This window comes from Dendropsophus ebraccatus, chromosome 2 (assembly GCF_027789765.1).
Source record: "Dendropsophus ebraccatus isolate aDenEbr1 chromosome 2, aDenEbr1.pat, whole genome shotgun sequence".
Classification (NCBI taxonomy): domain Eukaryota; kingdom Metazoa; phylum Chordata; class Amphibia; order Anura; family Hylidae; genus Dendropsophus; species Dendropsophus ebraccatus.
The window spans coordinates 21,669,837-21,814,015 of record NC_091455.1 but is presented as its reverse complement, the minus strand read 5'-3'; the positions used below and the strand labels follow the sequence as shown (position 1 = coordinate 21,814,015).

General features: G+C 43.0%; 1 protein-coding gene and 1 long non-coding RNA gene across 9 annotated transcripts; one reads left to right on the top strand and one right to left on the bottom strand.

Moving 5' to 3' along the window:
• Positions 1-27,594: 27,594 nt before the first annotated feature.
• On the top strand, positions 27,595-143,116 carry COL14A1 (collagen type XIV alpha 1 chain). 6 transcript variants are annotated; one of them, XM_069957147.1, is made up of 49 exons: positions 27,595-27,986; positions 30,045-30,274; positions 38,276-38,391; positions 57,746-57,862; positions 61,184-61,327; positions 62,141-62,209; positions 77,180-77,335; positions 77,424-77,543; positions 78,616-78,780; positions 80,613-80,774; positions 82,695-82,846; positions 82,988-83,117; positions 83,576-83,721; positions 84,490-84,619; positions 84,794-84,933; positions 87,051-87,177; positions 88,635-88,774; positions 89,496-89,628; positions 90,504-90,551; positions 90,689-90,828; positions 91,818-91,947; positions 93,512-93,634; positions 96,353-96,502; positions 98,882-98,998; positions 110,523-110,669; positions 110,861-110,935; positions 111,510-111,649; positions 113,526-113,649; positions 115,018-115,161; positions 118,438-118,602; positions 120,786-120,824; positions 122,182-122,320; positions 123,292-123,434; positions 123,922-124,031; positions 124,482-124,640; positions 126,604-126,681; positions 127,447-127,533; positions 129,153-129,206; positions 129,583-129,678; positions 132,492-132,545; positions 132,694-132,747; positions 134,899-134,952; positions 136,023-136,094; positions 137,962-137,997; positions 138,711-138,777; positions 139,610-139,798; positions 140,465-140,542; positions 140,846-140,992; positions 142,626-143,116. In XM_069957147.1, exons 3-49 carry the CDS (start codon positions 38,304-38,306, stop codon positions 142,655-142,657), a joined length of 5,310 nt encoding a protein of 1,769 aa, XP_069813248.1. In that variant the 5' UTR covers positions 27,595-27,986; positions 30,045-30,274; positions 38,276-38,303; the 3' UTR covers positions 142,658-143,116. The 6 variants fall into 6 exon arrangements, with proteins under 6 accessions (XP_069813248.1, XP_069813249.1, XP_069813251.1 ...); XM_069957148.1 differs by lacking the exon at positions 30,045-30,274; XM_069957150.1 differs by lacking the exons at positions 61,184-61,327; positions 62,141-62,209 and having other exon boundaries at positions 27,596-27,986.
• Positions 51,951-66,577, bottom strand: LOC138783026 (uncharacterized). 3 transcript variants are annotated; one of them, XR_011361619.1, is made up of 3 exons: positions 66,463-66,577; positions 53,283-53,437; positions 51,951-52,594 (listed from the first exon to the last, which is right to left on the bottom strand). It is a non-coding gene; the product is annotated as an uncharacterized lncRNA (long non-coding RNA). The 3 variants fall into 3 exon arrangements; XR_011361617.1 differs by lacking the exon at positions 66,463-66,577 and adding an exon at positions 64,500-64,604; XR_011361618.1 differs by lacking the exon at positions 66,463-66,577 and adding an exon at positions 55,421-55,520.
• Positions 143,117-144,179: the final 1,063 nt, after the last annotated feature.

The following is a 144,179-nucleotide window of genomic DNA, read 5'->3' as shown; positions in this document are numbered from 1 at the left end:
ATGAGATTATTATCAATAATAAAAAGCAATTCCCCAAAAGATATCAGTAACGGTAGAAAAGAAGGAAGAAAGAAAAAATCAAAAGGAAAACAAAACAACAAAAAAAGAGAGGGGGGTAGTGGAATGGGGGAAGGGAAAAAGATATGGGGAACAGAAGAAATGAGGACTAGAGGTATGGGGAAGCTTCACTTACGGTTCTCCTAACGCATAGCAATGGAAATAGCAAAGAAAACAGAGACCCATTGTTTGAGAGCCAAACAGCAAGGTCTCCTGAGCCACTAAAAGTGTCCAAAGAGAATCATGTTTTAGTAAACACAGATCTCTCCCGGTCAGACAACGCCATCAACTCCTCCATCCGTCTAATAGAGAGAAGGCAGTCAAGAAAATCACCAAGAGAGGGAGGTGAAGTAGATTTCCACCTATGGGGGATGGCCTGCTAAGCCCCCTAAACAAAATGGCGCAGCAATCCTTTTTTAAATCGTCTAAAAGGGACCTCCTTGAAACGATAGGAGAGCCAAACCAACAAATGGTTGAATAGACGTAGAACATATCATAAAGATTCATTTCCAAAAGCTGCTAATCCCCTGGCAGGACCACCAAATGTGTTCCAGACTCCCCCTCTCCACACCACATCTCCAACAACATGGATCAACAGAGGGGAACATTTTGTGCAAACACTCTGGATAATAATACTAGTGAGAAAGAATCTGATAATTCTTCTCCTGTGTATAGATGGAGAGTCGGTTGACAATGATCCTATCTACCAGCAGGAATGAGTCTATAAAGGTAAGCAAAAACAAGAAGAATAGCATTCCACATAGGTGACCCGTTCCAGCGTTATTTCGTTGATCAAAACAGTATGATGATATCAGATTATAATCAATAATAAAAAGCAAGAAAGAGAGAAAAGGAAAACAACAAAAAAAGGTGGGGGGAAGGGAAAAAAACAAGGGGAACGGAAGGAATAAAGTCAGGAGGTACTGGAAAGATCAGGGAAGGGGAAGTTTCTCGTACGGTACTCCTAACTCATACCAAAGGAAATAAAGTCTATGACCCATGGTGTAAGAGCCAGACAGCAAGGTCTCCTGAGTCACTAAAAGTGGCCCAAGAGAGTTTTAGTAAACACAAATCTATCCAGTCAGACACAGCTGTCATGTCCTCCATCCATCTAATAGAGGGAAGTCAAGTAAAGTCAAGAAAATCCCCAACAGAGGGAAGTGAAGTAGATTTCCACCTACGGGGGATGCCCTGCCACCCCGTCTAACTAAAATGAGGCAGCTATCCTTTTTTAAATCGTTTAAAGGGACCCCCCCTTAAAATGAAAGTAGAACCAAACCAACAGATAGTTGAGTAGGTGTAGAACAGACCTTATCATAAAAGGCAAAGATTAATTTCCAAAAGCTGCTAATCCCCTGGCTGGACCACCAAATGTGTTCCAGACTCCCCCTCTCCACACAACATCTCCAACAGCATGGATCAACAGAGGGGAACATTTTGTGCAAATTTTCCAGATAATACCAGTGAGAGAGAATTTTATATTTCCTGTGCATAGCTAGAGAGGGAAGTATTATGAACAAGGATTTTTATACAATGCCATGAGAGAGCCAAGTCCCACAAACCGTAACACGGACTCCAAGAACCCCAGTGTACCCTGTGAAAGGCCTTCTCAGTATCAAGAGACAGGATGCACAGGGGGATTCCCGCCAAGACACAGGATGCACAGGGAGATTCCCGCCAAGAGACAGGATGCACAGGGAGATTCCCGCCAAGAGACAGGATGCACAGGGGGATTCCCGCCAAGAGACAGGATGCACAGGGAGATTCCCGCCAAGAGACAGGATGCACAGGGGGATTCCCGCCAAGAGACAGGATGCGTAGGGGGATTCCCGCCAAGAGACAGGATGCACAGGGGGATTCCCGCCAAGAGACAGGATGCACAGGGGGATTCCCGCCAAGACACAGGATGCACAGGGAGATTCCCGCCAAGAGACAGGATGCACAGGGGGATTCCCGCCAAGAGACAGGATGCACAGGGAGATTCCCGCCAAGAGACAGGATGCACAGGGGGATTCCCGCCAAGAGACAGGATGCGTAGGGGGATTCCCGCCAAGAGACAGGATGCACAGGGGGATTCCCACCAAGAGACAGGATGCACAGGGGGATTCCCGCCAAGAGACAGGATGCGTAGGGGGATTCCCGCCAAGAGACAGGATGCACAGGGGGATTCCCACCAAGAGACAGGATGCACAGGGCGATTTCCGCCAAGAGACAGGATGCACAGGGGGATTCCTGCCAAGAGACAGGATGCACAGGGGGATTCCCGCCAAGAGACAGGATGCACAGGGGGATTCCCGCCACACGTGCCCTCTCAACCAAGGCCAGAGTGCGGATCGTGCTGTCCCGCACCTCTTTCTGCCTTATAAAACCCACCTGATGCATGAATGGGCTAAACTGTTGTGCCAAGATTTTTGAGTACATTTTGACATCAAGGTTGATCAAAGAAATAGGTCTGAAATTACCACATACATCTGGAGACTTCCCCGGTTTAGGAAGAACTGTAATGTGGGCCCGGAGTGCCAAAGAAGGGAATGATCCTCCTTGGAGAATCTTGTTAAAGGCAGAGAGAAGCAAAGAAGAAAGCCAGCTGCCTAAGACCTTATAGAACCTGGACAAGTATCTACCCACCCCAACCCCAGTCACATTAACACTAAACACTTCAAGTGTCATGAAAATAGGCACAACTAGATAAACCCAACTACAGAAGGCAACAACATCCCAAGTAACCATGGCTGCTGAGACATTATAAAAGAAAGGAGCGTATAAGAAATGCTGGAAAACATAATGATATGCTATAGTTATCCCTGACAGGTCAGCGCGAGTCCACTAAAGCAAGAAGAGACAGGGCCCAGGTGCCGTCAGTAGCCTTTCAGCCGGTCTCTGTTATCCCAGGAGAGGGCCCAGAATGACTTCTTTGCTGTCTCCTCCTCTTGACTAGGACCCATTCTGAGGTCGCATTGGGCGCATCCCCCAATAAGAGCGGCGGGGTGGGCCAATCCGGCGAATTCACTGTTGATAGGCCAAAAGTTCCTAAAAAGGCAGAAAGATCTCCAAGTTGACGGAAATTCCTGGAAAATCTTTCTGAGCCCTTAGGTAAAAGGGGAAGCCCCACCTATAAGTGATACTGTTGGCTTTCAATAGTTCCACCAGAGGCTATAATGCCCCCCCTCAGTTGCAAGGTACAGCCAGACAGATGTGGTAGCAGGGGAGCAGGCACATCAACGTGTTTTATCGGGCCGTGCCCTCTGGTCGCGAGCATAATGGCGTCCTTGACCTTGTAAATATGGACCCGGCAGATGATGGCACATGGTCTTCTGTTCGGTGAAGGTTTTGGCCCAAGGACTTTATGGATCCTTTCAAACTCTATTGGCGCAGTCCCATCAGAAGCTAACAATGTAGCAAGAATAGATTGCGCAGCAGCATTAATATCAGTCACCGATTCAGGCATTCAACAAGGGCGAATGTTGTCCCTACGATTTTCCACATCCTCCTGTTTTACTAATATCTCTTCTATCTTTGCTGACTGGCACTAAATAACAGTGCGGTGAGCCGACAACTGAGCCCTCAGCTCCTCCTGCACCTTGTCTATATATCGTCAAAGCGAGCTCCAATTCATGCTTTAAATATGCAGTCGCTATGCGACTAACACAGTGCTCAAAGTCCTTCTTGGTGGGAAGCGACTTAATACATCACCCCAAGTCCCTCAGACTCCATTCCTCATCGTACACTTTAAAATTATGAGCATAAATATCCACAAAAAAAATTGATTTTATTATATAAAATTCAATAAATGCATATATTAAAAACAAGGAGAGGAAAAACATTTCCTAAATGCAACATAACAGGACAAAAACACAACACAATGGTGGTAAATGTAAACATATCACTTGAATATCCTGATCAAAAATCTACACAGGTGTAGCCGATAAGGTGCTTATTCTATTATTTACTGCTTACTTGCCAATACGGCTAAATCACCAGTACTAGCTCTGTCTAGTGTCTACACATATCACCTCAAGCAGGAAGGATTCTATACATATCAGATCAATCTGTAAAAAGACTCACCCATCTTGTTGTAATTGTCCTGGTGCCAACCCCGACGTATGTTTCGCAGCTTTATCAAGGGGTATTCCTCATCGTCACAATCAGGGAAGAAATCCCTGCTGTCAGCATCCCGGTTGTGCTCAGACGAGACTGACCTTTGGCTGTCTGTGGCATGGCAGCCAGCGAGGTCCGTGTCGCCATCTTGGATCTTGTGATGACTTCCCTGTTGTGCTGCAAGGCTGCAAAGGAGTGCTGGATTCTGGGTGTCTCAGGATCAGGGGGAGCTGGGGTCTTACCTTTTCCATTACTCCTGACTTTTTATCTGTTTGATGCCTTTCTTCAGTGGTTGGGATGGATGGAAGGCGGCCAGGGCCCAGGAGCTCTTCAGCCGTGCTGCTTACTCCGCCATAGGCAAGTCACGCTCCGTGGGGTCCTCATTCTATTATTAGATGTAATGAAATAAAAATATATCTGCACCCTCCAGTGATTTGGCAATGTATTTTCAAGCTTTTGACCCCGTATGTTACCAGTCTCCTTATCATTGTCTATACTGTACTGTATGGTTGTTCTGATGGTCGGTGTCAGGGCAGGGTAGAAGGGGACCCTTTTAGGCAAATTGCAGGTACATGAGTGTGAGACATGCATCTGACTTAACTTATGGCGGGTCCTTTCAGGCAATACGCTCACAGGAGATTGGGTGCCTTTGGGTCGGTAAGTGCGGCTGAGGGCAGATGAGTCGGGCAAGAGTAAAAATGGGGTCTCCAATAATAATAATAATAATAATAATAATAATAATATTTATTTGTATAGCGCCAACAGATTCCGCAGCGCTTATTTAAATATATATAAATACATTACAGGTTATATATTAAATTATACAATGAATAAATTACAACAACAAATCCTTCTACTCCACATCAACTCAGGTAGTCTTTACACTGTGTGCTGTTATGCTGATGTTTATGTATGTTTATGCTAATTTTGTATATATGTTAAACTCATGGATATGTTTATTGGAGAAATGTTTTGTTAGATAATGTTGGTATTAATGAACATGGCCGACATGGCCTTTTTCCAATATATTGTTGCTGTCTTTACTGGGTGAAAGGGGGAGTCGGTAATCTTCGGAGAAGGTACAGGGGTTTAGGTTATTAGAGGGTTACTGGTAGTCGGTAGGGAAGCCAAGTATAACATTCTGCAGTCAAGCCCCATACCAGATCTGAAGTGACCCAGTGGATTCACATCCACAACCAGGTAGGCCTAATGTCATTCAGGACTGTATAGAAACACTATTTTAGTGGTCAAAGATTTTTCCAAATTCTACTTCAACTTTCCCTTATTCTTTTCTAGGAGTAAATTTCCATATATCCAGAATATGGTAAACAACCGAATGTTTGATGGAGCGTCCAACCCCATCATACTGGGAGAACATGAGTTAATATAATTAGTCATTGAACAAGGATAATAAGGATATAACAAGTCATTAAACAAGGATTCAGCTGACAATGTATTCACCTGTTATATAAGAAAGCTCACAGACAACAGAGTAAATTATAATACTGACATCAAAAACAGGATGATGAAACCTACTGAAGCAGATTATTACTACAAAAAAAAAGCCTTCGAGGACACATGCCTAGAACTCATCTAGCACAAACCTGATAAAGGGAAGCTACTAGAAAAATGACAGGGTTAAAAAAATGTTCTAGGTCATTGCAGCGGTCCATGAGCTCTAACTAACAGATCTTCCTTTTTGCATATAATCCATACTGGGACAGTCAAGGAAATGGGGAGAGGGGGGGGGGGGGGGGGTGAAATCAGATGGGGATTTTAGTGGAGATGAAGTCTACCTATCATGCCTGTGTTTGTTTGGACTTAGCGCAGCCCTTGGCTCATGGTATACAGCCAAGACTGCGCTCTTAACCATAATTTAGTATTTGAATTCTGAGTTTCAGTTGCACCAGTCTGCACACAGCTCAATTCCTTGTCCTTTGGTAACTGATTCTCTACCACACCCATCTCTTCCCTGCTCAGTTCCCTCTGCTCATTTTAACAGTTAACCTTTGTTTTGCTTGTGATTGACATCCTGCCTTTCCACTCACCCTTTGCTTTGTCAGTCTGTGTTCTGTGTGCCTGGTCCACGTTCTGGACTGGGTCCCTTTAAAGTGTCTATTTGTCCTGTACCATGCTAGCTCTTAGTCTCACCTGAACGAGATAAATGTACCCTGCGTTGCATATGTCTGTGTCTCTCTGCCATGTATAGCAGAGTGTAATGTCCCGATATGTCCTGGGTAAAGTACCTCTGTCAGGTATATTTACAGTTGTGCTCAAAAGTTTACATACCTAAGCACAATTTTTGCTTTCTTGTCCTTTTTTTCAGAAAACGATAATGCAAAAACTTTCTTTCCACTCATGATTAGAGGTTGGATGAAGCCATTTATTGTCAAACTACTGTGTTTTCTCTATTTAAATCATAACAAAAACATCCAAATGACCCTAATCAAAAGTTTACATACCCCAGTGATTTGGGCCTTAACACAAATGTGTTTGAATGGCTACTTAAGGTAACATCCTCATCTCTGACCTGGTTTCTTGTTATCCGTGTGTGCACAAAAAAAGCTGAGTGAGTTTCTGGGATACAGACAGACACAATTGTCAACAGATCTATGGGGAAAAAGTAGTTAACCTGTATAAAACAGGAAAGATGTCCAAGGAATTGATAATGCCAGTAAGCCCTGTTAAAACTGATTAACAAATGGAAAATCTGGGTCTCTGTACAAACCAAACCACAGTCAGGTAGACCAACAAAAATATCAGCCAAAACTGCCAGGGAAATTTTTGACATGCAAAGAAAAAAAACAGCTGAAATACAGGACTCTCTGAAAACTGGTGGTGTGGCTGTTTCAAGATGCTCATTAAGGAGGTGCCATATACTGAGGTAGCTATGCGGTGTTGTGGGTGTAGGGTCACTTGGGCACTTGTCACGGTGGCCATGAGTGATGTTGGAACCCACCCATGGACAAACACACAACCACGATCAAGGTTTGGATAGCTCAAGTGTAACCTGGTGTATAGGTGCGAGTGCAAAAATGATGGACTAGGGTTCAGTGGCTTAACCAGAATAACTTGGTTTACTTTTAGAAGCTTCAGTGCAATACAGGATAAATACACTTTTGATAACTGTTTTGATCTCTGCTGGGATAGTGTAGTTTAGAAGAGAAGTAACAGAAGAAGAAGATACTTGTACTCACGTATAGATACTTTGGATCTGACCGCCTTTTGCCCTATAGTGTTAAGATACCCGTCCTGCTAGAGTAGTACGAGGTCCCAGGTCCCTGCGCTGGGTTGAGCTGAGTTTCCAAGACTTTGCAGAATAGCCGTGTGTTGCAGTAGGATACGTTGGCTTTCACGCTGTTTCGTTCTAATGAGGGGGGTTTCTAACTCCGGTATGCTGCCCTGTGTGGTGTGGAAGGTATCCCTGGCGTAGACAAGGTTTTCCTCAGCGGACGTCACTCCATTCTAAGTGTTCTAGCACTGCATGCTAGCAGTAGTCTCCAACGTAAATCCAATGTGATAAACAGAAACAAACAGACTGGCACTCACCAACTTGCGTGAAGTCTTTCCTTTATTCCATATCTCAGTCCAAGACATAAAACGATGGGAAAGGGTTGCACGGAAGCCGAGACCATGCTCCCTCTAATGGCTAGCAAGATGGGAGCTTTCGTTCAGTGCACAGTTTGCCACATTTATGAACAAATGGAGCAGGAGTTCCAGGGTGATTACCACTGTGGCAGATGTGACCATGTTGCCCATCTAGAAGCTCGAGTTAGAGATCTAGAGAAGCATATTGCAACACTCAGGGAAATTGACCACCTTCAGAGGGAACTTCTGCTGACTGAGCAGGAAGTTAGTGGGGTAGAGATAGAGGGTGGTGATATGGATGAGGAGGCCCAAGTAAGTAGTGGGTTAAAGCGTTACTGTCATTTCAGGGTCATTTTTCTGAAAACGTTAAATATCTATAGTACAAGCGATTTTAAGAAACTTTGTAATAGGTTTTATGTACTAAAAGAGTTTCCTTTTGTACTGAAAAAGCAATCTCCCAGCCTCCCCCCTCACATCAAAAGAAGCAGGATTTCTGTCTCCATTATGTGGCTATGGAGAGGGGAGGGGCTGTTAGGAGTGACTGAGCACGGAGGATTTCTGCACAGCACAACACCCCGCAATCTTCTCTCAGTAAGTTCATAGATAAGCACTGACCTTTCTGACCCAGAATCCTGAGGTTTAGGTGCCCAGAGAGTCTACAAACAGCTGACCTTCATGTCACCTCTTCCTGCTCCCTCATCTCCCTCAGCCCCTCCCCCCTTCATAGGCTTACAATGGAGAGAGCAGAGCCCGTCTTCACTGGCTTCTCTGTAATGAAGACGTGTTTGCCTGATAATGCACAGATAAGAAGTCAGGGGGGGGAGGCTGGGAGATTGCTTCTTGAGTACAGAAGGAGGCTTTTTTGGCTGATGAAACCTATTACAGAGTTTCTTAAAATCGCTTATACTACTGATTTCTGCAATAAAAAAAAAACATGACAGTTACGCTTTAACCCCTAGACGACCCTGGACGTAGGGTTACGTCATGGAAGTCTGTCCCCAGACGACCCATGACGTAACCTTACGTCACGGGTGTTATTCCCGCTATGAAGCGCGCTCCGGAGCGGAGCGCGCTTCATAGGAGGTGGGGGCCGGCTGCAGTGAGCAGCCGGGACCTCACCGGCAATGACACGCTGCAGCGATCGCGCTGCCGCGTGTCATTAACCCCTTAAACGCCGCGATCACGGCGCGACCGCGGCGTTTAAGTGTAAGTGACAGGGGGAGTCCCCTGTCACTTACCGATCGGGACCCCCGCAGTGTGACTGCGGGGGTCCCGATCGGTATAACGGACTGCTGGAGGTCTCTTACCTGTCTCCATGCGGTCCGATCGGCGCTCTGCTACTCTAAGCCTGCACAGGCAGGCTCAATGAGCAGAGCGCCGATAACACTGATCAATGCTGTGCCTATGGCATAGCATTCATCAGTGTAAAAATCAAACTAATCTATGTACAAGTCCCCCAAAGGGACTTCAAATGTGTAAAAAAAAAAAAGTTAAAAACACTAATACACTACCCCAAAACCCCTCCCCCAATAAAAGTTGAAATCACCACTCTTTCCCATTATATAAATAAAACATATAAAAATAAATAAATAGATAAACATATAATATACCGTAGCGTGCGTAATTGTCCGATCTATTAAAATATAACAAGTGTCATTGTGACCGGTAAACGGCGTACACGAAAAGAGGGGAAAAAGTGCGCAGATTACCGATTTTATGTTACATTATATATATAAAAAAATTAATAAAAAGTGATCAAAACGTCCGATCTTCACAAATATGGTATTAATAAAAACTAGAGATCATGGCGGAAAAAATGACACCCCATACAGCCCCGTAGGTGAAAAAATAAAACCGTTATAAGCGTCACAATAGTCCCATTTTATTTATAATTAATTGCCAAAAAAAAGGATTTCATTTAAAAAAAATATATAACATTAGAGAATCTGTGTAAACCTGCATATGGTTGTGTTCGGGCTGACCTATAGAATAATAGTATCATGTCGCTGTTACCATATAGTGCATTACATAGACACAGGAACCCCCCAAACGTTACCATATTGCATTCTTTTTTGCGATTTCATCAATTTATATCTTCATAAATAATATATTTGGAATTCCATCATACATGTTATGGTAAAATGAATGACGCCATTACAAAGTACAACTATTCCTGTAACAAATAAGCCCTTACATGGCCTGTAGATAAAAAACTGAGAGTGCTAGAGCTCTTAGGAGGGGAGGAGGGAAAAACGGAAACACTAAGATCAAAATTTGCGCGGTCCACTGGGTCATTTTGGGCCTGGTCCTCAAAGGGTTAATGTAGTTAGAGGGACCAGAAAGGGATCCAAGAAAAGGATGGCCACTTCTCCTACTGTATACCCAAGCACAATTGCCAAGTTAGGTGATGATGCAAGGGCAAGTGTCAGAAATGGCAGCTCTAGTGGATCCTGTTCTCCCTAACAGCCGGGGAACAGTCCAACTAGTAGTGGGAGGGATGGTATTGTAGGTAGGCCTAGACAGCTAGACGGATAGAATAATTTGTCGTCAAGACCGCATCAACCGAATGGTTTGCTGTCTCCCTGGTGCCAGGGTTCGGCATGTGGTGGAAAGGGTGGGCAAATTACTTGGGGGGGCTGGGGATGACCCAGCTGTCGTGGTCCATGTGGGAACCAATGACAGGATACACAGTAGGTGGAGGTCTATTAAAAATAAATTTAGAGAACTAGGTGCTAAGTTAAAGGGAAGGACCTCCAAGGTTGTAGCCTCTGGAATACTGCCTGTGCCATGCGCATCGCAGGAAAGACAGCGGGAACTTAGGGAGTTAAATGCATGGCTCAAGTCATGGTGTAGAGAAGAGGGGTTTGGGTTTTTAGAACACTGGGCTGAATTTTCATTGGGGTACAAACTGTTTTCCCACAGATAAACTGCACCTTAATGGAAGGGGGTCCGCTGTGCTGGGGGAGAGAATCCTAGAAGGGGTGGAGGGGTTTTTAAACTAGGGATGTGGAGGGAGGACAATGTAGTATGTAATATAGTGGCGGATAGGTTAGAGAGGGGACAGAACATTAAGGTGGGAGGCTAAGGGTCCTGTGGGGGGTGGATAAGAGCAGTGGATAGGGAGAAGGGTCCTGTGGGGGGAGGATAAGAGCAGTGGATAGGGAGAAGGGTCCTGTGGGGGAGGATAAGAGTTGTGGATAGGGAGAAGGGTTCTGTGGGGGGAGGATAAGAGCAGTGGATAGGGAGTAGGGTCCTGTTAGGGGAGGATAAGAGCAGTGGATAGGGAGAAGAGTCCTGTGGGGGAGGATAAGAGCTGTGGATAGGGAGAAGGGTCCGGTGGGGGGAGGATAAGAGCAGTGGATAAGGAGAAGGGTTCTGTGGGGGGTGGATAAGAGCAGTGGATAAGGAGAAGGGTCCTGTGGGGGAGGATAAGAGCTGTGGATAGGGAGAAGGGTCCTGTGGGGGAGGATAAGAACAGTGGATAGGGAGAAGGGTCCTGTGGGGGGAAGATAAGAGCAGTGGATAGGGAGAAGGGTCCTGTGGGGGAGGATAAGAGCAGTGGATAGGGAGAAGGGTCCTGTGGGGGGAGGATAAGAGCAGTGGATAAGGATAAGGGTCCTGTGGGGGAGGATAAGAGCAGTGGATAGGGAGAAGGGTCCTGTGGGGGAGGATAAGAGCAGTGGATAGGGAGAAGGGTCCTGTGGGGGGTGGATAAGAGCAGTGGATAAGGAGAAGGGTCCTTTGGGGGGAGGATAAGAGCTGTGGATAGGGAGAAGGGTCCGGTGGGGGGAGGATAAGAGCAGTGGATAAGGAGAAGGGTCCTGTGGGGGGTGGATAAGAGCAGTGGATAGGGAGAAGAGTCCTGTGGGGGAGGATAAGAGCTGTGGATAAGGAGAAGGGTCCTGTGGGGGTAGGATAAGAGCAGTGGATAAGGAGAAGGGTCCTTTGGGGGGAGGATAAGAGCAGTGGATAAGGAGAAGGGTCCTGTGCGGGGAGGATAAGAGCAGTGGATAGGGAGAAGGGTCCTGTGGGGGGAGGATAAGAGCAGTGGATAGGGAGAAGGGTCCTGTGGGGGAGGATAAGAGCAGTGGATAGGGAGAAGGGTCCTGTGGGGGGAGGATAAGAGCAGTGGATAAGGAGAAGGGTCCTGTGGGGGAAGGATAAGAGCAGTGGATAAGGAGAAGGGTCCTGTGGGGGAGGATAAGAGCAGTGGATAAGGAGAAGGGTCCTGTGGGGGAGGATAAGAGCAGTGGATAAGGAGAAGGGTCCTGTGGGGGAGGATAAGAGCAGTGGATAAGGAGAAGGGTCCTGTGGGGGGTGGATAAGAGCAGTGGATAGGGAGAAGAGTCCTGTGGGGGAGGATAAGAGCTGTGGATAAGGAGAAGGGTCCTGTGGGGGTAGGATAAGAGCAGTGGATAAGGAGAAGGGTCCTTTGGGGGGAGGATAAGAGCTGTGGATAGGGAGAAGGGTCCGGTGGGGGGAGGATAAGAGCAGTGGATAAGGAGAAGGGTCCTGTGGGGGTAGGATAAGAGCAGTGGATAAGGAGAAGGGTCCTTTGGGGGGAGGATAAGAGCAGTGGATAAGGAGAAGGGTCCTGTGCGGGGAGGATAAGAGCAGTGGATAGGGAGATCCATATGTTGCAGATGAGCAGTGAGGATGATTGTAGCCACAGCACTTCAATAAATCCTATTTCTTATAATGAAGGGGTTAAACTCGATGGTAATATAAAGTGTATGGTTACTAATGCCAGAAGTCTAGCCAGCAAGATGGGGGAGCTGGAGGCCTTGGTTCTGGAGGAGTCCATTGATGTGGTTGGTGTGACTGAGACATGGCTGGACTCCTCACATGACTGGGCTGTCAATATTTAGGGATTTGCATTGTTCAGAAAGGACCGGGTGGGCAGAAGGGGAGGAGGAGTATGTCTGTATGTCAGAAATGATATTAAAGTAAGTGTAAAAGATGCAATAGTGGGAGATAACTGTGATGATGTGGAAGCATTGTGGGTAGAACTACAGAAGGAGGTAAAGAGTGAAAAAATTATTCTTGGTGTAATCTATAGACCCCCCAACATTACTGAGGAGGTAGATGGTCGGTTGAATAGACAAATAGAGCGGGCTGCCCGGGAGGGGACAGTAGTGATAATGGGGGACCTCAACTACCCAGATATAGATTGGGGTCACGGTTCAGCTAAAACCACAAAGGGGAGGGAATTTCTTATTCTATTGCAGGATAATTTTCTTCGCCAGTTTGTGGAGGAGCCAACTAGAAGTGATGCCTTGTTGGATCTGGTTATTTCTAACAACGCTGAGCTGGTTGGGGATGTCACTGTCCATGAACACCTGGGTAATAGTGACCACAATATAGTGACTTTTAGCCTAATTTCAAAAGGGCCAATTGTGGCTGCTGTCACATACTGATACAGCTAATAAATTATGGGAAATCTTCAAATCAACACTAAATTACTGTACTGCTAAATGTATTCCTATGGGTAGCAAATATAAATGCTTAAAATCAAATTTTGCATGGCTTAAAACTGAGGTTAGACAGGCAATAAATGGCAAAAAAAGGGCATTCAAAAATAAAAATCAGAGGGGAGGAATTTCAAGCAGAATCCGCACCTAATTTTACGAGTGTTCAGCTTGAAATTCCGGCCGTAAAAATATGTACAGAGCAATGTCCCATTGTGTTCAATTGGAGTTCACACAGCGGAATTTGCATGCAATTTACATGGCAATTATTAGGGTGGATTCCACTAGAGAAATCCTATAGAAGTCATTGGGGCTTTGAATTCCGCTTGAATTTCGTGCCTATTCTGCCAGAGCTGAAAAAGAGGAAATTTCAAGCAGAAAACTTTAATCTTCAATTTTTTTGCCTGTTCCTCACTGATCAGACCCGTATGGCGAGGCCATCACACAAGTGGGTGGGAGCACACTATTCGACTTGGTAACTGTAAATGCACTGGGGTGATTATTACTGAGATTTGTAGAACCACCTTACATGACTCTCTTTCTTTAACTTCTCCCCGTGATAGGAAAGCAGTGGAGCAGACCATCTGTAAACTCAGATGTTGCATGGTCTATATCTGTGTGACACACCAGCTCTTTGACAGATTTCTGCACAGTTCCCTGGCTCACCAGACAGGACAGCAATTAGGTGCACAAAACATTTCCTGACACCAGGTGAGAGGCTGTTCATAAAACCAACCACCAGGGGTCATCACTATGAAGTGAGCGCCTGATGCTGCTGCCACCACCAGGTAATAAATGTGAGTGATATTTCTATACATTGTTCTATTACATAACATTACACGTTAGTACACATCATACACTCACACGCTTACTACATACAACACTTATACATTACATATATTATACGCACTATACACACATTACCTACTTTATAATATGCATGCAGCACTCACACTAAATACACTATATGGACACTAGATGCACTATGTACACATTACACGCTCACCGTGCATACAATACATACTACATACACTTATTACAATTTACACCTCTCACAATTATTGTACACAAACTATACACACACTATACAGTATACACACAGTACATTTACTATATACACATTACAAACACATACACTATACACATGACAAATAGAGTAGATATACTATATACACACTAGATATATAAACACTAGATATACTGTATACACACACTATGCACTCAATATAAACCATAAAAGTGAGACAAATCACCAGAGCTAGGGCCAGAACATGGGTGATGAGGACAGGATGGGGGCGATCTGTAGCCGGTGGATGCTCTCGGGTGCTATTGCCCCTTTTACCTCTTGTAATGTTGTAATCAGGCCGCACTTAATAGATGGCGGCCATTTGACAAGCTGTAAAGGGAAGACTCTGGTAATGCCCTATAAATGACGGGTGTGACTACTTCTGCTTCGCCGTGTGAACCTACTTCATTAGGAGCCTTCATAGGGTTTGAGTGACAGGGCCGGGGTTAAAGGTCACAGCTAGGACTGGAGGAATGTCTCATCGTGTCTCGTCAGGTAGATGGAATGAAGTGTCAGTCATCCTCGTCCCCAGCTCATCCAGCTCACCTTCACCACTGCCAGAGGGGGGAACATTGTACTGTGGTACAAAGACATGAAGGACCCTCAGGCTCGCAGGGGGAGAGCTCGGCCCACATCTAACACATGTGCCTGATAATCCTTCTATGGAGTCACCGTCTTGGAGGGGCTTATGAGGCAACCAGGGGGGTCATTACTTCAGGGGTCCGTCCTCCGGGAGACAGGGTCAAGCCGATAATGTCTCCAAAGTGCATGCAACAAACTAGGGAACGAGTAACTCCATGTACTGATGTAGCAGAGCTGGATGTGTAACTTGGCACAATGTAAATCATAGCTGGTAGCTCCGAAATGACGGCATGACACTGCAAGCTATGAGTGTCCCCCACCAGCCACAGATCTCCCTGTAAGAATCACCTACATAACAATGTCTCCCCTATCTGTGACAACTATCTTTATAAATAGGACCATATTTTTCTTAAGGTAGAAGTCTTAAAGGAGAAGTCCAGCCCTGGATGAAATCTAACAGCCGGCAAAGGAAACATAACAACCAATCGCAACTTACCTCTCCCCGTCCCTGAGATTCGCCACGCAACCGGCTCTGGGCCTCCGCCTGAAGGCATTTTGAGTTGTGATGAAGACCCGACTTGGGAAGATAATGCCCGTTCCGGCTGATGGATAGTCACTGACTGCCTGAGCTACCAGTCCATCAGCTGGGTCTTAAAGATGGCTGTCATACCTTTCAGATAGCTGTTAGTGTTCCTTCAGCCGACAGCTATCTTTCCAAATGCTTCCAAACACTTGGGGAAAGCTGCTGCCAGACACCTCTGGCTATGTCTTATCTCCAAGAGAACAAAAGGCACAGATATGTTTTAATCTAATATTCATCTAATTCATCAGGGTGATCATCTTTAGGCCTAATTCACACAATTGCGGGCATGCAATTGCAGACAGAACATAAAACCAATGTTATTCAATGGCCCCGTTCACACGTCCGTACGTGTATACTGGGTCGTTTTCTTGTGGCACGGATCACTAGGGTAATGGAGTGTGAACGTAGTGCTCCGTGAAGCACTGGGGATGCACATTCGTAGTGCAGGCCGCAGGTCAGCCATAGTGGACTGCAATACGGGTGTGTGAACGTGGCCTTACAAGGAAGAGCTTATATGCATTAACATCTTTTTCAGGGTAATCATATTCGTGACCATCTTATAAGGAGGCCATCTTCATCAGGGTAATTATCTCTGTAAGGGTGACCATATTTACAAGGAGGACCTTGTTAATGCATGTTACCTTCTTCATCAGGGTGGTCGTCTCTGTGGGTGATCATCTCTTAACAAGGAGGACCTAAATCATAAGTTTTACCATCTTCATCAGGGTCATCATCTTTACAAGCAGAACCTTATATGCATTACCATCCTCCTCAGGGTAATCATATCTATAAGGGTGACCATCTTAGTAGGAGGACCTTTTTCATTAGTGTTGCCATCTTCATCACAAAAGAGGACTTTATTTATGGACTTGACCATCTTCATCAGGGTGATCGTCCCCATAAAATTGACCATGTGTACAAGAAAGACCTTATTCATAAATGTTACCACCTTATCAGGGTACGGTCGTAATTCACAAACATTACTAACTTCATCAGGGTCATCATCTCTATACGGTAAGAATCTTTACAAGGAGGACCTTATTCATTAGCATTACCTTCTTCATTAAGGTAATCATCTGTATAAGGTAACCATCTATACAAGGAGGACCTTATTCATAAGCACTGCCATCTTCATCAGGGTAATCATCTCTATAAGGTAACCATCTTTACAAGAAGGACCTTCTTCAGAAGTGTTGCCATCTTCATCCCATCCCACCTTATACCCAACCTCGTCTTAGCACTTGTCCCAGCACTAACCCATCTCTTCAATCTATCACTAACTTCTGGCATCTTCCCATCTCCATACAAACATGCAACCATCACACCCATCCTTACACAGCTATCCCTTGACCCTACCTCCTTATTCAGCTATTTCCCCATCTCACTTCTCCCCTTTGCCTCAAAACTCCTGGAACAACATGTCTACCATGAACTATCCCACTTTTCATCCAACTTGCTTTTTGATTCCCTGCAATCCGGCTTCCGCCCCACCACAGAAACTGCCCTCACCAAAGTGGCTAATGACTTGCTAACTGCCAAAACCTCACGCCAATACTCTGTGCTCCTTCTCCTTGACCTATCTTCTGCCTTCGACACCCCTCTCATCCCTTGGCGTCACTTGCTTAGCCCTCTCATGGATCTCCTCTTACCTCTCCAACCGCACTTTTAGTGTCTCCCACTCCCACACCACCTCTTCTCCTCGTCCCCTCACTGTTGGTGTTCCCCAAGGCTCTGTCCTCTCCTCGTCCCCTCACAGTTGGTGTTCCTCAAGGCTCTGTATTTGGACCTCGTCTCTTCTCCATCTATACCTCTGGCCTGGGACATATCATAGAGTCCCACGGCTTCAGGTACCACCTCTACGCTGATGACACTCAGATTTACCTCTCTGGTCCGAATGTCACCTCTTTGCTATCCAGAATTCCAGAGTGTCTATCGGCCATATCTTCCTTCTTCTCCTCTCGCTTTATAAAACCCAACATGGGCAAAACAGAAATTATCGTCTTTTCCCCATCTCACTTCACCCAGCCGTCTAATCTGTCAATCACTATCAATGGCTGTACTCTGTCCCCTGTCCCCCAAGTCCGCTGCCTTGGTGTCACCTTTGACTCTGCCCTGTCCTTTAAATTACATATTCAGGCCCTGACCACCTCCTGCCGCCTTCACCTCAAAAACATTTCCAGAATCCGCTCTTTTCTCACCCCTGACTCCACCAAACTGCTGGTACATGCTCTCATTATTTCCCACTTGGACTACTGTAACATCTGCAGCGAGCCGGGGTTGCGTGGGAAGAGAGTGAGGGGAGTGAGGAGAGGATGATGGTGATGGTAGTCTCTCCTGGTAGTGTGGCGCTGAGCTCCTCTGTGAGGGGATGCACTGAGAGCTGCAGGGTGAGAGTGTGCTATACCTGCAGGATGGCTGGAACTTTGTCACGGTCACAGGTGGGCACGAGGGCTTCTGCAGGTACAGGGGGACTCTCTGGCGCTTCCCGGGTATCTCTCTCTCTTCTGTGGCTGCTGCAGCGGTTTCTGTAGGGGGGCTGCACCCGTGTGTAAGGTGGTCGGTGGTGTGGACCTGTAGTTCCCCCGGGGCCAACCCCAAAATACTGCTGCCTGGTAATATGGCCCTTGATGGTGGTGTGGTGCAGGTGGACCAGACAACAGGGAGACAAGGAGGGAGGCAGTGTAACAACAACTCCTTTACTGTTAGTCTTGCAGATGTTATACAGTCCTTTGGTACACAGCGGTGACTACTGGCGGCTTTGACTGGGTTACAGTACTGATGGAGAGCCTGGTGGTGTGTAGAGGGACGACCTGCCTTAGGTCCTGGTCTGCCAGTACGTGTGGGACGCTGGTGAGCACTGTGATCCTGTGGACTTCTCCCCAATGGCGCTTGAGTCTGCTTTTCCCTTCCTGTCTGCTAGGGAGCTTCCTGCTTAGGTTATTGGGCCGGGCCTTAGGCCACAACTTTCGGGTCCCAGAGGTATTCAGGGGTCCTAGTCAATCCTACCTCCCGAATGTCAGGAAGATGGGTGCCGAGGCCTACGTTAACTCGGCTCCCTCCTACAGCCAAGTCTCTCCACTGGGTGTCTGTCTTTAGGATTCCCACTGACTGTATATGTGCTGGCCCTTTCCTGAGGGGGCACCTGACAAACTGTCTCTCAAGGTCTCTCTTTCTCTCTCACCTCCAGCTGTTTGTTCTCTTGCTGCTCTGTGTAAGATCTTTCTCCTTGTTCCCCTCAGCAGCTTCTCTCTCTGTGGTGATCTCCTGAGGTGATGTTATCCCCTCTACAGCTGGTCACTAGTCTCTTGTCTCCTGTCTCAGCTAAGCTCTGCAACAGCCAGCCTTATATAGGGGGCCTATCTGCATAACCACACCCCCTTCTAGCAACTTCCAAGCTTACCACACTACCTAGAGCAGTTCCCACTAAGGTCAGTAGATGTCGCTGTTGTGTAGTGTGCAGTGTAAGCATGTAACCCATCTCTGCCTGCCAGTTACTGGTACAGAGAAATACACAGAACAGTTGCACATAAGACATGTTAACTCCTAAAATATATAATAACACTTGTTGACAGGTGCCATCCTCAGCCCAGCCACAGGAACCATGCTCTGGTATACTACATAATTCCCCCTCTAAAAATAAGCCGGCCTCGGCGACGGGCTGGGGCGAGGATGAAAGCTGGAAACACAAATAAAAGGCACCATACCTGTATAAAAGTGTAAAAGTTTGGTTAGGCACATAGGCAAATACAGTGCAATTTTGTAAACATAGTGGGCTCCTGCCCAACAGGGAACTCTTAAAGTCTCTCTATTGGCACTTAGCACAGCGTCCATATTAGAGTGCTTCTTTTGAATAAGCAATACACATGGCTGCAATAACAGTGTAATAGTGCAAACAAACTATTTGGCACATGACCTGGGTAGCGTCCATTAGAGTCTCTGAGTTAAAGTGGAACACTGGAGTGGGCAGTCCATGGCATATGTGTTTCTTTTTAACACACTAAACCCCAACAAAAACATAACCCCCCCAAACAATAGCACTTTAAATGCAATAATGTGAAATAATCACTTTACATGGTGTAAGAACCAGGCACTTCACTTGAACGTTGCAGCACACATAAAACTTTATAAAAGTATACTTTGGATCATGGCAGATGCCAGGCACAGTTCTTAAACGTTGCAATAAACAGTTAACTTGTAGTAGTTCCTGAGGTAACTAGGGCATTCCTGCCAACAGTGGGTAAAAGTACTTCAGTCAAACTCAGCGCTGCTGCAACTTGTAGAGAGCCAAGGTGGCGGCTCTGCCCTTTGCGCTGGATAAGGGTGGTCGCTCTTCACCTGGTGGGAGTGGCGGAAACGCTGGTAGCTGTGCTGCTGCTACTCCAGATGGTGTGTGGGTGGAGGACTCATCCGAGACCCCTGCAGACACTGCTTTCTCCTCTCCGGTGGAAGTGCTGGGGCCGCTGAGCACCTTCACTCCTGGCACTAAGTGCATATGCCAGGTGGCATTCGCCTCCACAATGGTGGTGGTGGCGACGTCCCGGACACCCGGAGGGCTTGTGGACCAGGTTGCCGAGGACACAGGCTTTGCAACCACCAGGATGGCCTCTGTAGTTGCGGGAGGTACCTCTAGGGTGACGGTGGGTACCGCTGGAGCTGTGACAGTGGGGACCGGATCAGGCGGAGCCGCTTCTGCAGCTACTGCTGTGGCTGAAGGGGGAGAAGGCGCTGGTTCAGCCGTGCTGGCGCTGGGAGCACTCCCATCAGAGCCTGGGGGCGGTAGCGGCAACAGACGTAGGCCCTCTGGGGTCTCACGGAGGGCTACGGAGGGTCTGTGGGGGTCTTCTGACCAGTCCTCATCCAAACCGCTATAAGGTGGGGGCGGTACTCTGGTGACATCCGCTGCCCACCACCCTCGGGGTCCCAGCATGGGGGTAAACTCCACCTGTTCTCCTGGGAACAGGGAGTGTAAGTGTTCCGGCAGGTCAGGGCGTTTCACCGAAGCCCGGTTTACAAAATACCACTTGGGCCCGTGGTTGTCCTCAATAAACCCATACCCCCAGTCCCGGCTGAACTCACGTACTGTCCCTTGCAGCCGTAAGGGGCGTGCATCCTTCTCGGTGGGCTCCTTCAGCCTCTGGCGGATCTCCCGCTCTCAGTCCACTCTCTCTTGGTAGAACTGCCGATACTTTTGGTCGGTGTCGGTGCTTGGCCGCTGTCGGGCCTGGGTCCCCTGGACTGTGTTGGCTTCCCGGATCTCTGTGAGGATCTGCTGCAGGCAGTCTTCGTCCCCAAAGCACCATTTGGGGATCACGGATTCCTCCGGGCTCGGTGGCCGACCGTCCATCAAACGGGGTTGTATCGCTGCCCCTTCCTCCCAGGGTATGAGGGGAACTGGGCGCGGTGGAGCCTCTAGCGCCCCTGCCTCGTCTGGGTCGGCTGTCTCGAGCGCTGCGTCCGGAGGCATACTAATGCAGACCTGCTCCGAGGAGTGAGGGGCAGGCTGCGGCTCAGGCATGCCGTCTGGGTTGGCAGACATAGCGGATGCGGGAACTCCGGTCTCGGGTTGTTGCTTGCTCGCCATGCTGCTCGCTACTGAACCCCCTCCTTTTCCGGGCGGTCCAGGTTCCGCCCACTTCCTGTGTGGGACGGAGGCGCTCTTTTTCCTATGAGGCTCGGACTCACCCAAGATGGCGGCACACGGTGGACTCCGGAAGCACTGTCTGTGCAGACCTCTAGGAGACTTGGCGGGCGAACGTTGCTGTTGTGGTACTGCGTAGCTGCTCTGAGGTGAGGCGGGACTTACTCTTTCCCGCGCTTCAGCGGAGCTGTAGTTAACCCCTTGAGGGGCGGTGCACTGCGACTGTGACGCAGCAAACAAATCCTTCTTCTTTAGGATAGTGGCAAAGTCTCTGAGAGCACAGTAAAGGTGGCACAGTGAAACAAACATGGTGGCTTGTAAAGTCTCTTTCAATAAAGCAAAGTCCATGCTGTACATCTGTAAATCCACACACAGGAATATGGGTTCCATCTTCCCCCTCTTTTAAGCAAAGTTTCTCTCAGGCGAAACAGTTCAGTAACAGAAACACTTTAGCAGTCTTTTCACATAAGCAGCATACAGTCAAAGTCTCTGTGGATACAGGGTTCCCCCTCTTTTGCGGTTAGCACACACTTGAGGGCAGTTTTCTCACAGCTGAGGTGTTGGTACTTTGTGACAGGCACACAGCCTATCCTGTTCGTGACGCCAATTAAAAACATGCAGCGAGCCGGGGTTGCGTGGGAAGAGAGTGAGGGGAGTGAGGAGAGGATGATGGTGATGGTAGTCTCTCCTGGTAGTGTGGCGCTGAGCTCCTCTGAGAGGGGATGCACTGAGGGCTGCAGGGGGAGAGTGTGCTATACCTGCAGGATGGCTGGAACTTTGTCACGGTCACAGGTGGGCACGAGGGCTTCTGCAGGTACAGGGGGACTTTCTGGCGCTTCCCGGGTATCTCTCTCTCTTCTGTGGCTGCTGCAGCGGTTTCTGTAGGGGGGCTGCACCCGTGTGTAAGGTGGTCGGTGGTGTGGACCTGTAGTTCCCCCGGGGCCAACCCCAAAATACTGCTGCCTGGTAATATGGCCCTTGATGGTGGTGTGGTGCAGGTGGACCAGACAACAGGGAGACAAGGAGGGAGGCAGTGTAACAACAACTCCTTTACTGTTAGTCTTGCAGATGTTATACAGTCCTTTGGTACACAGCGGTGACTACTGGCGGCTTTGACTGGGTTACTGTACTGATGGAGAGCCTGGTGGTGTGTAGAGGGACGACCTGCCTTAGGTCCTGGTCTGCCAGTACGTGTGGGACGCTGGTGAGCACGGTGATCCTGTGGACTTCTCCCCAATGGCGCTTGAGTCTGCTTTTCCCTTCCTGTCTGCTAGGGAGCTTCCTGCTTAGGTTATTGGGCCGGGCCTTAGGCCACAACTTTCGGGTCCCAGAGGTATCCAGGGGTCCTAGTCAATCCTACCCCCCGAATGTCAGGAAGATGGGTGCCGAGGCCTACGTTAACTTGGCTCCCTCCTACAGCCAAGTCTCTCCACTGGGTGTCTGTCTTTAGGATTCCCACTGACTGTATATGTGCTGGCCCTTTCCTGAGGGTGCACCTGACAAACTGTCTCTCAAGGTCTCTCTTTCTCTCACCTCCAACTGTTTGTTCTCTTGCTGCTCTGTGTAAGGGCTCGTTCCCACTGAGGAAAGGTAGCGGAATTCCGCGACGGAATTGTCCGCCGCGGAATGCCGTTAGCCTCCCGCTCATAATGGGAGTCTATGGGAGGCGCGTGCTCCTGCCCTGTCCGCGCTGAAGAATGAACATGTTCATTCTTCAGCGCGGACAGGGCAGGAGCGCGCGCCTCCCATAGACTCCCATTATGAGCGGGAGGCTAACGGCATTCCGCGGCGGACAATTCCGTCGCGGAATTCCGCTACCTTTCCTCAGTGGGAACGAGCCCTAAGATCTTTCTCCTTGTTCCCCTCAGCAGCTTCTCTCTCTGTGGTGATCTCCTGAGGTGATGTTATTCCCTCTACAGCTGGTCACTTGTCTCCTGTCTCTTGTCTCCTGTCTCAGCTAAGCTCTGCAACAGCCAGCCTTATATAGGGGGCCTATCTGCATAACCACACCCCCTTCTAGCAACTTCCAAGCTTACCACACTACCTAGAGCAGTTCCCACTACGGTCAGTAGATGTCGCTGTAGTGTGTTGTGTGCAGTGAAAAGCATGTAACCCATCTCTGCCTGCCAGTTACAGGGTACAGAGAAATACACAGAACAGTTGCACATAAGACATGTTAACTCCTAAAATATATAATAACACTTGTTGACAGGTGCCATCCTCAGCACAGCCACAGGAACCATGCTCTGGTATACTACACATCGTCCTCTCTGGCCTTCCATCTAACTCCCTTGCTCCCCTCCATTCTACCCTCTGCTGCCCGACTAATCCACCTTTCCCCTCGCTTTGCCTCTGCCTCTCCCCTCTGCCAATTTCTCCACTGGCTCCCATTGCCCAACGTATTCACTTTAAATGGTTGACCATGACGTACAAGGCCATCCACAACCTGTCCCCTCCGTACATCTCCAACCTGATATTCTGCTGCTGTCCCTCACGCAACCTTCAATCCTCCAGTGACCTCCATCTGTGCTCCCCCCTTGTTGGTACCTCGCACAACCGCCTCCAAGACTTTGCCCGAGCCTCCCCCATACTCTGGAACTCGATACCCCGACACATCCGTCTCTCATCCACCATCAAGTCCTTTAAAAGTAACCTGAAAACCCACCTCTTCAAAGTAGGCTACAACGTACAATAACTCTGCATCACACTTGACTGGCTGCACTTTACCTCCTGTTTCTCTCCCTATACCGTATAGTTTGTAAGCCCTCACGGGCAGGGTCCTCTTCCCCGTGTACCAGTCTGCCATCTGCCTTCATGTAATGTGTTCTGATCTTGTTATGTTCCTGTTTGTTACCCCTATCTATTGTATAGCGCTCTGGAATTAAGGGCGCTTTATAAATAAATAAATAATAATAATAAATAATAAAAAAGGTAATCATCTCTATAAGGTAACCATCTTTTTAAGGAGAACCCTATTTATGTGTTACCTTCTTCATCAGGGTAATCATCTCTATTAGGTAACTATCTTTATAAGGAGGACCTTATTCAAAAGGGTTGGCATCTTCATCAGGGTGATGATGATCATCTCTATAAGGATTACAATGAGGCCCTTCTTAGGGGACCATGTTTATAAGGGTATTTACTGTTGCATTGGGGTCCATCTTTTTTTTTATAACAGTAAAACCTGGATGTTTATAGTCGGGACTCATCACAACAGAATTGGGACATAACATAAAAGGAACAAGATGGGATCCCGGAGTACAAGAGTCAATCTTCAACCATAGGTAACAACCAAGTCAACTAAAATCTTGTATATTACATGGCTTTTATATCTTTACTACATAGTTTCGCCTTAAAAAGTTCCTAAAACATGAGAAATGTGTCGGTTTAGGTTTCCGGGGAATGTGCGGTTTGCGTCGTATAACAGCTGTAAATGTGTTTATAGTCGTGTAATGACTGTGGATTGGTTTTCAATCAGAATTTATGGCTTGTATATAATGGTCCCCATGTGGCCCCCACATACCTCGCTGTCTTCTAAGGGACGGGACTCATCACTCTGTCAGCAGAGACATAAATCATCTTAATGACACCTCCCTGGGATGAAAGGTGAATGTCAAGTGTGGCCATGTTTATTTACGATTCTCACAGTAACCCTCAATCTCCTCTACTATGAAGCCGGACTGGGATAGCCTGTGGCGAGAAGCCAGGGATGTGGATCTATAAAATATAATAGCGATGTCTGCCTAACATGGTGACAACAAAAAATCCACTCAAAAATCTGCTGAAAATCCTTCTTCTATCACCTGAGGTTAGTCACTTAACTCTCATGCACCAGGGCCCAAGAAGAAGTTATGGCGGCCATCTTGGATTTCAACTACGCAATTCTTTTTTTTTTAAGGCGTTATCCAGGATTAGGAAAAAAAATGTCTGCTTTCTTCCAGAAACAGCGATTGGCTGAGCACAGTTATGCGGCTGAGCAGCTGATGACGCGGCAGAGGGGGACCGGCATGAGGGACGGCTGGAGCGGTCCGGCCGGGTTCCTGAAGATGACGTTGTTCGACCCAAGATGGCGGCCAGGGTCGACAGTCATCTGGTGAATATACTGCACCACACTTCCGGGGGTGGGGGGACACGGGAAAGGGGGCCATTGACTTACATAACACACATTACTTTGTAACGTGTGTTATTTAGTGAATAATTTTTTAACGCCGCACTACCCCTTCAAGCCACTGCAAGAGGAGTCTGTAAGCGGCTTAATCCTCCTTACTCCATTCATTGAATAATTATATGTATAGGGGGGAGAAGCTGTGTCCTCAAACATATGCGGCACCTACTAAATGTAGTATTACAAGACAGCCTTCTAAATGAATGGCTGGCAGTGTGATAGTTCATGGTTGTATTAGGTCAGTTCTTTACTCAGGTTCTCTGCTTTGGCTGGTAAGGGGGGTCTCTGAGCAGAGAAGGCCTATGGGGGAGATTTATCAAACATGGTGTAAAGTGAAGCTGGCTTAGTTGCCCCTAGCAACCAATCAGATTCCACCTGTTATTTTCCAAAGAGTCTGTGAGGAATGAAAGGTGGAATCTGATTGGTTGCTAGGGGCAACTGGGCCATATTATCTTATCGTGATTTATAGACGATGCAGTCATAAAGGTAACTAATAAACAAACTCAGCTCTGCTACATCTGTAAAAATTTTAAGGGTATTGCCAGAGGAGTAAAAGACTAAAGGCCCTATTACACAAAAAAGATATTGAAGACAACAATCAGCCGACATGAAAGATGTCAGCTGACCATTGCTGTCCTTTGTCTTTCAACATGTTGAAAGACAAACGATTAATATAGCAGCGATCTGCTGCTGTCGCTCCGTGGAATAGGAGCGGTGGCAGCAGACCCCTGCTATCTAAACCCCCACCGCAGCTCCCTGCAGCCCTCCTGTACTCACCCGCTTGCTGCCAACGCACGTGATAGCGGCAGCAGCGAGCGCAGGGGGGGGGTTGCTCCTTTCCGTCGCCCCGTGTAATAGGGGCTTTACTGCACAGGAACGTCACAGAGGATTAGGGTAACAGACAAACCTTCCTCCTCGGCATCTTCTACCCAATAGGGAAATATCAGCAGCTTAGATTCGTCTAACCAGCTGATAGTTCACCTTTGAAGGGATTAACCAACGGTAGAAAAACATAGTTGCATTCTTCCAAAAAACAGTGCCACACTTATTCTCAGGTTGTGTGTGGTATTACATGTTTGCATGACAGCTCCATTTGTTGAAAAACTACAGCTCCCAGCATGCTGTCAGGGTAAACTGGGAAAAGTGGTTTTACAACATATACAAATAAACCAGTTGCATTCTGTAAAATGACCACTGGATGGCGCGTTTACTTTACGTAATAGTTTAAAATTACTCTCCACTACGATGTATACATTTTAGAGACACAGCCTGCCTGTACCTGCGCCCACTGTAAGGATTGTACTGTAATACATCAAGGTCATCGGTCCTGTTATTATCACATACACTTATAGTTACTAAAAAGTTCTGCAACATTGTGACATAATGTGTAAATGTATCACCATGTGTCCCTGACTGAACTGATACATTGTTACCAAATTTTAGACTGCAGGATGATTGAAGATCGATAGAGGATGGGATTCCTCCTCTATAGAAGGTGTAGTGTACTTGATTGTGTATTAGACCTTTGACCCCCTCGCCCAGGAGATGCCATCAGCCCTGTTTACCCTCCTGTAAATGTGTTAAAGGGAAGAGGCCTCAATGGCTACAAGTAATCCCCTCCCTCCCAGATACTGATAGAAGCGGCCACACCGCAGTGAGATCATGTATGAACACTCTACGGTATGATTATTCTGGTGCCCGCCTAAGGTGCAATGCTAATATATTCTAGGATTCGTTGTGTTCAGATAATACCGTCATATAATGCACAATGGAATGCCACTGCAATAACCGAATAATAAAGATATAGTCGTACTACTACTAATAATACCGTTATACAGTGCACAATATAATGCCACTACAACACCAATGGAGTCAATAGTGCTTATACAATACCCAGATAAAAGTGTTATAATAAAGCTCCGATAATACCGCCATACACCACCTAGTCAATAGTGCTTATATAATGCCCAGATGATAGAGCGCAGGTTGTGTGTTTCCCAGCATTACAGAGCAGTATTCTCTGAGAAGCATGGCGGGGCTCACATAACATTTGACACTTGCCCTGCCAGCCCCATCCAAGCGTAATGGCCCAGAACGGTATTTATTGTCAGGCGTCTGGAGATGTATTGTTGCTATTGGCAACCTTAGACAGTCTGTATTAGGGCCTATGTATTTGCTGCTCTTCCTTAGCTCTCTTGTAGTGGTATTGTTTTCTGCTATGTATTTATTTAATATGTTGATATGTATTAATCTCTAATAATACAAGTGTTGAGCTTGATCAGTGCTCCTCCCCTGCAACCTATCACACTCTAGTGATTGGCCAGGGGAAAGCTAGCTCCGCCCACCTTTTACCCAGAAGGGCTGTGCGGTCTCCTCAGTGACAGTTGGTAGTCTGGCATTGCCAGAGTCACATCTAACCTCCCTACGTCACCTCAGTAATCCTGTCAGACTCCATCTTTAGCCCCCTAACCTGTTTCCAGTCAGCCATAAGGACTGATACGTGTCTTCAAAGTCTCAGCAGGACGTCCTCTGTATTTATTAGTGCCTGCTGTCAGATTGGTGAAGTGATAGAGGGTTTCCCATTCACCGTCCACATCTTCCTGGCTTCCAAGTCAGTGTGTCCATGCGTCTTCCTCCTACATGATAGTGAGCGTTGACAGCGTCAAGTCTCTTCAGTAACATCAAGTACCTATTCACACGTACCTTATAAAGGCTGGAAAACTGCAAAGTCCCTAGAACAGGTCTGTCTCTTTGAAACCCTATTTATCCACCAAGTCTAAGCTATAGTAACCAAGGTAACCCTCCCAGGGCCGCATTTACCACTAGGCACCCGTGGTCCGGTGCCTAGGGCAGCACCTTGCAGGGGGGCGGCAACAGGTGACAGAAAAGGCCAAAAAGAAAAGGCAAAGTCATCTAATACTTAGAGTTACATCAAATTCCAAAAAATCTGTCAGTTATATTGACATTTATTCACAAATCTATATCTTATTTTGTGCTGTTATTGGTCTGTATTTTTTAATAGAAGCACTCCTGCACTGTGAGGGGCTCCGGCTGGCACAGGTGGGGGCTCTGGCTGGCGCAGGTGGGGTCCTGGCAGGCACAGGTGGGGGCTCTGGCTGGCGCAGGTGGGGTCCTGGCAGGCACAGGTGGGGGCTCTGGCTGGCGCAGGTGGGGTCCTGGCAGGCACAGGTGGGGGCTCTGGCTGGCGCAGGTGGGGTCCTGGCAGGTACAGGTGGGGGCTCTGGTTGATACAGGTCGGGGCTCTGGCTGGCACAGGTGAGGGTCCAGGCTGGCGCAGGTGGGGTTCTAGTTGGTACAGGTGGGGTCCTGGTTGGTACAGTTGGGGGTCATAGCTGGCACAGGTGGGGGCTCTGGTTGGCACAGGTGGGGGCTCTGGTTGGCACAGGTGGGGTCCTGGCTGGCACAGGTGGGGGCTCTGGTTGGCACAAGTGGGGTCCTGGCTGGCACAGGTGGGGGCTCTCATTGGCACAGGTGGGGTCCTGGCTGGCACAGGTGGGGGCACTGGTTTGCACAGCTGGGATCCTTGCTGGCACAGGTGGGGTCCTGTCTGGCACAGGTGGGGGCTCTGGTTGGCACAGGTGGGATCCTGGCTGGCACAGGTGGGGTCCTGGTTGGCACAGGTGGGGGTCATAGCTGGCATAGGTGGGGGCTCTGGTTGGCACAGGTGGGGGCTCTGGTTGGCACAGGTGGGGTCCTGGCTGGCACAGGTGGGGGCTCTGGTTGGCACAGGTGGAATCCTGGCTGGCACAGGTGGGGTCCTGTCTGGCACAGGTGGGGGCTCTGGTTGGCACAGGTGGGGTCCTGGCTGGCACAGGTGGAGGCTTTCATTGGCACAGGTGGGGGCTCTGGTTGGCACAGGTGGGGTCCTGTCTGGCACAGGTGGGGGCTCTGGTTGGCACAGGTGGGGGCTCTGGTTGGCACAGGTGGGGTCCTGGCTGGCACAGGTGGGGTCCTGGCTGGCACAGGTGGGGGCACTGGTTTGCACAGGTGGAGTCCTGGCTGACACAGGTGGGGGCACTGGTTTGCACAGGTGGAGTCCTAGCTGACACAGGTGGGGTCCTGGCTGGCAAAGGTGGGGGCTCTGGTTGGCACAGGTGGAATCCTGGCTGGCACAGGTGGGGTCCTGTCTGGCACAGGTGGGGGCTCTGGTTGGCACAGGTGGGGACTCTGGTTAGCACAGGTGGGGTCCTGGCTGGCACAGGTGGGGTCCTGGCTGGCACAGGTGGGGGCACTGGTTTGCACAGCTGGGATCCTGGCTGGCACAGGTGGGGGCTCTGGTTGGCACAGGTGAGGTCTTGGCTGGCACAGGTGAGGTCTTGGCTGGCACAGGTGGGGGCACTGGTTTGCACAGGTGGGGTCCTGGCTGGCACAGGTGGGGGCTCTGGCTGGCACAGATGGGGGATCTGGCTGGCACAGGTGTGGGCACTGGTTTGCACAGGTGGGGTCCTGGCTGGCACAGGTGGGGTCCTGGCTAGCACAGGTGGGGGCTCTGGCTGGCACAGGTGGGGGCTCTGGCTGGCAGAGGTGAGTTCCTAGTTGGCAGAGGTGGGGTCCTGGCTGGTACAGGTGGGGTCCTGGCTGGCACAGGTGGGGTCCTGGCTGGCACAGGTGGGGTCCCAGCTGGCACAGCTCGGTCCCTCTGCAGTTGCCATCCCTCAGGGCTGGTAAGGTGATGGTGGGAGGAGGGGCAGAGGATGAGCTCCAGGCTTCCCTCCATCCACCTTCTATTCTATAATTGGCCGCTGCTGCCTCTTCCCTCTTTCCCTCTTCTCTATCAGATCCAGTGCTGAGGAGCTGGGAGCAGCTGCTGGGACCCTCACACCTCAGCCTGGGGAAGGACCCTCACACCTCAGCCTGGGGAAGGACCCTCACACCTCAGCCTGGGGAAGGACCCTCACACCTCAGCCTGGGGGAGGCACAGGAGACCCTCACCACAAAGCCCAACTTCTCTCTGACTTTCTGCAGGACCTGACCTTATCCCAGCTAATAATCCCTCATGACTTTACTGGTAAGAAACCTTCACTTCTCAGCAGCAGTAACATAGTGTGTGTGCATGGATGTAGCAGAGCTGAGGGCTGGATATGGCATTTATAGTGGTATTATTAGCCATTCTGTGTGCTTTTACATAGGACTGCTGGTGAACCTTTTTATGTTGTCTCTTAGAGTAATCATGATTTACAAACAAATTCAGCTCATCTACACCTGCTTATTAATGGTATATGATAGATGCTTTACTATAATAATGTTGTTTTAATAAAATTGTGATGGATAGGAGATAGATAGATAATAGATAGGAGATAGATAGGAGATATAGATAGATAGATAATACATAGATAGATGATAGATAGATAGATAGAAGATAGATAGAAGATAGATAGAAGATAGATAGAAGATAGATAGATAAGAGATAGATAGATAGATAGATAGATAATAGATAGATAAGAGACAGATAGATAGATAATAGATAGATAGATAGATAGATAGATAGATAGATAGATAGATAGATAGGAGATAGATATTAAATAGATTTATAGAGCTGACTGTGTGATTTGGCACAATTCATCACAATATAAAATCTGTGGATTTACTCTTGACTACAGATAAAAGGAGACAGACATCATATATAGGGGGTCTGTCGGGGTCTATCAGGGTTTCAAATTCTAAATTCTATGTCATAGATGACCAAATTTGACCGATGCAAATGTGAACAGAGCTTGAACTATAACTTGTGACTTATTAGTTACAGAAGCATAGCGACCGTACATATGTCCATAACCAGTTCAGCTCTGCTACATAGACATTCTGGTTTTGCTCAGCAGCTAAGGCGTGCTGGTCCCTGCATCAGACTTGTATGACTGTCGGCTCTAGTGGACTGTGGAGAGTCCTGGGCTCCAGGCTGCACACACAGGAATCCGCCAGCCTGGCACATTACATTGTATTGTTGGCAGCTTCTTGTTCTTTTCTCCTATTGTTACATTTTACTTATTTTCTGACCTTTTGTGTTTATGAGATGACTTGGGCATGATCGAACCCATGTTATAGGAAAAAAAAGGAAAACACTTGAAAAAATGCCCCCCCTCTGTGAAGTCCCCTTATAATAGATGGCCCCCTGTGTTGTCCTCCTCTAGTGTATGCCCCCCCTGTGTAGCCCTCCTATAGTAGATAAACCCCTGTGTAATCCCCTTATAGTAGATGTCCCCCTGTGTAATTCCCATATAGTTGGTTGCCCCCTGTGTAGTCCCTTTGTAGTAGATGCCCCCTTGTGTAATTCCTATACAGTAGATGCCCCCTGTGTAGGTCCCTTATAGTAGAGCACCCACTGTTTACTCCCCCTATAGTAGATGGCCCCCTGTGTAGTCCCCTTATAGTAGATCACCCCTTTTTGGATATTTCTATAGTAGATGGCCCCTGTGTTTTCCCCCAATAGTAGATGGCCCCCTGTGTAGTTACCCTAGAGTAGATGGCCACCTGTCTAGGTCCCCCTATAGTATTTAGCCCCCTCTTTGTTGTCCCTGTATAGTAGATGGCCCCCTGTGTAGTCACTCTATAGTAGATGGCCCCCTGTGTAGTAACTATAGTAGATGTCCCCCTGTGTAATCCCCCTATAGTAGATGGGTCCCTATGTAATCTCCCGTATAGTAGATGGTCCCCTGTGTAGTCACTCTATAGTAGATGGCCCCCTGTGTAGTCACTCTATAGTAGATGTCCCCCTGTGTAATCCCCCTATAGTAGATGGGTCCCTATGTAATCTCCCGTATAGTAGATGGTCCCCTGTGTAGTCTCTTATAGTAGATGGCCCCCTGTGTAGTCACTCTAAAGTAGATGGCCCACTGTGTAATTCCCCTATAGTAAATGGGCCCCTATGTAATCTCCCGTATAGTTGCTGGTCCCCTGTGTAGTCCCTTATAGTAGATTACCCATGACTAGATGAAAAAAAAAAGAAATTTATCTTACACACACTCCCTCATATCTGCTGCTGTTCCTGTGCGACTGTCCTCCTTCTGTCTTCTGGCCCAAAGTCTCAGGTGCCTTTCAGCACTCAGTCATTTGCTTGTGCGTCTTAAAGGTGCACATACAATTTAATAGTTCGTTCATCCAGGAATCTGGGACAGGTGCTGCAACACTGCACATCAGTCTGGGTGATGCCATCCGATGTGGGCGGTTTTGACAGCCATGGGTCTCTCAGGAGCCTTTGGGCCCCAGGTGGGCACCCAAACCACCTACATTATGATCTGCCATGGTTTGTGGTACAGTATGGTAACTCTGTGTAGTACAGTATGGTGACTTCATACTGTATTGTGTCTTTATGTAGCACAGTATGGTGTACTCACATATAACTGTGTGGCACATTATAGTGTCTCCATATGGCACTGTATGTAGCAGAGGGTGGTATAGGAGTATACTGTCATAAAAGCAATAAATTCTCTGTTGGATTCCATAAGAGTTGGAGACATACAGGAGTACACTACAACCCCAGAGAAGACTGTGACTGCCATATACTGGCTTCATAGTACTTGGAATCACATTACCCTTGTGTGCTTGAGGTCTCCTTATACTGATGACCAAAGTGATTACAATATATATACATGTTTCTTATAGCACATCGTGCCACTACTTTACATGTAGCAGAGCTGGATTTGTCATTAAAGGGTTTGTTCACCCAAAATCATTTTTTTCCGTCCAATCAACTGGTGCCAGAAAGTGCCAGAGATTTGTAATTTACTTATATTAAAAAATCTCAAGTGTTCTAGCACTTATCAGCTGCTGTATGTCCTGCATGAAGTGGTGTATTCTTTCCAGTCTGACACAGTGCTCTCTGCTGCCACCTCTGTCCATGTCAGGAACTGTCCAGAGCAGTAGCAAATCCGCATAGAAAACTGCTACTGCTCTCCAGACTGGAAATAATACATCACTTCCTGCAGGACATCCAGCAGCTGATAAGTACTGAAAGACTTCAGATTTTTTAATAGAAGTAAATTACAAATCTCTGGCACTTTCTGACACCAGTTGATTTGAAAGAAAAAAAAATGTTAACAATCCCTTTAGGTTCTTATAGACTGCACTGTGCTACGGTTGTGTTTGCTTGAGAGCAGCCTAATGCACTATGTGGAATACCTATGGCGATGGGCTGCTCTATCTTTATTGACAGATAAGTGGCGTTTATGGCTCAGGTTCCCTCTGATCCCCCAGGTATGGTGTTTGCACTGGTTGGGCTCCTGCACACAGTCTTATCGGAGATGCAGAATGGCCATATATATTGCTGAGGCTCTTAGGGTATTTTATCTGCCCCATCTTGGAGGAGGGTGAGCAGAGGTTAGTAAGATCCCAGGCTCCATCACCTCCTCCTCTCTGCTGTTCTGGGCAGGATAGGTTTATTGTTCCACCTGAAGACAGAGATGAGTGTTTCCTCAAGAATTCCACTGCAAAAGGTGTTTTGGCCTGAAGCTATGAATGTGAGAATCCACTCGTCAGTAAGTGTCGGTGATGAATGTGTGGAAGCTTCTCCGCCCTGACACATCGCTCTCTAGGCATCAACCCATTGATTAAAGGGACAGGAGTCGCTTATACTTGTCAGGACAAAGTCACCACAATACTACCTATAATCAATAGTGCAAAAGAGACCAATGGCAAACTCAGCTCTGCTACATCTACAGGAAAGTGCACTCTGCCAGACCAAAGATTTGACTGTCCTGGAATGGTGGAAATTGTAGTTTTGCAGCTGGAGGGGCGACGGTTTCCCATCCCTGATCTAGACGGACGTGACCCTATGAGGCAGATCCAGAGAGTATGAGGACAAATTCATCTCTGCTGCATCAGTGTGTGGTGCTGATCCTTCCTGCAATATGCAATCTATTTACAGTATCTATTTTTTTCCTATCTATCTATTATCTATCTATCTATCTATCTATCTATCTATCTATCTATCCTATCTCTCCTATCTATCTATCTATCTATCTATCTATCTATCTATCTATCTATCTCCTATCTATCTATCTATCTATCTATCTATCTATCTATCTATCTATCTATCTCCTATCTATCTATCTATCTATCTATCTATCTATCTATCCATCTATCTCCTATCTATCTATCTATCTATCTATCTATCTATCTATCTATCTATCCATCTATCTCCTATCTATCTATCTATCTATCTATCTATCTATCTATCTCCTATCTATCTATCTATCTATCTATCTATCTATCTATCTATCTTTCTTTGGCTTCGTCTGTCCGGGTGCACTACCAGGTACAGCCACATCTGTATGCATGGCGCTGTGTCTGGGTAAACAATCATGGCGGGTGCACCTGGAGCGGAATCTATGGCCTCCACTAGGATATGTCCATGAATAAAAAAGTCATCCAAACCATATTGCTGTGATCTTTCTTTACTGACAACAATCGTGACATCGAGAAATCTTTGAAGAATTAAAGCACAGAGAAAGTTGAATGTTATATTATACGTTGAATCAGCTTTATTTGTATAACAGAAAAAATCAGATTCCACCTTTCATTTTCTAAAGCATCTGTGAGGAATGAAAGGTGGAATCTGATTGGTTGCTAGGGGCAACTGAGCCAGTTTCACTTTACACCATGTTTGATAAATCTCCCCCATTGTATCCAGTTCATCCATTGTGGTACCTGTGGGCTGTAGTAACACAGTCACCGGCTATGTTCACACGCTGTAGTTTTGCGGCTGTCTTGTAGGACGGACGTCATTTTGAGGCCAACTAACGGTTGCTATTTGATGATGACGGCAGTGATTTAAGAAATAACGCCAGCTATTATCAAAATACGGACGTTATTTGGCCTCAAAATGGCGATGTGTTAACATAGCCACCATGTATAAGGATAACTAGGGGTTATCATCCTATCCATTGTGCCGAATGACAACCTCAGCTCAGCTACCTGGTGCATCATACAGTAATGATATAACCTGCCGCTGCCAGTCATCTATGGGAGGTTCGCACAGTATATAGAATCAGGTATCAGTGTATCTGTCAGTGGTTACACAACATCCATAAATCTCCCCCTGACACGTGGCAATGAAGGGATCGCTGTTCACCTGAGGCGGTGTTCCCCAACCCGTGGCTCTCCAGCTGTTGTAGCCTACAACTTCCATCATGCCTGGGAGTGGGAGAGTTACATAAGCTACATGACCTAATGGACAAAGCTATAATAGTGGCGGCCTGTATCCTGCTAATATAGAACCTAAGGGCCCTATTCCACCGGACGATTATCGTTAGCATAATCGTTAACGATTAACGATCTCAAACGACCGCTATTGCGAAAGACCTGAAAACGTTCACTCATTTCCATGGAACGATAATCGTTACTTATGATCGTAATTGCGATCGTTTCTTCTTCCGTATTTCTTCGCTATTGCGTTCGTATCTATTGCGAACGACCGAACGATGTCTTATTCAATGCGAACGATTTGCGAACGTTTTGCGAACGAGCAACGATAAAAATAGGTCCAGGTCTTATAAAGCGATCAACGATTTCTCGTTCGGTCGTTAATCGTTACTGCATTTCAACCGAACGATTATCGTTTAGATTCGAACGATTTAACGATAATCTGAACGATAATCGTCCGGTGGAATAGGGCCCTAATGGCCCTATTCCACGGAACGATTATCGTTCGTTTTCGGACGATATCGACCGCTACGGACGATAATCGTTCCGTGGAATAGAGTGCAACGATCAGCCGACATCGTTCATGTCGGCTGATCGTTGCAGTCGCTTGTTTTTCAACATGTTGAAAAACAAGCGACTGATATAGCAGCGATCTGCTGCCGTCGCTCCGTTGAATAGGAGCATCGGCAGCAGACGCTGCTATATCCTATGGGCTGCCCGGACGATCAGCGATCACCCGGGCAGCCCCCCCGCAGCTCCCCGCCGCCCCTCCCGCACTCACCCGCTCGCTGCAGCCGCGTTGAATAGCGGCGGCAGCGAGCGGGGAACGAGGAGCAAACGAGCGCTAATAGCGCTCATTTGCTCCTCTAAAACGACCCGTGGAATAGGGGCATAAGTCCATCTGTCCTGAGGTATTTCTTCCTGCATCTTTATGGAGCCCAGTGTAAGGGCCCTATTCCACCGGACGATTATCGTTCAGATTATCGTTAAATCGTTCGAATCTAAACGATAATCGTTCGGTTGAAATGCAGTTAACGATTAACGACCGAACGAGAAATCGTTGATCGCTTTATAAGACCTGGACCTAGAACTCCAAATCTCCTGCATAAACATAGAGGTATGTGATAAAATGATGGCAGCCAAAACCTCTCCTGCTCTGGACAGTTTCTGACATAGACAGAGGTGGCAGCAGCAGAGCGCACTGTGTCAGACAGGAAAAAATACACCACTTTCTGCAGGACATACAGCAGCTGATAAGTACTGGAAGACTTTTAAATAGACGTAAATTACACATATAACTGTCTAAAACCAGTTGATTTTTTTGTTTGTTTTTTCTGGATCACCCTTTTAAGCCGGCAATAGAGATAAGATATCCATCATGCAATTGAGACTCTCACATAAGCATTCTTTCTCAGTTTGGTAGGCAAATACAATTATAAAGACCGATGGGGGTCTGGCCTCTGGTATCCCCCTTAATGCTATTGATGTTATTATACTGTATACTAATAGACAGTACAAGGCTCAAAGTCTGGGACAGGTGGACATTGCTATGACAGCAAGTGTCAGGAGAGGTCAGCAGAGAGGACAAAGAAAGTGGAGTCAAATTCTCAACAGCTGAAGATACACAGGTTGGAGATCACTGGATTAGATGTATTATGCATCCTCTAAAGCAGGGGTACTCAACAACTTTTAGTTAAGGGCCACTTACCGGGGTCTATTGTCAGGTGAAGGCCCGAGCTGAACATCAGTAGTAAACGTGTTGTGCTCCCCCAGTAGTATATAGCCCCCTGTTGCTCCCCCAGTAGTATATAAACCCCTTCTTTGTGCTCCCCCAGTAGTATATAGACCCCTTCTTTGTGATCCCCAGTAGTATATAGCCCCCGCTGTGTGCTCCCCCAGTAGTATATAGACCCCCGCAGAAGGGAGCAGCACAGCTCAGTATACAGGTATGGTTCAGGGAAGAAAAAGAGTGCTGCACCTCACACCTATGGCTGATACTAGTACCCCTCGGCTGCATAAAAAACATCAGAATTCTGTATGTGAATTGATCAAGCCACACTGCCCCATGTACCGCATGCAGGTATCTGATACACATGGGTATACACACAGTATACAGGTATACTGAGCTGCAGCCAGGGTCCAGACAGCTGGAATCTGCGGTCCGCCAGTTGAGGACCCCTGCCCCAAATTGTCAATATCTGTAGTCTCCAGTAAGATGGCGGATATTGTGTTATCTTACAGTGACTCATTTTTTGCCTCTCTATTTTTGGAGGACCTAGAATGTTGGTGCATGTCATGTCAATGCGTTATTATCCCTGTAAAAAAAAAAAATCTTTTAAAGCAATTGGTGTCAGAAAGTTATATAGATTTGTAATTTAATTCTATTAAAAATAACAAGTCTTCCAGTACTTATCAGCTTCTGTATGTCCTGCATGAAGTGATGTATTCTCTCCAGTCTTACACAGTGCTTTCTGCTGCCACCTCTGTCCATGTCAGGAACTGTCCAGAGCAAGAGAGGTTTTCTATGGGGATTTGCTACTGCTCTGGACAGTTCCTGACATGGACAGAGGTGGCAGCAAAGAGCACTGTGTCAGACTGTAAAGAATACACCACTTCCTGTGGGACATACAGCAGCTGATAAATACTGGAAGACTGGAGTTTTCTACATAGAAGCAAATTACAGATCTATATAACTTATTGACTAACTTATTGATTTGAAAGAAAAAAATATTTTCCAGAGTACCCCTTTAAGTACCATAAAACACCACAGTACCCAATGAAACAGGGCACTGACCAACTTACCTCTGCAACATCTTTGTTGCCATACCACCTATTTTGTATTGATAACAGAAATATATATCTATATTTGCAGATTTGCTGACTGGGTTCCAGTGGATACAATGAGGACGCAGCGCGGCGTACACACCATGGTCCTGGTGTCGCTCCTTGCGGTGACATTTTTCTTATCCAATCTTGGACAGAGTCAAGGTAATGGCTGATTATTCATCATTATATTCTATCAGTATTCTGTCTCCTGTTATCTGGTGTGCAGAGGTCAGTCACTTGTAGCTGTATACTCTCATGTAGCTGTGTGTATACTGTATATGTCATCTGATGTATACCTGCATTACATGCAACAGAATCATCATTGGGCTATTGTATGACTCTTTATTGTCATTAAACTGTGTGTGTGTGTATATATATATTTATGTTTTTTTCTATTGTTCCATTGATTGACCAGATTATGGATTATAGTAGATTATACTGTATAACAGACAAGATTTCTTTGCAGGGTTTACATCACACTTCTATGATGGCCGGACATATTTTCTTGTTATTTTTACTTTTTTGCAGGAATAATGTCATCTTTCCCGTGTAAAACATTTGTTTTTCGTCAGTGTATGATGTTTCTATGATGATTGTAATTATATGGCGCTGTCCATATACATTTACCATGTATGAGGCTGGTTTCACACTAGCTAAAAGTTTTTTATGCATATGCCATGCAGTATACCTTTTATATTGTGTATGTCATGTAGTATACTGTTTATATAGTGTATGCCATGCAGTATACCTTTTATATTGTGTATGTCATGTAGTATACTGTTTATATAGTGTATGCCATGCAGTATACTTTTTATATTGTGTATGTCATGCAGTATACTGTTTATATTGTGTATGCCGTGCAGTACACTGTTTATATTGTGTATGCCATGCTGTATACTGTTTATATAGTGTATGCCATGCAGTATACCTTTTATATTGTGTATGCCATGCTGTATATTGTTTATATAGTGTATGCCATGCAGTATACTGTTTATATAGTGTATGCCATGCAGTATACTGTTTATCTTGTGTATGCCGTGCAGTGTTACTTTTATAATACATACAGTATATCATGCAGTATACTTTTCATAGTGAGTATGCCATGCAGTATAACTTTTAAAACGTGTATGTCATGCAGTACACTTATTATGCATATGCCGTGCAGTATACTTCTTATATTGTGTATGCTGTGCAGTATACTTTTTATATTGTGTATGCCGTGCAGTATACTTTTTATATTGTGTATGCTGTGCAGTATACTTTTTATATTGTGTATGCTGTACAGTATACTTTTTTATACAGTGTATGCCTTGCAGTATACTTTTTATATTGTGTATGCTGTACAGTATACTTTTTTATACAGTGTATGCCATGCAGTATACATTTTCATACAGTGTATGCCTTGCAGTATACATTTTATAATGTGTATGCTGTACAGTATACTTTTTATAATGTGTATGCTGTACAGTATACTTTTTTATACAGTGTATGCCATGCAGTATACATTTTCATACAGTGTATGCCTTGCAGTATACTTGTTATATTGTGGATGCTGTGCAGTATACTTTTTATATTGTGGATGCTGTGCAGTATACTTTTTATATTGTGGATGCTGTGCAGTATACTTTTTATAATGTGTATGCTGTGCAGTATACTTTTTATATTGTGGATGCTGTGCAGTATACTTTTTATAATGTGTATGCTGTGCAGTATACTTTTTTTAAATGCGTATGCTGTGCAGTATACTTTTTATAATGTTTATGCTGTGCAGTATACTTTTTATAATGTTTATGCTGTGCAGTATACTTTTTATAATGTTTATGCTGTGCAGTATACTTTTTTATACAGTGTATGCCTTGCAGTAGACTTTTAGTATACAATGCAGTATACAATGCGTATGCCATATAATTTTTCTTTTATTATGCCTATGCTGTGCAGCTCCATGTAGGCAGGACTGTAGATGCTGCTAGAGTTTTGTGCTGGGTTTACTGCACATAGCTGTGAACAATAAAACACCTAGTTATCTACTTATTCTCCGATATGAATAGTATAAACAGGCCCATTTTGGTAGCCCACGGTAAAAGCGGCCCTGTCAATCACAATTTTGACACAATTTTGAGTATCGAACTGCCTGCTTAGTGCATGATACAATTGAGGGGTGTTTCGCATGGGCGGTGACAAAGAGTCTAAAAAAGACAATTCTAGAACTGATAATGTATGTATGATTCCCTGTATGAATTGTGCTGGGATTTCTTGCTGTGATAGAGGAGGGATGAGCTGCTCACTGTCTGGAGAGAAAAGCAGCTACATTGCCATCTTCAGAGTTTTGCCTCTTTTTTTTTGCACATCATCGAATATATATATATATATATATATATATATATATATATATATATATATATATATAATTTTTTTTTTATTTGCTTTGTATTGTGCGTAGGGGAGAGGGTGCTCAGTACATTTTTTTTGCTATGGGGCCCCATGAATCCTAGTTACGCCTCTGGCAGAGACTCCTACAGAATGTACGAGAATGGGTTTTCTAACCCGGACAACTATCTTCACATGCAAAGCTTTATACAGTGATGTAACACTTATTTCCCAGATGGCCGGAATTTGTTTTTCTGTTGTTTCAGTTACATTGCAATCTTCCCACAATTCTGCATTGGTCTGAGCAAAAATGTCATTATGCTTCTTGAGTATTTTAATGGCAAACAACGGGTCAAGGAGGTCAAACCTGAGGGAGTCCCCAGCTATGGGTAGGGTGTGTAGGGATTTTCTATGATATCCTTAGTGATTATAAAACTTTTTGATTCTTTTTTTCTTTTGCTTTTCTTTCAACATTTTCAGTGATCAGAGGAAATATGTTTTTTTTCCCCAAAACAATTGCCTGGATCAATACCTAGCCATGGTGATTTGGGTTAATATGGTGTACACTTGTAAATAAAGTCACACTCATCCATCATTGAATCTTCGCCATATATATAGCAATAATTATGAATCTTTATACCATGGAAGGTCCGCTGAAATTTTTTTGTCCTTTTGGGAAACTTTTGTCTTTCCTGCTATAAGCCCCCAGTAGACCAATGTTTGGGAAATTATTATCAGACAGATCACTGAGATACATGTAGAGATACTGCAGGATGAGTAATATGCTGGGAGCCTGATACTGGGATGTGTGATATACTGGGGACCTGATACTGGGGTGTATAATGTGCTGGGGACCAGATATTTTGGTGTGTAAAATGCTGGAAACCTGATACTGGGGTGTGTAATATACTGGATACCTGATACTGGAATGTATATCACACTGGAAAGTTACTGGAGTATGTTAATGTGCTGGGGACCTGATATTGGGGTGTGTAAGGTGCTGGGGACCTGATAGTGGTGTGTGTAATATGCTGGGGACCTGATAGTGGTGTGTGTAATATGCTTGGGACCTGATAATGGTGTGTATCATATACTGGGGACCTGATAGTGGTGTGTGTAATATACTGGGGACCTGATAGTGGTGTGTGTAATATACTGGGGACCTGATAGTGGAGTGTGTAATATACTGGGGACATGATAGTCATGTGTGTAATATACTGGATACCTGATACTGGAATGTGTATCATACTGGAAAGATACTGGGGTGTGTAATGTGCTGGGGACCTGATAGTGGTGTGCGTAATATGCTGGGAACCTGATAGTGATGTGTGTAATATGCTGGGGACCTGATAGTGGTGTGTGTATTATACTGGGGACCTGATAATGGTGTGTATCATATACTGGGGACCTGATAGTGGTGTGTGTAATATACTGGGGACCTGATAGTGGGGTGTGTAATATACTGGGGACCTGATATTGGGGTGTATAATATACTGGGGACATGATAGTCATGTGTGTAATATACTGGATACCTGATACTGGAATGTGTATCATACTGGAAAGATAATGGAGTATGTAATGTGCTGGGGACCTGATATTGGGGTGTGTAATATTGAGGTGTGTAATGTGCTGGGGAATTGATAGTGGTGTGTGTAATATGCTGGGGACCTTATAGTGGTGTGGGTAATATGCTGGGGACCTATTATTGGGGTGTATAATGTGCTGGGGACCTGATACTTGGGTGTGTAATATATTGGGGACCTGATACTGCGGTGTGTAATTTGCTGGGGACCTGATAGCGGGGCATGTTGTTCTGACAGTAAAAGAAACGATCACAATAAATTGTTTGTGATCGGCAAACATGAACAATTAGCGTCATGTTCATACAAACACTTCACACATGTTCGCTCATCACTTATGTAAAAGTCCAGATCCCTAGTCAGTTGAATTAACATCCTCTATACTAATTAGATGTTTCAAGACCAGAGTTACAAGACCCCATGTTTGGGTCTTTACTATATATTACAACAATTCAACACCCCCCCCCCCCCCCCCCCAGAAAACCCTACCCCTATTTAGGAAGCCTTAATGGGTGGGCCAAGCATCCCATATCTCATGAGTGTTGCCAGGCTGAGATTCTTGGCCTCATTGGCCCCTTGAATACACTTTGATTCCTGTTTGGGAAGCACTAATGTTTAGAAACTTAAAGAGATTTTCCAGGATTTTTATGTTTTTTCAAAAATCCTCTAGCATTATTGCCTAAGTCAAGACAAACCTCCCCATATACATTTTTCTTCTCTATCAGCTTCTCTTGAGATGAAAAAGCTCTTTTTATATCTTGTATTGTTTGTTTACAAGCTGCTCTGTCTGTTTACATATGCAGCACACCCAGTGGCCAGAGTTGGAATTGCAGTGTATAACAAGCTAATCAAATACCACATGTGCTGCAGCCTCAGGCCAAGTTCACACTATGTAAAAACAACGTCCGTATTTCATAACAATGGCCTTAGTTGTTATGAAATGCAACCGTTGTTTTTACATAGTTTGAACCTGGCCTAGGCATAGAATTAGATCTATTTTTTTTGGACTATTTTCCTCTTGCTTCCACAGCTTCTGCCTATGGTGCAATGGTAAGTGTCAGGATTACTGTGCTCACTGAAAGGTTCGGGTCTGGTGACAGAGTTTTTTTTTTTTTCCCCCCGTCGTAGGGCCCGTTAACACAGAGTAAGAACGGCGGAATTGTCCGCCGCAGAATGCCGCCAGCCTCTGTGTCATAATGACGCTCTATGGGAGGCGCGTGCCGCTCCTCTCCCCGCGCTGAAGAATGAACTTGTTCATTCTTCAGCACCGAGAAATGCAGCCGCACCTCCCATAGAGCGTCATTATGACACGGAGGCTGGCGGCATTCTGCGGCGGACAATTCCGCCTTGTTAACGGGCCCTTATTTTCCAGTGATGGCTTGTGCTAAGCATTATGGGTATTGTATTTCCTCTGCAAAGAAGAAACACTCAGGGTATTATACAAACAAGATGAATTTTCAAAGAAAATAATGCTCTACTGACAATACCTATTGACTCTATACCTTCTAAAACTGCCCTGGATATTATGATTATGATATTATTATATTATTATGATTATTATTATATTATTATGATTATGATTATTATTGCAAATAGATTTGGTTTTATTATTTATTTATAGACTTGGTTAGGTAATACATGTATACAGATATCCAGGGCAGTTTTAGAAGGTCAATAGGTATTGTCAGTAGAGCATTATTTTCTTTGAAAATTCATCTTGTTTGTATAATACCTCAGTTTTTCTTCTTTGTAGAGGAAATACAATACCCATAATATTTAGCACTTTGGAAAAGAAAAAAAAAAATCAAACTGTGACAGGATGTGAACCCTGGTCAGAGAGCTTGGTAATCCTGACACTTACCCTGCTCCACAGGCAGAGGCTGGAGAAGCTGTTGGAACATAGACCATACCAGTGTTCTGCCACACAGAGCTCCTCTCCACCCCTGTCCCGACCTCCTCCCTCCACAGACATAGGAGGACACCAGCAGCAGCTTTATCTATAGTTCACATTGACATCCCATGAGTCCTGTGTGTGTGGAGGGGGGAGGGGTGGCTTAGGACAGGGTGGAGATGATTTCTGTGGTGTGACAGAGAGAACTATCAGATCGGCAGCAGCACAGACACACAGCATCTCCCTCCCAGAGTGACTCTCACTGCTCCTTGTCTAGAAGGGATACAGCCTGCTGCAGCATGGTGAGATTCACTCTGGAGACGGAGAGACTGTGGATGTCTGTGCTGCTGCCGAGAGCCAATCAGAAAGCATCAACACCTGAGTCCCTCCCCCTCTCCACACACAGGACTCAGCAGCGTCTAGCTCTATCAGAGGACACATGCAGAGACAGGAGTGACGTCACCGAACCGGAAACACTGTGTTTCTGGTCCGGGATGTGACAGGAAGCCAGAAACTCAGGAGCAGGCAAGTCATGTGACCAGCTGGGGGATCTCCTAGAGCTGACAAGTAATGTTAGGGAAGTATATTAGAAAAGGGTTAACCTTGGTTAACCCTTTCCTAATGCCAAAAATCATTTTTTCCTGGAAAACCCCTTTAAGTAAAGTCAACATTGTGATGTGTGAAGATATGTTTTAATGCAGGGCAACACCAGGGCTTATTAGATGTATTGTGGAGGACGTGCCAGGTCAAACACCAGAGGTAAATTTTATACTACAAGCTGAAAGACAAAGCCCCGATTTAGCCGGAACAGTTGGAATACCTTTTCCAAATGGGCAACAAGTCCACGATTCTTCACAAAATGGGCTGTATCATAAAAATAACAAATGTTTCTTAGTCGGGAACACCAAACCATAAAACCTTCCAAAATATTATCATGGTACATAGACCAATAATTCACAAAGGACTATTTTGGACCTTTAGGACCAAGTTGTTTGGGGAAAAAAAAATCATCAATGTATCCAAGAGCTAGAATCCCCCCGTCAACAAAGTGTTATAGGGGCTTGTTTTTTCTGGGACAAACCTTAATTTTATTGGCACCATATACATATGATTAGTTGGTTAAGCTTTATTTTATGGGATGTAGGTGTTTAATACCATTTTGGGGTAGATATATATATATTTTTTTACTTTATAATTTTTTATGCAGAGAATGGGAAAATAGCAGATGAGCTGACAAAGAGACAAGGGAAGCTTCGATCCTCTGTCAAACACACTAGATGTTGTCCTTGCCATTGAATGTGGCATCCAAGAGGTTAAACAACCGGAATGTGAGTTTTGCCATCCTGGAGTTTATAGAAGGGTTTATGGCCACCGTCAGTTCAGCCGACATTTACCTAATGTGTACTGTCAACTTAAAGGAATTTTCCATTTTCGACGCATGAGTTGTCTCTGAATGATCAGTCTATAATTTTCAGCTGGTTTTGACATCTGTAGAAATAAAGCATTCCGATATCTTTGAAATAAATGAGCTGTCCATGTGATCTCCAGATCTTCTGGTTCCTCTAGAAAGAGAGTCCCCAATTTGAGCTGCTGGTTAATAGATGAGGTCCCAAAGGGAAATCCCCCTCTAGTACATGAGTTGGACATCCACTGAGGAGTCACCAAAGTCTTAACCTTTCAGTGTAGAACTGTCTGCTTGCCGTACAATACAACTGAGGGTTGTTCCGCATGGGCGCTGACAAAATGTCTGAAAAAGGCAATACTAGAATTAATTAGTGACCGGCCATGCTTTGAAAGAGTTAGGGTCCTATTAGAAGAAGTGATTTTTAAAAATGAATGACCTGAAATCGTTCACCACAACACAGAGAATGATAGTCGTTCATTGCGATTGTTACTATGATAGTTACTATGTTCGTTTACTCCTTCTGATCCCATCAGAAGAATGAATGCTGTGTACGGTACATTTAGCGAACATTTAGCGAGTGATTAACAATGATTTTATGGTCAACTCAAAAGATGTGATCAATGACAGACGTTACCTGCATACACACCAATTTTCCATGCAATAATTGTCCCGTGTAATAGGCCCCTACTGTCACTTAAAAAAAAGTCACACAGACAAGTTATGTAGAGATGAGCAAACTTTTTAAAAGTTAGGTTCGGCAAGTTCACTCATCTCTACTTACTTGTACGATCTCCCCCAGAGTCCTTCTTCTCTGGTCTCCAGTGTCCCCCATAGCCGCCTCCAGCCGCTCGGCCAGCGGCGGAGCACACTAACTCCTGAGACGAGAGTGACAGCCCACTCAGCCAATCACTGGCCACAGCATTGTCCCATCTCAGTCAGTGGCTGAGTGGGCTGGAGGCAGCTAGAGACATTGGAGTTGCACAGAAGGACACTGGGTGGTTGTGGATCGTGTTTTTTTTTTTTTTTGTGTACTTTATTGTGCAACTGCCATCTTAATAAACTTTTTGCAAAATTGTTTGCAAAAGTTTTGGAAAGAAAAACTCAGTTTGTTCATCTGTAAAGTTTTGGTAGGTCAGAATCTTGGTGCAGAGACCCCCCATCGATTGTTAGATATAACCAATGGAAGCTTACAGCTGTGTGCCTCACTCCCTGGCTTGAAACTCGAAATGACTTGTTGCAGGAGACAGGCTCCATTGTAAGTCTATGGAGTCCATCCTTACTACATATCAGATTCAGCACCGAGCAAGGAGTAAAGTGACCAGCCACAAGCTTATTCTGGCTATAGCTAACAATCAGTGGCGGTCTTCGCTTCCAGATTCCAACTGATCAAAACTTTTTGGGCAGTAACGCTTAAGTGGCAGTAACGCTTAAGTGGCAGTAACACTTAAGTGGCAGTAATGCTTAAGTTCTCATGCCTCACATCACAACTCTACACTTCTTTACTCTTGCCCAGTAAAGAGCTGGAAATGGAACAGTATTGGGGGCAACATCCAGTGGTCTAGCATCTGCGATAACATGACGCCTAAATGGTCCAAAGCTTGTTGGATTTCCAGAATTTTTTAGCCGAATTTTTGGAAGTTAATTAGGTCTTAATGGTTTCATTCATTCTCCAAGTCTGTTGCTGGGGTTATTACACGCTTACAGCACATACAGACTTAACATTGGAGCGATGTCCCGGCCAATAGTAGCTTGCTACAGGGCCTACGAGTAGGTGACGGATGATTTCATTACTTTTGGGGCTAAGGCGGGATTTCATGCCAAAAAACACAAGCCTTAGGATCCTGATGATTTACAAAGCTAATATTCATAGGTTGCCCCCTTATTCTACAAATAATATCAATTTACTGCATTTTTCGGCAAGTTTGAAATTATTGGATGCCGTAAATATGCAAATAGGGAGGCCAGTGTACCGCTGCTGCCGAGTGATGGAAATCTGACAAGTTTCCACATGTACCAATCCCACTGTTGAGCGAAGCCAATGCAAGAATGTTGAAAAGTACCGTTTTATTGCCTTGTTAAAAGTCAAGGAGCTGCAGACTGAGGAAAAGTAATATATTTTTTGGGTGAGGTCGTATTTAGTGTTTGCCAGAGGTGAACCATACTTTAATGTATAGAACTTAGTGGGTGTTTTCTGACTTTTGCAGATGGTATAGCACTATATATAGATTCTTATTCCATGTCAAAAAGTCACACGAGTTACGTTGGGACCTGGAAGACGAAGAGGGTTGACAATGGTTTACAGAGTTGGTCTAGACCACGATGGGCCCATGCTCTGACGGGTCCATTAGAAGACAACCCTATCTTGAGCAAGCCATTGCTTATCACTAGGGTGTTTTTCACATGAGATGATTTACACACATGTCCAATGATACAACGGTGTAAAAATGTTATAATGCGGATCTGCTTATATTTTGGATAGAAATGACCCCCGGAATCATTTACATCAGTGGGCCCAATATTTCACAGTACAGTATCTCTGAAGACTCCTTAGTTCTGAAGGTGGCCATACATTTTCAATGACTGTGTTATGAACACAACCAGACAGCTCTGGCATTGGTTTCTCTCTCCCAGAACAATAGGGTTTGACAGTAAAAATCCAACACAATCAAACTTTCTGTCCCCCAATATAATCTGTCAGGGGGGTGTCAGGAGGCCCCCATACACCCAAAGGTGCCTTTACACCCTTAATAACGATCATTCAGTTGACAGCTGTCTCTCCTGTCCTCCCCACACACATGAACGAGCGGTGTTCTTAAACATTTGTCTTCTCTCTGAGAGGGGTAAGCTGCAGCCAGACGGCTCTGGCGCTGGTTTATTCCTCTAAGAACAAAAATGTTCAGGCAGTAAAAATCAATCATGCCCAACTCTGCTCTTCACAAATATTATCTGTTGGCTGAGAGTTAAGAGTCCCCCATACACCTCGTAGTGTCAGCAGAAACCTGCCACCAGCAGCGGGATTGGCCAGCTTAAAGAAGTCCCGACCTGCAATGATTTTTGGAAAAAGCAGGGGCGGGGGCATAATAACCACCACTACTTACCCACCTGTCCCTGTGCCTGTCCAGCATCGGATCGCCACTCAGGACCCCTGCTGGCCTCCGGGATCATCTTCTCAGCTGATGTCACGACCCAGCTGATTGACAGCCTGCTCAGCCACTCAGTGATCGGGAAGGGAGCCGGTGGAGTGGTGTTTCATGGGGAGAGGTAAGTACTGCTTGGTTATTATGTTGTTCCCTGCCCCTGCCGGCTGACAGTTTTTTAAAACTGCCGGACTTTGCCTTTAAGGGTATAAACCCACACACCGTATACGCAGCGTATTTACTGCTGCGATACGCAGCAAACACGCAGCAAACACGCAGCAAATATGCAGCAGATTAGATCTAAATAACTGAACACAGCATCAAATCTTCACCATAAAATCTGCTGCGTATTTGTTGCGTATCTGCTGCGTATACAGTGTGTGGGTTTGTACCCTAAGTATACCGCTAAAGCTGATCTTTGCTATTAGAGAGTCTTCTTATGTACAGAGGGGCCCTTAGGCCTAGAGGCAGCTTCCACCTCCGCAACCCCTATAGATAACCCCGCGTGGAAGGGCAACACTTTCTTATCCACCACTCTATAGATCTTCTGCTAATATCTGCCAACCAGTATGTGGGAAAGTAGTTTCCCATTTTTTGTGATCTATGGGGGGAGCTTGGGGGGGTGTTGTGAACCAGTAGGAGATGATGACACACATGAGCTCAGAAGGTAGCAGAATTATGAATTCAGCTCTGGATGAGAATTGTTATAAGACATTATAAACAGAACTCTGTACGCTGTGCTTTACTCTATACATGTAAAAGACTCGCGGTAATATAGTGCAATACTAAAGGACGCTGCTGGGACAATACTGAACACATAAAAGTTTGCCAAAACCTGATTTTACAGTAGGTGCTTTGAGGTGACTGAACATCAGCGGGAATCTTCAGGACATATTATTACAAGCGATAAATCATGCGGATCTTGGCGCTGAGAGGTAATTCCCGTACAGACAGGTTTCATCAATGGGATTAAGAAGAGATAAAGGTAAATGAAGCTATTACATAGCCAGGTAAATAAAGAAGCATATTATAATACTGTGGATGGGCCATGCGCGGTCTTCTTCCAGGCTTTACTATTGTGCCACACAGGTGGTAGCGGGGCAGGATACTATAAGGGTATAAGCGAAACAGATCTTTTATAAAATCCTATAAAGGGGTTATCCCAGGCATCATGTTCATATTAAGGGTTATAAAAGGCGCAAATAGCTATAGCATAAAAATACAGATTTGTCATCTTTTTTCCATGTGCTGAATCAGTGTCCTTCTGCCTCTGGCAGCTGACAATAGCTTCTTGTTACTGTATAGCTTAACTATACAATCCTAACAAGTAGAAAAAGAGTCTTGTCGGCTATACTACCATGTACAAGGACAATGGCTGAGCATGTGTGTCCTCCAGTACTCAGCTCAGTGGGCGGATGTGGCAGTGCATGAATATGTGTATCCTCCAGCACTCGGCGACTGAGCATGTGTGTCCTCCAGAACTGAGCTCAGCAGGTAGATGGGGTAGTGACTGAGAATGTGTGTCCTGATTAATTCAGATCAGCAAGTAGATAGGGACAGTGCATGAGTATGTGTGTCCTCCAGCACTTGGCTTAGCATGTAGATTGGGAGAGCAACTGCTTTCCTCTGGATCAACACTGTAGGTCAGGGGTACTCAACAACTTTTAGTGAAGGTCCACTTACCAGGGTCTTTTATCAGGTGCAGGTATGAGCTGAACATCAGTAGGAAACGGGTTTTGTTACTTTTCACAAACATTGAACTATTTACATACAGAATTGATGCTTATTAGTGGGAAAACTGGCATTTTTTCTCTCTCACCAGCCCTTTGAAATTAGGTAAGGGAATGACTGTCCCCAGTAGTAAATAGCCCCCCTGTGTGCTCCCCCAGTAGTATATAGCCCCCTGTGTGCTCCCTCAGTAGTATATAGCCCTACTGTTGTGAGAGTAGTATATAGACCCCTGTGCACTCCCCAGTAGTATATAGCCCCCCTGTGCGCTCCCCCAGTAGTATATATTCCCCTTGTTGCTCCCCCAGTAGTATATAGCCCCCGGTGCGCTCCCCCAGTAGTATATAGCCCCCCTGGGCTCTCCCCCAGTAGGATACAGCCCACACTGTGCTCTCCTCCAGTTGTATATAGCCCTCCTGTGCACTCCCCCAGTAGTATATAGCCTCCCCTGTGCTCTCCCCCAGTAGTATATAGCCCCCTGTGCACTCCCCCAGTAGTATATAGCCCCCCGTGCGCTCCCCCAGTAGTATGTAGGCCCCCTGTGCTCTCCCCCAGTAGTATATAGCCCCCCTGTGCTCTCCCCTAGTAGTATATAGCCCCCTGTGCTCTCCCCAGTAGTATATAGCCCCCTGTGCACTCCCCAGTAGTATATAGAAACCCTGTGCTCTGCCCCAGTAGTATATAGCCCCCCTGTGATCTCCTCCTGTAGTATATAGCCCCCCTGTGCGCACCCCCAGTAGTATATAGCCCCTCTGTGTGCTCCCCAGTAGTATATAGCCCCCCTGTGCTCCCCCAGTAGTATATAGCCTCCCCCTGTTGTGTGCTCCCCCTCCCATCTAGCATATAACATAAAAAAACAAGCACTTATACTCACCTGGGCCTACGCGTTCCTCTTCTCTTCGCTCTTGTGGCGACACTGCAACGGTCACAAGAGGATGCCTCAGAGTGCGGCCTCTTGTGATGGCTGTGGCCAGTGAGGGGCGACTGACAGGGAGGGAGCCAATGGCTCCCTTTATGTCAGTGCTGCTGCATGGTGACTATGAGCGCTCGTTACGAGCGCTCATAGTTACTGTGCAGAGCGCAGCTCAGTATACAAGTACACTGAGCTGCAGCAGGAGTCCGGACAAATGGCCTCCGCGGTCCGCGTTCAGACCGGGGTCCGCCAATTGAGGGGCCCTGCTGTAAGGTTTCTGTAGCTTGAACTTGATGGACTCTTGTGTTTTTTCAATCTTAACTATGTTACTATATGTGTCCTCCAGCACTCAGGTCAGCAGGTAGATGAGGCAGTGACTGAGCATGTGCGTCCTCCAGCACTCAGCACAATAGGTGGACGTGCACATTACTAAACACTTTGAACGTGATACTGCGTATACCGAACGCCATGTTGTAATTCTATGTAAGTAAATAGCATATTTTTTTTATAATTTGGTGACTTAAGGAACCTAATAAATATCATGAAGATAAAACTGTGAATATCCTCCATTTATCTGTAGATTTCATCATGTAACAAGTGCTCAGTATCAGGCAGCAGCTGTAAAGCCAAATGTTTTCTTTTTTATTGTGTCATTTTGGATCAATAAAATTCAGTAAAACGTTTACTCAACAGGCAATGAATAAGTATAAACAGGCAATGAATGAGTATAATTATATATACAACCCCTCTTGTTTTTTTTACTATGTGTTTACAGTATAGGCAATTTATGCTTTTACATGCACTTTTTTCCACAAGGAAGTTGGAAGACCATCTGGACAACTAGCCGTCATGTTGGGACATGATGTGAAATACCTTTGTTTTCACTTCAAGGTGAACGCCCCAATGCGACTAAATGCTGAAGGGATCATTTCGTGGACTAGTCACAGATTTTCAATGAGTCTATTAATCTTATCTGATTGAAGACTACAGGGCTTGTCTCATTTATTAGGTGTCATCGGAGGAGTGACTATATGGTGTTTTTACTGTATTGTATTCTCATTTATTATACCTTTATGTGTTTTTAATTTGATTGAGTTTTCATTTCTCATTATTTATTAACTATTTATATTTTGTTTTTCCTTTAACGCCTATTTTTACCCCAAGAAATTAGTTTTTGTTTCACAGACACTAGTTACCCACTGACCTAAAAAGAGAGTCGACCCAGGTTGGTGCCTCAGAGGAGTAATCCCACGTTTCTTTTACTTGTAGATGTCTGTCGTAGTTGTGCGTGTTGTTGTTGTTTTTTTTTGTGTGTGTATGTGCCAATCTTCTTTTTCAGCATAACTAGAAAATTAAAAAGTAAAATAAAATAAGTAAAAGTTAAAAACAAACAACAACATTTTGATTCAAACAAGAAATAGAATTAATTAATATATTAATTAATATTAATAGAAAAACATATATATATATATAATGAAAGAATATTTATAGTCATATTAATAATAATTATTATTTAGCTTTTTTATGCTATAGTTATATCTTTTAAAGAGGTAAACCAGTGAAAAATATATATTTTTTCTATATCAACTAGTCTCAGAAATTTTGTAAATTACTTCTGTTTAAAATTCTGAAGTTGTCCAGTACTTATCAGCTTCTGTATGTCCTGCAGGAAGTGGTGTATTTTTTCCAGTCTGACACAGTGCTCTCTGTTGCCACCTCTGTCCATGTCAGGAACTGTCAAGAGCAGGAGAGGTTTTGCTATGGGGATTTGCTGCTGCTCTGAACAGTTCCTGTTATGGACTGAGGTGGCAGCAGAGAGGACTGTGCCAGACTGGAAAGAATACACACTTCCTGCAGAACATAAAGCAGATGAAAAGTACTGGAGAACTTCAGATTTTTAAATAGAAGTAAATTTCAAATCGATATAACTTTCTGACACCAGTTGATTTGAAAAAAATTTTCCCCTTAAATTATTGATTTTTTTTTTTAATTTAATTGCATATACTAGTTATGTGAAATGGTTGGCACATACATTGTAGTCTTGAAATTCTACTATTGAATGTATTGGAAAAAGTGGTCTTTCTTCTTTCAGCCAGTCGGATGGTGTCATCTGTGAGGGGCATTGGGCAGTGGGTTTGTTCTTTGTTGGTGATGGTTATTTCTGTAATGTAATTGCTCTTTAATTTCCTGTAATAGATACAATTGTATATAGGTAAGGTAGTATCAATGATGGTTTTATATCTGTAAATTAAAATGTCAGCTTATCAATGTATGAACAAAGAAAAAAAAAAACTTATTTCTTGTTCAGGCCAAGACTACTTTATGGATTCTGCACCACATATTCACAGCAGTTTCTAAAATAGTGGTTTGGTGAAGTCTGGTGAAAATATTTATTAAACTATTGTATTGCCCCCCAAAAGTTATACAAATCCCCAATATTCACTTATCACAGGAAATGCACATAAAGTGCTTTTTTCCTTGCACTTACTACTGCATCAAGGCTTCACTTCCTGGATAAAAAATGGTGATGTCACTTCCTGGATAAAATGGTGATGTCACTTCCTGGATAACATGGTGATGTCACTTCCTGGATAACATGGTGATGTCACGACCTGACTCCCAGAGCTGTGAGAGCTGTGGCTGCTGGAGAGGATGATGGCAGAGGCATGCTCAGTGTCCCTCCAGTGCCCTGTGTCCCTCAGTGTCCCCCTGCCATCATCCTCTCCAGCAGCCACAGCCCGCACAGCTCTGGGAGTCGGGTTGTGACATTACCATGTTATCCAGGAAGTGACATCACCATGTTATCCAGAAAGTGACATCACCATGATATCCAGGAAGTGACATCACCATGTTATCCAGGAAGTGACATCACCATATTATCCAGGAAGTGAAGCCTTGATGCACTAGTAAGTGCGGGGAAAAAAGCACTTTATAAGCATTTCCCGTAATAAGTGTATATTGGGGATTTGTATAACTTTTGGAGGGCAATACAATACTTTAATCAAAATTTTCACCAGACTTCTCCTTTAAACCACCATAGACTTATAATAGAGCCGGTCTCCCGCAAGGAGTGGGATTGAACCGCTTGTTAGGGAGAGAAGCGAACAGAACAGCTGGGTACTTTTTGTTAAATCTAGAGATTGGTGGAGGTTTTTGAACTGGGATCCTAATCCAGGGATGGGGAACTTGCAACCCTCCAGCTGTTGCAAAACTACTATTCTGTCAAGGCATGATGGGAGTTGTAGTTGTGCAACAGCTGGAGGGCAGAAGCTGCCCTATTCCTGTCCTAATCAATCAAAACTTTTGACATGTTTGTGTGAAATGTCAAAAGTTTATTTTTTTTAATGACAGGAACACTTTAAGGACTACATAGTCACATTCTAGAAGAAGTAAGCAGCTTAATATTAATATATGCTGTATTATAAAGTGAAGCCCTGTCAGAGCTCTAAATCCCCTGCCTAGACATGACAATGTAGGCAGACAAAACGTTCTTAAAGGGGCTTTCCAGATCTATGTTTCTTCCCTAGTTTTAGAGTAGGCCTTTAATATCTGGATGGTGAGAACCCCTGATGTTCAGGTTACTGAAGCTTCACAGTGCCTCCACCCCTCAACTTTTTAGCACACACATCGCCATGTTCTATTTACTTGCAGGAAGTCATATGTTCTTTCCACTCTGACACAGTGCTCTCTGCTGACGTTTCTGTCCATGTCAGGAACTCTTCAGAGCAGGAGAGGTTTTCTATGGGGATTGCTGCTGCTCTGGACAGTTCCTGACATGGACAGAGGTGGCAGCAGAGAGCACTGTGTCAGACTGGAAAGTATACACCACTTCCTGCAGGACATATAGCAGCTGATAAGTACTGGAAGACTTGAGATTTTTAAATAAAAGTAAATTACAACTCTATCTAACTATCTGAAACCAGTTGATTTGCAAGAAAATAAAATTTTGTTGGAGTACCCCTTTAAAATGGGAGCCATAGGGGTCTGATTCCAGGCACCAGCCCAAAAGATCAGCCAAACAAAAAGGTGGAGGGGGCTCCAGGAAGCAATTTTTCTAACTAAACTCAGCAGTGAATGATTTAGGTATTGCAGCTCACCCCTATTTAAGTGAATAGCTTAAAGTTGTAATATCTGGCATCAAATTACAGCAAACAATTGAGAGGCACTTACTGGAGACCCTGTTAGATGACTGAACAGAGTTTTTTAATATCAGAACCCTATCATTTTGAAACTGATGACCCCTCAAAAGAGGCCTAGATGCCCTTCATGGGTGTCCTATCAGCCTTAGAAACTATGTTACCCTGTTATGTAATATTATAGTCGTGGAATACTATGGGGGAGATTTATCAAACATGGTGTAAAGTGAAACTGGCCCAGTTGCCCCTAGCAACCAATCAGATTCCACCTTCCATTCCTCACAGACTCTCTGGAAAATGAAAGGTGGAATCTGATTGGTTGCTAGGGGCAACTGAGCCAGTTCTACTTTACACCATGTTTGATAAATCTCCCCCATAGTATGTGTATGTCTAAGCACTGAATTTCCAGCTCTTTTTTGGAAAAATGAAGCATTCATCACTATATTAGCAAAGTAAAAGGGGCAGATTTATGGGCTAATTTCTATCAATTTTAAAAAAAAATGTTTGACATTTTTCACATAGAATTCTGAGCCGATAGAAAGTTCTAGCCATGTCTATACATTTGTTTGATCTTGTAGATAAAGAATGGAAAGTATGTCGGGTGATTAACATAGAACGTGTTATAAATACGCGGCCTGGGAGCTATTAATAATGGAATATCCCCTTCAGGGTTTGGTGTATCTGAATCCATTGAACGCTATAAGGCAGATCTTACCGCCGAGGATTCCTGTCTCATCTTGCCCAGAAAACTTATTACGGCTCCATAAAGAAGTTACTATGTCTAATAATTAATTTTCACCGTATTCTAATTACAGAGAGTAGAAGGTTTATCAGATAACATAATAACTATAATCACCAACGTATTACCATTATAACTATATATATTCTAACATATAACCTTTATATAGAGCAGGGACAGGGAACCTTTGACCCTCCAGCTGTGGCAAAACTACAACTCCCATCATGCCTGGACAGCCGAAGGCTGTCCAGGCATGATGGGAGTTGTAGTTTTGCCACAGCTGGAGGGCCGATGGTTCCCCATCCCTGATATAGAGTATGAGGAGTCTTATGAGGAGTCCATGTGACTATGGAGAGGTAAAGCATGTGACTGCTATGGGGCCCTTAGGTAGACAAGTGGGTGTAGAATCAGAGTAAGGGTCAAGTCAGGACCCAAAAGACGAAAAAAAAAAAAAAAAGTACCCCAGTAGTTGCAGCTCCGTATGCTCCTTATGATCCACCATAGTCCCCCCTATCTAATACTAGATCAATTCCATAGCCTTGTGTAAATACATGTGAGTATATACATCAGTAAAGAGCTGTGCCCACACTGTCACATGCAATTGGGGTAACCCCATTGTAGACACAAGATTAGAGGTAACTCAGATCTCGGCCATTTTAAGCCCTTAAAGGGGTATTCCGGCGAAATTCTTTTTCTTTCAAATCAACTGGTTTCAGATAGTTATATAGATTTGTAATTTACTTTTATTTAAAAATCTCTACTCTTTCAGTACTTATCAGCTACTGGATGTCCTGCAGGAAGTGATGTTTTCTTTCCAGTCTGACACAGTGCTCTCTGCTGCCACCTCTGCCCATGTCAGGAACTGTCTAGAGCAGGGGATGTTTTCTATGGGGATTTGCTACTGCTCTGGGCAGACATGGACAGAGGTGGCAGCAGAGAGCACTGTGGCAGCAGACCCCACTTCCTGCAGGACATACAGCAGCTGATAAGTACTGGAAGACTTGAGATTTTTAAATAGAAGTAAATTACAAATCTATATAACTTTTTGAATCCAGTTTATTTGAAAGAAAAAGAGTACCCCTTGCCATTGCTGCATCTAATATATAGACATAGGAGCTTCCTCCCCATCACCCCATAGTGTAATTATAAGGTTCTAATGGGTGGCAACAGGTGGCAAAAAACAAACATCATCTGTCATTAGGATTTAAAAAAATAGTTAGGCTTCATCAAAGCCAATTTGGCACCTGGCATCATATCCGGCCCAAATTTTAAATTTAATTTATTAACGTAAATTGAAAAAAAAAATACTTCTCTAAACTAACAAATATTAGACAGAAAAATTACAATACCAGACAGAAAACTGAAAAGAAGGCGGAGGCCATGTTTTTCTACAAAATTTTCCTTTCTCAGTGTTCTTAGTCCGTGTTCTCGGTGTCGTTGACTAATGTTTTAACCTCTAACATGAACTGTCTTGTCTTAATCTAGGGGGACTGTGAGTGGTGTGTCATGCGGGAATATAATCCATGTTGGTTTGCAGATAGTAATCCCTGGTGTAGTCGTGTGGGTTGATATATAATCTCCATCCGGTTTATTAACTTTATTTTCTTTCTACTTTTGCAGTGACCCCCCCGACAAAACTCAGGTACCATGTAATAGCACATGATAGTGTCCAGATCTCATGGAAGGCCTCCAAGGATAAGATAAAAGGCTATAAGCTCCTTGTCACCCCAAAATCAGGTAAATTATACGAGGAAACTGTGGGAAGTGTAAGATCTACAGAAACATCTATCTCCTTTCTATCTATCTATCTATCTATCTATCTATCTATTTCCTATCTATCTATCTCCTATCTATCTATCTCCTATCTATCTATCTATTTATCTATCTATCTATCTATCTATCTATCTATTCAAAGTAGATTCAATGGCACTCCAAGATAAATTGCAAAATGCAGTGTTTATTCCAGTGTCCAAAAAGTAGTAACAGCACAGCAATAGGCAACGTTTCTGTGGCCTCACGCCACCATTTGAAAATGGTGGCGTGAGGCCACAGAAACGTTGCCTATTGCTGTGCTGTTACTTCTTTTTGGACACTGGAATAAACACTGCATTTTGCAATTTATCTTGGAGTGCCATTGAATCTACTTTGAATATATAAGTAAGTCCGTGGTTAAGACTACAAGTGGCACCCGTTTACATTACCGTCAGTGCTGCTGAAATTACTTGCATATCTCTCTATCTCCTATCTATTATCTATCTATCTATCTCTCTATTTCCTATCTATCTATATATCCATCTATCTATTTCCTATCTATCTATCTATCTATCTATCCATCTGTCTATCTATTATATATCTATCTATCTACCTATCTATCTATTTATCTGTCTCATATCCTTCTCCTATCTATCTATCTATCTATCTATCTATCTATCTATCTATCTATCTATCTCCTATCTATTATCTATCTATCTATCTATCTCTCTATTTCCTATCTATCTATATATCCATCTATCTATTTCCTATCTATCTATCTATCTATCTATCCATCTGTCTATCTATTATATATCTATCTATCTACCTATCTATCTATCTATTTATCTGTCTCATATCCTTCTCCTATCTATTTATCTATCTATCTATCTATCTATCTATCTATCTATCTATCTATCTATCTCCTATCTATCTATTATCTATCCATCCATCTATTATCTGTCTCCTATCTATGTATCTATCTATCTCCTATCTATCTATCTATCTATCTATCTATCTATCTCCTATCTATCTATCTATCTATCTATCTATCTATCTATCTATCTATCTATCTATCTAAGGGTCCATTTACACAGACAGATTATCTGACAAAGATTTGAAGCCAAAACCAGGAATGCATTTGAAAAGAGGAGAAATCTTAGACTTTCCTTTATGACCTGATATCTGCTTATAGTCTGTTCCTGGCTTTGGCTTCAAATCTTTGGCAGAGTATCTGTCAGATAATTTTTCTGTGTAAATGGACCCTATCTCCCTCCTATCTATCTATCTATCTATCTATCTATCTATCTATCTATCTATCTATTATCTATCCATCTTATTTACAAGTACTATATTTATTCTAATGTTCACAAAATCTAAGAATTCAAGAATTCTATGTAAATATTCAGTCCATATATTTCTGTCCTCACTCATTACTTATCGTGTGACTTTGCTCTGTATGAATATTTATCACACAGGGCCGAGGGTGGATTATTCCTCTCTGTCTGGATGATATAACAAGATTACATTCCACCAATGGCATAGGGGAATTTACCTAACAAACCATTGGTCACATATTGGTCTTATGTAGAATATCTAGAATTTCTCTGTCTCTCATGTATCTTAAAATTAGTCACATTACATTGCTGCCATTAGTTTGATCTGCGTCTATGAAAACATGTTTGGTGTCTGATATACAATAGTAGATTGTTCCCAGAATGGCTTGTCTCCCTTCATAGGCGTCTGACACACAATGGGAACAATACACCAGTTTATTCCTGTCCCTCACACTATTCACTGTCATTGTTCCAAAGCATCAGAAGAGACTTCAGAACTTCTGTATTGAGATCACAAAGCAGAACAGAATGTAGAGTCCTGAACGTCAGTCTGTGGGCAGAAAGGAAATCATATTATGGAGATGTCTGTAACTATTTCCCATATTAAAGGCCAAGTTACGTGCCAGCATCAGACAACATTACATCATGTGACAGATGAAGCTTTAAAAATGCAATGTGGGCAACCCAATGTGCGCAATACACTGCAGATGGCTACTGGGTTTGGGAGTTGATATTTAATAACATGATATTGGGGATCTTGTGAAATATAATTCGATAAATTGTTGTAAAAAGATGAGGGATCTCAAAACAGACCCATAAAGTCTCAATACTGCTATAAAATAGATGTAGAACTACTATAATACTGCCCCTTATGTACAAATATATAACTATAATACTACTATATACAAGAATATAACTACTATAATACTGCCCCTATATACAAGAATATAACTACTATAATACTGCTCCTATATACAGGAATATAACTACTATAATACTGCCTCCTATATACAAGAATATAACTACTATAATACTGCCTCTTATATACAAGAATATAACTACTATAATACTGCTCCTATATACAAGAATATAACTACTATAATACTGCTGCTATATACAAATATATAACAACTATAATACTGCCCCCTATATACAAGAATATAACTACTATAATACTGCTCCTATATACAAGAATATAACTACTGTAATACTGCTTCCTATATACAAGAATATAACTACTATAATACTGCCCCTATATACAAGAATATAACTACTATAATACTGCTCTTATATACAGGAATATAACTACTATAATACTGCCTCTTATATACAAGAATATAACTACTATAATACTGCCCCTATATACAAGAATATAACTACTATAATACTGCCCCTATATACAAGAATATAACTACTATAATACTGCTCCTATATACAGGAATATAAATCCTATAATACTGCTCCTATATACAAGAACATAACTACTATATTACTGCCCCCTATATACAAGAATATAACTACTATAATACTGCTCCTATATACAGGGATATAACTACTATAATACTGCTCCTATATACAAGAATATAACTACTATAATACTGCTCCTATATACAAGAATATCACTACTATAATACTGCTCCTATATAGAAGAATATAACTACTATAATACTGCTGCTATATACAAATATATAACTACTATAATACTGCTCCTATATACAAGACTATAACTACTATAATACTGCTCCTATATACAAGACTATAACTACTATAATACTGCTCCTATATACAAATATATAACAACTATAATACTCCCCCTATATACAGGAATATAACTACAGCAGATTTGTGGCCTAGCATTACTGATGACTATAGGATTAACCTCACTGTGCTATGTAAACAGATACAGTAGCGCAGTACCTTCATTATTCCAGCATGATGACAGATGTCTGACTCAATGTCTTCTCATGTTCAGGTGGAAGAACAAACCAACTAAATCTTCAAAACACTGCGAGCCGAGCAGTCATTCAAAGACTTGATCCCGAGCGCAGTTATGCCGTGCAGGTCATTGCCTTTAATGAAGACGATGAAAGCGTGCCAATACGGGGAGAATTTAGAAGTAGGTAACCGTGACCATGGCTTTGATAGCAGATACCCAGGAACACCAGGAGCGGAGCATACTGGTGACAGTGGCTTTCACTTCTGTCTACATGACTTTCCAGTTGAATTAGTAGGTCAAAAATGCACCTTGGAATCCATTGTTATTGGTACATATCTATACCTTCATTTATAGGGGTAATTCGAAGCTCCTGGGACCCCCGTTCGTAGCACAATTTTCACATTTCGTCAACAGTTCTGGTCTCTTCAAATGGGACCAAGGAACTTTTTCTACCAACTTATACTTCAGGGCCCAAGTATGACCATTCATTGCATGTTGGGGTCCCACTTATACAACCCCAACTCCATTCAAACTCCTTCTTGTTGTATCTGGGATTTGGGATGCCATGGTCTCCCTTGTTTGCAATCCATGGTTGTTTCAGTAGTCAGACCATAGTAAAAAGATGATACATAGATTTAGGGGACTAGAACACTCGAAACCTCACAGAGAGCAAGCAAGTATAGCAAGGTACCCACACACCCTAGCCACATCCCCATTAGGGATGAACGAACCTGCCCAAAGTTCAGGTCTATGACTGTATCCATGTTTTTCAGGCAGTCCTCGGGCTGCATCCACCTTCTCCAGGCAGCAGGTTCAAATGATGAACATACAGGTTTGTGGGAACCTAAACGTTTGGCAGGTTCGCTCCTCTCTAATCACCATCACTCCTCCCAAGCTCCAGTTTTGTGTATGAAGCTCAAGATTCCCTTCAGCCTAACAATATTTCTTAACTATAGCTCATATAGTAACACAGTGTTCCTCTTATCTCTTTAGTTAAAGATTTGGAGAAGAAAAAAAAATCTGGTCGAAATCGTAAAGGGGAAAACAACGTCCCAGATGAAGGTAAGACATGAAGCGTATGGTTTCTTCCTTTTGTAGTCATTTTTTTTTATACAGTGAACTAAAAATTGCTTTGTCTTCACAATTTACAGTAATTGTCATGAATTTTATCAATTCGTAATATGATCATGCACACCCATTTGCCCAATAATACTCCATATAAACAGTCCATGATCACTGACTGGGCCATTATGATGTTTTTTCACCTATAAGATATAGTATGAAAAGAATTTTTTTAATGGACTTCTTTCCTTATTTCGATTTGACTGAAATACTAAAATGACGCCAATTAAAATGAATCCAGGCCATTGGGATCCATGTGTGTACACCGCCATAGACTATTAACAGGTATTTGCATCTTATAAATAGGAGCAAACTGCATGAATGCTCACCATTTGACTCCCTGTAGCTGGAGAAGTTGGATATCGCCCTAGGGAGTATTGGAAAACATAGGCTGCATCTGTCTTTACCAGCCAAAGGCAAAGCATTCAGGTTCAGCCAAACGTTCATCAAGTTTGCTTATCTCTACTTACCAAGTCATGGTATAACCACTTTATAATAGATTGGGCTCCAAACTGTAGAATTCCCATTAATCCTACAATAGAGGGGACTGGTTTTGCACTGCGTCATCATTTATGAGCTCCTAGTATAGTGGTGCTCCAGGCACCTGGGTGGTCTTATCCACACAAATGGGTGTATTGCTGTTGTATTAGAAACACTGCTATGCAGGGGGAACATAGTCAAGGGGACATATTGCTAAATCCGGATCATTCTCAAGATCTTTTGGGGTTCTAGAGGTTGCATGCTCAAGTCCGATGGTTCGATGGCTGAAGAAGTTGGATGCAGCCCTAGGGAGTCCTGGAAAACATGGATACAGCCTATGGCCTATGGGTATATCCATAATTTTCCGGACCCCCTAGGGCTGCATTCAACTTCTTCAGCCACCGGTAATCAAATGCTGAACAATCAGACTCGAGAATGCTCATCTCTATCGGTGTATATTAGCCACCAGGTAACAGAACTAGTCAAAACTCTTCACGTCCTACTGATGTGTCCACCATTGCTTTTCTATTTTTTTTTAAGGGTTCTTATACAAGTTTTTATACAAATTTAATACATCACCTTAAGATAACTGAAAAACCAATAAGATCACAAGAATTCTGTAGAAATCCAAACCCATGATTTCAGACAGTACAATTTCCTATACACATCCCAACCATTGGGTCACCTCACTTAGACATAAACAGCGTAAACAACTCTCTTCAAAGTTTTACAAAATCATTTGTCTCTTCAGAGTTGGTCATCTCAGGATGGCCACTTTCCCCATGGCTGCTGTAGACATCTCATGCTGCTTTATAATCATTTGGCTTCTCATCTAGGTGACCACTATCATAGCCGCGTGTACAGAGTCACATACCTTTCTTGCTTGCTTTCTAGTTGCATTTCCTTCTACTCAATCCACATGCATCTCAAAAAGTAAGGTCCAAGGGGTAAATGTGAGGACCATGAATTACTTATTCATTTATAGTGAAACTCTGGATTACAAGTACCTTGGTCTGAGAGCATTTTGCAAGACAATCTAATAATTGAAAAAATAAAATAACGTGGTAAATGATCAAGATTTGGTATTACGAGCCCCGTGTCCCCGTCCTGATACTGTACCAGCCATCTCATTTTAACCCCCTGCTACCAGATCAACTCTACCGGTGACTGGACGCCTTCCGGCTCTCCTGTGTTGCCTGGAAACCTGTATAACTGAGGAGATCCTGCTGTGGAAGGGAGCAGCTCGGCCTTATCACCTCTCCCTGCTGCCGGAGGACTGAGTGTTGGTGAGGCTGCTGCGCCCTCAGGCGGTGTTCACGCAGTCTACATCCTGTGTGTACAGATGTAACCTAAGCGGTGAGTGCTTCCACTCCTCAGGGCCTCATCCGGACCTCTCCGGCTGCTGCCATCAGGGCCGGTTTTAGACTAAATGTGGCCCTGGGCAAAGTTGAAGGTGGGGCCCCAAATGCTGAAATATTGTAGCAGCAATTTAAGGTTCCCATTCACTTTACACTTTTGTTAGTAGTATCTGCTGCTCGTGGTGGGTTCGGCCATCAGTGTAAGCAGTATGAGGCTCTCTAGACATGCCTCTGACAGATGATATCAGTGGACATAGGGGGTTAGGCTTGATGAAAAATCAATGCCCAACCTCTTTGTTCTCAGAGAGACAAGCCGCCATCAGATCTCTATCTCATTAGTGATGTGTGTGCAGCCCTTGCTGTATATAGTGAACAATAAAGATATATACTACCTGATCATGTTCCCCGGTGTCCTTGTCTGTGCGATCCCCCAGTCCCAGCTCTCACTTCTGGTCCTCTCTCTGAAGTGATCGGTCGTTCAGCCAGTCACTGGCCGTAACAAACAGACAAGGCCTGAGGACACCGGGGAACGTGATCAGTTAAGTAACAGCTTTATTATGTTATACGCACAATCAGCCAATGATTTTTACACTTGCCAAAAGACAATGATCATTTGATTACTGTTGTCTCTATATACACAGAGCGATATCGGCCGGATTCTGACAATTTTGGCTCCGTGTATTATGGCCCTTTGTCACATTGAGTCAATTAAGAAGGTTACATACCAGGACTGCCGCTACATGCTGGGACTGCCGCTACATGTCAGGACCGCTGCTACATATTAGGACTGTCACTAGTTGTGTAAACACAAAAACTATTTATATGCATTGTTTTAAAAAATAAAATAAAAAAATCACTATATCAGGACCAAATATTACCTCCATACCATAATTGAAGAAAACTTTACTATATATAGGCCAATATTACCACCATAAAGTGACCGCCCCATAATGACACTATATACACTATATACAGACCAATATTACCGCTATAGAGTGACCACCACATAATGACACTATATACACTATATACAGACCAATATTACCGCCATAGAGTGACCACCACATAATGACACTATATACACTATATACAGACCAATATTACCGCCATAGAGTGACCACCACATAATGACACTATATACACTATATACAGACCAATATTACCGCCATAGAGTGACCACCACATAATGACACTATATACACGCCAATATTAGCACCACACCATGACCGCCACATAACAATTCTATATACACTATAAACAGACCAATATTACCGCTATAGAGTGACCACCACATAATGACTCTATATACAGACCAGCACACACCATGACCACCACATAATGGTGGAGATTTATCACACATGGTGTAAAGTGAGACTGGCTCAGTTGCCCCTAGCAACCAATCATATTCCACCGATTCTGTGAGGAATGAAAAAAGTGGAATCTGATTGGTTGCTAAGGGCCACTGAGCCAGTTTCACTTAACACCATGTCTGCTAAATCTCCCCCAATGACTCTATATACACTATATACAGACCAATATTACTGCCACAGAGTGACCGCCACATAATGACTATATACACTATATACAGACCAATATTATGTGGCGGTCACTCTATGGTGGTTATAATGGTTTGTATATAGTATATATATAGAGTCATTATGCATTATGTGGCGGTCAGTCTATGGCGGTAATATTGGTCTGTATATAGTGTATATGGAGTCATTATGTGGCGGTCACTCTATGGTGGTAATAACTCTATTTACACACTATATACAGACCAATATTACCGCTATAGACTGACCACTGCATAATGACACTATACACACACTATATACAGACCAATATTACCGCTATAGACTGACCACTGCATAATGACACTATACACACTATATACAGACCAATATTACCACCATAGACTGACCACTGCATAATGACACTATATACGGACCAATATTACCACCATACAGTGACCGCCACCTTGTTTTTTTCTCAATAAAATACACCGTATTACCTTAGTGACATCATCATACACTATACATAGGAGCTGCAGCCAATCAGCGATTACCTGCAGCAATTACATAGGACTGATGAGGCCAGAGAATGGCTGCAGCTCCTATGTACAGTCTATTCACCTCAACATTTCTAATGCACAGTGGAGTCAGCAGGGGTGATACACACACTAATTATATTATATATATACACACACACACACACACACATCCATCCATCCATGAAAACATTACACAGATCCAAACCATCCAGCCCACACACTACACACATGACATGTAACACACACTACATTCATCCATTATACACATAGCATTCATACACACACTGCATGTACAGTATACTTACCCCCTCTAACAGCATGCTGGGTGTAGTTGTCCTTGTCCATGGCAGCAGCAGCAGGAGGCTGTGATCCTCACCCTGCAGCCCTCTCCTCCATCGTCCCGACAGCTCCACACCAGCGTCACCAGGAAGAGAGAGGAAATCACATGGTACAGAAGGGAGGGGGAGGGGGAAGCTACACACTCCGGAGCAGAGCGTCCTGTAGCCTCTGTATGACCCCTGATAGCAGCCATAAGCTGCAGCCAGAGATCACTGACAGAGGCTGCAGGACGCTGTCCGTGCGGTCCTGCACCTAACACTCACTATAACTGGGGCAGGGGGCCCCCGGGGGATGGGGGCCCTGGGCAACTGCCCTCTTTGCCCCCCCCTAACGCCGGCCCTGGCTGCCATAGTAACGACTATGGTTCTGTGTAATATGGTGAACGATTTCAGGTTAACGATAAACGATCTTGTTTGCGGTCAGTGACCTTTAAGTGTTAAAAATCACTTTGTCTAATAGGCCCCCTATACTCTACCCAATTAGGAACTTCTACCTCTGCACCCGCCATAACAAATATCAATAAGATTTGTGTATTACCTTATGTTTCTCGGGAGCACTGCAGGGAAATTGAACAGTTGCTGCTATGTTCCCACAGATTATAGCTGGGACACTCTTCTAAAATAACAATAGATTTTAGATGATCGCGGGAGCTTCCAGTTCCATGTCCGATCTACCTGGATGTCTGGATCAGCCATTATTGGAGTTAGGATTGTCTATACCAGACAAATTTAGAAAATATTTGAAAAGTAAATTAAATACAAACAGGATTCAGTGCATCTTGAACTGACAAAGTGTCTACGCCTGGTTAAATGATTGCACTTGAACTGACTTGGAGACAGTAAAGTATTTGGATGGAAGCTGAAGTTGACTTTTCCACGTCCAGAATTTAAATGTGGAAATTCCTCGCAGTGAAGTTTTTTAGAATAAATCTAAAAATTTGCCCTTTATTCTCCTTGGCAAACAGCGAAAAGCTCAATGCCATGTGGCACTCTCATTGGTCCTGCCTCATGATGAGCCTTACATCTGTTCAGATTTTCTGACATTAAGTCTTTGTACAGTCACACCGAATCAATAGATGGAATATATATACACTATTTTATTTGTTTCAACAGATGTGTCTCCATAGGTGGGTGAATAAAGTCCAGAACACGATGCATCACCGATCCAACAATCGAGGGGGAGTGGGGGGGTACAAAGGGCGAGTGGAGTCCAAGGCCAAAATCTTAATGGGGGCTGAAAACTGTTGTTGAGCTTTTCCCTTTGACAGTGGAGTATTTATAGGGGGCAACCCATAACCCATATATCTGAGGGACCCCTTAGGCTTCATAAAAGGATAGCACTAATACACATTGGCAGTGCTGAGAAGCGTTAATGGACGGATATATCTTACTAGTGTAGGATCTCCACTGATTTGCATAGTTTTTTGAGATTTGGCAGCAGTGTGTTTACCGACCTATTGGCCCCCTATGCAGCTGCACATATAGTTTGTCCTCCCAGAGTTCGACGTTATAGGAGAAGTAGGATAAATTGGGTAAATTCTGCAGTTTGTATGATTGGAAGACGATGGCCGCCTCAAGCTGTCCCGCTTGTAGTGAATGAAGGCCAATAAATAATCCAGGGATTCCGTACATGAAAGGGGCCGTTGTTGATTGTAGTGATAGTACAGGCCTCCTGCCAAAGGAACTTAATGACAAATTTCCGGCGGCTCTGCTTCAGTCAGCAGCATCTGAGCCCAGTGCATACTGGGACAATGGCTCCCGTTCAGTAACATGAGACGATGAGAACATGCAGAATCCATGGCAGCTACTCCACTTCTGCATTAATGTAACTGAACAGAACAGACTGGAAATCCTACTCTTGATCATATCTACTTATCCGCTAAGACATAAGCAAAAGCATAGCTTCTCCTTTATATTAAGGGAATTGCATAATGCAGAAATTATACAGGTGCAAGGAATTTCATCAGTCCATTATGAGACATATATGGGGCCTGAGTGCCCACCAGAGGAGCCAACGGACCCCAGGCAATGATAGAATAATGGGCCCCATCCTCTAGAGTGATCATGGTGTCCAGCAGAGATTACAACCCCTTTAAGAAACAGAATCTAAACCCTTAGTTACAGTTCTTTATGGCCTCAGCTGAATAGGGTATTCAGAGCCTGAGGGGCCTAGATATATAGGGTTGTAGAGGTGGCATTTGCTACAGGGCGCAAAGGCCCCACAGCACTATAAATTGCACATAGTAGGTGGGGGCCTGTTTTAGATATCACTTTGGCGAGTACAATCCCTTTAAGAAGCAGAATCGAAACCCTTCATTCCAGGCTCATTATAGTATCAGCTGGGGTAATAAGGGCCCTAGGGGCCTAGCTATAGGGTTGCAGAAGTGGCAGTGGCTACAGGGCCCAATTGCACATGGCAGCTGCGGCCTGTTTTAGATTTCACATTGGCGCCTACAATCCCAAAGTTATGTTTCTGATAGAAATGATCCGGGAGACCCACAGTAATCCCCCTTCAAGGCTGGCGTTACCTTCTGATGACCCACACATTTTCACCACTAATAATAGTGATATTACTTTTTTTTTTTCTGTCCAGAACCAACCTAATCCCCGTACTAGACATGGATTTCCCCTAAGACTATGAAAGAAATGGCATTTCCAGACCCTCTCTGTGGAAGCAATATCTTCAATGCATTTTTAGTATTACAGGTTTAACAATTGTGTGAGGGAGCGGATGAAAGAAAGCTTTACTCTATAGCCATAAGGAAAAAAAAATAATAGGTTTTACTTAAGATCTGAAAGATATGAGTGTATGAGTGTATTTTTTGCTGTAAAATTCATAAAAAATTGAGACATTTACCATTATAATAACAATATAATGATATGGCATGTCTATACAATGAAGATATGGTCCTCACCCACATGGCAGAGCTGTATAGCCGTCTACAGAGTACCATGGCCCTGTAATATGGCGGCGCATTCTCCTTTGGGTGGCTTCTGTATTAAACATTCTCCTCTAGAGAAAATGGAGAAAATGGCTCCATACTATAGTATCTGATGGAACGGCCATAGTTTGCCATATTGTAAGGTGCAGATAGAGCCCAGGTACCACTATGGGTGCCCTCTGATGTCTAAAAGTAGATATGGCTAGAGGAGAAGAACCCAAAGCTAAAGTGCGACCCTCAATATGGTGCAGGTGAAACTCACTACAATCCCCCATACCAGGAAAGGAGCCCAGATACTTGTTTGTATGATAGTTGCGAAGGCTGTATGATCATTGCCCATATCTGCCATGTCTGCCCTGTAGACCCATAGCAAAAGAACAAGATGGGTTCCCCATTTCAGGGTGTGTTCCTGTATGCACTCAACTTTTCACACCATGACCAAGGTAAAAAGAACATCATAGCCAAGACAGAAACCTACATAGGTTCACATTGTCTATAAGTACAGGGCCATTGTTACACATTGGTGGCTCCAGTGCAAAGACCCCCAGTGCTAGAGAGAAGGTTATAATGCAAGCATAGTATAGTAATGCACAGTATGGTAAAACTAGTTGTTATTTGGACTGCACATAAACTTGTAAAGTTGTCCCCATACATTGACTGAAATGCCCCCATGCTATAACCTCACATATGGCCCCCACAAATGTCTATAACCCTAGAGTTCTTAATCCAGATCCCGCACCAGATGCTTGCTAAAGATCTCTTGATAGTTCCTGTTATATGGATCCTACCCCTGAGATGGTGCCAAAGATACCCTTGTGTCCCTGAGTAAGTATTGTGTATGGCATATTCAGAATTGGAAATACCTATGCTGCTTTGGGGACCTATCGATGACCATGCATAGGTGAGAGATATTGCCAAAGGAAGACTCTCTAGAAAATTGTTCCTCGACCTATGGTTCTCCAGCTGTTGCCTAAGGCTGTCAGGGCATGTTGGGAGTTTTGGAGAGCCATAGGTTGAGGAACACTGCTCTAGAACACACTCTCTTGGTTCGGTTTCGCTTCACTACGAAGCAAGAAGGGTTAGTGACTCTTATTGACTCCTACCTGTCATCATATCCAGAGTGCTATTCACCTACAGAGCTGCATCCAGACTTCTGCTTTCTTCCAGTTCACTTACTTTTTTGGAAGGTGTGACGTCTGCACAGGCTATACATGTAGGGAAAGCACCTACATCTCCAATGCAAACAATGCATATGCGGAAAACGACTATTTCTCTATTGATTCATAGTGTTTGTATTATCTCATCTATTTATAAAAATTACCATTTTTATCTATTAATCTTACTCTTCTTTATCCCGTTTTAGGCTTACTGGTTAAAGGAGCATCCAAAGCAAAATTTTTATGAATCACCTATGTCTTTAATACCCAATAAGGCCTTCAGGACTCCAAACACTCCAGACGCCATCTTAACTAAAAAAAAAAAAAAATTAAAAATCACGTTTCTGTATTGTTTTGTTGTATTTAACCTCATATTTGCTTTTACAGTTGATAAATCTGATTAAAAAAAAATTTTCCCCCAGGAAATTTGGTAAAAAAAATCTAAAATTTCTTTAAAATAATTTCAAATTCTTTAAAAATGAACAAATTTTCTAATTTGGTGGAAAATAATCTTCAAGCTAATGGCGAATAGTTATCAGTGTGAAAGAAAAATGGAGCAGTTGCCCATAGCAACCAATTAGAGTCCAGCTTTCAGTTTCCTTAGGCCGTATAGAAAACGAAAGTAGTGAAGTAACATAGTAACATAGTAACATAGTAAATAAGGTTGAAAGAAGACAAGAGTCCATCAGGTTCAACCTAGGAAAATCCTACTGTGTTGATCCAGGAAGGCGAAAAACCCCTATGGGGCAGAAGACAAACGCCCCACCACAGGGAGAAACTCCCCCCCCCCTCCCCCGACTGCAATGGCAACCAGAACAATCCCCGGATCAACGTATCACCAGAAATCTAATGCCCATAACTTGTAATATTATATTTTTCAAGAAAAGCATCCAGGCCTCCCTTGAACTTATTTACTGAATCAGCCATGACAACATCATGTGGCAGAGAGTTCCACAGTCTTACCGCTCGTACAGTAAAGAACCCGCGTCGATGCTGATGATGAAATCTTCTTTCCTCTAGACGTAGAGGATGCCCCCTTGTCATTGTTACAGACCTAGGAGTAAAAAGACCACTACAAAAATCTCTGTACTGTCCATTCATATATTTGTACATTGTGATCAGATCGCCCCTAAGACGTCTTTTTTCTAGCGTAAATAACCCCAAGCGTGATAACCTGTCCTGGTACTGTAACCCACCCATTCCCTTAATGACCTTTGTTGCCCTCCTCTGCACCCGCTCTAGGTCAGCTGTGTCCTTCTTATATACCGGTGCCCAAAACTGTACACAGTATTCCAAGTGTGGTCGGACCAGTGATTTATAAAGAGGCAAAACTATGTTCTCATCTTTAGCATCTATACCTCTTTTGATGCATCCCATTATTTTATTAGCCTTGGCAGCTGCTGCCTGGCACTGATCACTAAAGTTGAGTTTACTGTCCACCAATACCCCCAGGTCCTTTTCGGAAGTAGTTTTACCCAGTGTTTTATTATTTAGCACATAACTGTACTTATTATTTCTATGGCCCAAATGCATAACCTTACATTTATCCACATTAAACTTCATTTGCCATTTCTCCGCCCAAGCCTCTAGCTTCTCCAAATCCCTCTGTAATATGATATTATCCTCCTCTGTACTGATTACTTTACCCAGTTTAGTATCATCTGCAAAAATGGAGATTCTGCTCTGTAGCCCCTCTACAAGATCATTAATAAAAATATTAAAAAGAAGTGGACCCAACACTGACCCCTGTGGTACCCCACTAGTAACTAAAACCCAATCTGAATATGTTCCATCAATGACCACCCTCTGTTTTCTATCACACAACCAGTTACTTACCCATTTGCATACGTTTTCCCCGAGTCCCAGCATCCTCATTTTGTAGACCAACCTTTCATGCGGCACAGTATCAAATGCCTTTGAAAAGTCCAGATACACAACATCCACAGCCTCCCCCAGGTCCAGTCTATAACTTACCTCTTCATAGAAGCCGATCAGATTAGTCTGACAGGACCGATCCCTCATAAATCCATGCTGGTGCTGAGTCATAAGATTATTTTCATTAAGATACTCCAGTATAGCATCTCTTACAATCCCCTCAAATACTTTACCTACTATAGATGTTAGACTTACGGGCCTGTAGTTTCCAGGATCACTCCTTGACCCCTTCTTGAATATTGGTACCACATTAGCTATGCGCCAGTCCTGTGGAAGAATCCCTGTCGTAATAGAATCTTTAAATAATAGGAATAACGGTCTGTCTAACACAGTATTTAATTCTTGCAAAACTCTAGGATGGATACCTTCTGGGCCCGGTGACTTATGGATTTTAATATTTTTAAGGCGTTTCCCCACTTCTTGTTGTGTTAGGCAGGTGAGATTTATGGGAGGATTAACATTATCCCTAGTCATATCGTCTGTTATGGGATTCTCCTCTGTGAATACAGTAGAGAAGAATGTATTTAGTAGATTGGCCTTTTCCTCTTCCCCCTCCACCATTACACCCAGATTATTTTTGAGGGGACCAACATTTTCGGTTTTAAGTCTTTTGTTATTTATATAGGTGAAGAACATTTTGGGATTTGTTTTACTTTCTTTGGCTATCCTTCTTTCTGTTGCTATTTTTGCTTCTTTTATTTGCGTTTTACACATTCTATTCTTCTGTCTATAGTTGCTCAATGCTTCCCCACTACCTTCTTGTTTTAGTTGTCTGAATGCTTGTTTCTTATCATTTATTGCACCCCTTACAGCTGTAGTTAACCACATTGGATTTCTCTTATTTCTACTACGTTTATTCCCATATGGTATGTGTCGTTCACACGATTTACACAGGATGCTCTTAAATATGTCCCATTTCTCTTGTGTACTTTTATTTCTGAAGGCATTGTCCCAGTCTATGTTCCCAAGGTCCTCTCTTAGTTTTTGGAAATTAGCCTTCCTGAAATTTAATGTTTTTGTAGCCCCTCTGCTAATCATTTTATTGAAGAATAATTGAAAACTTACTATGTTATGGTCACTATTACCTAGGTGACCCCCCACCTCTATTTTTGATATTCTGTCGGGCCTATTGGTTAAGATCAGGTCCAGAAGGGCCCCCCCTCTTGTTGGTTCCTCTACTAGTTGGGAAAGGTAATTATCTTTTACTATTTCCAAAAACACGCTTCCCTTCCTGGAGCTGCAGGTTTCTGCTTTCCAGTTGATATTTGGGTAGTTAAAGTCCCCCATAATAATGACTTCCCCCTGCTTCGCTGCCGCATCTATTTGTCTTATAAGAAGATTTTCTGATTCTTCCACTATACTTGGCGGTTTATAAATCACTCCTATAAGAATTTTATTATTCTTCGTCCCTCCCCTTATTTCTACCCAAAGAGACTCCACATTATCATCACATATATCCTCCCGCAGAATAGGCTTATGGCATGATTTAACATATAGACAGACCCCTCCCCCTTTCTTATTTTTACGGTCATTTCTGAATAGACTATAACCCTGGATATTAACGGCCCAGTCATAGGTCTCATCCAGCCATGTCTCGCTTATCCCCACTATATCATATTTCTCTTCAACCATTATGAGTTCTAATTCCTCAGCTTTATTAGTGAGGCTTCGAGCATTAGTATACATACATTTAATATATTTGTCCATATTCCCTTTCCTTTTATCACTAGTGACTATTCTAACCCCTCCCGCCGCTCCACCCCCAGTTCCATAATCTAGGCCCAGCTCTCCATCTACTCTGTCTTTACTTACTATATTGTAGTTGCCCTCCCCCCCGGTCCCTAGTTTAAACACTCCTCCAACCTCTTAGCCATCTTCTCCCCCAGCACGGCTGCACCCTCCCCATTGAGATGCAGCCCGTCCCTACCGTAGAGCCTGTAACCGACCGAGAAGTCGGCCCAGTTCTCCATGAACCCAAACCCCTCTACCCTACACCAGCTCTTGAGCCACTTATTTACCTCCCTAATCTCCCGCTGTCTCTCAGGTGTGGCTCGTGGTACAGGTAATATTTCGGAAAATATCACCTTGGAGGTCCTAGTTTTAAGCTTCCTGCCTAAGTCCCTGAAATCATTTTTAAGGACCCGCCACCTACCTCTAACTTTATCATTGGTGCCAATGTGCACCATGACTGCTGGGTCATCGCCAGCCCCTCCCAGTAATCTGTCAGCCCGATCCGCGATGTGACGAACTCGAGCGCCAGGAAGGCAACACACTGTTCGACGATCCCGGTCTTTGTGACAGATTGCCCTGTCTGTCCCCCTAATAATTGAGTCCCCCACTACCAGTACCTGCCTGGCCTGCCCTGAACTCCTGTTTCCCACCTTACTGGAGCAGACACCCCCCTGGCTTTCAGAGGCAGTGTCCTGCTGCAGCAATGCCACCCCTGAATCAACATCCCCCTCATCCGCCAATTTGGCAAACTTGTTGGGGTGTGCCAGATCAGGACTGGCCTCCCTCACACTCTTCCCTCTACCCCTTTTTCTAACTGTGACCCAACTAGCTGCCTCTTCCTCCTGTACCTCCATGCTATCACTCTCTCCCCCATCTACCCCTTGGAGTGCTTGCTCAGTCAGAAGCAGACCCCTTTCCAGTTTGCCAATGCATCTCAATCGTTGCAGCTGCTCATTTAGATCCAGGATCTGGGCTTCCAAACCAGCAACATGCACACATCTCCCACAATGGTATGCACCCTCGATCGGTTGATCAAGGATTGCATACATCGCACAAGTGATTGGTTGCTATGGGCAACTGATTCAGCTCCACTGTTTGATCATTGACTCAGTGGATGACTAAATGTAAATAAATAGGATTTCACAGCCAGAAAATTCTGATGGAACTGTAGTTAAAGGGGTTATAAAAAATTTGAAAAACATGGCTGCTTTCTTAAAAAAAAAAAAAAAAAGGGTCACCTTTGGCCTGTGGTATCTGTGTGGTATTGCAGCTCAGTTTTATTGACAGGTGCTGGTTTGGGAAGAAAGAAGCCATGTTTTCTAATCCTGGATAACCCCTTTAACTTCAGTATCCCAGTCCTGCAGTATAAGACTAGGTATACATAGTGCTGGTGCAGTGCGCCCCAGGTATACATTGCTATTATTAGAGATTAGTGAACCTTGAGCATGCTTGGGTTTATCTGAACCCAAGCGTGCAGCATTTAATTACGTGTGGCTGAAGAAGTTTTCCTGGAAAATGTAAATAGAACCATAGGCCATAGGCTGTATCTATGTTTTCCAGGCAGTCTTAGGGCTTCTGCAGCCACCAATAATGCTCCAAATGCTGCACACTCGGGTTCAGACAAACCCAAGCATGATCAAGGTTTACCCATCTCTAATTTACATCATATCAAAAGACTGATGCTGACATACAGTATACCATTGACTCAACAGCGTAGCCTTTCAACATATATAAATATATATGCGGGAAGTGGCTCAAACATGTTCGGGCCATTAAAGTAAATGGGCCCGCTACTGTATACAACTTATACCTGAGATGTATTGCTCTGCTACAGCGTGAACCTAGCCAAACCGGAACCCAGGAAGCTGAGATACAGGGTGTTATTTGTCGGAAAGATGGCCGTCTCATGAGTATCATATGACAGAATTAAAGGGTTTTTTTCAACATGAAATCTAGGGCTTGGCTATCTTCAGCTCTTCCACAGACATTGAGTAAAGCAGGTATTTGCACTGCAACTCTATTCGGATGGGTTCTTTAAGAGTATCATTCTTAAGTTCTCAGTTAGTCCTATGGTCATACACTTACTCCCTTTCTGTGGATAACCAGTAAGTGTTCGCAGTGTCAATATAATACTCCCCGAGTAGAGATGAGCGAACCTCGAGCATGCTCGAGTCCATCCGAACCCGAACGTTCGGCATTTGATTAGCGGGGGCTGCTGAACTTGGATAAAGCTCTAAGGTTGTCTGGAAAACATGGATACAGCCAATGACTATATCCATGATTTCCACATAGCCTTAGGGCTTTATCCAACTTCAGCAGTCACCGCTATTCAAATGCCGAATGCTCGGGTTTGCTCATCTCTATCCCCGAGTCATTTTTACATTTGCTATATAATTCTGCATTTAAAAAATCCCTCCAATTCCCAAGCCCTCTATAGGTCTTATTCGGCTAAAAAGGCTCTCCAGCCGTCTTCAAACAACGCCCTATATCTCAGCTTCCTGAATTACTGTGACACTGGTTGTGATGTGCTATTTTGGGGAGTTGTCTGGACAGTTCATTGATTTCAATGGAAGTTGTGTAATACTTTACTTCTCCTGTGGAGGCACTGCAGGGAAACTAAACACCTGATGCTGGAATTCCTTCACAATCACAGCTGATCACTGATCCCATGTGATCAGCTTAATGTCAGGGGATGTTTGTAAGTGAATTGTCCAAAGCAGAAGAATCCCTTTAACCACAAATGGTCTGAATCACTATCTAGTTTTTATATATGTAATATTAGTTTATTATCTACTATTCCATCTGCACACCAGATAACAGTGAAATAATATTAATAATAATAATAATAATCATTCTATTACAGTAACCATGCCTCCCACTCCTTCTCTGACCTAATTTTCCCTTTTTTTTATATCATAGATGCTAAATTTTCTTGTAAAACTCCAGCACATGCAGATATAGTGATTCTGGTGGATGGCTCGTGGAGTATAGGACGACTGAACTTTAGACTTGTCCGCCTGTTTATAGAGAACCTGGTCAGTGCATTCAACGTTGGCACCGATAAAACTAGAATAGGTAATGTGACGTTCATTTCTCTCATCCATTTGTCAACATTTCTAGAATTCATCTTCATTGCTCAGTACATTATTTTTTTCTGGTTCAGGTTTGGCCCAGTACAGTGGAGACCCCAGAATTGAATGGAACTTGAACACCTATGATACCAAGGAAGCTGTGATAGATGCCGTCCGTAACTTGCCTTACAAAGGTGGTAACACACTCACAGGTAATGTCCGATGGATTATATATCTAATCATTCTATCTATACATGTTTTTATTTTGGTACATACAATATCAAGATGCAATATTGTATAAGTGAACAGGTATCCTAAATAGATATAGAAAAAAAAAGTGTTTTATATACTTCAAACATCTTAATCTGAAGTATTGTACAAACCTTATTAAGAATACTACTATGAAAAAAATGCTGACACTTCAGGAATATACCTACTATAATACTGCTCCTATGTTTAAGAATATAGCGAATATTATAATACTGCCCCGTATATGCAGGAATATAACTACTATAATACTGCCCCTATATACAGTAATATAACTACTATAATACTGCCCCTATATACAGTAATATAACTATTATAATACTGCTCCTATATACTGGAATATAACTACTATAATACTGCCCCTATATACAAGAATATAACTACTATAATACTGCCCCTATATACAGTAATATAACTACTATAATACTGCTCCTATATACAGGAATATAACTACTATAATACTGCTCCTATATACAAGAATATAACTACTATTATACTGCCCCTATATACAGGAATATATCTACTATAATACTGCCCCCTATATACAGGAATATAACTACTATAATACTGCTCCTATATACAAGAATATAACTACTATAATACTGCTTCTATATACAAGAATATAACTACTATAATACTGCTCCTATATACAAGAATATAACTACTATAATACTGCTCCTATATACAAGAATATAACTACTATAATACTGCTCCTCTATACAGGAATATAACTACTATAATACTGCTCCTATATACAAGAATATAACTACTATAATACTGCTCCTACATACAAGAATATAACTACTATAATACTGTTTGCTATGTAGGAAAATATAACCTAAGTACTATAATACATCCGTGCAGCAATATGCATATGGTAATTACCAGGTAGGATATGGAGAAGCCACAAAATTTGGTTGTGGTTTAGGAAATGTTTGTCATGTTTCGGCCTCCCTATTCCTCTTTCCTCTGACACTTACCTCCTATCCGTTTGTGTCTCTTTGCTTTATTCCCTAGGGCTGGCCTTAACATTTATCCTGGAAAACAGCTTTAAGCCAGAGGCAGGAGTAAGAACCGACCTTCCAAAGATTGGTATTCTGATTACGGACGGAAAATCTCAGGATGATGTTATTCCACCTGCCAAAGCCCTGAGAGACTCGGGAATCGAACTGTTTGCCATTGGTAAGGGCTGAAGGACCGACAATATCATTGTCATTGTATTCTGTATATTTTACTATTGATTTTATAGTAACATAGGGCAGAATACATTGAAGATTATGTAAATACATACCATCAAGCAAAAAAAAAAAAAAAAAGCTTACTCAGTGACAGACGGGTACTGAGGAGCAAGGGCCGATTAGGGCTGATACTCTCTGGGGTAACATACACTTTCTTATACATTTATTTCTATAGCCGTTGTGGGGTTTCAGGGGATTTTTGACTATTTGGGGGGTGGAGGAAAGTTTTGTGTTGCTGTACAAAGTATAGGGGCTGCAAAGGCCTAGAAAAGGTATGTGAGAAATGTTTCCCCTTAGGCGTTACTTTTGATGTGTGATTTCCTTAAGGTGAGGAACATAACTAATTATATGTACTTACTAGTAGATGATATAGTTAAAAGGACATTAAAGGTGAGAGATTAGGTGGTTAAAGTGAATCTGTCAGGTGCAATTGTCGTTCCAAACTGCTGACATTGTTAGATGCTGTTAGGGCAAGGAGACACGTGGTACCTTTCATATATCCAGCTGTGCTTCAGGAACATATCAAAATGCTGGTGCCAGGTGTCAAAGAGGAGTTTCCAAGTCCCTGAAGTACTAAAGGCTGTAACACCTCCTCATAGATAGATAGGTAGGTAGGTAGGTAGGTAGATAAATAGTTCGTAGATAGGAGAGAGAGAGATAGATAGATGATAGATAGATAGATAGATAGATAGATAGATAGATAAATAGTTAGTAGATAGGAGAGAGATAGATAGATAAGCCACTCCTCATAGATAGATAGATAGATAGATAGATAGATAGATAGATAGGTAGATAGATAGGTAGGTAGATAGATAAATAGTTCGTAGATAGGAGAGAGAGAGATAGATAGATAGATGATAGATAGATAGATAAATAGTTAGTAGATAGGAGATAGATAGATAGATAATAGATAGATAGAGATATAGGAGATAGATAGATAGATAGATAGAGATATAGGAGATAGATAGATAGATAGATAGATAGATAGATAGATAGATAGAAGATAGATAGGTAGATAGATAGATAGGTAGATAGATAAATAGTTAGTAGATAGGAGAGAGATAGGTAGATAGATAGATAGATAGATAGATAGATAGATAAATAGTAGATAGGAGATAGATAGATAGATAGATAGATAGATAGATAGATAGATAGATAGATAAATAGTTAGTAGATAGGAGATAGATAGATAGATAGATAGATAATAGATAGATAGAGTTATAGGAGATAGATAGATAGGAGATAGATAGATAGATAGATAGATAGATAGATAGATAGATAGATAGGAGATAGATAGATAGATAGATAGATAGATAGATAGATAGAAGATAGATAGGTAGGTAGATAGATAGATAGGTAGATAGATAAATAGTTAGTAGATAGGAGAGAGATAGGTAGATAGATAGATAGATAGATAGATAGATAGATAGATAGATAGATAAATAGTAGATAGGAGATAGATAGATAGATAGATAGATAGATAGATAGATAAATAGTTAGTAGATAGGAGATAGATAGATAGATAGATAGATAGATAGATAGATAGATAGATAGATAGATAGATAGATAATAGATAGATAGAGTTATAGGAGATAGATAGATAGGAGATAGGAGATAGATAGATAGATAATAGATAGAGATATAGGAGATAGAGAGATAGATAGATATTGAATCTGCCCCACTCTCTGTAGAACTTACCATTTGATGACCTATACTATTTTACAATATCATTTACTAACCCTATTTTTCACTTATATCTGCTCTAAACCATCATAGGTGTGAAAAATGCCGATCTTAATGAATTGAAGGAAATTGCTTCCGAGCCGGACAGTGATCACGTGTACAATGTGGCCGACTTCAATGTCATGAACTCGATTGTTGAGTCGCTTACTAAAACCGTGTGTGAGAGAGTGGAGGACATAGACATAACCCTTAAAGGTGAGAAACAATTAGCTAAGTGTTCCCTCAGCTGCACAAGAAGACGCTGGTGTTATCAATGACACATGGTAGGGGTGGAGGGGGTTACAGCTTTTACATTAGGGCCACGGAGTTCCCCTTACGCCTCTGATGTGGGATGAGAGCTCAGACGTTCCCTGAGTTGAAAGATGAGTTAGAGTGTGTGTACATACATGTTCTACATCCCCGGGCCATCAGATGGCTATAACCCTCTTTATTGGAGGATACATAACGTGACAGTGTAGTCATCTCTTATATTGGACTCCATTCATGACAATAAATCAGCATTACCTATAGCGATGACTCCTTAGTCTTTCATTTTTTTAAGACTTTGCCATTGTTCATCACACTTCAGCCTTACTCCTCCTTTAGGCTACATTTAAGCAATAAAGTCAATAACTACTGAGACGGAATTATTCTTCTATAAATATGTATTTCTGATAGACCAGGCAAGACTCAACCTGAAATGAGACAAGAGGTGACCACCCAGGGTGATTTAGCTATACTCATAGTCTAGCTAAACAGATATGTCTCAATATTGGAGATGAGCGTGACACGGATGTCTCTGCATTTGAATACCAGTGGCTGAAAAAGTTGGATGTAGCCATAGAGAGTGCTGGAAAACATGGCTACAGCTTATGGACTATGGTTAAATCCATGTCTTTCAGGCAGCCTTAGGACTGCTTCCAACTTCCTCAGCCACGAGACTTCCAGGTTTTGACAGATTCGAGCATGTTCACGTTGCGTTCCTCTTTACTCAATACCCAAAGTGGTTTCCATCCATCTAGTATTTGGTTGGGCCTATTCACCTAAAGCTCCTATAGTTCGTTGTGTTCTACTATATCACAGAGACAAGAGGAATAGTTTCTACTTCGATGGTTCAATGCAGAATCAGTACTAAGGTTCAGTCCTAGATACTATGGTGGGAAATGTTGACTCTTGGAAACCCCTAAACAAAACATGGTAGGAAAAATAAACTGTCTAGTCTAAGCTTCTGAATAAGGCAATATGAGCTATAGATGTCCCGTTATTGTATTCCCATCAGTAAAGATAAGTGAACTTACAGTAAATTCTGCCAAACCCGAACCTTATGGCTCGGCCGTTCATTAACGCTGCCTGGAAAAGATGGATACAACTCTAGGAGTCCTTGGAAAAGATGGATACAGCCTAAGGAGAACTTGAAAAAGATGGATACAACCCTAGGAAACCTTGGAAAAGATGGATACAACCCTAGGAGACCTTAGAAAAGATGGATACAGCCCTAGGGAACCTTGGAAAAGATGGATGCTACCCTAGGAGACCTTGGAAAAGATGGATACAGCCCTAGGAGACCTATGAAAAGATTCATACAACCCTAGGAGACCTTGGAAAAGATGGATACAGCCCTGGGAGACCTTGGAAAAGATGGATACAACCCAAGGAGACCTTGGAAAAGATGGATACAGCCCTAGGAGACCTATGAAAAGATTCATACAACCCTAGGAGACCTTGGAAAAGATGGAAACAGCCCTGGGAGACCTTGGAAAAGGTGTATACAACCCTAGGAGACCTTGGAAAAGATGGATACAGCCCTAGGAGACCTATAAAAAGATTGAAAGATTGATACAATCCTAGAAGACCTTGGAAAAGATGGATGCACCCCTAGGAGACCATGGAAAAGATGGATACAGCCCTTGGAGACCTTGGAAAGGATGGATACAGCCCTAGGAGACCTATCACTGTCATTCTTGCCTTTTCCAGGCTGCAGACTAAAGCAATCAACAGCCGATTGTTCAAATTCAGGTTGGGCCAAACTTACTGTAGGTTTACTCATCTCTATCCATTAGCCATAACACAGCCTTCAAAAAGACCTGACGTAACTTCACAATATGATGAGTGAGATGGAAAATTCTCTGTTTTTAGCGGACGTTGTCGAGGGACTTGGATCACCCTCTGAATTAGTCACATCAGAAGTAACAGCGAGAAGTTTCCGCGTTAGTTGGACTCATGCTCCAGGAAACGTTGAGAAATACCGTGTGGTGTATTATCCGACTAAGGGAGGACAGCCCGAAGAGGTAAGCATGAGCAACTATGGTACTGAGTATTATTACATGCCAGTATAAACACAGTGGGATCATCAAAGAGTACCACTTTTCATGTTGGGTATAGGGCCTATCAAAAAAGCCTGAAGGACTCATGCCTTGTTGGTTCTACAGGTTATAGTTGATGGCACCGTGTCCACTACCATACTCAAGAACTTGATGTCTCTGACAGAATATCAGATAGCTGTATTTGCTGTATACTCCAGGAGCACAACGGAAGGACTGCGCGGTGCTGAAACCACTTGTAAGTATCCTACTTTATACATATGAACAATCTGCTTTAGGCTTCAAGTACATAGTTTATTGGAAAATACCAATATGTAGTATAAGGCCCATGCATTTTATAAAAACTAGAGATGAGCGAACCTCGAGCACGATTGAGCGTGCGGCATTTAATTACCAGTAACTGAAAAAGTTGGATGCAGCCCTAGGGAGCCCTGGAAAACATGGATACAGCCTTTAGCCTATGACTGTATCCATGGTAGCCTTAGGGCTGTATCCAACTTCTTCAGCCACCAGTAATAAAATGCAGCACATGCTCTAGTTTCACTCGTCATAATATGGCTCCCTTTCTAGTACCTCTTCTGTTCCTCCATGTGTTTGCAGTACTAGTCACCCCATGTTACTGAGGCAGGATCGCCTGAACCTGTAGAAGTGTTCAAACTAGTCAGGTATTGGTTATTTTATGTTTTTCCTTTCTAGTGGCATTACCGATGGCCTCGGATCTTGAACTGTATGACGTAACCCACCGGAGTATGAGAGCAAAATGGGTCGGTGTTGCGGGTGCTACTGGGTATATGATCCTATATGCTCCTCTCACCGAGGGATTGTCTGCAGATGAAAAAGAGGTAACTTCTAATAATACAGAAGAAATTTCTAGGTGGTCAAATGACATTGACCATTTTGTAGAAGATCCATTTTATGCTTATTCTTGTTCTTAAAAAGTTTACTGGCAACCAATATAGTAAAAAGGATATGTAAAGCAGCCACCTTTTTATGAGGTAGATGTCCCTTAAAGTCAATGTCTGACTAAGAAAAGAAGTCATAGAACATAACTGAGTATGTAAGCTAAATCTGGTCAACAGATATGTAACTTCTCCTTCTAGAGAGTTGTCTGGCTAGGCTTACATCACCAATTAGGACTTCTTTTTGGAGTCAGACACTGACTTGAAAAGAAAGCTACCTGTAAGAGATATGCCATCAGAGATCTGCTTTGTATATTCTTCTTCCGAGAACTCCCAGTGGAATATGAATGGACTCTCAGGAGCACATGTATCATTGTGTTTGGGCCATTATTTGGCCAATTTGTAGTTTTTGAACATGGCGTAAAATTTTGAGCTAGATTTATGAAGACTTTGGGGGGGATATGGCAGACGCACACCAGGGAGAAGGGGTGAATCTACACCTTAGGAGGCGTAGCTAAAATACAGACCACGGACAGAAGACAGTAGACCTGGATCTCATAGATCAGCGCTCGTTTGTGGTCCCCGAGGCCGAGAAATCTGTTCGCCTAAGAGGACCGTTACAGAAGCATCAGAAGATGTTGGGTTAATTTAAAGTCTTACAAGTAGAGTAGACCAAGATGATGGTGACAACAATAATTTTATGTATTCCAGATGAAGGTTCTCGGCTCAGTGACAGATGTTGAGTTGGATGGATTGACACCCAGTACGGAATATACAGTCACAGTCTATGCCATGTTTGGAGAAGAAGCCAGCGATCCACTCACCGGGCAAGAAACAACATGTGAGGAGTTTATATGGGGAATGAAGGGGCTGAAAGACGTGTCCTTTCAGTATATAAAGGGCTACACTACATTTCATAATTCACAAATATTAAAAAACATTTGAATTAAAAAAGACACAGATTTTTTACTTAATAGTTCAGCCTCAACATGCGTCATACTTTCTATTTCTACAGTACCATTGAGCCCACCCAGAAACCTCCGATTTTCTAATATTGGACACAGCACTGCCACAGTCTCCTGGGACCACTCTCATAAGAATGTAAACGGATATCGTATTATATATGTGAAGACCGGAGGTGCAGATACCAATGATGTGAGTCAACTCTACCCCCATATAAGAGATAACATGGAACCTATAACTCCTTATTCTTTTCTATTCTATCTTATTCTAACAGCTACTAATGCTTCACCCGCTACTCCCATACTGTATTCTGTATTCCTCCTGTAATCATTGTCCTTGCTGTCATAAAAAATTACTGTTTTTGAACATTTTCAAAAATCAGTATTGAGGATTATTATGTCTTTTATCTCTTATTTGGCTTTTTTTACACATTAGCGCTAGATAGGGATACATGTTCTTTTATAATCCATTTTTATTTTCTGATTGTTGTTTATTTTATTTAAATGTTTGTGCATTATAATGAAGGCAGCCATCTTCCCTAAATAGTTTTTAACATCATTTAAAATTATGCTGTACAACAAGTCTTATGGACATAGAAAAAAATAGACAGAAGCTGTCCCATTGGCATAAATAGGTAATGCTACTGAGCATGCTCTGCAACCTTTAGAGATCATTCCACAGGGAGGGGGAGTCTGAGCTATGAACGTCACCTATTGTCTTCTCCGTCTACTGGTGTCACCTTTCACTTTAATGCTGTACAGTTCATTTCACAGTAGTCTCCTTCTTATCATTACAAACAAAAAAGGAACTCTCAGCTTAGTTTTAGGCCTAGTGGTAAAAACAGAAACTGCAAGATATCAGAATTTTTTAAAAATATTGCTAGTAAAATAGAAAATTAGAAAAACACGGTTGAAAACACGATCAACAGAAAAAACTTTATTGAAGCAATAGGTAATTTTCTGATGACACATCCCCTTCCAGTCAACGGTGTCCCCTATTCAGTTTAATTATCATTAAGATGTTAATTTTTGATGTTTTACCTATACAGCATGTAAGTCCGGTAATTTAAAAAATTGTCATTCAGCAGAGGCAGGTAAAAACATAATAAACAATCATTACTTACCTCTCGCTGTGCCCGCGATTCGCCATTTGACAGGCTATGGGACCCACACTGGAAGCCATTTTCCCCTGAGTTCTGATGATGTCACAACTCGGGGGCAGATGCCTATCCTGGCTGACGGACTGCCTGCTCAACCAATCAGTGACTGCTGCAGTGTCCCATCCCAGTCACTGACTGGCCGAGCAGGGAGTCCATTAACCGAGTCGTGACATCAGCTGTAAAGGAGATCCTGGAGCCACAATTCAGTGCTGCAAAGGCATGGATAGAGGTGAGTAATGATTGTTTATTATGTTCCCCCTGATTCTGCCATTGGAAAAACCAACAAACAAATTAGAAGTATTAGCTCACCATATGCCAATCACATTCTTTATTTGTGGTCCTCCAAGTCAGAAGCACGTGAGACCTTTATTGGGGGCCGTTTTCCTGTGAAATCCATAAAGTGATAGGAAGTTGTCGGTCTCCAGCTTCATAAAATTCAAGTCCTTTATTAAATCGTCAACATCGAAAACAAACACTTAAAAACACGCCGACGCGTTGCGAGGTAACCCTTCTTAATCATCCTCATGATTAAGAGTGTTCACCTCCAAACGTGTTGGCGTGTTTTTAAGTGTTTGTTTAAGATGTTGACGATTTAATAAAGGACTTGAATTTTATGAAGCTGGAGACCGACAACTTTCTATCCCCGTTGGAAAAATGCCTGACTTCTCCTTAAACATTAGTCTCCGGCAACCTAGGAGTTGGCAAAAAAAGAGTCAGCCAAATACTAATGTGGTATTAGAGAGCAGACGAAAACATAGCTGTATAGCATAAAAAAGTATTTAGATACAAATCTATAATGTAACTCCTGGAAGCCAATCGGAATCAGGCTGATATTATCCCCTGGTGTCATTGGTTACCTTGGTTAACTCTATCATCCTTCATTGCATGTTATTACGTCTCTCTTTATAGGTCGGTTTGGCTTCTATGTTTGTCTAACCTTTGAGTGTTTTACTAACCATTCGTTCTTCTAAAACTCCATTTTCTATGTATTTTCTTTACTAGTCCCTCATAAACCGGCCAATCTTTCTGCTGTCAGAGGGCCCTTCCATCATGTTGGGTTAAATACACCAGGTATTGGCAACGTGTAGACTACTAATCGCAATCTGCAGATTTTTGATATATAGATTATATGAATTCATTTACTTAACAGGTGGAAGTTGGGAAAGTTGCAACTCATGACTTGAGGAAGTTGTCTTCACTGACAGAATACACAGTGGCCGTCTTCTCCGTTTTTGATGAAGGACAATCTGAGCCCCTTACTGGCACTTTTACTACATGTAAGTCTATTTGATTCAATGGTGACTAGAGAAGAACTTCTTAGAAGGTGGGTCATCCAAAGGTGTGCATACAAAATAGGCCTCCCCTCCAATTTCTATAGGGCCTATTATATATAGCTCATGGTGACCCCACTTTCTCTTAAACTTAGGTGGTGTGAATCTATAGTGCCCTCCAACTGGTCATCAGTAGTGTTACTCATATAGATTTTTTTAGGGGTTTCCCAGTTTAGGAGTCATGTAACCAAAATTACCATGTTTCTCCGAAAATAAGATAGGGTCTTATATATATTTTTCCTCTGAAAAGGACCAGGGCCTATTTTCGGGGTAGGTTTTACATTTCTAAGAAACGCGGTATGCCCCTAGACTATAGACCCATTCTATATGGTAGATAGCATCTATATTGTATGCCCTACTATTGTTAGGCTCCCCCCGCTGCAGGTGGTCCCCATACTGTATCCCCCCAACTCCGCCGTAATTGTTCCCCCATACTGTATACATCCCCCCTCAGCAGGTAGTCCCCATACTGTATACCTCCTTCTCCCTTCTGTAGTTGTTCCCCCATACTGTATACATCCCCCCTCAGCAGGTAGTCCCCATACTGTATACCTCCTTCCCCCTTCTGTAGTTGTTCCCCCATACTGTATACATCCCCCCTCAGCAGGTAGTCCCCATACTGTACCCCTTTTACCCTCCGTCCCACCATATTCAGTGACCCCTACTGTGCATCTTCTTACCCCTCCTGCCTCCCCTGCAGCTCGTTTAGAGCATTTGGGGGCAGATAATAACATGTTTGGCATTGATTGGTTGATACTCAGCCACCCAGTGCCAGGGATCTGGTCAGTTGACTATAAGGGCCTGTTCACACTACAGAATCTGCACCGAATTTCCATGCCGCGGACCCTGCTTGAAGTTCCACCTTTCCCAGCGATTGAATAGGATGTCTCATGCGCACTTCGTCGTCCACCCAAAAAATTGACATGTCATCCGCGCAAATTCCATGCAAATTCCATAGTGTGAACGAACCCTAACTAGGGCTTATACTTCAAGACTACTCCAAAAAGCCTGCAAAATGAAGCTAGGTCTTATTTTCAAGGTAGGCCTTATTTTGGCGAAACACAGTAATACAAGGGGATCCCTTTTTCTTAAGCCAGAGCAAAGACTAGTCCAAAAGACTGTCTGACTATCTGGCAGAAATTTTCCTGAATAATTACACAGTACCATTCAAATCTATGAGCTATCTGTTCAGTGATCTCTCCAGCCTAATATCCCTAAATCCCTTTAATAATAATAATAATAATAATAATAGGAATAGCCGCAATCATCCAGCATTAGTGGTCGGCTCCCTCCAGTCTGTAAGAGTTCTGAATTGGTGAAATGTTATTGTAAGATACTCCATTTAAGCCAATGACATCATATTCCCCTTTGTCTTCTCTCCATTTTTCTCATGTCATACACAGTGCCGGTCCCCAATCCTCGGGATCTGGATGTCAGAGACATTACTACGCACAGTTTCAGAGCTTACTGGATTCGCTTTGCTCCAGATATCGTCATGTACAGACTGCGATGGACGCCTCGCAGCGGTGGCAGCACTCAGGAGGTAATCTTACTATAGTCTCCTCAATTACCTATTTATTACATACTGTATATATGGTGCGAGGGGCACATATTCCACCCCCTCTCCTTCTGCCCATCAAATGTTAGTGCTTAGGAATCAAAGGATTTCGGAGAGGATGTAGGCTCCTTGGTTCCTGCCAACCTTCAGCAAGACTCTCTGGAGCTTGAAAATCTTTTTGCAGACTAACAAAGTGGTTGCTTTCTGCTTTTATTTAATTTTTTTTCTACAATGGGTTCTAACTTTATTGCCCCTTTAAGGCTCTATTCACATCACCTTTTGGCATTATGTCACTGGTAGAGATGAGCGCAACTGGAGCATGCATGAGTCCAGTCATATGGCATTTGAAGTTGGATGCAGCCCTAGGGAGTCCTGAAAAACATGGGTACAGCCTATGGTCTATGGCCTTATTCATGTTTACCCAGACTCCCTAGGGCTGCATCCAACTTCTCCAGTCATTGATATTCCAATGCCGAACAATTGGACTCAAGCATTCTCCAGTTGCATTCATCTCTAGTCATTAGGAAACTACTGTACATTTGGTCTATTAAAGTCTGTAGGTGTGCTGAGGGTACGCCAAATGGATAGGTATATAGTATAATTCATTTTGGCAATAAGTTTGAAGCCATAACCCAGAAGTCAAAACAGTTTATTACAATAAAAAATAAATACAAAATATTACACTATTCTTTTCTGTTTCCCATAGGCTATTGTAAATGGAGACACCCTCTCCTATCTTATGGATGGTTTAACGCACAGCACAGAGTATGAAGTTTCCTTATCCGCTATATTTACTGATGAAACAGAAAGTGATTCCCTATCGAAATTGGCCACAACGTGTAAGGAATCTTTTCTCCTTTATGTGCAGAAGTCTCTTCTCTGTTATTAAAATTTCCCAGTAAGATTCTTTACATTTGGATAGAAGTTAGCGACGTCATAGATGTAAGAACCGTGGAACTTTTGGGAATAAAGATTTTCCATGGTTTCCTACTTTAGGCTCCTTCCTATTGTAGTCTGGGCCAGTATACGGGATACTACGAGGCTAAGGTGACCGTAGACAGAAGAGTAAGTTATAATGCCATAATACAGCCATATAGGGCCAGATTTATCTAAAGGAGTTGAATAGGAACCAACTGCTCACAGCTCAGCTTTCATTTTACCAGAGCTGAAACCTGAGCTGTGATTAGTTATTGTGGGCAGTTTACATCATTTTCTATTTTGCAACCTTTAATAATTCTGGACCTATATGGCAGGGAGGATTCATCAATGCTTTCCCCAGAATACCAGTATATACCAGTATTTTTTTTTTTAATTTGTGCATACAAAAATTGATGGCATGGATTTATATTTCAGCCCTATTGAAGTGGATAGGACTAAGCTGCAATACCAGTCATAACCACTACTTAAAGTATGGCGCTGTGTCTGTGAAATAATGAAGGACCACCCCGGACCCTTCAGTCTACTGACTGGCTGGGTTGTTGGGCCTCCCACTGATCTAATACCCATTGACCTATTTTAGGGGAAGACCCTCAATTTTATAGGACCAGATAATGCTGTTAATACCATCGCCGAACAAAAAAAATATAAAAAAAAATACTAATGCAATTTATAATGTTAAACAAAGTGACCATTTTTTTGTGTGAATTATTTTTATATACTAATTAAACGACACATTACAGATTTATATAGATTTGATCTTTGCTTATACTTTCAGTGGTAAGGACTACGACGGCTGCGACTACAGCGAGACCCACCACACCAGGTATATGGAGTTACACACTTCTGCTTATTTTTGTGAAATCATAGATTTTACCCCCTTTTACCCCCCCCCCCCCCCCCTTCACAGCCCTCTGATACACAGCTATAGAATATAATATATACACGTTATTGTCATTGCAGTCATCCGCTTAGGTATCAGGAACCTTCTAATAGATGACGAGACCACATCCAGCCTACGTGTCTCGTGGCTGATGACAGATGCCAATATTCGTCAATATATTGTAACTTATGTCACTGCCTATGGGGATCGGGAAGAAGAGGTAAGATGTGCAAGAAGAATGTAGAGTTATAGTTTCACTCTACATCATGTTTCATAAATCTCCCCCATAGTAATTATTAAGAGCATGCTGGGAGTTGTAGTTGGAGTTGTAGTTTTAAAACATCAGGAGAGCCACAGGTTAGAGGCCAGTGAACTAGGACAAGATGGACGTAGACATACTGATAGTCTATAACAATCTACAAACAAGACTAAAATTAATTTAACTGACCAAATTTACAAGACTAAATGAATCAATGACCGATTCTACAATAGTTCAAGTTTTTTTAAAGTGACAGTGCCCATTTAAAGGACTCACTAACTGGACAACTTATGCATATATGCCCTATCTTTCCTGTAGTTGAGTTCAATATAAGGAAAGCATCCCTGTATACAGCGGACCTTTTATTTTAATGGGCTCCATGTAATACCGCATATTCCCTGTAGTGGCCGCTGCAGGAAAAATGTGTTTTTTTGACTGCAGCTTCAGTTTCCAGCAGCTGGATCAGCTGATCATTGGAACCAGATCATTGGTTTTAGCAGAGTGCGCCCTCCCTTGCAGTAGCAGATTATATTAGATCAGTTTCGGGCGGAAGCCTGGGGCCCTGAGCTTGCAATTCTGCACAAATCAGGGCAAAACTGCAGCCAGAAGTCAATGCAGTACCATTAAAGAACATACTGAAGGACCTTATCATGTGACAATGATGTCACCACAGGTCCTTTACAGGCTGCATTATGGAGGAAAAAGACTAAAGCTAGTGCCGCCATAGTTACAGTGGGTTGGGGGGGGGGGGGCAAGCTTGGTGAACAGCCCGGGGCCCATAGTAAAGTTAATCCGCCCCTGCTGCCTTGTGATAATCAACGACCTGTGGTGAAAAAAATGTGCACATTAGATCAGGGACAAATTGTCTGTTCTATGGTCGGACAGCGCATGATGTGTAAAGTATCTTAGTATTTCTTGTATCTATAACACCATCCTATTGTCTTCCTCAGAAAGTCGTATCTGGAAGGGACAGTGAAGTAGTTCTGCAGTCTCTGCTCTCAGACACAGAATACAAAGTCACATTGACCCCTGTGTATTTCAATGGAGATGGAATTTCTATGTCTTCATCTGGCAGAACCTGTATGTATTAGACTTATTACTTTGTTTCTGTATATATTATATATCGATTTAACTATGCTATAAACCAGGGATGAGGAACCTTCGGGCCTCCAGCTGTTGCAAAACTACCATTCCCATCATGCCTGGACAGCCAAAGGCTGAAGGTTCCCCATTCCTGCTATAAACCATATTATATGTAGAAGAGGATAACAAAATTATCTGGAATGGACTAGTGTAAGGATCTGAGGGATTGTGGCAAAGGCCAAATTGTGATCTGTACAGCAACTGGATCAGAGCATATCTAGAACAATATGTGTGCCACCAGTATACAGTGGTTAGTGCCAACCAAAAAAAAGACAAGCGATGACTAGAGATGAGCGAACCTGGAGCATGCTCGAGTCCATCCATACCCGATCATTCGGCATTTGATTAGCGGTGGCTGCTGAAGTTGGATAAAGCCCTAAGGCTATGTGGAAAACATGGATATAGTCATTGTCTTTTTCCATGTTTTCCAGACAACCTTAGAGCTTTATCCAAGTTCAGCAGCCCCAGCTAATCAAATACCGAACGCTCGGGTTCAGATGGACTCGAGCATGCTCCAGGTTCGCTCATCTCTAGCGGTGACCAGTGTCAGGACTGCAAACCCTACGCGTATCTTCACATCACGTGACTTCGTCAGGGGTCAGGGCCTAGTTTGTATAGGAATTGTTGTGTTATAGGGCCTAAAGGCAGCTATGGAGTGTTACACAGGCTATGGCTATGCTCACATAATGTGGAAATGATGGCTTTTGAGCTTTGGGGTACTCAATAGAGCTTGATGCTCGGCTGACCACCTCGGGGTGCTTAGGTGCCTTTTAAATAATTGTGCTATTGCACAGTAGCGAGAATATTTAAACAGTTTTGGAGGCAGCCATACTTACCTGTTCACACTTCTTCCAATGCCCTCTGGTACTGCCTCTGGTCCCCCGCTCAGTGGTATCTCGCTCAGCCAATCACTGGCTATGGCAGGACAGCACAGGGATTGGCCAAGTGAGCTGTCAGTGTGCGTGGGATTGGAGTCGATGCTGGAGATGCACAGACAGGTAAGTATGACTATTGCTACATATTGCATTTTTTTTGCTCAAATTTTTGTATATTTTGTCTCTTGAAGGGATGTTTAAACGAAATATACAAAAACTTTAGCAAAAAAATGCAATAAGTTAACCAGGCACCCTCCGATGCACCAATCAGAGGGCACCTGTTTGAATGCTCAAGTCTCCCATTGTGTTTTTTTTTTTTTTTTATAGTTCAAACATTTTATTGAGTTTTCATATAATATAACATTGGTATAGAAAAATTGATTTATTTATTTTTTTTATTTTAATGAGGCTCAAGCACTGGAACATATAAGTGCTCGCTCAACACTTATGATAACTTAAAAAAAAAAAGAATGTAAATTGAAAACCTGCTTTATATTTATGTCCTGCAGATTTGAAAAGTTATAGCAACAGTGCCCATTTACAGCTATGTATTTGCCACTAGCATACGTACCAGTGATCTATGCCCATTGAATACTAATACAATAGTGCCTGTATTGTGTCTGCAGTGCCTCTATCTGCTCCCCGCAATCTGCGAGTGTCTGATGAATGGTACAATAAGCTGCGGATTACATGGGACCCACCGCCTTCCCCCACAATGGGTTACAGAATTATGTACAAGCCCACAGGCGGTAAGCTTTTCTTATTTCCCTCTAAATGTCTTGGAGGGAACACTCTTGGGTCTGCCTACAGTAAAGCGACGATCATGCTGTGACTTAATCCCCTCGCAATGTTTTCCTGGACAGCACAACCACATTTTTCTCATCCATTATATAACATGAAGGTGCGAGACCCTGAAAAGGAAGAATTTACCCCCAACGTGGGTCTATTAGTCACCGACTAGTGCAATACCACTGGGAATGTAGAAATGCTATGTGTAACGTGTTGCTGTCGCACACTCCTGTAACAGATCCCGGAACCTGAGGCCAAGTGTTAGAACCTTTAGATTTCACATCCAACTTCTACCAGGAAATTTACTTAGTGAAAAAAAAAAATCTCCGTCCAACTATGAAAATGTTTGGACAGCTAAGACCCGGCCAAATATGCGGCTGGCCACAAGGATTGTAACGCTTCCAGATGGCAGTGAGGGTGATAGAAGGAGACTGACAGTGCAGTGATGGAGGGACGCGTGGCCCAGGACCAGAGCTGTACATTAAGATTAATGGCCGCCCTTTAACACTATGTCACTTTAAGAGGCGACATCCTGTGCTGACTATACAGTAGTGCTTAGAGGGATGAACTTACTCTCCATCAGTACATGTCACTTTTATTGATGTTCGGGTCTTTATTTTCTTGTTCAGAATGTCCTGTAGTCAAGTTAACCAGTTGTTGCCCAGTGACGTGTGTGCTCATTATGCTGATCTAGCAGGGCGCCAGACATCGTCCGGCTCTCACAGAGGTAGTCATAGCAAGGAACCTCATAATACACCTCAGCCGCTCCAGAACCTCATAATACACCTCAGCCGCTGCAGAACTTCATAATACACCTCAGCCGCTCCAGAACCTCATAATACACCTCAGCTGCTGCAGAACCTCATAATACACCTCAGCCGCTCCAGAACCTCATAATACACCTCAGCCGCTCCAGAACCTCATAATACACCTCAGCTGCTGCAGAACTTCATCATAATACACCTCAGCAGCTGCAGAACCTCATAATACACCTCAGCTGCTGCAGAACCTCATCATACACCTCAGCTGCTGCAGAAAATAATAATGCACACCTCAGCTGCTGCAGAACCTCATCATACACCTCAGCTGCTGCAGAACCTCATAATACCCATCAGCTGCGGCAGAACCTCATAATTCACCTCAGCTGCTGCAGAACTTCATCATAATACACCTCAGCAGCTGCAGAACCTCATAATATACCTCAGCTGCTGCAGAACCTCATAATACACCTCAGCCGCTCCAGAACCTCATAATACACCTCAGCTGCTGCAGAACCTAATAATGCACACTTCAGCTGCTGCAGAACCTCATCATACACCTCAGCTGCTGCAGAACCTCATAATACCCATCAGCTGCGGCAGAACATCATAATACACCTCAGCTGCTGCAGAACCTCATAATACACCTCAGCTTCTGCAGAACCTCATAATACACCTCAGCTGCTGCAGAACCTCATAATACACATGTCAGCTCTGATCCGATCAGTAACAGACAGGTCTGTATTATAAGTAATAGTGTCTTAGCATATTCCCTAATCCCTTCTCCCTTAAAGGGGTATTCCAATCAAGCATAACTTTTGATATGTTGCTGCCCATGGTGAGACTAACAATTCCTTCCATACTTGTTATTATCCATTCAGTCTCCTTCCCCCAGTTCTCAGCTGCTGCTTTCTGCAAAAGACACAAAAATCTGTGTATGAGCCTTTCTCTCTTTCTCCCCCTCGTCCCCTCCCTTCTGAGACGGCTGATGTAAACAAGTCCCTGGCAGGCTTTATCTGCAACATTATAGCTTCTTTGTAATGTTGGGAGGGTTAATGTGAGGGTTAAAGTTGCTAATGAACTCACTGTGATGGATCCTCCTGGCATTACAAAAAAGCTACAATGTTGCACATACAGCCTGCCAGTTTACATCAGCCATCTCAGAAAGGAGGGGGGACGATGGGGAGACAGAGAGAAAAGCTTGCACACCGATTTTTGTGTCTTCAGCAGAAAGCAGCAGCTCAGAACTGGGGGAAGAAGACTGAATAGATAATAACAAGTATTATAACAAGAAGGAATTGTTAGTCTCACCATGGGCAGCAACATATCAAAAGTTATGTCTGAGTGGAATACCCCTTTAAGGTTGATTCTATAAAATGTACAATATAGTTAAGTTCATAAGTCTCATGACATGGACATCTGAAGAACAACCCCACTAGCTGTCTTCTAGTTTAAGGCTGAGATGCAGTACTCTCCATCCAGTGGATAGGAGTGGCAGCCATGACATTTGTTCAGCACCTTCAAATATCTTTTCCATGTGTTTTTATTAAAATGTCTCCTAATAAATATAAAGGGTTAATTAGAGTAAATTTGGACAATTACAACAAAGTTACAAACTTTTCCTAAACTCCGCTTTATAGTTCCTGGATGGCGGAGCTCAGGGCCTCATTACATTACCACTGTGTGCTTTGGAAGAAGAAGATTTGGGCAAAACATTTTATTTCAGCACCAAGTTTTATTATGTCCAAATATTTGTAGATCTAACATTCCGGAGTGTTCCGTTTCCATATGCTGGGAATACATGATCCATATGAATGGATGTATTGTATGTATGGGTGTCTGAGGCCTTAGAGGCCTGGTATAAGTTATCGTATACCTTGGCTGGGACTTGCAATGATTCAGGGCTCTTTTTTGTTTCAGGAGTCGGCCAGGCTCTGGAGACCTTCGTTGGAGATGATGTGAACACTATTCTCATTCTCAACCTTCTCAGTGGAACCGAATACAACCTGAAGGTCCTGGCATCGTATCCCTCCGGATTCAGTGACGCTTTAACTGGAGTGGGCAAAACATGTAAGAGAGACTAATGCCCAGGTGTCAAAAGTAGCGGCCCTCCAGCTGTTGGAGAACTACAAATCCCATCATGCATTGCCAGCCAAAGCTTTAGCTACCCAGGCATGATGGGAGTTGTAGTTTTGCAAAAGTTGGACAGCTATGGTTTCCTACCCCTGTTCTAAACAATTATCTCCGTTCTTAAAAGGGTTTTCTGGGCAAAACAGATTGATGGCCTGTCCACATGAGAATCAATGATCGGTAGGGTGTCTCTAACCAGCTAGTTTTTTAGTGTCTGCACTACACAGTTAAAGGGGAAATCCACAGATTTTTTTATTTGTGTTATTTTTTTTTTTTTTGTTCAAATCTACTGGTGTCAGAAAGTTATATAGATTTATAATTTACTTCTATTTAAAAATCTCCAGTCTTCCGGTCTTTTTTTTAGCTGCAGGAAGTAGTGTATTTTTTCCAGTTTGAGGCTACCTTCACACTACGTATCACGGAACGGCCGCAGGGTTCTGATGCGGGCACATCAGCACGCGCCTGCATCAGAACCTCCCACAGCACACAATGAAGCAAGCGTCCGGAGCTGCTCGCTTCATTGTGTGAACTGACAGGTCTTTCAATGAATTGCGGCCGCAGAAAACTGACATGTCAGTTATTTGCGGATCCCATAGAAATGTAGGCAATTTTCCACACTGCATAAAGTACGGCCGTTGTTGCCGCAACAACGGCCGTACTTTTATGTAGTGTGAACATAGCCTGACACAGTGCTCTCTGCTGCTACCTGTGTCCATGTCAGGAACTGTCCAGAGCAGTAGCAAATCCGCATAGAATACTTCTCCTGCTCTGGACAGTTCCTGACATGGACAGAGGTGGCAGCAGAGAGCACTGTGTCAGACTGGAGAGAATACACCACTTCCTGCAGGACATACAGCAGCTGATTAGTACTGTACGCAAGGGTTCATCTGCATGTGGCCACCAAAATCTAGAATAAATCATTGAAAATAGAAGTAACATAGGTCAGATGACAAAACATATATGAAAATCTTATTATTAATGGTTGATGGGCTCCCCATGTAAGACTATGTCATGAGAAGCTGTCAGACATGACCTGTAACATTGCTCTTTGGAAGTGTATTAGCTATTAGGTAATATTAGTTTATTCTCTCGTGTCCTATAACTTCCTGTTATTTGGCCGGGAATTACCTCTCAGCTCAAAGACCTCTTCTATAGCTACATCCAAATCACTCCTTGGTGTATAGCCACCATTATACTTCAATAGAAAAATCAGTGATTTATAAAGGTTTCTAAAAAGAGGGCCCCTTTACTATTCTAAGTGCCAGGACCTAAACTAGGGGGGAGATTTATCAAACATGGTGTAAAGTGAAACTGGCTCAGTTGCCCCTAGCAACCAATCAGATTCCTCCTTTCATTCCTCACAGACTCTGGAAAATGAAAGGTGGCATCTGATTGGTTGCTAGGGGCAACTGAGCCAGTCTCACTTTACACCATGTTTGATAAATCTCCCCCATAGGTGTCTGTAAAGGGTTCTCTGTAGTCGTGTGAAACATGGCCAGCATCAGGACATCTGACCAATGGTTGTTCATGGGTTTAGTCCAACCTGTCCTAAACTTACCAATAGTGATATCACATAAACCATTATATACCGATGAGGAGTAACAACGCTGAATGGTGGGGGCCTATGGTTTGGTTTTGTATTGTACTGTATTTGACAACCAATATGGCTGCCATTCCAGTGCCCAATAGGGTCGTCACCCAAGTGTCCTAGAGTAATGGCGCATCTGGCTAGTCATACTAGAGTGGGGGAATTTATCCTGGATACAGAAGTAGGTTCCTATCTTTTCCTTTTGGAAAAGCTAAGCTAAAACCCCTATGGGAGTAATGACATCGACAATATGAACAAAAAAGGGCCTGTTCACACTACGGAATCGGCACGGAGATCCCGCTCGGAACCCCCGCCTGCGGGATCCCGACTGCTATCTCTTTCAATGGGAGGCCTTGTGCACCTCCTCTCTCTGCTCAAAGAATTGACATGTCAATTCTTTGAGCAGATAGTGGAGGCTCGCGAGGCCTCCCATTGTAAGAGAAAGCAAGCTTGATTCAGCACGGAATCCGCGAGCGGGGATTCCGAGCGAAATCTCTGCGCCGATTCCCTAGTGTGAACAGGCCTTAAGGTCTACACTGTACCTCTATTTACCAGCAATTTCATATGTACATATATAAGCCTTGCATCTATCATAGCTGCCTACATGAGGGCAGGTTATAACCGGACCATGAAGATCACGATTGCCAGACCCCACACTTTTATGAGACAATTAATAATCATATATCTAATTTTTTGCTTATTTTTTTTTTGCTGTTCTCATTACTTTACAGTGTATCTGGGAGTGACAAATCTGTCGGCCTATCAGATTAAGATGACAAGCATCTGTTCCCAGTGGCAGCAGCAGAGACATGCAACGTCCTACCGAATCATCATCGAGTCTCTGAGAGGTATGTGTGCCTGCCACTTACTGACCTGTGCTTATCGTTTATTGTTGGTTAAACATGAGCAGCAGAGTTCTAGCATTTGGTATAAGGCTATGATCATATACTTAGCTACTCATATGGAAGAGGGGATCTCCAACCGGTGGGCTACAGTATGTACTATAGGCTGAGAGCCTAGGATCTAGGCAATTATTAAGAGCAGTCATCTATTAGATGTAATGCACACGTAGTGGTGGCAGAGCCCAGGACAAACTATTAGCTTTTCTTTGTGTATTCTCTCTGGAGCACTGCAATGGCAACATCCTTTTCCTATCTTCTCATGCATTGCCGCATGAATGTATGTACAACTGAGAGCCATGGATCATAGATATGTCGCTGCTTATAGTGAGACTATCAATTCATGTTATTATATTTTCAGTCTCCTTCCCCCAGTTCTGAGCTGCTGCTTTCTGCTGAAGACACAAAAATCTGTGTGTGAGCTTTTCTCTCTGTCTCCCCTTCCCTTCTGAGACGGCTGATGTAAACAAGTCCCTGACTGGCTTTATCTGCAACATTGTACAGTAGCTTCTTATCTGCTTATTGTCTGCTTATCTGCTTGGAATGCATTGTTAATTTCACCATGGGCAGCAACATATCAAAATTTATGTTTGAGTGGAATACCCCTTAAGGCTATGTTCACATTATGTATGAGACTGGCCGAGTCACGGAACGGCCGGTCTCTGAAAAGATCATCTTTAGCATCCGTGCGCGCCCGCATTAAAACTCCCCACAGCACACTATGGAGCGTGCGGCCGGAGCCGCTCGCACCATAGTGTGCACTGACAGGATTTTCATTGAATAGCGGCTGCAGAAAACTGACATGTCAGTTGTTTGTGGCGCCGCTAGGATCCCGGCTGGAGCGTATTCTGTGTTTATAAGCTCTGGCCGGGATCCCATAGTCGGCAAGGTAACATAATGTATATTTTCGTAATAATCACGTCTGTGGATTCAATGTGCAACAATGGCCGTGGTTTTACGAAAATATACGTTGCGTGAACATAGCCTAAGGGTGCGTTTACACGTACAGGATCTGCAGCAGATTTGAAGTTGCTTTGAATCTAATCTGAGACATCAAATCTGCAGCAGATCCTGTATGTGTGAACGCACCCTTAAAGGAGAAGTCCGGCCAAAATTAATTTTTGATATGTTGTTACTTATGAAAAGTTATACAAATTTCTAATGTACATTAATTATGGGAAATGCACATATACTGCTATTTACCTTAATTTAGTAGATCAGGAAGTGTTAGAAATATCTCTGAAGAAGTGACGTCACGACCCAGGGTGTAATTCCTATGGAGTGTCCAGCAGGGGGCGCTCTCTATATAGAAGTCTATGGGACTTTATTGTTTCTATGGGTTTCTATGTAATGTAATGTAATGTAGTGTACAGTGCTTTATTGAATGAATACATCTATGGAATACTTTGGGGAGCAAGTGTCCTTGCTCCCCAAAGTATTGCATAAATGTATTCATTCAATACATTCAATACACAGTAAGCCCGCCGATCCGCCGCATTTCCGCCGCATTCCCGCTGATCCGCCACACGCTGATCCGCCGCATTCCCGCCGATCCGGACCATATACATTGAACTACAGCTCCCATCATCTGCTTCTAGTATGAACAGGTGATGGGAGCTGTAGTTGGGTAATGGATATGACATGCCGCCGGGCGCAGGGGGGAGCCGCTCAGTACACAGGAGCGCTCCCCCCTCCTCCTTCCGTGATAACTTCCGCCTATACCAATGCTGACTCCCTGCCTGGCCGCCGCTCTCCGCTCTCCCCCCATACATACCGGCTCCCGATGCATCCTGGTGTCCGCGCTGATGCCGGGAGCCGGTATATGTGAGCGGAGAGCGGCGGCCAGGCAGGGAGTCAGCATTGGTATAGGCGGAAGTTATCACGGAAGGAGGAGGAGGAGGGGGGAGAGCTCCTGTGTACTGAGCGGCTCCCCCTGCGCCCGACGGCATGTCATATCCATTACCCAGCTACAGCTCCCATCACCTGTTCATACTATAAGCAGATGATGGGAGCTGTAGTTCAATGTATATGGTCCGGATCGGCGGGAATGCGGCAGATCAGCGTGTGGCGGATCGGCGGGAATGCGGCGGAAATGCGGCGGATCGGCGGGCTTACTGTGTATTGAATGTATTGAATGAATACATTTATGCAATACTTTGGGGAGCAAGGACACTTGCTCCCCAAAGTATTCCATAGATGTATTCATTCAATAAAGCACTGTACACTACATTACATTACATTACATAGAAACCCATAGAAACAATAAAGTCCCATAGACTTCTATATAGAGAGCGCCCCCTGCTGGACACTCCATAGGAATTACACCCTGGGTCGTGACGTCACTTCTTCAGAGATATTTCTAACACTTCCTGATCTACTAAATTAAGGTAAATAGCAGTATATGTGCATTTCCCATAATTAATGTACATTAGAAATTTGTATAACTTTTCATAAGTAACAACATATCAAAAATTAATTTTGGCCGGACTTCTCCTTTAAGGGAAGTATCAAATTCAACTTACATGTGGTCCAAGTATTCCGCTTCTTATCAGTAATCAATAGCATCCATGTCACTTGCCTATTATCTCTAAAGCACTGCAGTGACAATAAGCATAACATTGTATTTGCCCCACATCTCATTTTATGCCACGCTGCATGAACATATGTGTAGCAGGTCCAGGCATCTTCTTTGTTCCTACAGGAGAACTAATAGTTTTTCACTTACAGTGGTGGTCACTTCTGGTCACTTTTGATTCTGGGCCTAGTATTTGTTTTTCTTTCTCTCTCCTTTCCATGACACCTTGACCTATTCTCCAGCCTGTTAGCTAAAATTTGAAGATTTCCAACCTAGTAGCAAAAGAAATAGAACAAACCAGGGCTGGATCCTCCATCTATCGCAGCTGTGTGCGATGCTTCAGAAGTCTTCACTTCCTTTCTGGACTCCCTCATTGACTTCTAGCACATTTGGCTTGGCTGACTGTCTATTTTATCTGAGTAGAGGAGATAAATTGCTGGTTCAGCTGAAACTGGGTTCAATCCTAATGACTCCTGTTAGCAGACAACATGGGGTGGGGCTCTGATTAGGGGTCACACAGCTAGATCATGGAGAGGCCACCACCATGAGTATCTAGAGGCCTCTTCCACCTCTTCTCCTTACAAGTCTGGTTCTTCTAATCCAGCCCATGCAGTATTTTTTTTACATAGATAGTGTATGCCCTTCTCACCTTTGGGACCTCCATCTCTAAGAGAACAGGGGTCACCTGATAGCTGACATGTGGTTGAGATTAGTTGTCCACTAGATGCCACCAACTTTAATCTGGCCTTGTAGGCCCATAGTCATTAGAATACCGTAGACTCCATTCAGAATAATTTTGTCTATGTTCATCACGTTAAACCGATTTGACCAAGCAAGAACAAACACGGACAATCACAAAGATGGATAAATGCAGCGTAGGAGGATTTCACGCCGTTCCACCCAAATCTATACAAATTGACATTTTTCAGCCATTATGTCGTAAAAAGTTGATCTTTCTCTGAAGTCAAAATAGCGTCTTTGGAGAAGTAATGGACGATCCGTCCAAGATGTTCACATCTGCCCCGTTCTGCTATTTTTCCATTTTGGCTTCTGTTCTATAAACTTTCAGATATTATATTAAATTCCTATGAGTAAAAACAGTGCAGACGAGAGGCGATTCATATCCAAGATGTGCCGCGTGCGTAATAGAAACTGACAGAGAGAAGAAAGTATTTGTAGGAGGTAATATATCTGGTTGGTTTCAGCTCTTGTATCGATTAGACTGCTTGACGTTAGGTTACACCAGGTAGATGTATGACTCCCGTTAACAGACTATTAGATAGGTCTGAGTATAAAGGGGGACAAGTGAAGGGTTAATGAAATTAAAGCTGAATGCAAGTCAGGATCCCCCAAGGCTGTCCTAATGATGGATCCTTTGTCACCATAATCCTGGGGGATGTTCACACTAGTTGGCATTGTGGTTGCTTCTAGGGACTCTTGGCAACTATGGTGTCCCATGTAATACAATGCATAAACCACCAAATAGTAACTAGGATACAAAGATACATCCAATGTAGAGGCCTTTCCGTAGCTTTAGGTTCCAGGTTTGGGATTGGAGTGGAAAAGCTGACTGCCCAGGGAATCAGGGCAGGGGCCACCACTTCAGTTTGTCCATCCATATTGGTAGCACACCCCTAAGGCCATTATGTTTCGCATACAGAACCATTGTAGCCCATCTTTGTAGATTCCACTAACTTCAAGTAGCCTTTTTACGTTATAGAACTTTATCTCAGAGACATCTCATTGGCACATAGAACTTTGTCTCGGATTTAGATCTGTAGACGTTGGCTAAAAATAAGATTTGTGGTTAAAGCTGCCCAAGTCACTGGTGTTTCTAATAAAAAATAAGGGCTTATTCTTGTGGTCACACATGTAAGAATCCGTTCTAGCCGCAAGCAAAAGGAAAACGGTTCAGGTTCCAACTATATATATATTGACACATATGGAAATGTTAAAGTGCCAAATTCATAGTATTAAGCAAAAATTCCATTATAGACTGGAAGAAAGTTATACTGCAGTACGGGATATGGCTGAACTGTGTCCAGGTCTAGATCATCGATAATGCCGATAGGTCACAATGATAAAGGTTTACCAAGACAACACATAGATGGATTCTTCTTGGTATAGGCCAACAATGTGTAATCCCTGGGGGGTTCAACCATGAGACCTCAGCATAACAAATGGACCATGACAATTTAACGAGCACTATGGGTCCTTCAGCTTTTATCTAAGACCAAAGGCTTGTCACTGAGCTGTTATAGTCCATTTGTTGTGCTCATAGGTTGGGGTCAGACGTCTTCTTTTTACATATTGCCAACTTATCCTTAAATTGGATCATCAATGACTTGTCCCGGACATACCCCAAGCAGTCACACCTTAAGGATTTAGGATTTATCCTTGTGGTAAGTCCTTAATGAGTTATCCTGGAAAAAACCTAGCAGTCACACCTTATGGATCTATCCAAATAATGGGTCCTTAATGAGTTATCCCGGAGAAACCCCCAATAGTCACCCATTGAGAATGTATCCTTATGATGGGCCCCTAATGAGTTGTCACTGACAAACCCCCAGCAGTCACACCTTATAGATCTATCCATATGATGGGTCCTTAATGAGTTATCCCGGACAACCCCCCAACAGTCACCCATTGATGACCTATCCTCACGAATGAATTGTTCTATTCAAACCTATTTAAGGATGATCGACACCATTTAGTAGATTATCATCTACTTAAAGTAGGGCAATTTAGTAATTTATTTACCCTTCTAATTTATTTTCCTTTAGTGAACAACATAGGGCAAAGAAATAAAAAAATCTAAAAAAATACATTAGATTTATGACAGTGGTTTTGGCTGTTTTGAAATCTGTCACCATCTATTAGTTGGCTTGCTGTATCTGAAAATGGGGTGCCAACATTTTGCCAAATTTTTGGTGCAGGGGGTCACATTTACACCATGCTCTTTTAGAATGAACCATGCCCTTTTACCATGTCAAATGGGGCGCAAAATTGGCTACAACCTGTCTAACACACATTACGAATGCTGTGCTGGTAACATATACTAAGTTAGGTATAACCTATGGACAAGGTTAGCACCATTTCTGCAAAAGTAGGCATGCCCTATAAGCTATAAGGCTACTGCTTAGCCGAGACAGGAGAGGTCTGATAGAAGACATATTACCTCCCTGACGAAACCTTCCCAGAGACAGGAGAATGCTATAAGAGCTTATAGACCAAATCCATCAAGCTGATATAGAATATAAACCTGGATGTAATCCATATCCATCTTATGTAATCATTCCGAGCTCTGCTGGCTCCAACAGTGTAAATTTCCTTGTTATCTGGATTTAATATAATGCATCTTTCCTCTCCTTCCCTGGAGTATGTGATATACTGTACTGCCAAACTTGGAAACAAAATGGACAACTAGGCATCTCACATTCTTGAGGGGCAGTATTATAGTAGTTATATTCTTGTATATAGGAGGCAGTATTATAGTAGTTATATTCCTGTATATAGCAGCAGTATTATAGTAGTTATATTCTTGTATATAGGAGCAGTATTATAGTAGTTATATTCCTGTATATAGGAGCAGTATTATAGTAGTTATATTCTTGCATATAGGAGGCAGTATTATAGTAGTTATATTCTTGTATATAGGGGGCAGTATTATAGTAGTTATATTCTTGTATATAGGAGCAGTATTATAGTAGTTATATTCCTGTATATAGGAGTAGTATTATAGTAGTTATATTCTTGTATATAGGAGCAGTATTATAGTAGTTATATTCTTGTATATAGGGGCAGTATTATAGTAGTTATTATATAGTGGAGACGGAGCGGCTGGCACTACTATATACACAATCGGTATGCGATAAAGCGGACAGGCAAACTCAAAACTGGATAAACTGTGCGGCTAGTGGAGGTGCCCAATGCCAAAGCAAACAGTCCAACTTGGAGTAGGTAGAAGAATTGAGGCGGTCACTCACCACGTTAGATGCCGAAGATTCTTTATTCATCCAGGAATGAAAATAGCGGGGAAGGTGGAGGAGCGGGTGCAATCAGACAAACGTTTTCGCTGGCGAAAACATTTGTCTGATTGCACCCGCTCCTCCACCTTCCCCCTTCCCCGCTATGTTCATTCCTGGATGAATAAAGAATCTTCGGCATCTAACGTGGTGAGTGACCGCCTCAATTCTTCTACCTACTCCATTATAGTAGTTATATTCCTGTATATAGGAGCAGTATTATAGTAGTTATTTTCTTGTATATAGGAGCAGTATTATAGTAGTTATATTCTTGTAGATAGGAGCAGTATTATAGTAGTTATATTCCTGTATATAGGAGCAGTATTATAGTAGTTATATTCTTGTATATAGGGGCAGTATTATAGTAGTTATATTTATGTATATAGGGGCAGTATTATAGTAGTTATATTCTTGTATATAGGGGCAGTATTATAATAGTTATATTTATGTATATAGGGGCAGTATTATAGTAGTTATATTCTTGTATATAGGGGCAATATTATATTAGTTGAATTCTTGTATATAGGAGCAGTATTATAGTAGTTATATTCTTGTATATAGGAGGCAGTATTATAGTAGTTATATTCTTGTATATAGTAGCAGTATTATAGTAGTTATGGTTCAGGGAAGAAAAAGAGCGCTGCACCTCACACCTATTGCTGATACTAATGCCCCTAGGCTAAATAAAAAACACATCAGAATTTTGTGTGTGAATTGATCAAGCCACACTGCCGTATGTACCGCGTACAGGTATCTGATACACATGGGTCCCTAGACTAAGTCCACACTGTGCCGGTCAGTGACCACCACCCCGCAGGCGTGCACATTCAGGGAACGGGGGCCATGGGACAGCCCTGCGACCCCCATGTCACAAGACCAGGCCCGAAAACACCACACCAGAACCCGGCCAGCACCGCCGGCGGAGGTCGCCCCCAAACAGCACAAGTCTGGATGAGGTATTGCGCTCACCATAGCTGCTGCAAACAGAATGGGAAAAGACAGGAGGGATTAAAACCATGTGCACTCAGGTATCTCCTGCTAATTGCGGTCATGTGGGTTGCCAGGAGGAGTGCAAAACACGGAGAAAAGAGAGAAACAAAATACGGTTCAGGGAAGAAAAAGAGCGCTGCACCTCACACCTATGGCTGATACTAGTGCCCCTAGGCTAAATAAAAAACACATCAGAATTTTGTGTATGAATTGATCAAGCCATACTGCCCCATGTACCGCGTGCAGGTATCTGATACACATGGGTCCCTACACTAAGTCCACCCTGTGCCGGTCAGTGACCACCACCCCCGCAGGCGTGCACAGTCAGGGAACGGGGGCCATGGGACGGCCCTGCGACCCCCATGCCACAGGACCAGATCCATTTCACATTATAGTAGTTATATTCTGGTATATAGGAGCAGTATTATAGTAGTTATATTCCTGTATATAGGAGCAGTATTATAGTAGTTATATTCCTGTATATAGGAGGCAGTATTATAGTAGTTATATTCCTGTATATAGGAGGCAGTATTATAGTAGTTATATTCTTGTATATAGGAGCAGTATTATAGTAGTTATATTCCTGTATATAGGGGCAGTATTATAGTAGTTATATTCCTGTATATAGGAGCAGCATTATAGTAGTTATATTCTTGTATATAGGAGCAGTATTATAGTAGTTATATTCTTGTATATAGGGGCAGAATTATAGTAGTTATATTCTTGTATATAGGAGCAGTATTATAGCAGTTATATTCCTGTATATAGGAGCAGTATTATAGTAGTTATATTCCTGTATATAGGAGCAGTATTATAGTAGTTATACACGAACTGGAGAGAGTGGAACGGCTGCACATCCCATCTATGGCTGATACTAATGCCGCTAGGCCTATATTAAAAATCAACACCAGAGTGTCTGTATATGAATTGATCAAGCCATATTGCCCCGTGTACCACCGCGCAGGTCCTCTGGTCCACACGGGTCCCTACGCTAACTCCACACCGTGTCGGTCAGCGACCGCCAACCCCGCAAAGCGTGCACATGCAGGGAAGGGAGGCTATGGAACGGCCCTGCAACCCCAATGTCACAGGACCAGACCCAAAAAGCCCCACCAAAACCCAGCCAGCACCACCGGCAGGGAAGGCTGCCCCCAAACGACACAAGTATGGATATGGTATTACACTTACCATTGCTGCTCTCACAGAATGGGGAAGACATAGGGTCCAGACATGTGAGCACAGACATATCCTGCTAATTTTGGTCATGTGGGTCTTATAAAGGAGTGCTAGCTGTTCAGAGAGGGAGAATTGCAAAACACGAACTGGAGAGAGTGGAACGGCTGCACATCCCATCTATGGCTGATACTAATGCCGCTAGGCCTATATTAAAAATCAACACCAGAGTGTCTGTATATGAATTGATCAAGCCATATTGCCCCGTGTACCACCGCGCAGGTCCTCTGGTCCACACGGGTCCCTACGCTAACTCCACACCGTGTCGGTCAGCGACCGCCAACCCCGCAAAGCGTGCACATGCAGGGAAGGGAGGCTATGGAACGGCCCTGCAACCCCAATGTCACAGGACCAGACCCAAAAAGCCCCACCAAAACCCAGCCAGCACCACCGGCAGGGAAGGCTGCCCCCAAACGACACAAGTATGGATATGGTATTACACTTACCATTGCTGCTCTCACAGAATGGGGAAGACATAGGGTCCAGACATGTGAGCACAGACATATCCTGCTAATTTTGGTCATGTGGGTCTTATAAAGGAGTGCTAGCTGTTCAGAGAGGGAGAATTGCAAAACACGAACTGGAGAGAGTGGAACGGCTGCACATCCCATCTATGGCTGATACTAATGCCGCTAGGCCTATATTAAAAATCAACACCAGAGTGTCTGTATATGAATTGATCAAGCCATATTGCCCCGTGTACCACCGCGCAGGTCCTCTGGTCCACACGGGTCCCTACGCTAACTCCACACCGTGTCGGTCAGCGACCGCCAACCCCGCAAAGCGTGCACATGCAGGGAAGGGAGGCTATGGAACGGCCCTGCAACCCCAATGTCACAGGACCAGACCCAAAAAGCCCCACCAAAACCCAGCCAGCACCACCGGCAGGGAAGGCTGCCCCCAAACGACACAAGTATGGATATGGTATTACACTTACCATTGCTGCTCTCACAGAATGGGGAAGACATAGGGTCCAGACATGTGAGCACAGACATATCCTGCTAATTTTGGTCATGTGGGTCTTATAAAGGAGTGCTAGCTGTTCAGAGAGGGAGAATTGCAAAACACGAACTGGAGAGAGTGGAACGGCTGCACATCCCATCTATGGCTGATACTAATGCCGCTAGGCCTATATTAAAAATCAACACCAGAGTGTCTGTATATGAATTGATCAAGCCATATTGCCCCGTGTACCACCGCGCAGGTCCTCTGGTCCACACGGGTCCCTACGCTAACTCCACACCGTGTCGGTCAGCGACCGCCAACCCCGCAAAGCGTGCACATGCAGGGAAGGGAGGCTATGGAACGGCCCTGCAACCCCAATGTCACAGGACCAGACCCAAAAAGCCCCACCAAAACCCAGCCAGCACCACCGGCAGGGAAGGCTGCCCCCAAACGACACAAGTATGGATATGGTATTACACTTACCATTGCTGCTCTCACAGAATGGGGAAGACATAGGGTCCAGACATGTGAGCACAGACATATCCTGCTAATTTTGGTCATGTGGGTCTTATAAAGGAGTGCTAGCTGTTCAGAGAGGGAGAATTGCAAAACACGAACTGGAGAGAGTGGAACGGCTGCACATCCCATCTATGGCTGATACTAATGCCGCTAGGCCTATATTAAAAATCAACACCAGAGTGTCTGTATATGAATTGATCAAGCCATATTGCCCCGTGTACCACCGCGCAGGTCCTCTGGTCCACACGGGTCCCTACGCTAACTCCACACCGTGTCGGTCAGCGACCGCCAACCCCGCAAAGCGTGCACATGCAGGGACTGGCACGGTGTGGACTTAGTGTAGGGACCCATGTGTATCAGATACCGGCACGAGGTACATGGGGCAGTATGGCTTGATCAATTCATACACAAAATTCTGATGTGTTTTTTATTTAGCCAAGCGGCACTAGTATCAGCCATAGGTGTGAGGTGCAGCACTCTGTTTCTTCCCTAAACCGCATTTTGTTTCTCTCTTTTCTCCGTGTATTGCACTCCTCCTGGTGAGACCCACATGACCGCAATTAGCAGGAGACACCTGAGTGCACATGGTTTTAATCCCTCCTGTTTTTTCCCATTCTGTTTGCTGCAGCTATGGTGAGCGCAATACCTTATCCAGACTTGTGCTGCTTGGGGGCGACCTTCTCCGCCGGCGGTGCTGGCCGGGTTCTGGTGTGGTGTTTTTGGGTCTGGTCCTGTGGCATGGGGGTCGCAGGGCCGTCCCATGGCCCCCGTTCCCTGGCTGTGCACGCCTGCGGGGTTGGTGGCCACTGACTGGCACGGTGTGGACTTAGTGTAGGGACCCATGTGTATCAGATACCGGCACGAGGTACATGGGGCAGTATGGCTTGATCAATTCATACACAAAATTCTGATGTGTTTTTTATTTAGCCAAGCGGCACTAGTATCAGCCATAGGTGTGAGGTGCAGCACTCTGTTTCTTCCCTGAACCGCATTATAGTAGTTATATTCTTGTATATAGGGAGCAGTATTATAGTAGTTATATTCCTGTATATAGAAGCAGCATTATAGTAGTTATATTCTTGTATATAGGAGCAGCAATATAGGTTTGATGCTCTTGTGCTATTATTCTAACATTTAATTATTTAATGCGCATATTACTTACTTTACTTTTCACTGTTTTTTACAGATGGAACTAAGCAAGAAGCCAACCTTGCTGGAGGAACATCCAGACACTGTTTCTATGACCTTACACCAAATTCTAAATACAGGATAACTGTTTATGCACAAATCCAAGAGTCCGAAGGCCCCGGCGTGAGCATCGTGGAAACTACATGTAGGTTGATGTACTGTGAGACAATAGATATGTCCAGTTAGATGACCAAGGTTTAGTATACTCTTGTGTTGGGCTATAGCCCATATCCATCACAAGTGTATATATTGTATACTATTATAGTTCAGTACTGTTGATACTATAAGATTAAATAAGATGTTCGGTAATCATTCACCTCTCATGTTTGCTCATAGTACCAGTTCCAACCGCTGCACCAACCCGACCTCCGCCAACAGCTCCTCCTGCAACTATTCCTCCCGCTAAAGAAGGTAACACATCTTCTTTCAATTTTAAACATTTATCTAAAAATGAATTTTCATCAAATTCCAGTCTGTATGGCTCAAAGTATTAGAATTTAGCCAAAGTTGTTTCCAGTTCAGTTCTACAAGGACTTCCATATGATGTTCTGTACACATAGCCTATGTGGGTCCTTTTTATATTTGTATGCAGGGATTTTTTTCCCTCTATATTGACTTTATACAGTGCTATGTGGTGATACAAAAACCTCCTAGGGGTAATAATATTGTTTCATTACAGTTTGTATCATATAAAACGGGTGCAGAGCCCTAAGAAAACTGTCTGGGTGAGCTCCAATTTATAGAAATGGAGGTAATTTGATACTGCTCAGATAGGGCTTAGTACTTGAGTTGTTCTGAATGAGTCGCTATATTTTCAGTGTTGTGTAGACTACTGCAAGACTACATCGTATTTCACCTTTACCTTGGGATATGATGATCCCTTTGGCCGTTGGAAATGTTTCCCACTTTCCCATGCCGTATAGGTCATTCCATATTAGTTAGTCCCATATGGTACTATCACCTCATTTGGTTTCCTATACTTTAGTGTGTAAATCTGCCAGAGCCGACCTTGTTTTTCTTGTGGATGGATCTTGGAGTATTGGAGATGACAACTTCCACAAAGTCACCCGTTTCTTGTACAGCACCGTCGGAGCCTTCGATGAGATAGGCCCAGAAGGAACACAGGTAAGATTACCTCTACTCATCTCTACTCATATACGACTTAGTAAGATAACAATAGACTCGTATCACTGGAAAATAGAGGAGGGCAGAAAACACAACCGTCTCACATCCATGGAAGGAACGTTGAGATCTGTATCTTACGAGCTCAGAATTTGCAGCTTCCAGATATATAAGCTATGCGGCTAGGCTCAGATTTGCATTATAAGGCTATGTTCACACTACGTAAATCTACGGCCATAGTTCTCGCCGCAGAACTACAGCCGTAGATTTGCGGGGTGGAACATAGCATTGTTTGCTATGAGATCCCGGCCGGAGCGTACACACATCGTATACGCTCCGGCTGGTTCCCATGCGGCACCGCAAACAACTGACAGGTCCATTATTTGCGGACGGAATTCAATGAATTCCGTCCGCAGAAGGACCTAGCAGTTCACACAGTGAAGCGAGCGGCTCCGGCTATGGGCTGTGGGCTATGGGAAGCTCTGATGCGGGCGCGTGCTGATGCACCAGCATCAGAACTCCACGGAGGAAAGATCATCCGGCCGGTACTTAAGTCACGGAACGGCCGGTCTCATCCGTAGTGTGAACATAGCCTAATACTTTGCATCTGGATGTTACAGTGTATGGTGCTTTGGATAATTCTGAAGATTAAGAAAATCATGAAATGTTGTCAATTTTATTCCTTCCTCCTTCAAACCAAGCATGGAAGAGGAGAACAATCCATTTCACTTTTTTTTTTTTAAAACAGACAAAATGCTGCAGCAACCTGCAAGTGTCAGGACTCACCGCATATACTCAAAAACAAATAAAAAAAGATTTTATTTATTTATTTTTAAAATAAGGTTCTTAGCAAACCATCTGATCACATAGACTGTACCATCTCACCACGTTAAGGTGAACCCCAGAGAGATGGTCCCGATAATAGCAATGGCCTCTCTCGGACTATAAGACTACAAAACTGGGCATACAGGGTCTAACTAAACTCTGTTTAAAACACCCACAGGAGATTGGTGGAGTGCAAAGCTAAAAGGAGGTAGCCACACCCACACATGTAACACAAAAAGCAAAGAAATAGCCTGCACGCCATGCCAGCGTGCAAACTGCACAGTGTGGACAAGTGCTGGTGGAGTGCTGGCTATTTCTTTGCTTTTTGAATCTCCCATTTTAGTCCTTTAAAGGTTCACACATACAGGATCTGCAGCAGATCTGGAGCACATTTGATGGCGCTGATTTGAAGCTGCAGATCCTGTACATGTGAACGCACCCTAAAGGAGAAGTCCGGCCAAATGTTTTTTTTTGTTTTAAAGGCAAGGGGTAAACATAATAGTCTTTACTCACCTCTCTATGTGCCTGCCATCCGCTGCGTGACCGGCCCCAGGACCCCCGCCAGAAGGCATTTCCCCCCAAATTGTGATGACACACAACTAGGGGGAAAATGCCCATCTTGACTAATGTACAGCCTGCTCAGCAAATCAGTGAGTGCAGCGGCATCCCACCCCAGTCACTGACTAGCTGAGCGGCCAGTCAATCAACTGGGTCATGACGTCGGCTCTGGTTGAGATCCCGAGCCCAGCGGGGGTCGCGGATCTGGTGCTGAAGAGGCACAAGGAGAGGTGATTTGTGATTGTTTTTTTATGCCGGCCACTGCCGACTTGGCCAGACTCTTCCTAAAAGCACCGGTGGACAGACTGATGGATTTGTTCGATTTCCGCCAATGTTCACCAATGGCCTCAGGAGCGGTAATCGTAAAGCTTCCTTTTCAGTCACCAAAGGATTTTGGAATCTTCCAATGCATGTGATGTATGTTCCTTCATAGCTTACCTCGCTATACATTCCCCAAATATTCTACTGACTATTAACAAGATCTATTCCTCTCCAGGTCGGGGTCGCTCAATATAGTGACGATGCCAGGACTGAATTTAAATTGAATACCTACAAAACCAAGGCGTCTCTACTGGCGGCCATTAACAACATAGCTTACAAAGGAGGGAATACAAAAATAGGTGCGTGTCGGGTGAATTCCCGATCTGTTTCCTTCAGGTTGTGTCTGTTGGTGATAAGGAAACATTGTAAGGCGAGATAAATGGATCTTGGCACTTAATGAAACCGGCTCCTGTTTATTTGGCTTGCAGATAAGGAGGGCTGCGTGTTTTGGCTCACATTTTATTGATGTATGTGGTAATGTAGTAGAGTTATTGCTGGAAAATTTACCGAGCATGGAGAGTAGGGGCTGAAAATACAATGTAGGAGAAACTGCGAATTATTCTAGTATGAGAAAATAGTCATCAACTCTATAAGAAAAAGCTTAGATCCAAAGATTCAGAAATTCTGATAATCCAGCGCTAGTTTATGGTACTAGACTGCAAAACAACCCGGTCTGGTTCACACAAGACACAAGCATGAATCCAGTAGTCCAAAATATTTCATATTTGGAACCTCAAAAATTGGTAAATATTAAACTGACAGTGCCTGTTTTTCCGAAACTTACTTCAGCTTTGCTATGTAGACTTGGATAGAGTGAGCAGAGCCATCTCAATTGTGGTCCTGGAGGCTTAGATAAGGCAGGATAGTAGCACTATATACACAGATAAGTTTATGTATGCAGTTTTGACTCTGGCCACTAGAGTACTTTCAGTAGGCTAATGGTTCATGTTTTCTACATCAGTTTAGCACTGCAGATGTGGACAGGGTGAGCAAAGCCATTTCTATTGTACTGCTGGAGGCCTAGATAAGGCAGGATATTATACTATACACACGGATTAGACTCTGTATGGGGTTTTGACAAGGGTCACTAGAGTACTCACAATAAACTGACAGTTCCTGTCCTTGAGCTCTGTTGTGTAGACTAAGACAGAAGGAGCAGAGCCATCTCTAGTGTACTGCTGAAGCTCTAGATACAGTAATGAAAGAAGGTGGCCACACACCTTCAATAACTGACGGCCGAATGATCCTTCAGCAGTCAGTTATCACTCCTATCTGACCCTCGTCTTCATCATACACAGGAATGTTCGGCATGGGCAAGGGACCCTGTATTCTTTTGTATTATATGGGGAGGGAGAGAGAGCTCTGGATGTGGCTTATCCCTTCCAGAACAAAGGGGTTGAGCTGCAATTCTTTCCATCAGGCCCGACGCCTTTATCCACAGACACCATGAGGAAAATTTATCAAACATGGTGTAAAGTGAAACTGGCTCAGTTGCCCCTAGCAACCAATCAGATTCCACCTTTCATTTTCCAAACAGTCTGTGAGGAATGAAAGGTGGAATCTGATTGGTTGCCGGGGGCGACTGAGCCTCATATTGATGTTTTAGGCTGAAAGGTGTATTTACACTGTAAACATAAAGCTGAACTATAGATTTTTGTGTGTTGAAGGCCGAGCAATCAAGCACGCCAAAGAAAATCTATTCCACATGGATTTCGGCATGAGGAAAGGTGTGCCTAGAGTCCTGGTGGTGATTACCGATGGGCGCTCTCAGGATGACACCGTCAAGCTTGCTAAGGAGATGCAGATGGAAGGTAAGACATGGTCCCATCCAAAGTGATGATACAGCCAGTCTGGGTCACATGTAAGCGTTTTGCTTAAAACTTGGTCATCAGTTTTATCAGTATTTTTTATTCAAAACTAGGATCGACAAAAACTTCAAGTAATGTAACATTGTAATATAACTTTATTAAAGAAAATCTTTACATTTTTATATTTTTAACTTGAGAGGCAGCAGTAAGGGGCAATACAACCCCTCTGCTGCCCCCTATGGTTGTGGCAGTAACTGCAGGTCTGCTGAGCCTCCCCTGATGTCTATATAATACATATTAGTATTAGAATAGACATTACATTGGGGGAAGCTGTCTATGGGATAAGCGCTGAAGCTGCAGCACAGTGTAACAGAGATAGCAATGATTGACTGTTATTCTCACTTGTTCTGCTACACAGTGCCATGTCTGCAGTTCTACTGAAACAGACAGCTTCCTCAAATCTAAAGTCTATTCTAATGGTAACATGTGTTATATGGACATCAGGGTAGGCTGCAGCACTAGTGACACAGACAGCTTCTCCAAATGTAAAGCCTATTCTAATGCTAACATGTATTATATAGACATCAGGGAGGCTGCAGCACTAGTGACACAGACAGCTTCCCCCAGTGTAATGTCTATTCTAATGGTAACATGTATTATATAGACATCAGGGGAGGCCGCAGCACTAGTGACACAGACAGCTTCCCAGCTTCCCCCAGTGTAATGTCTATTCTAATGGTAACATGTATTATATAGACATCAGGGGAGGCTTAGTATCTGCATGCAGCAGTGCTAATAATATGTAACTGTGTTGAGACTAGAGCTTAAGTGATCCTGCAGTTCTCGACACAACTATTAGTGGCAGCAGAGGGGCAGTGTGGTCCTTGCTGCTGTAACTCAATGTAAAAAATATATATATATTTATAATGTACATTTATTTATTTATTTTTAAATACCCCTTTTATTCTTTTTTTTCCCCCTAAAACCAGAAACTCCCCAGTTTAAGCCCCTGGTCACACAGATATTTAAATAAAAAAATAAATAAATAAAACATCATTTTTAACAGACATTTTCAGACAGACATACAATTGGAAAAGCCTATATAGTGAAATTAAAAATTCATTCAAAACTTTCAAAATAACATCTGGTTGGAAATAAAATAAAAAAAAATGATTAAAAAAAAACACAACACAAAAATACAAAAAAATCACCGTAATGCACAAACAATACAGCCCCAACCGACACATTGCACTCTGCTACATCTGCGTCCTGAATTCTCTGGTAGAATAATCAATCCGTACCCAATTCGAGCTGAAAATCAGATTTCCCATGAATAGCCCCATTCACACGCTCAGCCCTAAAGCTGCAATAGGGAGATTTATTATTATTATCCGATACAAAGGGAAGGTATTTGGCCAAGAAATGATGTTTATTCTCTCCGAGCTGTTATTTGGGGCCGACAATGGCAGCAGATTATGACTGATAGTCCTGCTGGGCCCACAGGAGCTCAGTCTGAGGAGTTTATGAAACTTCTCCCGGGAGAACAATAACTTTCCATTAAATGAAGCGGCGAGACATCCTGTGATGTGTTAATAGTTTGTTTTACCGAAAACAGAGGCACGGCCAAGCACTTGAGTCATTGTTGGTGGCGCTGCTGGGAGACGCGGTGTGATGTCTGCAGCACTTATAGCGCCCACAGTACACAGCGTCTATGTTCTCTATGTATTCACACTAAATCCTCCAGGTGATCCACATTCCCCCAGCATACCAGAGATGTGGTGGTAGCCTGGTAACCGGCTTCTAGGGAAATCACCCTGGGGGTAGAAGGGATTATACTGGGGCCCAGCACAATTTCAAGCACATTTTTTTTTTTTAGAAGAATTTGTATTATACAAGTGAGCATTAACAGCAGGTATCATTAGAGTCTATGGAGCGGATGAGTTGTATGTGTCTGCCAGTTGCACTGCTGCATACTCATGTCAAAAGTTAAGTCTTAAAGGGGTACTCCAGCAAAAAATGGTGAGAAAAAATCAAGTGGTGCCAGAAAGTGCCAGAGATTTGTAATTTACTTCTATTAAAAAAAAAATCTCAAGTCTTCCAGCACTTTTCAGCTGCTGCATGTCCTGCAGGAAGTTGTGTATTCTTTCCAGTTTGACACAGTGCTCTCTGCTGCCAAATCCATGTCAGGAACTGTCCAGAGCAGGAGAGGTTTTCTATGGGGATTTGCTGCTGCTTTGGACAGTTCCTGACATGGACAGAGGTGGCAGCAGAGAGCACTGTGTCAGACTGGAAAGAATACACCACTTCCTGTAGGGCATACAGCAGCTGACAAGTACTGGAAGACTTGAGATTTTTTTGAATATAAGTCATTTACATATCTGTATAACTCTCTGACACTAGTTAATTTAAAAAAAAAAAAATTCTGGAGTACCCCTTCAAGTAATGAGCAAATTTTTTATTCTTTTGGTATTAGATATCACTTTAAAGGGGTACTCCGGCAAAATCCTTTTCTTTCATATTGACTGGTTTCAGAAAGATATACAGATTTGTTATTTACTTCTGTTTAAAAATCTCCAGTCTTCCAGTACTTATCAGCTGCTGTATGTCCTGAAAGTGGTGTATTCTTTCCAGTCTGACACAGTGCTCTCTGCTGCCACCTCTGTCCATGTCAGGAACTGTCCAGGTCAGTAGCAAATCCAGAGATTTGTGTCAGTCTGGAAAGAATACAATACTTCCTACAGGACATACAGCAGCTGATAAGTACTGGAAGACTTGATATTTTTAAGTAGAAGTAAATTACAAATCTGTATAACTTTCTGAAACCAGTTGATTTGAAAGAAAAAGAGTTTCGCTGGAGTACCCCTTTAAGAGACAACTTTTTAGCCGGATTTCTTTCACTTTATTTTTTTTACATTATAGAAGGCCAAGGTTTTAGTATTGTTGCTATAGAGATTGAATACCTTACATACAGGTGGTGGGTGGTCCCATGTTGGATCTCAACACTTGGAAATGCCAAGCAACAGTGCCAAACTTTGTATCATCCACTTACCCGGTACATAAGGGAACGTACTCTGTGTCAGGTTCTCTTTAAGCCAATGTAATATTTCATTCTGGCTTCTACAATAAGCGGCATGGTCCTCAGCCCGGCCGCCGCTCCTTTCATCAACAATCTCCCGGCTTTGATGATATCATATATCCAGTAGTGACCTGTGTCTGTGAACTCCCATCAGGGGGAAGCTGACTGACTGCCTAAACCCTTGTGTCCTCTCCTCCTCTCAGGGTTCAGCATTTTTGCGATCGGAGTGGCGGATGCAGACTACGCAGAGCTCGTGAACATTGGCAGCAAGCCCAGCGAGAGGCACGCGTTCTTTGTCGACAACTTCGATGACTTCAAGAAAATAGAAGACGAACTGATCACTTTTGTCTGCGAGACAGCGACAGCAAGTGCGTGCCAGCTTTTCCTGTTTTCTCATTCACTTTTATGCAAAATGAACATATAGAAGAGCCCCGCCAGCAACACAAAAAGTTCCATCCCTGGGCCCCTTTATAGAGGGGAAAAAAACAACTTGATTGAATTGGGGTCCTTTTACATGGGAGATGTCTGCCTGACATGAGCGCTGATCGACAACCTAGTCAATTGGCGCTACTTGTCCCTTTAGACCACAGGTGTCAAATTGGTGACTCTCCAGCTGTTGCAGAATTACAGTTCTTATCATGTCTGGACAGCCAATGGTAAATCAGCTGGAAGGCCATGAGCTTGACACCTTGCTTTAGAGCCATATTAGATGGCCGATCAGAAATGTAAACAAGCACTATTGTGCAGAAAGGGATATATATATATATATATATATATATATATATATATATATATATATATATATATATTGTTAGCAATGTCTGGGCAGCCCTTGCGTTTTAGCGTAAAATAATAAAGTTCATACATACCTGTCCATTCTCCCCAATGCTTCTGCCCACTTATTGGTATCTTCCGCTGCATCCGCTGCCAAGAACCACAGAGCCGGCCTCTAAAGTAATGGGTTGCTCAGCCAATCACTAACTATGGCCAGTGATTGGCTGAGCGGCCTGTCACATTAGAGGTTTGCTCTGAAGTTCTAGTGGCAGTTGCTCAATCTAACATTTTTTAAAGGAACAGGGACACTTTAAGGTTGTGTTTACCAACAGCTGGTAGTCACTAAGTAGGACCACCCACTAAACTCAGAAGTTATACTTCTGCACAATTTAGACAGGTAGGCAGTGTGACAGGATCCCTTCAAAGGAAACGATCAACAACTTAGAAGCAGATAACCTGCTGATATGTCCCTCCCACGGGGCACTGAGGATGAAGGTCTGCCCCTAGTACATATTTATCTGGCACTCTGCAGTGATGAACACAGAAGTGATGTCACTGCAGTAGGCCGTCCCAATATTCATTAGAAGGGATGGGCTGGCGGGGGTGGATCGGTGCACTGAGGGTGGTAGCCCCGCCCCCAGCGCACCAAACCACCTCATTTATATATCTATAATCTACATAGTTTCCAACGCTGAGGATCAAGTTAATAAAAAACTTACCTTCATCCTCAGCGCCCTATAGGGACATGTCAGCAGGTTACAGATTTCTAACCTGCTGACATTTTCCCTTTAAAGGAGAAGTCCGGTGAAAATTTTATTCAAGCATTGTATTGCCTTCAAAAGTTATACGAATCACCAATATACACTTATTACGGGAAATGCTTATAAAGTGCTTTTTTCCCTGCACTTACTACTACATCACGGCTTCACTTCCTGGATAACATGGTGATGTCACTTCCTGGATAACACGGTGATGTCACTTCCTGGATAACATGGTCACAACCTGACTCCCAGAGCTGTGCGGGCTGTGGCTGCTGAAGAGGATGATGGCAGGGGGATACTGAGGGACACAGGGCACTGGAGGGACACTAAGCATCCCTCTGCCATCATCCTCTCCAGCAGCCACAGCCCGCACAGCTCTGGGAGACGGGTCGTGACATCACCATGTTATCCAGGAAGTGACATCACCATTTTATCCAGGAAGTGAAATCACCATGTTATCCAGGAAGTGACATCACCATGTTATCCAGGAAGTGACATCACCATTTTATCCAGGAAGTGAAATCACCATGTTATCCAGGAAGTGACATCACCATGTTATTCAGGAAGTGACATCACCATGTTATCCAGGAAGTGACATCACCATGTTATCCAGGAAGTGAAGCCTTGATGCAGTAGTAAGTGCAGGGAAAAAAGCACTTTGTAAGCATTTCCTGTAATAAGTGTATATTGGGGATTTGTATAACTTTTGGGGGGCAGTACAATACTTTAATAAAAAAAAAATTCACCAGACTTCTCCTTTAAGTAATTCTGAATGTGAATCACAATTATTTTTTACTTACATAACGGGATTATGTACCTTATAACCTCCATACTGAGGCCAGCAATCCAACAGAGATATGGATACAAATTTTTTTATGTAATTGCACCATTTTTCTGTTGCATAGACAATTAACATGACCCCCGTTGTGTTGGTAGCGCAGAGACACCATCTTTCCTGGTGACTCTTGTAAATGTATACTACCTGTTTAACTCTTATATCCTTATGTATTTTTCAGCTTGTCCCTGGGCCTACATTCAAGGCAATAGTGTGTCCGGTATGTACGTCCTCTGTATAATTTATTCCTATATTGACCCTAGTTCTTGCCTTTGATATCTGTTTGTTTCTTGTACCTTATTATAGATGTGTTATACTCCTTCATTGGTAAGAGTGATCCGTGTAATACTACCAAAGCTCATGAGTAACCCTACCATCTAATACACATACAGAATTACAAGATAACAATGTATGTCTTAATCTAAACCATATAACGGATGGTTATAAATCCTCTTTTAAGTGTCACTGTTGTTTATTTATTTATTTATTTTTTGCAGAAATCAATAGTACAGGCGATTTTAAGAAATTTTGTAATTGGGTTTATTAGCCGAAAAATACATTTTAGCATGAAAAAGCAGTTTGAAGCTCTCCCCCCTGTCTTCATGGTTCTCTTATGGAGAGAGGAGGGGTTGAGGGAGATGAGGCACCAAAACAGGACAACAATGATTTATTTTACAGCTACATCACCGGGCTATCTCCTCTGAAGTCAGCACTGACCTCACTGACCTCTGAATACTGGCTTTCACACAGGTCCCGCTGTGTAATCCTTTGTTCTCTGCTCTCTGCTGCCAACTAATCTCCCTCCTCCCCCCTCCCCTCTCCATATGTTACACAGGGCTCGACTGATGTAAAAAAGTTGAGATTTCCTGATAATGAGCAGTGAATGAGAGAGAGGAGGGGGGGGGGACCTGGGGAAAGTCTTTTTGAATGCAGATAATGGCATATTTGCCTAATAAACCCAATTACAAAGTTTCTTAGAATCGCCTGGACTATTGATTTCTGGAAGGAAAAAAAAATACGACAGTGAAACTTTAACTTTACAGACTATTTGCTTTACTGCTTTCATACTCATTTTGAACATTCATGTCTTTTTCTACCTGCTTTCAGAATTCTACTGGTTGCCGCTAGAAACAGACATTTTAGCTCCACCCCTTTGTCAGATATGTTACCTAACAGCTCACCCTTAATGGTGTAACTGTCAGCTGAACTCCCGCAATGCACTGCTTTCTGATCATTAGGATCCCTATTTCAGCTTTTCGATAGAGATAGAGAACATGTAACACACAAACAGGACAAAAGCAAATTATTTATCGAGTTATTCACTATATCAGGTAGAGAATAGTTTCCATTTTTACATGGCTCCCCAAATGTATGTGAAGGTATATAGTAGTGTACCAAGTTCCCTGCAGCACCCCCACAGATTTAATGAAGTATTACACTAATTTAGTATCAATGAGCTGTTTCTTCAACCTATGGACATGCCAGGTCCTCCAAGGCGGGAGACACTCTTTGCAGCCCTTAATCATGAAGATCTTCTGCTAATTTTGATACAGCAATTTTATACCTTGTAATTACAGGGTTCAAAATGATGGATATGTTCGGCTTGGTGGAAAAGGAATATGCAGCCATGGATGGAGTCTCTATGGAGCCAGGAACCTTTAATAACTTCCCATGCTACAGAATACACAAGGACGCATTGGTGTCTCAACCTACCAAGTATGTATAAGTCTATTGCCAGTTTGCTACAGAGCCACATAAGTGCCCTACCTGATAGAACCAGTTTAATGTTTCACTTTTTGTACATTGTTATGGGGGCGGCCATCTTTCCTGAGCTGTTTTTAACAGCATTTAGTGACATGCTTTACAGCAAGCTTCATGGACATAGACGCCAATAGATGGAGTCTGTTCCCTTGGGATGGATGTGAAACATTACTGAGCGCTGTGAAGAGGTCATTCCACTATTGTCTCCTCAATCTACTGGTGTCACATGATGCTGCAATGCTGTACAGATCACTTTACAGCAGCCTCCTCTTATCACTACAGACACAACAGGAAGCCTCAGCTTAGTTTTAGCCCCAGTGGTGAGAATGAAAACTGCAAGATCTCAGGATTATTTTATAATATAGATAGAAATATGGAAAATTAGAAAAAATGTCACCAACAATTCTTTAAAAATATGTTTAACATAGAAACATTATTTATACAATAAGTCATTTTATGATGACACATTCCCTTAAGGCTATGTTCACACTACGTATATTTCAGTCAGTATATTTCAGTCAGTATTGCAACCAAAACCAGGAGTGGATTGAAAACACAGAAAGGATCTGTTCACACAATGTTGTAATTGAGTGGATGACCGTCATTTAATGGCAAATATTTGCTCTTATTTTAGAACAACGGCTGTTATATTGAAATAATGGCCGTTATTTACTGTTATATGGTGGCCATCCACTCATTTTCAACATTGTGTGAAGAGATCCTTTCTGTGTTTTTAATCCACTCCTGGTTGTGGTTGCAATACTGACTGAAATATACTGACTGAAATATACGTAGTGTGAACATAGCCTAAAGGAAAAACATAAAAAATGCATCACACCCACTAAATACACTATATGGGAACAAAGTAACAATACATAAACTTCGTATCAGGCACAATAACTGTAACCCCCTGCTTTTTTCCGCAGACATATTCATCCAGAAGGTCTCCCAACAGATTACACAGTTTCCTTTCTTTTCCGAATTCTTCCTGACACTCCTAAAGAACCATTTGCACTCTGGGAAATCCTAAACAAAGACTACGAGCCACTAGTTGGTGTCATACTCGACAGTAAGTTCACATAAGACAAATGGGTGTGGGCTAAAGTTTTTATCCTTAAAAGAATATGTCCATCAAATTACAAAATAAGGAGACTTTACAGATAGTTTTAACTATACTTCATGTATACAACTCTTATGTAGACCTATGTGGTAACTCACTGAAAACAAATCTTTTCCAGCTGCTGATCCTGCAGTCATATTTTATTACACCTATGGACTACCTTGTCTTCTTTCCAACCTACAGACAGGATCAGACTACTGTTTGTTTGTAGTCTGTTACCAAGGAGACACATAGGATTTTTTTTTTTTCCAATGCTATTTACAAAGTTGCAGGGTTTATGAGGTTACTCTAGTCTTTGCCTAATTGTACATTTTGTTTTGAGATACAGGCCAGCTTGGGCATCTTGAAGGGGGGGGGGATTATATCATTGAGCTTTAGCTGAACATATACCGTAAATCTTACATTGTTACCTACATAATTTTTTTGTTTTTTACAGACAATGGGAAGACGCTAACATTTTTCAATTATGACAATAAGGGACAATTCCAAACCATTACTTTTGAAGGACCAGAGGTCAGGAGAATTTTTCATGGCAGTTTCCACAAGGTTGGTGATATTTTTATTTATTTATTTTTTTAACAAAATTGTATGCAAGATTTTTTCAATATAATACAGACATAAACAAGATATGTCAAAGCAATTCTTTAAACATGTGAAAAAGAGCAGGGAGTGAATGCAGCAGGTGCTGCAATCTCACTAATTGGCTGCAGTCTGCAGTGAAATTAGATGTTCTGCAACATCTTTGGCATTAGTGCTGTGGGAGGGGAATAGGCAGGGTGGGGGGACTGTAATGGGGAGCTGAGGGAAAGTTATGCATTCTGTGAATTGTACAACTGCGCAACCAGAAAGTACAACCAGGGAGGGGCTGCAATTTTGGCATCTTTCTTAACTAGCGATAATGGGAGGTGATAGTAAAATATAGTAATGCCATGGAATCATGATTATCATGTCTAGGCAAAAGTACAGCCCAGCTTCATGACATTGTTCATTTTTCAGGTACATATAGTAATAACCAAGACAAAGTCTAAACTGGTCATCGACTGCAAACAAGTGGCCGAGAAACCGATAAATTCAGCTGGAAATATCACAGTCGATGGTTTAGAAGTTCTGGGAAGAATGGTTCGTTCCAGAGGACCAAAGGACAACTCCGCTCCGGTAAGTGCCACACAGTCACCGCTCCACTATACATGCAGCGAAGGCTTTCAGGACAATGCGCCATTCACAACGAAACCCCACTCAACAAATTCCTGCGGTATGTGTTATCCTGTTAGGCAATAAATTTACATTCATAAAATTATTACATTGTCCGACCGCAGTATGGAGATAATGTGTTAGCGCAAACACAGCGAACACGAAAGATAGTAAAAATAATTGGTTATTGGAGATCGGCCTAAAAACAAAAGGAGCCTTATATGTAATAGCTGCTATGTTAATACCCTTACCCCACTCACAATGAGAGGGAATTCAGGGGAAGGATTTATGTGGCTGCCTTCCAACGAGACGTCAAAGTAATGAGGCCTGCCGAGTAAAGGGCTCCATTGTTCGGTGACGGAAGGGAAGTTTTGTGTTTTTGTGAATGTTTTACAGATTTTATTGGTTTACCAAGTTGCCCACAGAGTGAAAAATCCTTTATTTTGGATGGAAGTTACTAAACGGTTTGTTTAGATCCATTGTTAACCCAATAAACCCACAGAGGTCTACACCCAAGGGTCCATTGCATTGTTTTTTTTCAAGAAACTAACCCGAAAGATTTAAGATTATATGATGTGTCTAGTTGCAAATCCTTCGGTTGATCCAATGGTGTAACGTCTACTTTGTATGGATGCTGTGATCTAGGGCCTAGTTCCCAGAGATCTGGTGTTATAATGTTAAGGAATCCATTTCTGGTGATACGGAATCCATTCCTGGTTATCCCTTGGTGGTCTTGTGGTTTGGCCTGAAGCTTTGGTGGCCATTCTCAGAATATAGTTGGTGATTGTAAACCTCCTGTGATCCAATGTCAATCCTTGTTGTCCCACCGGGATAGTGATCCAGTGTCCACCTTTAATGATCTTATACTTTACGGTGAAGATACACTCTAGACTCTTGGCTCCGTAGTCAATATTACATTATCCAGTCTATTCTTTATGATCTACTGGTTTATTGTAGATACATGACCATCCAGTGTTTATGGTCTATTTCGGAACCAATGGTTTATTGTACATTGTTGGCAATCCCATGTTAAATTGACAATGCACACCAAATTTGGCCGTTTTGACGGACCATCTTTTGAATTTACATATGGACGACAGATTACGATGGGCAATGGCAGACTAATGTCTTCCAAGCTTGTGATCAGATGTGAACAACCACATTGGATTTCTTTGACTAAGTATATGGCACGATTTCTCTACGCAAATGATTGTTGCATTGTGGCCAATCAGTCCAAATTGTATGGCCATCTTTCATGGTATTCATGGTAAACTGCTAGATTATTATCAGATGATTTTGTTTAGGGTCTATTCTTGATGATCCTGTGGTTTTAAGTTATTGGGGCTAATTTGCGAATGTACTTCCGTCAGAGAAGTGTCGGTTTTGTGACAACTTTCCCTGCCGGCTTACTATTCTACCTTAATTTTTTTCTACTTTAAAACCCGCCATAACCAATATACTAATTAAGAAAACTATAATTTTTTTACAGGTTTTCTATTCTAAATATCAGCTACATCTAGTGTGGCGGGATGGTCGGGTTTTAGTTTGGCCATGTGAAATAGGGCAATGGGAATCCAAAAACCCTGAGGTGTAGGGTTCTTGAAAACCAGGTCATTTTAGTAAATCAGCCCCATAGTCCCATAATCCAGTTTTCATTGGGCATTCCAGCAATTTTACTGTTGTCTCGTGGCAATTATTTAGATTATAGATCACCTTTAATAACATTCAGGTTACTGGTCATAATATATCTCCATAATCCAATCTTATCATCACCACTAATAAATATCATTTCATTGTATAACCAAGACCCCCGACTATATGGCAGCCCCTCTCCTCCTCTCTTGCTGATGCAACATCCCTGTCTATACCAGAAATGTCAATGTAGCTGAATCTGTGATATCTAATCTATTTGCTGTTTTACCTTTAGTTCCAGCTCCAGATGTTTGATATTGTTTGTGCATCTACTTGGGCCAGTCGAGATAAATGCTGTGAACTCCCCGCTCTGGTGAGAACCCCCCTTTTTTTTAAATTAAATTAAACCACATTGTTCTTAAAGATTTCCAGAATAAAATTAGGCTAGGTTTACAGTATGCAAAAGCAATGGCCATATTTCATGAAATAGGGCTGTTGTTTTTACATAGTGTGAACCTAGCCTTAGGCTATGTTGCCACACAGTATTTTTGGTCAGTATTTTGGTCAGTATTTTGCAACCAAAACCAAGAGTGGATTGAAAACACAGAAAGGTTATGTTCACACAATATTAAAATTGAGTGGATGGCCGTCAATTAATGGCAAATAATTGCCGTCATTTTAAAACAACTGCCATTGTTTTGAAATAACGGACGTTATTTGCTGTTAAATTACGTCTATCAACTAAATTTCAACAGTGTGTGAACATAACTTTTCTGTGTTTTCAATCCACTCTTGGTTTTGGTTGCAAAATACTGACCAAAATACTGAGTAAAAATACTGTGTGAGCCTTATACTGCAGATAATGCAATTACCATCTCCTAGGGGGGAGGTGGTTACTGAAAAGTTGGTGAACGGGCACTGATTAGACATATAGCCTAGGCGTCATTAATGATCATTAAAAACGGTCGTTTTTTACCTAAAAAAGACGTTGTGGGAACATAGCCGTATGGAAGTCATTGAAATAAGGGACAAAAATTGTCCCCGCTACGACTTGTAGTGTCCCTTCATATCTGTCATACATCAGACTGACATCTTCCATGCTCTCAGCAGACGGTTCAAAGATATATTTATTTTCCAGAGAGATGAAGCCACCTGCCCCCCACTACCAAACTCCTGCTCCTGTTCCCAGGAAAATAAAGGGTTACCCGGACCTCCTGGATCTCCGGTAAGAAGCATTGTAGTTTTCGGCAGTCTCACTTGCAGCCATCTGTAATGTTGAGGCTTGTTTTGTTCTGGATGTGTAATGCATGGGAAGGTTGGCGGCACTAATAGTGTGTTTTTACACCTGCAGTATAGCCCTTAGTTCTGTGTATACTCAGCCACATCCCTTATCCGTCTCCTGCCAAGCAAAATAAGAAATGGCTGGTGTGTATGGAAAATAATGCGCAATAATGTATGTATTTAGTATAGCCAAATAAAAGATAAGCGGCATCATATATAAAGGACCAGCAACAATCGAAATACTCACCATACATAATCTTACTCTGCTATCATGTGACATGTGGTCTTAAAGGGATTTTCCCTGTTCTGGAGAAAGCGAGGGGCCCCAGAGGTCAGCCACCACACAATCTCTTGCGTATGCCATATCCCATGGATACTGTGGATTGGGCATACCTTGTCAAGATGCAAATACCCACTTAAAAGTTAGTCCCCTTCGAGAAAGGGATGGCATATCACTGGAATAAGTATAACTTTGTGATTGGTGGAACTTCCAGCGATCATGAGTAACTGGGGCCACGGCATTGGTTTAAAAATGCCCACCAGTTGTGCTGGGAGCCATCATTCTCACGAATGGTGGGAATTTCAGAGATCAGAAGTAGAGATGATCGAACATCGGAAAATCTTAGGTTCTATAGAACTCGAACCTTGTTGAACCTTCCGCATTTGATTCCAGATGCCTTCCTGGTCTGTGGGGAAGGAGGAGACAGCCCGGGTACCGCCTGGAATTACGGGATACAGCCTATTACCTAGGCTAAATCCCAGAATTCCAGGCGGTACCCGGGCTGTCTCCTCCTTCCCCACAGACCAGGAAGGCATCTGGAATCAAATGCGGAAGGTTCAACAAGGTTCGAGTTCTATAGAACCTAAGATTTTCCGATGTTCGATCATCTTTAATTAGAAATGATTATGATGATCACCTTCTATTTACTGTACACCAGTGCTCCATCCTAATCTTTGTGCTGACATTGTATGCATAGGACAGATCATCAATACTATCCTAAAAGCTATTTTAGATCATCACAAGAAGTAGACCCTCATGACAAGAGTCTGCAAAGTCACCTCCCAAACACAGTTGTCTTCTGCTGGACCTCTGGGGCTCATAGTTGTGTTAGAGCCAGGAACCACCAGAGAATCTTCCATTAAGACCTTTTTCTATAGGGCGATTTATTGGGTGGATGACATAAACGTTACATTGCTAAGGTACTAACAATGTAACACTGCTACAGGGTTAGCAGATCCAGCCAACTTTCACAGACATTAGATTAGTAGGTTCCTACAGAAGAGACATAATAGACAGCTGTTCACTACAACACACGTTAGCTGCCATAGGTAGAGAGGAACAAGATGGGCCCACACACCTCTGTCATTAGTTATTTTCTTATTTATTAGGCTTGTATAAATCCAGTGGGCCCGACCTGGCACTGGAAGACTGTCCAGCTCCGACCATATCCATTAAATCCCTAGTGGTTTCAAGATGGTGGCCAACTTTTCTTTTGTGTATTTTGCTGCAGGATTATAAAAATGTTACAGTTTTTTTTATATTATTTTTTGCTTTTTTTGTAGGGCGGTTCAGGTATGAGAGGCCCTCAAGGATCTACGGGAGAAAAAGGACCACCTGTAAGTTTTCTCAGGTTACAATACACGTCATTCACATTATTGCACCCGACAAGATAAGAGGAGGCCAAAGGTCTCTATGTAATTAAAGGAACACTCCGAGTAAATCTGATGTTAATGCCTAGCGCTTGGCCTGAGGTGGTACAGCATGTTTCGAAGATCAAAAGAGCAGACCCGAGTACCATGATCCATCCCTAGAAGGGCTCTTTTAAGTCAAACATCTTCGTTCATAAAAAAAAAACTTTTCTTTTTTAGTTTTATGGCCAAGAAAAAGATTCAGGTCTTGCATGATCACATATGAGCAACCAAGGAATTTTGCTTGGATGAAGATACAGAAATTTATGATAGGTTAACTCTTAAAATGTGCTTTTACTTACAGGGACCAGAAGGACCTCGAGGCCTAGTAGGTCCACCAGGAGTTCAAGGACCACCCGGACCCCAAGGACAAAATGGCCATTCTATTCAAGGACCACCTGTAAGACTTATATACTTCATAGGATGTGTTAAAATTTTGATCAGCCATGGTCTGAGTGTTTGGTCTCCGATCAGTCACTGGAGAAGAGCGGTCTCTCCTAGCTTTGTGCCACATGACTTGTAATGTAACACTATGGGGAGGTTGCTGGGCGCTAACTCTCTAGGTAGAGCTCGCTGTATAGAGATTCATACAGCTCCCACTATGTTCAGTGATAGCTGTATAATCCATATAAATACTGAAACATCATGAAGTTTATACCAAGGGGTAGTGCGAATGGTGGAGCTCCCAGTAAAGATGGGGCCTTATGATGTCTTTGTATGCCTTCCCTCATATCTCATTGATACCACTAATATATACTGAACTACAAATCATTAATAATTATACAATTGGCCAAAAAGTATAAACTGCAAGAAAAGCTAACAAATAATAGTGCGGCCAATGTAAACTAAAGTACATGAGATAAAACAGACCTCACACTGATGTCAGGATGTGTATAAAAGGGCTCGGCCAGACAAAGGTTTTCTTAAAGGAAATAATTATATTCCTATTTTTTTTTTAAACCTGAACAGATCTGACATTCTGTACACATTTAGTTTTTATTATTTCATTTTAGTGGACAGAGATCCATGTGTAGGATACAGGGCTCCTCTTCTATACATAGGTCCAGATTTATCAAAGGGTGTAAAATTTAGACTGGTGCAAACTGCCCACAGCAACCAATCACAGCTCCTCTTTCATTTTACCAGAGCTGAAAGCTGAGCTGTGATTGGTTGCTGTGGGCAGTTTGAAGTCTAAATTTTAAGCCCTTTGATAAATCTCCCCCATAAGTTCAGTTATAAAATTCTGTCTGCTTGTAACCGTCACTAGGGGGAGCTAGGGAGATTTCTGTATACAAAGTGAATCAGAATGCAGGAGGAGCTTAGGTTGCCCTTAGTTGTGGCTGCAGACAGTCAGCTTTTTATCATTTAACTGCACACTGGAGGCATGGTATTATAACCATAGCTTATGATGGAGTTCATGAGTGGTGAGCAAGTTGGTTATTTAAGAACTGCAAAAACAGATGATTGTTAGCTTTCAGGACCAAGGTTCTGCAGTTTACACATTTATTACTCACAGTGCTGTTATCTGTCCACTCACTGTACACTGGCACTACAGCAGCACAAGAGCAGATCAGAAATTGCAGTTTTACAAATACCAGAACCTTGGTCCTGAAAGCTAAGGGCCCTATTCCACCGGACGATTATCGTTCAGATTATCGTTAAATCGTTATCTAAATGATAATCGTTCGGTTGAAATGTAGTTAACGATTAACGACCGAACGAGAAATCGTTGATCGCTTTATAAGACCTGGACCTATTTTTATCGTTGCTCGTTTGCAAAACGTTCGCAAATCGTTCGCATTGAATAAGACATAGTTCTGTCGTTCGCAATAGATACGAACGCAATAGCGAATAAATAGCGAAGAAAAACAATCGCAATTACGATCATAGGTAACGATTATCATTCCATGGAAATGAGTAAACGTTTTCAGGTCTTTCGCAATAGCAGTCGTTTGAGATCGTTAACGATTATGCAAACGATAATCGTCCGGTGGAATAGGGCCCTTAATGTCAGCTATGAAGGTGCAAGACGGAGGACTGACACACTACGATGGAGCAGTTCATCATCTACGTGAACCAGGAGCTACCAGACATGTATAACACAACGGATCAGTGATCCCTACTGTGTATGGGGTTCCAGAGCAGATGGATGGCTGCTGCTCTTCTGATAAACAAACCGCATCTGCAGAAAAGGCTTCAATTTTTACCACAGTATACATCAGGATTGGATTGGTAAATGGTTGTCTTCTTCTGATTGGTCTCCTTCAATGAGTCCCGTCTTCTGCTTCATAGACTAGATGGATGTTGGCGTGTCAGGAGAGAAACATTAGTGAACAAGATCACAAGCTGGTGGGGGCCGTGTTATGGTTGGGGATGGTCTCTTTCTCTGGGTCTCTCATCCATGTGGAGGCGATCAGATGATCTTCATATGAATCAATCCCTGCAGATCACGTACACCCCTACATGCTGATGGTCTTCCCTGGAGCAAATGAGAACTTTCAGCAAGACATTGCTAGAAATATCCAACATTGGTTGAAGGGGACTTACCAAGACTTCCCAGTACTAACTTGGCCCCGACTTGATGCTAAATGGTCATCTATGGGAGCTTGATGGTGGTGTTGGCTCTATGGGCCCTCCAGCAGCTGTGGGATGCAGTCAGCATGGCTCCATATACCTGTGATACCTACCAGGACCTTATTGTGTAACTCCAGCCCGTCTAGCTGCTGTCAGTGCTGCACAAGGCGGCTAGTCTAGATATTAGCTGTCGGTCATTACAAAGTGACTCCTCTGTGTAATTCTGAAAGTAGTTAACGGAAGTTGTGGTCAAGTAAGTGCGGGGTATGAGCATGTGTCAGGTACAAAGTCTTATCCCTAGATGATCCAGGATAAGACAGCTCGTCCCCACCCAAAAGGGGCTGTGGGGTTATGGCTTTAAAGTGAACCCGTCACCTGGAAATTCAGTACCAAAGAGCTGACGGTATTACTTAGGTCTAGAAGAAAGTATACACATATTACCTGTCATTTAGTCTGTGACTGCAATCTGCTAAAACAATATGCTGTTTTATGATGCAGTAAAGTGCCAAAGAGGTGTGGCCTGAGTAGTTCAGAGCTCTAAAGTGTCTGGGCCTCGCTTCTTTGGCTGTATTAGAAAAGTTGTCTGTAACCCATTGGCCTCAAAAATTCAACACACAGTTTTATTCTATTTTTTTTTAGGGGCCACCTGGAACAAAAGGTGATAAAGGAGAAAGTGGAATCCCCGGAGTTCAGGTACTGTACTGGAAAACCATTATTATTTATACCATATAATGTTCAGGTGTCATAGGCCTTACACATCAGTCTCTAGTCTCTGACTTATACAGAGTCTGTATTGTTTAATGTAGACCAAAATGTTTACTATTTCCTGCTTTATTTTCAGGGGCTTCCCGGACCACCAGGGGCTCCCGGACGTGATGGACCTGAAGGGCAACGGGTGAGATATATCCTCACTAAATAAAAAAGATGTGACTAGTACTCAGCAGGGGCAATTCTAGAAGGGGGCGTCATAAGCGTGGGCGGGGACAAAGTACTGTGCAGCCTTTTTATTTCAGACTAAACGTATGTTGGATAGTTGTAAAGCCTTTTTATTATTAAGTGATTTGGCTCTAGTTAAAGTGAAAGTCACATCAGGCACATCGCTTTTATTTTTTTTACCTCAGCCACTTGGCATCGGCACAGGGATACCAGTGGCACGGTCCTTTTTTTGAAAAGCCACCCCATTCCCGTGCTCTGCGCTGGTCTTTGCCAAGCACCGGCTTTACCCCCAGTGTGACCATATCCCCTCCCCCCTGTGATGCGGCATCACAGAGGGGAGGGTTTTTTTCACAATGGGCCTGCCCCCAGTGCTCCGAGCTGAGCTGGTGCTTGAGGAAAAAAACAGCGCCGAGCGCTGGAATTGAGTGGCTATTAAAAAAAAGGGCCATGCCACTGGGATCCCTGTGCCGATGCCGATCAGCTAAGGTAAAAAAAAAAAAATGGTACATTTACTTTAAAACCTCAAAATGATGTATGGTTACTTTGACTTGTGGCCTAAGCTAGTGTGCAAAACTATTTTCACTTCAGCCCTTTTCCTTTATGTATGTCAGCACAGTGAGTGGTTCTGTACGTGTACACAGTGGGCTCCGCTATGGGGGATGCCTGCCGTCATTGTTACATGGCCACTTGGCTGACACTGTTATGTGGGGCGCCAGTTATATCAACATTACAGGGTTCATCATCAGTTTATAAATCACACTTCTGATTTATGGTGTTTATATCGTTCCCAGCTGCTTTAAGTGTAAAACATTCAATACTCGAGTGTTGATATTTGCTCCTTTACGGTTTGCCGGCTCCTCACGGGCTGCCAAACACTGTTGTTTAGGGAGTTTTCTAAACAGATCAAGTTAATCCTCCTAAATTGTTTAACCATGCGCCAAACCCATCAGATCCAGCCGGAATGTGCGAGGGATCGAGCTGTGAATGTTATTTCCTACTGTGTAAACACTGTAATGTAAGACGGCCACATGGCACCTTCTGTTCTGTCTTAAAGGGCCAGTGAAAGTCGAGAAATCAGAACATCTACAAATGAATTTGTTCATATTTTTACCCATAGGCCCTTGTATACAGTTATATATGGTATAAAGTATTTAACTTAATAATTAGCATTAAAAGTGACAACCGTGTTTTTGACCAAGATGTCCCTTCCCTTACAGCTCCTATAAAATGTACTATTTAACAAGTTCATACCTAGGTGAAGGGGAGAGGAAAAGCAGGACGAGGAGGGAGCTATATCCTCACTATAAGGAATCATACTAGTCAGAAGGATGTAACTATTATTCCGCAGGGGCGGTTCTAGAACTAAGCGTGGGCGGGGACAGTCCCCATAGCAAGTATACAACACTGTGCTTAACGGCTCCTCACGCCTTATATGACACTATAATAAAACAGTCCTGTATATTGGCCTGATATACATGAGAATTTGAGGACTTGATGGTAATTTCATGACTCACTGTCTCCTCTGATCTCGATATAACTAATCGGACATTACAAATTTGTGCACAAGTGAAGGGTCAAACAAGGAAGAGATAATCTGGAACGTTGGAATGGATCCAGGTAATAAGTTTTTATTGAAGTCCCACATAAAAATAGCAAATTTCAATAGCTACAATTAAAATCCCTTGGGATCGAAACGCGTTAGCTCTTCGAATTTGCTGTTTTTACATGGGACTTCAATAAAAGTTATTCCTGGGATCCATTCCAACGTGCCGGATTATCTCTTCCTCAGTCCAAATAATACACCCGAACCTATGCATCTAAAACACAACAAAATGAAAAAGCCAGATTAAAGGGGTTATCCAGGGTTAGATAAAAAACACAGCTACTTTCTTGCAAAAACAGTGCCACCGCTGTCCTCATGTTGTGTGCGGTATTACAACTCAGCTCCATTCACTTTAATGGAATTTAGCTGCAGAACTCCACACCAAAACTGAGGACAAGAGTGGCGCTGTTTCTGGAAAAGAGCAGCCATGTTTTTGAAAACCAGGATAACCCTATTAACCCTGACAGTAGCAAAAACTTTACTTTTCCTATTCTTTTCTCTATGCAGGGAGGGCCAGGAAAAGATGGTTCAACTGGTGCACAAGGACCTCCAGGATCAATGGTAAAGTATGGGTTTATGGTTTATATATACAGGAATTATTTTACCAATATAATGAATCTGAAATGCACCAGAAGCCTAACAATAGGCCTAAGCCTAACAATGCACCCTAACAATATCTTTGGAGAACAGACTTAAAGGGAACCCTTCACCATGAAAATACTACCTAAGCTATTGGCATCATGTTATAGAGCAGAAGGAGCTGAGCAGATTGATATATATCTTTATGGGAAAAGATTCAGTATAACTTCTAATCTGTTCATTGAAATCTCTGATGTTTCCATGCTAAAGAGTCCAGTCCATTGAGTGACACCGCCCACTAGACTCCTTATCACAGAATTATCAGGGATTTCAATCCACATGTTACAAGTTATATTGAAAATTTTCCTACAAAGATATATATCAATCTTCTCAGCTCCTCCTGCTCCATATCGTGATTGGGATAGATGAGATAGCATTGTCTTGGTGACAGGTTACCTTTAAGCCTTGGGGCAATCTCCAGGAGCAAGCGAGCACTGACCTGTCAGGTCAGCACTCACTTGTTCTTCGTTCCCCGCTCGCTGCCGGCGCTATTACATGTGAGGGGTAAGTGCGACAGCAAGTGGGTAAGTGCGTTTGGGGGAGGGGAACCGATAGGAGATAGCAGCGGATTGTTGCTCTCCCTGTCATTTGTCTTTAAACAATGAAAGACAACGATCAGCCAACGTCGTTCATGTCAGCTGATCGTTGCCTTTTAGTACACGAAGCAATTATTGGCCGTAATCGCCGATAATCGTCGAAACAATGCCAATAATCGCTTCATGTTATCAAGCCTTAATCATTACTTTGAAGCGCTAAATAACTAACTCCGCTCTGCTACGCTGTATTTCAGGGGTGTCAAACTCAGGCTCTCCAGCTGTTGCAAAACTACAATTCATATCATGCCTGGACAGCCAAAGCTTTAGCTTTGGCTGTCCAGGGATGATGGGAATTGTAGTTTTGTAACAGCTGGACGGCCTGAGTTTGACACCTGGGCTGTATATGTGTATATGTGTTGCGTCATTTTATTCATTGATTTGATTTATTTCTTGCAGGGTGCACCAGGTAACCCAGGAGCTCCCGGTGTTCCAGGCACCTCAGGACCTCAGGGTGAATCGGGACCCCCGGTATGTGAGCCGTGTTATCAGTGTTATCTATGTAGGCAGTAAATCATAAATGTACAGGCTAAGCAACCACATAAATCATAACCTGAAAGCTGGAACGTGGTGGATGGTTCTGTTATCTCACATATATATCAATAATCCAAATACTAGCGGAAGAGAAGAACCCATTATACTGCAACAGATGTAGCAGGATATACAGGATCACACATTGTAAGGTGCAGGGATTTACTGCCCTATAAATTAAATTTTATGACAATTTCTAAAATATTCCAAAGAATGAAAATATTTTCAAATCATTTGGTGCCAGAAATGTATATAGATTTGTAATTTATTTCCATAAAAAAACTAATAATAATAAAATACACAGTCTTCCAGTACTTATCAGCTGCTGTATGTCCTGCAGGAAGTGGTGTATTCTTTCCAGTCTGAGACAGTGCTCTCTGCTGCCACCTCTGTCCATGTCAGGAACTGTCCAGAGCAGGAGAGGTTTTCTATGGAGATTTTCTACTGCTCTGGACAGTTCCTGACATGGACAGAGGAGGCAGCAGAGAGCACTGTGCCAGACTGGAAAGAATACACCACTTCCTGCAGGACATACAGCAGCTGTTAAGTACTGGAAGACTTGAGGTTTTTAAATTAATAGGTAGGAAGATAGAATAGAGAGAGAACTTGATGTTAAAAATGCCAATTTGCACAATAATTGTGTATTTAATTTTAAGAAATTAGTAGGACCAGGGAAGACCACATCCATTCCCTCTAAGCCCCACCCACATTATTGCCCTATCTAGAATTGCATAGTTGCATATACTGTATGACAGGTTCCATCATTTGTGACTTTTAGTGACACAAAACTAGCTCAAATCCCTAATCCTCCCCTTTAGTCTGCTTGCTGTCAGTAGAATGTTATCCAGGGAACTTACCCCATAGAATTGCTTGGTTTTCTCTGGATATCTTGTAGCAATATTAGAAGTATTGCCAGTATATGCCAGAATCTCTGCACTCACTGACCGCAAGCAGAGATCCTGAAATTTGTAAGAAATTCAAACACAAACAATATTAGACAGCTGTATAATGAGACAGTGACAAGGCTTCAAGACAAGACATCCCTGAAAACCAAAATCCTGCTATTTCTTCCATTAAACCGGATCATTGGCCGGACACATATATTCCTAGTAACCTGTGCAACAGACCAGGCAGCTCTACTACAGGGACTTAATCCCCTTTGTGTTATTTCAGTCTGGTTCTTACTACACACAATATAATACATGTAGCTGTGTTTTTGCAGCTTTTATTAGACTTATGCAAAGGCTGAGCAAATATAAAGTACCTGGAGCTGCCCCGCCAGGAGATTACCCCAGACCGTTAGCACCATGGATTTACATGGGGGGGATTCTTCATGGCATATCTGTGCACTGTCCCAGCTGTCAAAGCAAAATTTATAATATTCTATTGCAGAAACTTTACACCGATTCAGGATGACTCTAAAAAACGTAAATTTAAAGGGGCAGTAACCTAAGATTCTGTGTCATCTCTAACAGTATTGCCTTTTTCTTTAACTAAATTATATCAATGATGAGTATGTGGCCTCTTCTATGGCTTGATAAATAAAGCCCCAAATATATACTATATAGAAAATTAAAAAATTCCCCACCATTTTGTGCAAACAGCTACTAGGCAAAGATGTATCCCCATGGTAACAGACTACAAACAATCCCTGTGTAGTCTGATCCTGGGGTAGGTTTTGTGCCGAGATTTTCTTTGATTCTGAAATTATATACGTGGACTATATATGATTATATACAGTATGTAGAATCCACAAGAGAAATGATCTAGTTTAAAGAACTAATAACATTTTTATTTTTTATTTTAGGGTCTTCCAGGCCCAAAAGGAGAAAGAGGAGAAAGAGTAAGTAATTCCTATATGTATGATCAATGTCATTTCCTAAGGACATGCAGCAGCAAAATATATGTAAAAAAGGAGGACACTAGAAATACCTACCTACCTAATATTGTGAAGTTCCCCCTCATGACAGCTCTGACCCATACATTATATACTGCCATTAGGGGGGACTGCTGCCAGGAAGGGGGGTACTTGGTGTGTACAATGGTTAGGTAGGTGGTCAGTGTCACAGTAACAGCCACATAATGCCAGGACACAAGGTCTCCAGCAGAACATTGCCCATCACACTGGTCCCGCCATCCTGTCTTCTTCTTCTTCCTCATCAGTTTTAATGTTCTAGTTGGTTGCTTGGTGTGAATAATAGTACAGGAACCAGTCACCCAATGACGATTAAGAAATAAGAATACATAAATAATGATTTTCACAATGGACTGCCTTTACAGGATACTCCCTCTTAGGGAACAGGAAAGTGTCAGGAAAGGAATCATACAATACATAATCAAGACAGGAAGGCTATAGTGCAATAAGAATATGAGAAGATAGGTGCAGCACAGGAGAAGTCATGGACATGTTTATTATACAATTCTGTTCAAAGTCTATACAAGCCTTTATATGTGGGTAGTGGAGAATCGGCATCCTACCTCCACAATGCTGTATACAGCACTAGCCATCATATACCCAGGAATAGAGACATTACCCTTATGTTTGCCTTCCCACAGGGTGACACCCAGTCCCAGAACATGGTGCGGGTTATTGCCCGGCAGGTGTGCGAGCAGATCATCCAGAGTAAGTATCTAAATCTTGGCTGGACCTTCAGACTTAGGGCCCTATTCCACCGAACGATTATCGTTTGCATAACGATTAACAATCTCAAACGACCACTATTGCGAAAGACCTGAAAACGTTCACTCATTTTCATGGAACGATAATCGTTACTTATGATGGTAATTGCGATCGTTTCATCTTCGCTATTTCTTTGCTATTGCGTTCGTATCTATTGCGAACGACAGAACGATGTGTTATTCAATGCGAACGTTTTGCGAACAAGCAACGATAAAAATAGGTCCAGATCTTATAAAGCGATCAACTATTTCTCGTTTGGTCGTTAATCGTTAACTGCATTTCAACCGAACGATTATCGTTTAGATTCGAACGATTTAACGATAATCTGAACGATAATCGTCCGGTGGAATAGGGCCCTTAGTTCACGTCTGTACTGAAACAGGTGTTTGGTGGACCTGATGAAAGAGCATTACGATTGGATTGTTTGAATGTATTTAGCTATAGGTCATTGCCTTAAAGGGCTTATCCAGGATTAGAAAACACCCCACTACTTTCTTACAAAAACAGCGCCACCCCTGTCATCAGGTTGTGTGTGGTATAACAATTCAGCTCTACTAATGTCAATGGAACTGAGCTGCAAAGCCCCATACCCAAGAGGACATCTAAGCCCATTTAAATGCAGTGTTTTAGACAAAGAAAAAAAATTATGTAATTCCTATTATTTCATACAAACTTGTATTTGCATATCGCATTAGACAGACTTAGTATTTAATCAGCAATTCTGTCCAAACCAATAGCTCCAGATATTGTTTTGAACCTTTGCTTATGTTTGTAGGTCACATGGCAAGATTCAATTCACTCCTGAATCAAGTACCAAGTCAGTCCGTATCGGTTAGGAGTATGCCAGGACCACCAGGACAACCTGGCCGACAAGGTCCTCCAGGACCACAAGGAGAACAGGGATCACCTGGAAGAGCAGGATTTCCTGGCAACCCTGGAAGCCCCGGAACACCAGGAGAAAGAGGTAAATTCTGTCCAGAAGCAGAGACCTATCCCCAAAATATTACTGTTTCAGGATGGATTGGAGGAGGGTTAAAACAAGTACATTGTCGTGATATTACGATGCCCCTTTGCCCCGTTACATCCAAAACTACAGTTAAATTTCCGTTCATCTTCGAATCTGTAAACACTGTCTACTGTAGAACTGGACCAAATGGCGTATATGGAGATGGTAATGTGTAGACAGAAGGTCTGTAGACTCAGGTCATAGGTTATTAATATTGGTCGGTCTAAGACAACTTTTTCTTTGGCCTAGTAGGGCACACTACCTCCTCTGTTAGCCGAGACAAAATCTAGTACATGTTCACTAAATCAATAGATGCCCATTGTTTTTAATGGACATCATCTAATGCTTATTTCCCTTGTGTTCCTTTTTCTATTGGTAATGCATAGTAAAAACATGCATAAAATATGTGCGTCTAATGGATGGGGCCAATTTAGGACATCATAAGATCTCAAGCTATCCAGAAGTCAACTGGTCGTGAAGTTGCGTAGTAACTGAAGTGTGGATCTGTGGTTGATCTGGGCTTCCTCACATATAACATTAAGGTCAAATAGGCCAGAATCACATAAAAATGCAATAACTAAACAAACATAAAATGTATGTATTTTTTTATTTGTCTCTCAATAGGTCTATCAGGAGAAAAGGGAGAACGAGGCAATCCAGGAGTGGGAACTCAAGGCCCACGGGGTCCCCAGGGACCTCCAGGTACAAATAATCAATAGAACAACAGTTCATTGTCTGCGAAGGTTGTGATGTGTATGTTATCCTGCAGGATGTGCCAGGTAGCCAAAAAGCCAAAAGGAGAACTGTAACTTTGCCAAAATTTATGAATCCTTTGTATACATTACCTCCCATGGGTTATAAAAGCTGGAGAATTCATTTAAGCTTTTCCTATAGACCTTTATTCCGCAGACCTTAATTACAATACCAAAATCAACTATTAGTTCCATGCAGGGTAATAGCGAATGTACAGCTACAGATACTATATTTGGAAACATTTCCCAACAGGACCCCCAGGAGAAGGTCGGACTGGAAGCCAAGGACCCAGCGGGCCACCAGGACAACGTGGATTGCCAGGTCCACAGGGAAATCTTGGTCCAAGTGGACCTCCAGGCCCGCCAGGATACTGCGATGCTTCTTCTTGCGCTGGATATGGTGAGCCCCAATATTTGTTGTAAATGTTCTTAAATGACTATGCATCATGGTGTCTACTGGAGATTCCAAAAAAATCCTTATGACATTTTCCTATGAAATAAGGACTAAATTGTCAAAAATAGTACAACACATGACCAAAAATGGGTTTCCCCACCAATAACACGTGTCTCCTTTCCACAGTATAGGTGATGAGTGTCTAATTGGTGGGAAGCCCAATGGTCTCTTACCCCCTGGTTGAATGGAGTGATAAGTCTGCCTTGCATATTCCTGCTCCATTCAACCATGGACCTGACAGAGATAGTAATGGGCTGCATTGGGCAATCTTCATCAGGACCATAAAGTATGATACATAAATAACACCTTGGTATAGTTAACACAGCATTATTTATTAGTCCTTCAGCAACTGTACAGTTTACATTTATGGTACGCCCCCTGCGCACCCCATACCACAGTATGTTATATAATTCCTAGACAAAGCTCACTTACATTCACTCATCGATATAAAGAGGACATCCCTACCAGTTGCCTATCACTATTTACAAGACAGTAAGTGAATGAAACATGTAATAGAACTTTGCCCAGCAATGGAATATTCCAGCAAAATGTCACATGTTAACCAAACATGACACTGCAAACTCAGCTTTGCATGTCCTCGTTATTGTTGGTGAGGTTTTGTCCGTGTCACTGTGTTTGTCATTTTGTATTGGTCATGGATCTTCTTTAAGGGTTTTCTCATCGTATTAAAACAGAGTAGTAACAATATGCCCTCTTACCAGTGGGATTTGTCTGGTATTGTAGGCCAGCTTCATTCATGCTGATGTCCATGGAGACATTTTTGAGAAAAAAAAAATCTCCCTTAGACCTTTAATGTAAAGAACTCATCTGGGATTAGAAATCATCACCAAACCTATCAGTGGGTTGTGTCTGGTCTTGCAGCTGACCTCCACTAAAATCAATGGGGGCAGGCGGCAATTCCGCACATGATCTGTACACCACTGTTTTTTAATCCCGAACAACCCTATGTAGGCCCGGACCGAAGTTTGGTTTGTATGGGAATATGTTATTACTACCACCAAGTGCAGGGTCAGATTAGGGTTCCATGGTCCACCCCAGAAAAGATGATTCTAAATCCCCCCTTTCTATCTATAGAGAAAATGTACACCTCATTTGTGTGCATCATAATCTAATAGGTTATTGGTAATCAAATTGACTCTAAATGCACATGATTGGTTCTAAAGTCAACTCCAAATACAGTTGCCTTTCGAGCCTGGGCCCACTAGACCTTTATTGGAGCTCAGTTGCATGGGCCAGTTGAGAGCTTCAGATACATACATTTGTCCAACAATAGGTGCGAGTCAACCAAAACAATGGTGGGGAAGGCTTTGACCTTAGCAGAAGTTAGACATCTGGAAATTAAGTTCCACAAAATATGTTATAAATACACCAAGAGTCACAAAACACAAAAAATTCCACTCAATATAAGCCAAAGTAGAACCTTCTTGTTAATTGTCGCTTTGCATTTGTCTGTCGGTGTGATGATATTTACGTACTGACGTTTGTGTTTTTTCTCTTTTGTTCATTTTTCTCTCCGAATGTCTCGTTTTACACAATTTTACACACATCCAATGTGAAGGCTTAATACCTTATAATGAATACGAGAATTGAAGAGCACGACCGATTGTGGTACAACCCTACATTGCCAATTGGCTCAAATTCACCTTTGGAAAATAGTCTGTAAAAAATAGACAGTAAATGAACTTGTCATAAAAAAATAAAAAAAAACATTTACTAAGTGATGAAGAGGAGAGGATAATGTTCTCTGAAGGCTTCTCCTTCCGCTTCCATTAGCTGCAGTCAAGCAGTGTCACACCAGCCAATGTACATTGCTTAGATAAAGCCTCGGGCTTGCCCAGAGCTGAAAAAACCAAGATACTGTGATATTATTCACTTCATTGATGTAAATGTCTGTGGTCGATTACACGTTCCTGGTGACGGTCTCCTAGTTAAGTCTTCGACTAGTTTTGTCTTGTTTGTATTAATTGTTCCATGTTGTAAATAAAGTTATGGTATTTAAACCCATGTATAGTATATAGGCCCTGTTAGCAAGTTAAGGTTTTTGTCTATACCCAGTTGTATATGTATTTAACCATTTATACACTCGTGGTGGTGGCGGGTCAAGGTGGATATGGCGGTGAGCCTGGCCAAGCCGGGCCCGAATCCTATGGCCCAGAAAGTCCTTATGATCATGACGATGATGAGGAAGAAGATCCTTATGGTGGATACCAAATGCCCTACCCTGATTCCTACTCCCAACCTGGTTACCACCAACTAGAGTTTACACCGGTCCAAGGGGAGGAAGACTCGGTGGAGGTCAGATCACCTGGGATTAACCGCATGACCAGAAGTATTTTGAAAAAAAGATCCAATCCTCTGAAAAATCTTCAGGATGGTTAAGTGGGACTCACTGAGTAGATACTCATCCTTCCGTGGCGGGACAGTCATCAAACATTGTCTACAATACATTGTACATAAGTATTGCTCTGTGTTCATGGAAATTGTTTACTTAAATTTTAAGTCCAATTTTTATCTGTTTTTGATCCGTATGTACTGTGAGACCAAAGGTAAATGAATATAACCCTTCCAGGTCCTGGAATATGTATGTAGCAATAGACAAGCATTATAATAAGCTAAATATAATAGACAGTGATAGGTCATTTGGCCCCTCATATTTGGGGCTGTTCAATTGAGGTAATTAATAAGGGGAAGAATGGAAGTTATTATAATAGAAAGTCATGTAGAATTTATGGTTCCAGTCATAATAATTATACTAAATTATACTCCAATTTAAGGAGGATCTTCAGATCTAAGCATCTAAGTTCAATATGGCTTAGTCCTTCTATTCTTTCTTTGAATCTGCTCAAACCTTTCCAGATAGAATGGAGACTTTTGGTGGGATGTTTGTTGTACCAAAAGGTAACTAGGGTTGACATGGCTAATTTTTGGACACCAACCTCAAGACGTCAACTTTTTTTTATAGTCCAGAAATCAGTTTTATCATGGGTTTGGTGCCCTTAGACCATCATTGTTGGTCTTATGTTTCTACTATCTCCCATCCAGACATCCATCTATTCAAATTTTCTGACTGGTAAATTTTTGAGATTCACAGCCAAAATGATAGATTTTTCGC

What these genes read in the sequence shown, in the direction of transcription:
- COL14A1 (XM_069957148.1), top strand. Translation starts at nt 38,304, where the DNA reads ATGAGGACGCAGCGCGGCGTACACACCATGGTCCTGGTGTCGCTCCTT. An exon ending in TATGTACAAGCCCACAGGCG is followed by an intron (nt 93,635 to 96,352) that starts GTAAGCTTTTCT and finishes TTTTTGTTTCAG; the next exon opens with GAGTCGGCCAGGCTCTGGAG. An exon ending in CGGAACACCAGGAGAAAGAG is followed by an intron (nt 139,799 to 140,464) that starts GTAAATTCTGTC and finishes GTCTCTCAATAG; the next exon opens with GTCTATCAGGAGAAAAGGGA.